Below are 144179 nucleotides of genomic sequence, written 5' to 3'. Positions count from 1 at the left end.
GAAGTGACCCTAATAAGCACACCCTGCCCCAGAATATAATTGACCATCTGGAGTTCCTACTCCGTGAGAAGTTTGCTTTCATCACCAGCCAGCAATGAGTGAAAAATCATGCTAAAATCAACAAGATGCTGATGTAGCACGGAGAAATAGTACAGCCTCTTTACAAGCACCCTGTGTTCATGGACAGCCCCAACTGACTGCCAGCCATGGGGACCCCGAACACAGACAGACAGGCACCCTCCACTGTAATTTGGATTCATTTTTCAGCCAGCAATTGATCAAATACACACTCCAGTTTTGTTTGGACTCATTACAACCAGCTTTTTCCCCCCACTCAGTTTACCACCAGTCTGAGACAGTATGGGTCTGGCCAATGTATAAGGTGTACTGTACTGGCAAGGAAGGCTATGTGAGGCTCCAACCCCTATTTCTAACCATGTGCCAGTAGTTAGTAAAAATTTTATAACTGCTTATTTAACTTCCCCCCCCCCTCAGTTTCCGGTGTCCATTTTGAATCCCCCATAGCGCTGGGTGCAAGGAGGCGGGGATGGTGCCAGGGCTGCCCAGAGGGGGGGCAAGTGGGGCAATTTGCCCCAAACCCCGCAGGGGCCCCCACAAGAGTTTTTCAGGGCCCCTGGAGCGGGATCCTTCAGTCGCTCCGGGGGCCCTGGAAAACTCTCGCGGGGCCTGGGCCCCCGGAGCTTCTTCTGCTCCGCGTCATCATCAGCAATTCGGCGGCAGGGAGTGGAAGGACCCCCCCACCACCGAATTACCGCCGAAGACCCAGCACTTTGGCAGCGGGTCCCGCTTCAGTGGTAATTCGGCGGCGGGGGGCCCCCGCTGCAGGTCTTCGGGGCACTTCAGCGGCGGGTCCCAGAGCGGAAGGACCTCCGCCACCGAATTACCGCCAAAGCGGGGGCCCCCTACCGCCAAAGACCCCAGGGCCCCTGAATCCTCTGGGCGGCCCTGGATGGTGCTAGGGAAATGATGTGAACAGAGGCACACTATACACCCAGCTTGTATTAATAACCAACCAGGGTGGTAAGTCAGAAATCCTTCCCATCCAGCGATTAATAACAACAAACATGGCAGCAGAGACTTAGCTGGCCTCTGTGGTGCTTCCTCTTCCCCCGGACCATCCCCAAACAGCCCCTCCACATATGGACCCAGGATATGGACTCAGGCAGCATAGCCTCTTCGGTGACCAGCCTTAGCACTAGGGTCAGTTCTGTTGGCTGACTCTCCTCTGGTAGTGCCTGTGATGGGATAATCAGAGCCCTGTCCCCGCCTAGCAGATTGTCATGCTCCGCTGCGGGCTCAGTGCTTGCTGAAGGTTGAATTCCTCATGAAAGAGGCAGGAAGATGGATAGTTTCCCGCCACGCCATTAGCATCCTTGGCTTTGTGGTAGTCAGGGTTGAGCTACCCGATTCATTCTCTGCATTGCTCTGCTGTCCAGTTGATCCCCAAGGCTGCCAGCTGCTCAGATATAGCTTTGTAGGTGTGATAATTTCTAGTGCTCTTGCTGACATTGAACATCTTGCTCACTTTGCACCAGAGGTTAAGCAGGATCCTCCTGTGTTCCTCTGACTGGCCAGCAGGACTCCTGGTTACTGCTAGCTATAGTTCACTCATTTGAGGATTAACTATATTACAAGTTGAGCAGTCCATATGGAAATGAAGGTTTAAACACCAAGCAGCTGCATTTGGATGAAGAGATTGCTTCTGGTTCCTGGGAATCGGATGGGAAGTTTTGGGGTGGCAGGACTGGGAAACGCTGGCTTAGGAGATTGTGGGCTAGTGTTGGTGGACTATCCAGACCCGAGTCTAGCAACCAGGACTTGAGCTGCATCCACACTACAAAATGCTTGGGTCTGAACCTGTGTCAGAGTGGGGGCTTGGGTTCATACCTATACCCTTGTGTGACGGGGTCTGCTTACCCAGCACTAGCCCAGACAGGGTTAAGACCATGGTATTGAAAACGGAAGTCCCGCCTCCCTGGCAAGACTGGGCATGCTCCAAGTGCTCTAGTAGTATAAAAGGAGGGAGACCAGCTCATTCTGGGTGGGAGGCTGCAGGAGAAGGACTTGCCAGCCACAGCCTCTGACTGCACCGGGAATTGAAGCCGTCCATGGCCCGCCTGCACCCCGGCGACTAGAGGAAACCCTGGAGACGACTGGCCCTGTTGAACACAGAGGACACCGCGGACCCGAGATCTCATGGAAAACCCCAAGACTCTGGTAGGAAGTGACCCAGGGAGGGTGACGGAGTGGTATCTCCCGCCTGGGGAAACTCAGCATGTTTCGGTAGGAAACCCCCGCTGAGTTAGGGGCCTGGTGGAGTTGGGTGGGCACGGGCCCCCCTACCAGGGGTGCCCCAACGCTATAGACTCTGGCCACTAGGCCATGCTGCCTGGCAACAAAAGGCTGCTTTATGGATTCCGGCCGTTAGGCCCCACTGCCCTGTAGCCAAGGGCGGCTCTATAGACTCTGGCCATTAGGACATACTACCCTGCACCGAAGGGTGGTGCTACAGACTCTGGTCACTAGGCCACACCGCCCTGCACCGAAGGGTGGTGCTCAGGGGCGGCTCTAGGATTTCTGCCACCCCAAGCAGGGCGGCACGCCGCAGGGGGCGCTCTGGCGGTCGCCGGTCCCGCGGCTCCGGTGGACCTCCCGCAGATGTGCCTGTGGAGGGTCCGCTGGTCCCGTGGCTACGGTGGGCCTCCGCAGGCATGCCTGCGGACGCTCCACCGAAGCCGTGGGACCAGCGGACCCTCCACAGGCACGTCTGCGGGAGGTCTACCGGAGCTGCAGGACCAGCGGACCTTCCGCAGGCATGCCTGTGGGAGGTCCACCGGAGCCGCCTGCCGCCCTCCCGCGGGACGCCGCCCCAAGCGCACTCTTGGCGCGCTGAGGTCTGGAGCCGGCCCTGGTGGTGCTACAGACTCTGGTCACTAGGCCACGCCGCCCTGCACTGAAGGGTGGCCCTATAGACTCTGGTCGCTAGGCCACGCTGCCCTGACCCTAGGGGTGTGGACCATCACACCTTGGCAGGGTCCATGTGCCTGCCTTTTGAAGTCAGAGTGATTTGTGCCTGGATGGAAGGGAGGAGTCAGAGCCCGAGTTTACTATGAAGTGCAGAGATACCCAAAGACCCTGACTGGTGCTAATGGATAACGATTGCAGGATCAGGAGCCAATAATGGTAAAACTGGTAAATGTTCAGTAAAACTGGTGCTTAATTGGCAAACAAATTACTGCTTGTGAATGACTGTTTCAATACTAATGAAATAATAATGCCCAGATGTAAGGAAAATCAATAAAATATGTATTATTTAACAGTGTTTATTAAACTATGTAATTATTCGCTAATATTCAAATATCTTAGTGGTGTATTATCAGTATTTGTAATAGAATTATTTATAGGTGTGACAAACTACTTGTTTTAAAATGAGGAAGTAAATTATTATTTTTGACAGTAGAATATTTGGTTAAACAAAAGAATGTTTCTGAGGCACAGTTTGTCACACTGATACAAATCAAAAATATTTAGAGGCTAAATCAGCCTAGAGGAGATGCATGCAAGGAGAAATGAGCTCCATAACTCTGAATGGACAAGTAAAGAATTAGAAACATATATATGATCATGAGTAACCTAAGAATGGATGTGTTCCCCAGTAACTAAGTCTTGATGAAATCTGGAATAGCAAATTATAGAGAAATGTGATCATTTGAAGAGAAGACATTTTTGTCTGTTTACCCAGAAGTCATTACTATTCCAGTCAGTTAACGGAATAAAAAATTACAGTACTTACCTTAGGCCCAGTCCTGTTCCTGATTCATAGCCCACTGAAGTCATGGCATAACTCCTAGTGAGTTCAATAGGCTTTGGGTAGGACCCTAATCAACGGCAAAATTCCTATTGCTTTCCATAGAACTTCCATAGAATTATCAGGGCCAGACTCAAGAGGAATATTTGCCTTCTGTGAAAGATAAGGGTAGTTAGATTCATTGCTCGCCACCCAAAATTCCTAGTAGGTTATTTCCTGTGTTTAGATTTTTGCTTTTTTGCGTGTAAGTCATTAAAAATGAGCAATCTAAAACATTTAAAAGCAGCAATTTGCAAGGAAGACTAATTGTTCAAATTGGATTTCAGCAATGCCTTTCTGAATTTTCAAATGATGCAGTAAGATTAAAAATTCATGATCTGAAACTGAGAAATGCCTGGAAATGTAATATAATACATGGCAAGTGAATAGCGTGGCTCTGAGAAAGCTACATTACATTATTATTAAGACTAATCTATTTTCACTGTATGAAATCTTAATGTGATCAGAAGAATGTGATTCCTGCAGTCTATTGGCTTTGGGACTGCAAATTTCTTTCAGATAATTAAAGTCAGTTGGTCCTGGATATGGCTATAAGCAAGACTATAACCACCTGAGAGTACATTCTCTGTGAAACAACTACATAAAGCCCAGGCATAGCAGATCTGAGTGTCACACCCAGATTTTTTAAAACAACTTTCTTTTCAGGGCCCAGCTGGTATACCCTCCATCTTTGTGGCTGACCCCTTCAGATTTCCCAAATTCCTAGGCTGAGTATGGCCAAACCTCAAATTCTTTAACAGCAAATAAATGACTTAACTGGTCTCCCCTATCGCTTGCTTGGTGTGAAACAATTAGAATGGGTTTAGTTCCAACATGTTAGTGAATTCAGAGTGTACTCCTATTGCAAACACCAAAAGATTTGTTTTTCTTTAGCCTCTCTTCAGAACCTTTAAAACTCCTTTCTGTGGAAAAACAGGCCTCCCTGTGTAAGTATAAAGCAATTTCTTAAAGAATAAAATTTGGGTGGGTGGTTGTGTAATTTGCCCAACTTTCATAATTACCAGCTATCTTTTATACTCCAGCAAGGCATGCCGAGTGGTGATGTTCTCATGATGGGCTCTGACTACAAAGCACAATCAAGCCCCCAGTGAGTAAGGCAATGTGTCTTTCCTTAAATACCATAATCTTGTTTAATGTGATTAACTCCTCGCTCCAGTACAATACCTTAATATTAACTGGTAAAACTTTTAGTTCATCACTTCCTGCCCCCTCTTCAGAGGAATGTGGTGGGTAGCAGGGGTTGGTGACCTGGTCTCCCCCGCACCCTTGAATATTAGAGAGGCTTCTCAGCACCCTAATATGCTGTTTAGCACCATCCAGCACCCAGAATCTAGAGGACAGGGGAGGCTGTTGTTCTCCATCCCCAAATAACTAAATCTAGCACAGGTAAGCTTGGGGCATAGAAGAGGTGGATACAGGGCTTGTTGGGGGAAGGGAAGGAGGCTTGCTGGTGAGAGCTAAGTACTCTGTTTGTACAAAAGGTCCCTCATATATTGACTAAACTTGGCAGCATCGGCACGGATTCAGTTGGAGGAGGTTTGATAGGAAATGTATTACTGTGTAGTTCCAATATAGTATAGATCAGTCTTACCTGAAGTGGCTCTGTTTGCTGTAGGGTTTGTTTGGCTGGGTCATGCTGTTCAATTTAAACTCTTCAGCCATGAGCAGAACTTTTCAGAGAGGATGGGGAGATGCTCCTTTAGGCTGATGACTATCCCCCATTTGGAACATTGTCAGTTGAAGGCCAGATGTTACACAAAAGGTTTGTTACTGCAAGGCCAATATGTTTGCCCTGGCTCAGGCACTTCATAATTTTCAACTGTAGAAAAACTAACAGTTTCTGTCGGCTTTGAATGCAAATTAAATCAGAGCACATCCACACAAAGGAAGATGAGTGCAGCAGCCACACAAGTAGATTTATATGACAGTAACAACTCAGCCAACAGATTTTTTTAGAGTAAAAATTGTACTAAAAGTCTAGTAATTCAATGCATGAAAACTGTGTGTGTTAAGAAACAAAGCATGAGTTGGGGTGGCATAGAGCTGCACTACTTCAGGGGGGCCTCAGGATGCCATAATTCCTCCCCCCAGGGTATGGGAAGTCGATTCCTAGGCTCTATGATAATATAAGTAATTATGCAATTTTTCTTTCCATCTCTTGTTCACTACAGCGTGCTTGGTCCTCCCTGGGCCAGCTCCAAAATCCATTCAAGTCGAGAGAGGTCTTTTCCCATTGACTCTGTAGGGCTCTGGATCAGACCCCTCATGGGCTGGAGCTATGACCTTCCATCACCCCTGCCCTTCCTGCTCAGCTGTGGCTCAGAGGGAGAGGAGCTAGACACTGGGTTTGCATTCAAGCTGTCTCCTGCTCTGATCCTGAGAGCCCTCGATCAGATAACATAAAGGAAATCTTGAATGGAAAAAGTCTGTCTTGGGCACAGTCTGAAAAGAGAAAACACTTAAAACTCACTGTGCAAGTGCTGTTCTCCCCAATTTTCCTCTCAGTCTCTGGGATTCTTCTTTAGATAAAAATGCTTTTAAAAGAGGAGTTTTGACATTTTCCCCTTTCTCATCTCTTATTTGCTTCGTGAAAGAGAATAAAAGTCTTCAAGGTAATGGTCTGTAACTTAACCCATGAACCTCATCTCCTGTCTCACTGATGCTTTTTAGTTGAAAAAAGGATTCCAATCTTCTGTGTTCAGTTGTATTGCTTTATTCTACATGTCCATCTGCCACTGACTTCCAGAGCCACCTTCCTAGTGCAGAAAGTGTGTTTAGGAGACAACTTTTTGCTGTACATGTCTGGGGGCTAGATTGCAGGGCCGCCCAGAGGGGCGGGCAAGTGGGGCAATTTTTCCCAGGCCCCGCAGGGGCCCCCACAAGAGTTTTTTGGGGCCCCTGGAGCAGGGTCCTTCACTCACTCCAGGGGCCCTGGAAAACTCTTGCGGGGCCTGGGCCCCTGGAGCTTCTTCCACTCTGGGTCTTCGGCGGCGGGGGGTCCTTCCGCTCCGGGACCCGCCGTCGAAGTGCCCCAAAGACCCATGTATGCCACTACAACTGGTCTATATCAGTGGTCAACTGTACTTCCTCTTCTGCACTGGTACAGCAACAGTAGCTGGTGCATTGAAGAGGTGGACCCTTTCCTAACCCTGTTTGCCCACCCACCTGTGTCTGTAGTCTCAGCTGAAGATCGCTATACACAGAACTAGCCATATTTCGAATCTTGACAATGTAATTATTTTCATAATGCCAACAGGCCAGCTCTGAATGAAGGGTCTTCCTTGTCAGTGTCTCTACTACCTCTCTCTGTCTCACAAATATCACTGTATGGAAAAAGGATAGTGCAAGGCTGTAAGTGGAACATAGGAGTAAGTTCTATACAACTATTATTACACTCCCCTTTCCTGCATGACAGCTTAACTCTTTGTGCCGGCCAGAGTTCTGTCTATTCAGGACAATTTGGAAAGCACTATGTAGAGTCAAACCCGGGGCTACCGTATTCAAACCCCTGCATTTAGGTGTTAGGAACAGCTTCCAGAAGCCCACAACTGCTTGATCTTTTTAAAAATCTATCTATCTAGGTATTTATATAGATCCCATTACTGTACTATCTGAGCACTTCACAATGTTTACTACATTTATCCTCTCAACACACTGAGGTAGATAGGGAAGTGCTATTATCTTCATAGGGAACTGAGGTACACAGAGGCTAAGTGACTTGTCCAAGGTCACACACAGTCTGTTGCAGGCCCAAGACTTGAACCCAGGTCTCCAAAGTCCTAGGGTTGTGCCCTAACTATTGGATCATCTTTCCTCTCACTAAACAAATACATTTAATACAACAAAAGCGTAAACAGGGTTTGAAATGTGTCTTAACACACTTAAACAACAGCTATTAGGCAGTAAATCTGCGAGTGTTCTTCCCATTGAGACTTCCACAATCTCTTCTACGGTCACTGCCATGCACGCTCGTGGAGTGAAAGTTCGGTTTGTACCAGCTGCATTACAATATTAGCACATACGCATAAACTCGTTCCTTCCCCCTCCAAACTTTCAGGGATGATTTGTCGGTCCACAGTGTGCCCTAATACGTTGTGTGTGTCACCCAGATTCTTAACTGCAGCATCTCAGTCCAAAATCCAAACACTTCCACCTTATCAGCAAACAAATCTGGTGGCTCCTTCTACCAGGCAGTGTCCTTTGTTGATAGGTGATTTGCTGTCCTCAGCTTGTATGGTCAGATAGGCTTTTAGACCAAGCCTGGAGTAAATGCCTCTCATACTTAGTATTTACCATAACCCTTTTGGATGTTTCTGAGCCCTTCCAGCCAAGTTCCTCTGCCTTGCTCCCTGCACATGTGCAGAAACTAATACAGATCATTCAGACATAACCATGACTCATCTCTGCTGCTCTTCTCCCTTTCTTTGGACTTAAAAACAAACTACAGCAATATAAATCATGTAGTTTACACAAGCTGTTTTGTCTTCAACCTCAACCTGGACTCTGCCTGGGCAATTTTCCGCCAATAGAGCCACCACAGAAGATGTCTGTTGTCTCTGGAGACTTCCTTAGCCCCATCAGACATCTTTCCTGCGTATACTGTTCCACTGGCTCTTGATGGAGGACCTCAGATATACTCTTTTTGGGATAGGGGCCACTGCATCACCACAGGCACCTTGAAGTAACTTCCTCTTTCCATATCCACAGCACATATCCCTTTCCCCTCTCTTTTCCTCTAAGGGGTTGGACATATCACAAGTCCAAACAGACAGAGGCCTAAGAGCTCATTGAAAACTCCTTACCTCAGCTGCCTGGAGCGCCCGGGGAACCTAAAAATAAATAAATAATACCTAAACAGAATAGCACTTTACATGTTGGAAGCACACTCTGCTCTAACAGTGTTGCCAACTCATGATTTTATCATGAGCCTCGCAATGTATTTTTTTCTTAAAGCCTTAACTGCTTGTCTTGTGATTTGTGAGAATCTTAGCTTTTTAAAGAAAGTTTCTAGCCTTCAGGGTTGCAGAGCAAAACTTGAAAACACAATCCCTAACAACTCAAAACGCAGAAGGCAAATAAAAAGAACCCAGAAATTTTGCCTTAAAAATCATGAGATTTTTAAAAATATCTCATAAATTTGGGGCTGTCTGACTCATTGTTTTTGAATGCTTAGGGTTGGCAATTGGCATACTGTATCTTTATTGCCCATTAAATCAAATAGTTCCCTGTAATTCTTCTGTGGACTTGTTTGATGCTTCTGTATAATATTGAGGAGATTGGGGTATTCCAACTCCTGTCCCTCTTGTTTTTATGAATGTACATATTTCTGTTCTAGATCTAATAGCTTGTATGGATGAAGTGAAGTGCACTAGAGTAATTGTGTATTTGAACAGCATATAGTCTTTCATTTAAAAAAAAACATTTGAGGAAAACAAAAGTGGTTCAAACTGTTCACCGATGCAGACAGCATATGGTCATTTTTATTTGGCAGCTGGTCGAACGGCACAGCTACTGCTGAAATTTAATTGTTCAAATGTACTTCTACTTGTTTGCCACTAGACATTACTAAAAATGTTTCACGTTTCCTGGAGAAATGCCTCAAGATACCTTCAATGCTGTTATAATTTCTATTGGCCAACGAAATCAGTTTATTTTTTCCCCATCTTTGTTTATTTCTAGCAGGAATGAGGCAATTGTTGCTGGCTGAAAAACAGCCAAATGAATGATTTCTCGTTCTACAGTACATTGGGCTGGAGCGAAACAACACCCCACATCAAAGCAGTATACCGTGGGACCTAATTATAAGGAACTTTGTTTGATTCTCACTCCCTTATTGATCAATTGGTCAGTGGTACATTTAATTAGAATAGCTTCTCCAAAGTTGCTGTGAGTTTTTTACTCTTTGACATTTCATAATCATGACTAGAAAAGGGATGAGTGAATGTACTGTGGAGTTGTTTAACAGGTGCTTGTTAAATGTACTGTAATTATTTGATGTTCTAGATGGCCTTGTTTTCCAGGGCTGAGGTCTCAGCTGTTCATCCTTGTGTGTTAATACAGTTATATGCAAAGGCCCAGCTGGCTAATCTGAACATGGCTCTGGAAAGTCGGTCCGCACAGACATATTCTGATGCATTTCTATAAAGTTGAGAGTGAAGGTCAAACTTTAGGTCCCGTAAGAGGGTGCAGTTCCATCAACAGCAGTGGAGTTGCAGTTGCTTATACCAGGCCTGGACTGAAGCCTGAGAATGGGTCAATATCTTCCCAAAGCAGCTACCTTGTGTGTACCCAGTCTGGCTTGTCTGTTTACATGTTACTGAACAACCATTTCTGTCATACACTCTTACTCTTGGGAATGGGATTCCACCGGCACATAGGGAGTTCTGGATCTCCACAGGCCAATGCTCTTGGACCTGGCTCCTGGCAACAGTGGTTCAAGGCCTACCAGACACCCACATAAGCCAGAAAATATGGGAGACTTTCAGCCTGGAATCTCTCCTCTTAGCCTTGCACCTTGAGTGAACAAGGGAAGTTTTTTCAGGACTACAAGATGCCTCCGTCCTGCCCTCTTAGGGAGTTGTCTTCACTGCAAAATTATTCAGATTGTGAAAAATCAAGTTAGCTGATGTAATTGTGAAGAATTTGTCACATTCTGGGGTGCAGTTCAGACCAGTGAAGGGCTGTGCCACTGCCTGCCCTGTAACCCCAAATGCCTGAAAATGCTCCACTGCTATAGCTATCTTGTCTGGTCACTTCCAGCCAGCAGACAAGCATGCACTGAGCGTCTGTGTGAAGCAGCTCTGAATCCAGCAGCCTGCTTGTTAAAGCACTGCCATACTCTGGCCTCCACCAGCCTTGGTTACACCTGGGAAGATAACCCCAGCATCCCCCAGTCTCAGATTAGATTATCCCCAAACTGTTTTCTCTGCAATGACCAGCCCTCTCTTGGACAATTCAGAGAGAGATGAAGGTTTGTTTGTTTCTTTCAAGATACAATACCCAGCAGCTTGCCCCATTAACTGGAATTGCCATTCACTTTAAATCAAACACAGCACTGCGTTGGTTTAGATTAAAATCAAAACAAGTTTATTAACAAAAGGATATAGGATTTTAAGTGAATTTTCAAGCATAAAGGTTGGAGTTAGAAATGATTAGAAGCAAATAAAAGTGATACATGCTTTCCAGAGCTAATACTTAACAAAAGAAGCTACAGCCTTGTTGAAGGCAGTGTCCTTTCCAATCTACCTCTCCGCAAGATGCCTGACTATGCCTCGCATCAGAATCTTCCACCAAGTCTCCCACCAAGTCCAAAGTGCTTGATTCCTTAGGTGAAAGATAACTAAGGGTTCTTTGCCTCTCTCTTTTATACTCTCTGAAGTGGATTTTTCTGAAGGTTCCTCCCTTCCCCCAAAGTAAAGTTCATGCTGTGAGAAGGCAACATGGAGTCTTCTGGCACAGAAAGTTCCATGCTGGTTTCAACCTTCCCATTGATGTTTGCTAAAATGTAAATTGATCTGTTTCCTGCAATCTCCTCCCCCTGCTGTTATGCTGAGCGGTTGCCTCCTTCCTTTGTAGGCATGATGGTTTTGTTAACCTTCTATGTAAATTGTCTTCCCGTTGTCGCTTAATGTACCTTGCAAATACCTTTCAGGTGGCAGAACCACATTCCTTTGTTTAGGGTGGAGTAACTTTAGCTGTGCCCAGCAGATACACTTCGATAACATAATTTCCAACATGTCTGTCATCTTGAATTTGTTCTCTGTACATACCCCACACCACACAATATTAATGATCAGTATGTTGTTCGCTCTCTATTGATTTCTTACGTGACACCGTCTGGATAACAGGGTACAACATTAGTGAGTTGGGGCACACTGAATGTATCAGACCAGCTGAAACTTACTACCAGATAACAGCGAGCATCTTGCCCTCTTGCACTGAGATGCTGTTAGGGTCACAGAATTACCATTCTGACCACAGCTTCTGTACAACTGCGTAATGTAGAGCAACCTTATGTGTTATTGCTGGCCATGGATGCAGAGCGCATGAAGGCATGGGTTAGATTAGGAAATAATCAGTGGTGGTACTCTCCCAAATTCCAACCACAAACCAAGCTCTGCCTGCTCAAGAAGCCAAAATAAGATGCCACATGCAGCAAGGTGTGCAGATCTTCATAACGTGGTTCCTCCTCTTCTTTTTTTTTATGTGCTGGATCAGCAGCAATATAGTTAATAATTGTGCCATTTCACTGTCATGCTTGTCCTTCGCTGCTAGCATCGCTGAAGGTGAATGAAAACACACCATAACTTTCTTAGAGCTTTTTGGCCAGATCCTCAGCTGAAATCAATGGAATTAAGCTGATTTACACCAGCTGAGCATTTGACCCATTTTGTCAGGCTTTCTGCATACGCTAGCTGACCTCACTGCACTGCTGACAGTGTATTCATACTTCAAAGTTCTTTTTTCTTTTGCAGCCAGAAGTGCTAGAAATCTTCTTTTTTTTTTTAATTAAAAATTAATTCTGGAGCAAAAGATGGCAGCAATCACGGAAACGATCCAGGTCACTTAGCTGCTACAAACCTGGGCCCAGGGACTCCATGGCTACCAGCCTCTACCACAGCAACATGATCCTGCAGGAGGCTTCCCAATGAGTGTGCAAGGGTACCTAGCAGGAGAAGCATTTGCTATGCAAGGTGGGGGAGAGGAAGAAGGAGTGACTTCAAGATAGCTGCAGGGTTGTTTTTTCACAGGACTGGTGTTCAAAGGGAAGCCTGAAGGGGAAGAAAAGGTTAAAAATATTCTGCCAGATCCGTGGTGGAGGGGATTTGGCAGCATATTTTTAATCCTCTCATCAATAAACATGCCATGTAGAAGCTGACGTGCAGCTCCAGGGACTTGTGGCAAACATACTCCAAATGCTGACAGAAGTCAAACATCAAGGGGCTCTGCAAGCCACAAATTGGGTAGATCTTGTAAACCAAGACGTTTGGGTTTTTTAATGGTGACAGAATGAGCTAGAAGTAAGATTGTGACTGAAACGGTTTCCCCTGCCACAGAAGCATTTTAAACCTTCTGTGCATTGTTTTGTTGAGAGAGGGGGAAGTTCATAATAAGAACAAATGATCAAGTGCTTAGAAAATGTGAGTAGAGAAAGGAACAGAATAAACGTGTCTAATGCTGGCAGAAATTGTGGACGGCATGATAGTTGACATAGGGGAATAAAAAAGCCATCATCATCCATTACCTTTTTAAGCTTAAAGCCAATTTTTTTTAAAGTGCTTTTCCCAAGATAAATGCAGGCACATATGGTATATAGATGTGTTCAGGATCCTTTTTCAATAACTGCACTGTGTCATATCATGCTTTTAAAGGCACAATAGGACACAAATCACTCCTGGGCAGAAACTTTCACCAGACACACTAGCTTCAAGATTAATTACAGGACAGCATTGTAACTTGGCAGGGGGAAGAACTGGAATTCTGTTGTCCTCTTCTGTTAGTGGTACCCACATGCGCAACTACATCTTGATGGCACAGATTTAATATGGGAATATATTTTCCTGGTCAGGTCACTGACTGATTGGTTACTCAGTTCATGGCTGTGCAAGTTGACTATGGGTCCCAAGCTTGGGTCTTAGCTTCCTGCTCAGGTAGAAGGCCCTTGTTCTCATGATGTAAGGCTTTGGAGGCTAGTGTGGTGAGGAACGAGGAATTCCTCCCAAATAACATCCCCTGCACAAACCAAAATATGTATTTCTAGAGAAAGCCAAGAAAGTGTTTTTAAGTGGGTGCACCAAAAGTTAATGTGCAGTCAGCAACTGATCTTCACACCAAAGCTAAAATCTAATAAACAAAAAGGAATTCCCTCTGTAATACAGTAGTAATGGTGCTGTTAAAGGAACAGACCTGCCGAAAGAATACAAATATGGCAGGCACATGTAGGGCCTAATCTTCTAAACTCTTGAACAAGTAGTTACATTGACTTCAGTGGAGCTGCTTGTGTGCTGGAGTTGTGGCAGGCACTAGCCTCTGTAAAGCAGACATAAAGGGCTGAGGCAAAATTGGGGTCAACTTCCCTAACCCCCGACTCTTTCTTTCTGTTGTATCAACCAGGCAAGGTACTAACAAACTTCAACAGGACTTTATTTTTAAAGTGGAAACCTTTTTACCAAGCTGCTGCTGCACCCTCTGTAACTCTCACTCTGCCTCCTCAACTCCTCCCCCGTCCTTCCTGTTTCCTGTCCTTTCAGGCTCCCAACAGCCAGTGCTCCCAGTTCTAATCAGGGGCAGCTCTAGACATTTTGCTGCCCCAAGCAGGGCGGCATGCCACGGGGGGCGCTCTGACAGTCACCGGGAGGGCGGCAGGCGGCTCCGGTGGACCTCCCGCAGGCGTGCCTGCGGAGGGTCCGCTGGTCCCGCAGTCCGCTGGTCCCACGGCTTTGGTGGATCTCCCACAGGCGTGCCGTGCAACCGGCAGAGCGCCCCCTGCGGCACGCCGCCCCAAGCACGCGCTTGGCGTGCTGGGGCCTGGAGCCGCCCCTGGTTCTAATAATCACAAGCAACATCCAAACACCACACTTTCCAACTAGTCGAGCTGGCCAGGCTGAGGGGAACAGACTCTGCATCTTCTCCGAGTGTGCTGCAGTTGCTGCACTCCCCAAGTTTGGGGGCTATGGGAGACATTATACCTGCCTGAGAACAAAAAGGAGGAGCCAAACAGAAAGTTTGTCAATCCGCACATGCGAGGTATTGAAATTTCTTTGTCATCATTTCATCCAAAACACTTGTAAATGGGTTACTTTGTTTTCTCTTCCCTGAAGTCCATGTTTGGGTAGAGCTTGTTAGCAAAACGGGTCACCATAAGTACAAAGGGCTGCAAGAAGATGAGGCCTTTCCATTGCAAAGCAGTTGGGAGTGTATGTGCCTGTAGTGACTGTGTCTGGTTCTTGTTTGGTGAGGAGCATTCTGCTGTCAAGAAGGCTGTCTGGTTTCTCTTACTTTAATAGGAGTAAATTTGATTGGATTTGGGTTGCCTAATAGAGGAAAAAAGCAGAGCTTGACTGGAGCTATTCTGAGAGAAAAAGGATCCAACCAGGTTTAACAATATCATTACTAGGGCTGCTCAGTGCTACAGCAAACCTCTTGTGCCACTCACTCATGCATCAGTGGTACCATGAGTTCATGGCAAGCGCTGAAGGCACTTCAGCTGCTAGACCCTATAGTCTCTAAACCTTGTGGGTCCCAGGAACTCAGACATACAGCTAAAGTGAAGGGATATTTTACTAGGGCTGGCAGGAAAGGGAAAAGGCTGTAAACACCCTAGGTTCAGCTACTTAAGCAGGTTCATTTCAAGGCAAATGTAGCAATTCCTGGCTAGCGCCTGGGAGCAGGCCTCTAGAGGGGTTAGGGCTCCTCTGGTCTTGGGGTGCACTCTCTCATCCATTTCAGTTAGGTAGTTATGTAACCTGCAGGTTTTCTGGCCAGTATTTATATGGTGTGTCTTGTTGGGGGAGCCCCCTCCTCTGCCTGTCCTCTGCTGTGGCAGAGCTTCCGGCAGAACTGCTAGCAGATTGCTGCAATTGTGGTAGTAATTAGGCTTAAACCCACCCCCATCATCCTGGGGTGTATATAATTGCCCTTTAAAAGGATGGTAATCGGTAACCCCTTCTCTTGGGTCCCGCCCCATCAGAGGACACTAACTTTTATTGTATAGGGAGCCTGGGCTGGCTTTGTGTCCCTAAGATTTCTTTTTAGAGCCCCCCCCACCCCCTTCTCAGCCCTGTGGCTGCAGGATCCCTGCTCAGCCTCTGCTACTTTCCACAAGTTATGCACAGAGTCTTGCTACAGTGTCAACCACTCACAGCTCGCCCCCCATGTAGCGCCTCCATTTTTGCTCGCTAGGTGGTAGGCTTCCTGCTTTGTGGGCCACTCCTCAGCTTCCTGTAGCCTGCTCAAAAATCACCCTGTGGCCCCTCCAGCAACTTTCCAGCTTTTGCATCTGGGCTTTCCTCCCACTTGGTTCCACAGCTTGTCATGCTCCACTTCCTTCTGAGAGATTGAAAGAGAGAAATCATTTCCACGGTCAGGCCCTTTCAAAGTTTCCTAATGGTAGGAAAGGGGACTGGGTCTGTTCTGCCACCCTTGGGGGTCATAGCTTTCAGATAGGGAGCCAATGTGAATAATCTTTTGTTCAGTAGATTCATCTCACCCAGTCAGGAGAAGCTGGATCAGCCCCTCTCTGTTCTGAGAGTAGCCAGCCCATGATATTAAAACTCCACAGTAGGGAAAGTCTGGTTCTGATTCACACCGAACACTTCCCTCATTTTAAAATAGTATTCCAAGTAGACAAGAGTTTTGCTAGAAACTACTTACACTATTACAATAATATCGTCATACTGAATAATATTAGCATGTTATATGGCATGACAAGGTTATATCATAACTGCTCTGTAATAACTGACCCTAAATATGGCTTCTTTTAGTTTGTGTTGTGGGGTATTTGAGACTCTTCTGTTTAATTCAAGATTCAGAAATGAGCATTAATTTTTTTCTCCTTCATCCCAGTGTGAAAAATACCACGTAGTAACATGTTCCTATAACAATTTTATTAGTCTGTGCATACTTAAGCAAGATTAAGTATGTGATTACTTTGTGATGATATCTCAGAGTATTTTTGATAATTTTTGGCATAAAAATATATAATATGTGGCTATAGAAATTCATCTAATCATGTATTTGGTGGGATTAATTATTGTTTCTGTGAAATAGTGAATAATCACACTTGTTCTGTTGAAAAGCCACTAGGATTTCCAAAGGAAATACAGTAAGCTAAGTACTATATACATGTGTAAATGCATGCACCGCTGTATTTTATAGAGCTGTATGGAATTCATAAAAAACAAGATGACCCAGCTGGTGATAAGAAATCAATGGCGCCATAAAAATTCATATCGCGTGAGGAACGGCCCACAAACATTTCATATCCAACTGTCTGATAAAATGCATCGTGTTGTCCAAGGGGTTTTCCCCAATAGACATCTGCCACACAGTCAAAGAAGCTATCAGTTTTGGTCAGCTGACCTCTATTTTCTTTCTGACAAATAGCACTGGAGGCCGGCTAGTTATGAGTCTTGTGTCTTTGTGCTTGTACAACCAGAAAACTTAAACTGCCTTTAAAAATAAACTGGTGCAGCTAGAGATGGCCAGAATATTTTCAGTGTAACTACATTTAGCTGAAATGGGTGTAGCGCCCCCTCTGCACCGGTTACCTTCTTTAATGCCAATGTGCTGACAGGTTTTGACGGACAGGCCTGGATCCCACCACCCACTCAGCAGGGTGTATCTTCTTTATATTTTCCTATGAATTTATTTGGCGGTGTCTCCACCCCCTCTCTCCTTCCTGACAGGGTCACCAGGGCAGCTTGGGAGGAAAACTCTAACCCTGTTCTGCCTGATTCAGAGTGCTCTGGGATGAAAAATTCTGCTGTGCATCAGGCAAAGCACAGATATGAGTGCGACTCTCCCACATCCCAGGCCCGTGTGCTCGCCACTAGGCTACACACACTGTCTTCAGGCTCTGATCCAAGAGCGAGCGTTTCAGCACAATTTTGTTTTCAGCTCTAGGTGTAACTGGATAGTCCAAAGTATACAGAATACTAAATTGGGGCAATTTTGTATTACTTGGACACGGGGAATTACTCGGACATGGGGAATTCCTCTGCCAATGCATGGCTACTCTTGGTCTGGTCCTGTCCCCATGCAAATGAGGAGGCTGCCTTATGCCATTTTCTTCTTTGGTGCTCAGCCCAGCCCCTTCCCATCAAGAGCTTACAGGCACTCCCAGACCCTAGAAGACTTCCAAACAAGAACTACCACATTACTTCAATGTATTGGCAAACCCTAGAGAACCCTTTTACAGGTAAGACAGAATTGTCCCATCATCAGACCAGAATCCAGCTGCCAAACTGCAACTCTGGAACCTCTCTCTACAAGGTGTAGAAAGCAATAGGATAAAAGGAGGGGAGAAGCAGCAGGAGAAAATAAGTATTCACTCACCATAAAATAAGGGAACTAACTCAGAAAAGGAGAGGACAGACAGAAGTAATGCAGCTTCCTCCTAGAACAAACTTCCCTTTTAAAAGAAAACAAAGCAAAGCAGGGCCAGCCTTGAGGATCTGATTGCTAACCAAGGCATGTACAGTGGGCTCCCTCCCGCAGCCCCTGCTAGCATGAGGGTCTCATTGAAATCCGTCTTAATTGGGTATTGCCTGTGGGAAGGGGCTCAAATCTTTGTATCACAGATGGGCTGGGATGTAGAATGTGGTATTGTGACACATCTCTGTAATCTAATACCCAGACCTAGTACCCTTTTCCTTTACCCTCCAGCTATGTTTTTAGCCCCAAATTCTCAGAAGTCACTTGTGATCTTGTTGCCTTATTTTCTGGTTGACCAACTTGAGACACCTTAAAGTTGTATTCTAGAATGATTTTCTTAGGGTGATTGCTCACATATCTCAAATTGGGCACACAAAAATTGAGGCTCCAAGATCACTAGTTACTTTTGGAAAATTTGGCCCTTTGAGTGTAAGCTCTTTAGAGTAGGAAATGTGCCTTCCATGTTTGCACCTTTGGGACACTTAAACAACCAAATCCTTATGTTTTTACTCAGTTTTGACTCAATCTGGAATTCACAGTACTTAATGAAGCTTCACAAACAATCCTAGCAGCAGTTTATCTAATCTTGCCACTTATAACTTTCCAGCACTGTCCTCAATAATATTTGCTTCTTCCTCTTCCCTCCTGTCACATCGCACACGTACACATTTGCACTCGCACACCCCTATTATAGTTATTATTGGAAATTAATACAAGGAATTGGTTTCTACAAATGTACTGTTTGTAAATGCTCTATGCTGATAAAATAGGAAGTGTGTGTCTCCTCAAACAGAACACACACCATCTGTGGCTATTGGAAAGCTTTACAAGTTTTCTTTTCAGAAAAGAAAAACAAGGATTGGACGTGTGCTTTGCCAGAGCTGAATGGTTGTGCATGATGACAGGCATTCAGACTACATTATCATTGTAGGTGTATGACTAACAAAGCAGCTTTGGGACTTTGCCAAGCTAATTATACCAAGAACTCTGTGTCCTCACCTGTATTCCTGCCAAAATTTAAATACTGTGACTGGTTCTTTAGCATAGCATGGACAAGATTGCTATAAATGTTTAGCACATATTCTGCTTTCATTAATAATTGTAACTTAAATGGCAAACATGACACTGGAAGAAAGCTTGGTCTAGTGGTTAGACCAGAGAAACTGAAGATGCTGGATGGTTTTCTAGTTTTGCTCCTGATTCTCACTGAGACCTCCAGTCTCAGTCACTCAATCACACACTCTGTTGTCTTATGTATACACTTACCTCACAGAAGTGTTGTGAGGGTAGCTAATGTTTAGTGTATATTGAAAGCATCTGCTGAATTTGAGCTATATATATATATTTTTTTAAAGTCAATTAAAAGTATATGTGGAAAATTTTTTGGCATGTGATTTCTTACAGAAATTACCAAACATAAATCCTGATTGAATCAATAGGACCTGAATCAACACAACATTTAAGCATGTGAATAACTTAAGCCCATGAGTAGCCCCAGTGACACTACATGCATAACTTTAAGCAGGCAAGTACCTAAGTGGCTGCATTGGATTAGGGCCATAGTCACATTGTGTGTGTGTGTGTGTGTGTGTGTGCGCGCATGTACACAACCTATGACTAATAGTTAGCTTGCCATTGTAACTGCCAGTAAGATACTTTGTCTATCTGAAACAAAAATATTTTTCATTTGAGGTGGAGAAAGATGGATGTGTGGGAGAGTGGTTTTTTTAATGTTCATTGCTGTCGTTTCACACTTGCAAGCCATCCGTGATTTATGCACCAGCTATTAATGTACAATTTGTCCATAATATTTACTACTTGCATTAAAATAGCTAATTGTTAAAGCAGCCACATGGCCATGTTCACTTGCAAGCTCTCTAAGAGCCAACTAGTATGCTGCTCCACTCATGAATTATATGTTAATTATTTTTGCACTGGCATATCAAGGAGCCCAATGCATCTCCAAAGAGTGTGTTGGCTACTGGTATATAGTTTTTGGTTTAATAGTCATTTAAATATAAATGGTTTTAGAAACTGTATAAAGATGGCCTTTTGCATTCATTCAGCAGTCCTAGACCATTATAATTTATAGATGTTTACTCCACTTCACACATGCTGTGGAAATTCACCATGCCAGCCGGTGACATTTATATTTTATCAGATGGGATTTCCACTTTGACAGTGACGTCAAAACCGTAGCCACATTACATGTTCCTTTTTCTTCAGATAAAATGCAGTACAAAGAAGTGTCCTATTTTAATAATTCATTTAAGTCATCACAGGTCTTTCATACTGACAAGTATATTAGCATCCGCGACAAAAAGGAAGCTAGTATTCATTATTGCTCTGTGACTACAACTGCTCTACACAAGGGATGCATATGAAACAAGTGATTGTCTTTATATTAGAGGACAGGATTTTAATGGAAATTTGTTTTCCTCTAGAACATAATGTAATCTGACCCCTGCTATTCCAGTCGAGGAGGGGAGAGAGTTAGGTTTTATTAGTGTTTGTATTTTTTAAACCAAAGCCCCAGCAATGCATTTGGTTGCATTTCTCCATTGTTTTGTGAAACACTAAAAGTGATTGTTCTGCTGCTTTATGCTGAATATGAAGTATTTAGTTTTAATGGAGCCATGAGGTTTTAGGAAAATGCATCTACTAAGGCATATTCCCTGTTCTGAAAAAAAAACCTCATCAAATTCATAAGGCTGGATGGAGCTCAATTAAAGTGAATGTAAAAATTAGAACAGAGAACTAGAGATAATAAACAGAGAGTGGCAAGAAGAACGCCACCTTTCCCCTCCTAAGTACGTTGTTTCTGATTTGTAGTCATTAATTTTCCCTTCTGCCATTTCTTCTCTGCTGCTTTTCTTGGATGCTTGACCCAGTTGTATTCTAGAATAGTAGCCTATATCAAATGGCTGAAAAAGTGAGAGGCAGAATAGGAAAATACGTGACCACTTGCAATGATAAAATTGTGTTGGCAACCAGTAATAAAGCATAACAATATCTTTTATTTCAAGTTAATAGTCTTTTCAGAGGTGCTACAACAGACATTCTCCCTAATACTGTGCTAAAAAGCCAGATTACTTGCTTTAGATGGATTATTGTTAAAATCTGACAATAATAAAAAATAGTACAGTGTTTGTAGTCCGCATGTAAGGTGATACTCTGAGTATTGCAGGAAGGAGAACTTTACCAAACTGCAGTATTTAAGCTATTAATGATGGCCTCTGTGTGAGTCAAAATTACAGATAATTAAAAAATAAATTTGTGTTAATGCCAGACAATGTGATAGAATCACAGCAGAAAGTTATGTATAGAGGGCATAGGGCTGCAATGGGCACCATATATAAGGACTCCTGTAAGTAGAAACAATCCCTGTCGTGTGGTGATGTTTGCTCTGTGCTATGCAGCTAAACAACATGCAACTCACAGAGACTTAATCAGAAAAGTCCTCAGTGCCAAGAAAACCCTCATGATAACACCAAAACACTCTGTAGTGAAGTCAAATATTTCTTTTCAGTCCTGTTTGTTCTGTCCCACCCACCAGCAGGAAGTTGTTAATCTGGAGTTTCTCTATTTAGAACCAAACCTTTCTTCACAAGTAGCCCTCTGAAATATCACTTTTTGAAATTTATCTTCTACATGTTTTTGGAATAGTTTTAATATAAAATGTATTATAAAATTGTGTCCCTTAGAATAATATTGTGGCATACAGGAAATGAGCCCTGATCCTTCTGGGGATTTGCCATTAACTTCAGTAGAAGAGTATGGGACCCATATTCTCAGAGATTTTTCTTCAGTTTGAAAAGTTACTTAAAACTGAATCCTGGATGTGAGAGTTTTTATAGAATGATGGAAATGTATTGGGGCAAATTCATTTGTGGTGTTACTCCATTAAGCTTCAACAGTTACCCCAAAGATGGATTTGGCCCAGTTGATGTCATTTCTGGAAAGATTTTGTTCAGGCAGCAGTTTTTCCGGCACATGTTAACCATGGTGAATCAGAGTATTCCAAATGCTAGATAATGACATATCTGACATATTTTTTCCTCTTGTAGTGTATCAGTTTGAAGTATAACTTTTGTTGGAACTGTATAATATTATATTGCGTTATATCAGGATTCCCAAATTTTGCCTCACCATGGGCTGTCTGTCAAAAAAAATGTACATTGATCTTCAAAGTAGCATTTATTACAAAATTGCAAACAAAGGTCATGCTGTTTGCTTGTACTTGTGTCTCTCCACCTACTTTGAGTTCAGTTTTAAAAACCACCAGTAATGATCATTCCTTTCTTCACCCTGTAGTCAGAAGGAGAGAGTAACCCCTGGTGGGTATTAAGACTTCACAGTAGGAGCACCTCCTGCAGTACTTTATATGAAGTACCATTCATTTACACTGATGAGAGGGGTGGTGAAAATGTAGTGAAGTCCAAAATATTTTGTAAAAGCAGCAAAGAGTTCTGTGGCACCTTATAGACTAACAGACATATTGGAGCATGAGCTTTCGTGGGTGAATGCCCACTTCGTCGGATGCAGCTGTTGAGCTCCACAGACAAGTCCTGGTGATGACATGGAACCCTACTGCCCTTAGTAAGTCTGTCTATTGTGCTGTTTTCCCTCACAGATGAACTCCAGGTTCATGTAGAAGACAAATCCTGTCCTTTTGATTAAAACAAGAAGTTAAGGGACAGAGCTGAGTGAAAAATGCAGATCTGGACCCAAGGTAAACTTGGGAGCAGTCTGCAAAGCAAAAGTGCTGAGCAATTCTTGCAATAAAAGTTGATTTTTAAAAAGCTCCTACTCTGACTGTGTCTGTCATACGGTATAATGTAATATTTGATCTGTTGCTGCAAATTTAATTCTTGAAAGAAATTCAAAATAACCTTCATCTACTTTGTGACTTTGCAGTAAAGATGTTGCTAGCTAACATATGCATTGGCTGACCTTTAAACAGTCCGAGAATTGCAGCAAGACAGACTGCTAAGGGAAAACCTCAGACTGGCAGAGAAGGTGTTTCTAAGTACTTGTTGTAAGCTGTCCTGAAACATTTGGCTTAAATGAAAGCTCTAGAGGCCTCTGCAGTAGCTGATCTTTGTAAGCTAGTAAGCATGCAGAATGGCAGAGTGTTCTTGCATGCAGGCCTGTTTGAGGTCACCGATAGGTTTTTCAATGCTGTGTAAAGCAATTTTATATTTAGCCCCAAATATTTCTAGGATAATTGATGTAAGATCAAAATGTGAGCTTATTACCCAATTGGGCTTGTAGATCTCTTGCTGAAAGCCCACAAAGTTTAGAGTGGACATAGGTACTGGTAATTAGAACTGTATGCAAATCCAGATTAAAATGGTTGTGGCGGGAGATTTCACAGCTCTGTTGTCTTCTAAATGATAGGCTTGTGGCATTCGCGCTGATACAACCAAGAGTGAATTTGCCTTCAGGGTAAAATACATTCTGTGACTAAACACCATGCAGTTATCATTAGTTAGGTGACCTTTCTTGTCTTATTAATTCAAATCTAACAGTAGATAAATGGCACACCAACCTGTTAAAGAATCCAAGGGCAATAAAAAGAATGTATAAATATTCCTCCAACAAGGGGAAGAAAGGAAAATACGTATTTGTTTTCATATCTGTAAGCAACAGGAAAACATCACTTGAATTTTTAAAAGGCTCTTTTAATGTTTTCATTGCATGTTGTTTAAAAATAATCACACTGTTAATTTAATGCTGTAGAACTAAGTCTTATTTTTTCCCATGCACTGTTTGAGATCCACATTAAAGGCTCCATCCTGATATGAGTAAAACTCCCATTAATGTCAGCAGCAAAGTTTTCCTACATTGGATCTGCATTATCAGGCACTTAATTGTAAAATACAATTCCTATATTATATTTATTTTTGAAAAACAGATTCATCCTCCTAGCTGGTTGTCCTGGGATATTCAAGTTGTTAGTCTATCCATTACCAGCTGGATATCTGTACTTAAATGACTTATAAGAAGTCATTAGCTCTTATTTTATCTTTAAGCTATAAGATCCATAGTTAATTATCTGGGGAAAATGCTATTTTGATGTATATGGCCTAATAAGAAGGGGGAATGGTCTTGAAGAAATGTGTTTCTTCAGATAACTGGAAGAATGTAAGATATAATGCTTGATGTTATACTCATGATTTTTTTTTGTATTTGTCTGACCTGGAATTTCTCTGAGTTCAGGAAAGATGTAAGACAATAAGAAATCTACTTTTAGAAGTCATCTAAAGCGGGGAAAGCACTGGCTTGCTGAGACTGTTCTTGGGCACATATTGAAGGTCTCAAGAGTAATAATGAAGGATGGTCAGCAGCTCACGTACACCATAAGCACTGCCTAACCCCATGACACAGCATGGATTTTTCCAGCACTAGGACAAAAGTATAAATGAGGGACAGTGACATCACCACTCCCCACCCTCCCACCCCATCTCTATTGAAACTAGATTGCTTGAAAGACTTTGCACTGGGGAGATTGGTCCCCAGCTGGGAAGGGAATCCAGTCTGTGTACTGAGAACTGTGAATTGCCTCCAATATACAGAGAGGTGAGAAAAGCTGTTTGCATCTAGAATTATTAGCTTGATAAAGTTTAGGATTTAGATTGCATTTTTGCCATTTAATTTCCTTCTGTAATCAGTTTTGATCTTCTACGCCAGGAGTGGGCAAACTACAGCCCATGGGCCACATCCGGCCCTTGAGCTCCCACCGGGAAGCAGGGTCCGGGGCTTGCCCTGCTCCAGCCAGGGTGCGGGGCTTGCCCTGCTCCATGCATGCCGTGGCTTCGCACAGCTCTGGGAAACAGCAGCATGTCCCCTCTCCGGCTCCTACATGTAGGGGCAGCCGGGGGTTCTGCACGCTGCCCCTTCCCCAAGCATTGCCCCTGCAGCTCCCATTGGCTAGGAACTGCAGCCACTGAGCGCTGCAGGGGCGGCACCCGCAGACCAGGCAGCATGCAGAAGTGCCTGGCTGCGCCTCAGCTTAGGAGCCGGAGAAGAACATGCCGCTGCTTCCAGGAGCTGCTTGAGGTAAGCACCACCTGGAGCCTGCACCCCAACTGCCTCCTTCACCCCAACCCCCTGCCCCAGCCCTGATCATCGTCCTAACCTCCAAACCCCTCTGCCCCAGTCCAGAGCGCCCTCCGGCACCCTGAACTCCCCATTTCTGGCCCCACCCCAGAGTCTGCACCCCCAGCCGGAGCCCGCACCCCAACCCGCAATTTTGTGAGCATTTGTGGCCTACCATACAATTTCCATACCCAGATGTGGCCCTTGGGCCAAAAAGTTTGCCCAACCCTGTTCTATACCAAAACCACTTAATCTCTTAAAATCGTTCTGTAGTTAATAACCTTATTTTAATGTTCAATCAAAACCACACTGACTTAGATAAAAGTTTAGGGAATTTAATCAGGGATAAAGGCTGGTGCATATTTGTACCCTTTGATGGTATGATGAACTAATTAATGAGCTGACTCCAATCAAGGGGGGTCTAGAACAGTGTAAGAGGAACATTTCTGGGTTGCAAGGCTGGGACTGGGGGAATTTGCTGCTGTCTCTCTGTATACAGTTCATGAGTGGCTATGAGAGCCTTCATGTAACTTTGCTGGGTGTGCCTCTGCACGCTGATGGCCAAGTGAACAGGGCCTGGAGGGGTTTGCTGTTCACTAGTATCACAGTGTAGGAGACAACCTGGGCAGGAGAGTTAAAGGGCACAGTGGTTCCACAGTCCAGATTGCACCCCAGGGAATGTCTCACCCCCAACATATACTGAATTGTATTAAACATACTTCTTCAATGTGTAGCTAAAGTGTAGGAAAGACCTTGTTCTGACTTTCTCACTGCTTGGATGAAAAAGTAAAATGCATAATAAATTAGGTGCCTGTCCCTTCCTTCATTGAAGTTAATGGAAGCAAGGTCAGGTCCCAAATCTCATGTGGACGGATATATAATCTTATGAGAAGTAAGGATTGTACAGGCTCCAAATTTTATAGCTCTATTATAAAAATGTTTTCTTTGTAATTCTCAGTACTGTCTTTATTGTACTCAGGGAGCAAGGTGAGCCCTCCATCAGAGAATGTAACACCTTTAAATTTGCATGGACATTGTAAACAGTTTGTGTACCTCCATTATCTTTCTGAGATGCTGCACTGAAATTCTCCTAAGGCTTTTGTTTGTTTATAATTAAAAATCTTTCCTCCCTACTTCCTCTCCCTTCCCCTCCTTCCCTCATTTGCAGCCTGGTCCCGCAACCTGAAAGCACAAAAAGCTCTCATTGACTCCAAGGGGGAATATGCATAGGTAAAAGCCTTTGAATAAAATAGATCATTTCATTTTCCACACTAAAGTATCTTTAGTGTCGAAAATATTCAAGGCCTGATAATAAGGTTGATATGTATCTGTGTGTAATCAGACACTCATTTGAACATGGCTTTCTTGGAGACATCAAAACCTACTGAGTTAGTGACGTGCTTCAAAATACACATGGGGAGACCATCTGTAGAATAAAAAAATGCCCTTTTTATATGGAGTCGCTCTTCTGTTTGGCGACACTTCAAGGGAAGCTAGCTTCAACCCAGCTCGGACATAGAAAAGAGGCTTTTTGGATACCAAGAACTGTGTTTTTCCCATGTAAGAGGAGAGTAATACAAGCAAGAGCATATCAGAGAATCTGGCAGACAGAATTGGATGATTATCATAGAATCATAGAATCATAGAATTCAAGATCAGAAAGGACCAATATGATCATCTAGTCTGACCTCCTGCAAGATGCAGGCCACATAAGCCGATCCCCCCACTCCTTTAGCAAGCGACCCCTGCCCCATGCTTCGGAGGAAGGCGAAAAACCTCCAGGGCCACAGCCAATCTACCCTGGAGGAAAATTCCTTCCCGACCCCAAATATGGCGGTCAGCTGAACCCCGAGCATGCGGGCAAGACTCTCCAGCCATACCCTCAGGAAAAAGGTTAAGAATATCATATCATTGACCCATGTACCATTTACCAGTGTGGCACTTAATTAACCTATTGACTAAGCCCGGTATCCTATCATACCATCTCCTTCATAAACTTATCTAGCTTAATCTTAAAGTCATGGAGGTCCTTCGCCCCCACTGTTTCCCTCGGTAGGCTGTTCCAGTATTGCACTCCCCTGATAGTTAGAAACCTTCGTCTAATTTCAAGCCTAAATTTCCTGACTGACAATTTATATCCGTTTGTCCTCGTGTCCACATTAGCACTGAGCTGAAATAATTCCTCTCCTTCCCTGGTATTTATCCCTCTGATATATTTAAAGAGTGCAATCATATCTCCTCTTATCCTTCTTTTGGTTAGGGAAAACAAACCGAGCTCCTCAAGTCTCCTTTCATACGACAGGCCTTCCATTCCTCGGACCATTCTAGTGGCCCTTCTTTGTACCCGTTCCAGTTTGAATTCATCCTTCTTAAACATGGGAGACCAAAACTGCACACAATACTCCAGATGAGATCTCACCAACGCCTTATATAACGGGACTAGCACCTCCTTATCCCTACTAGAAATACCTCGCCTAATGCATCCCAAGACCGCATTTGCTTTTTTAACGGCCACATCACATTGCCTGCTCATAGTCATCCTACGATCAACCAGGACTCCTAGGTCCTTCTCCTCCTCCGTTACTTGCAACTGGTGCGTCCCTAGCTTATAACTAAAATTCTTGTTAGTCATCCCTAAATGCATAACCTTACACTTCTCACTATTGAATTTCATCCTGTTACTAATACTCCAGTTTACAAGGTCATCCAAATCTCCCTGGAGGATATCCCGATCCTTTTCCGAATTGGCGATACCTCCCAACTTGGTGTCGTCGGCAAACTTTATCAGCCCACTCCTACTCTTGGTTCCCAGGTCAGCAATAAATAGATTGAATAAAATCGGACCCAAAACCGAACCTTGAGGAACTCCAATGGTAACCCCCCTCCAACCCGACAGTTCCCCCTTCAATACTACCCTCTGCAGTCTCCCCTTTAACCAGCTACTTATCCACCTTTGGATTTTCATTTCAATCCCCATCTTTTCCACATTTTTATAATAGAGCTATAAAATGAAACAAAAGCATTTCTCTAGCACCAGCAAAAGAGCGAGAGACAGGGGCAACTTTAGGCACCAGCACGCCAAGCGCATTCCTGGGGTGGCAAGCCACGGGGGGGTGCTCTGCCGGTCGCCGCGAGGGCGGCAGGCAGGTTGCCTTGGGCGGCATGCCTGCAGCGGGTCCGCTGGTCCCGCAGCTTTGGTGGACCTCCTGCAGGTGTGCCGCCGAATCCGCGGGACCGGGGACCTCCCGCAGGCAAGCTGCCGAAGGCACCTGCCTGCCGTGCTTGGGGCGGCAAAATACTTAGAGCCACCCCTGGTGAGAGAACACCAAAGGCTATGCAGGCCCACACTCAAATCAGGACACACCATCAAGCTTTACCAACACAAGACCAGAGATATAAATGTGGGGTTTTTTATTATTATTTACAGTTACCAACAATGCATTTTAAAAACAAATTAAAATCAAATGGCACAAGTCTTGTTTCTTTCACCCATATTAGAAGACAAATTAAATGTCATCCTGAAATGACAGGAACGAATGATAAAGCTGGTGAAATGTAGCTATAGCAGTGTCAGTTCCAGGATATTAGAAAGACGGGGAATGGGGGGGAGGCAATCTCTTTTATTGGATCAACTTCTGTTGGTGAGAGGGACAAGCTTTTGGGCCACACACAACTGGTCTTCTGTGGCTCGAAAGCTTGACTCTCTCACCAGGGGCGGCTCCAGGCACTAGCGCGCCAAGCATGTGCCTGGGGCGGCTAGCCGCGGGAGGGGGGCGGCTTGATGGTCACTGTGAGGGCAGCAGTCAGGCTGCCTTTGGCGGCATGCCTGCGAGAGGTCTGCCGGTCCCGCGGCTTCAGCGGTAATTCGGCAGCGGGGACACTGAAGGTGCGGGACCGGCGGACCTCCCGCAGGCATGCCGCCGAATCCACATTACCAGCAGACCTCCCACAGGCATGCCGCCGAAAGCCGTCTGCCTGCCATGCTTGGGGTGGCAAAATACATAGAGCTGCCCCTGTCTCTCACCAACAGAAGTTGGTCCAATAAAAGAGATTGCCTCATCCACCTTGTCTCTGCAGAGCTGGTGAAAATAATTTAACAAAGCAGAATTCAGCCAATGGTCCTGGACCTCTCTTGCCAATCGTTACATATTGTGCAGCGGGCTCAGCAGTAAGCACAAACAGTCACTTTCAGATGTGACAAGAGTTGAGGTATGAGGTCAGCTAAAAGTAAAGTGTATTTCCCTAGTGTGTCTCACAGCTCTCTATCCAAAACAAGAAACTTAGTTCTAAATACTGGAAGGACTCTGTGTGTGTGTGTGTGTGTGTGTGTGTGTGTGTGTGTGTGTCAGAGATTCTGGATTGCTTTTAAATGATCAGAAGTTATGGGCCAAATTCAGAGCTGATGTAAGTGCAGTTCCACTGAAGTCAACCTCCACTCCATATTTGGGTCCCGATTCATCAACATACTTAACCATATGCATAACTTTAAGTCTGTGAATAATTCATTGAAGTGAATGGGAATACTTGTGTTCTAAAATGTAAACACATGCTTAAAGGCCTTGCTGACTAGGGGTCTTGTTTTGGATTTAATAGCTAGGCTTAAGAACATTATAAAAGACCAATTATAGATAATGCATGGTCACATTAAAAAGAAGAAAGAAGAAATGCATCCAAAATCTGAAAGAAAATACCCATTTGTTACATTCTTTCACACAGATAGGGGGCCTGATCCTGCAAACCCCATCCTCACATGAATGGCCCTATCTAAATCAAGGGTATCACATATGGTGAGTAATAATTATTTGAGGAAGGTTTGGCAGGATCAGGAACACGACTTTCCAAATCTAAAAGCATAGAGGTCCTGTCCATATAAGAGGCCCAATCCTGCACAGCTCATGTGGGTAAGGGCTTCAGCATCTTGTGACGTTGTCTGCATTTACAGCTCACCATGATTACAAAATGTGCTAGACCCCTGTTTGTGGAGATGGGATTTTAGTTTATAACCATTTCTGCTTGAGCAATTAAAAAAAATTGTTCCCAGGGGACAACGAAACCTGCCAAATCTGACCAGCTCTCTGTTTTGATAGCCATTTATAAACATAGTTGTAGCTGGCACAGTTCTGCTCCCATGTGGATAATGTGACTGTCTCTGTTTAAACTCAGAACACATAATTTCTGTTGTGGAAGAAAATATTAAATTCATGATTGATTGCTCTGCACCATGTCTCAGGCTGATGTAATGGCATGCGTAGTAATGTAGCAAAGTTTTTAGGAAAGGACTTGTTTTAAATGTATAATGTGTTTGTCACATTTGTCAGAGCACAAAAACAGACAATGACAGGTCAAGGCCTGCTGGGAATGTGTGTGCTCAAATATTTGTTTCTTGTAAACTTAAGTGTAGTTTCTACTGTTCTGTGAAATAGAACAAGAGCAGTTCCTAAATTCTCAAATGTCTCATAGTTAGGGTGACCAGCTGTCCTGATTGTATAGGAACAGTCCTGATATTTGGGGCTTTTTCTTATATAGACGCCTATTATCCTCCACCCTCTGTCCTGATTTTTTACACTTGCTGCCTGGTCACCCTACTCATAGTTGAAGGTTAGAGATGATTTTGTTAACTGAGTACTCATCAGGCAATACCAAATAGTTCCCTTAGGATTAAAATAGTAAACTGGAGGAAGATTAGGGGCAATATCAAGCAAGTATGTAATGGAATATTATGTTTCTTCTTAGAGAAGACTCACCATGTAAATGATTCACATAGCAGAATGTAGATAAACACATAGGTGCCCTGAGTGGGCAAAATGAAATGACATCTTTACTGTTAAAAAGGCTTGTGACAGATTTTACAGGGAGTGTGCAGGGATCTTTTTTACCTATGATGGATTAAAAGAATAAAATACTCCAGAATAGAAGCTGGTTCAGAAAGCAGATGCATCTAAGAACATGATGCAGGCTGCATGCTACAAACTTATCAGATGCTTGGATGATGATAGTTACAGTGAGTGACTACAAAACTTTAATAAAAGTGTGGGAAAAAAATCTGACAATTATTGCTTCCACACGTGGAAAAATCTCCCTTCTATCCCCTGCAGCTTGTTTTGTCATCCCTGAGTGCCAATGAAGAGGAGAGCCCAATTTTGACATCTGATGTAACTCCCAGCCAATACACTAGAGCCTTTTTGATGCTAGGGAAATTTTTTGAAAAGGTTCTAGCAAGTTTGGGAGTCCTGGTTCAGGCAGCTATTGACACATTGCTGAAAATGGTGCTATCCAACCTTTCTGGGAGTAAGTCTAATTTACAACTGATTCTGTGTTTGCAATGGTGGGAACTCTTTCCGTAAGTCTCTTAATGGGGACAAAGCCTGGGAACTGAGAGTGTGTGGCAGAATAGAATCCAAAGATTGGATTAATGTAATATGATAAAGCAGCATTGTGTTCTTGAATGCATCTACCTTTTGAGTCCTACCTACATCATCACTCATATATTTTTGTTTATTGAATAACTTCTATTTAATAAGTAAATGGTTTCATTATTCAGCCTTATTTTAAAAGAATGTAATGTGTATTTGCAGCATTTTTTCCAAAGGATACATCTAGGGATTCTGTGGGTTCAGTCTGTATTCTACCCTAAACCACCTCAAATCATGCTGCCTTTCACTGGCAACAAGGTGCTAAGACCTGCTGGGTCTGACACCACTTGACAGCCCCACATGTGCAGTGCAAAACAGGCTGTGTCTACACTATGGAGACTGCACCAGCTTAGCTACATTGGGGTAGCTATGCCAACTTACCCTTGTAGTGTAGACACAACCTATGCTGACAGAAGGGGCTTTTCTGTCAGTGTAGGAACACCACCTCTCTGTAGCTAGCATCATTCATCAACAGAAGCATTCTTTTGTCAACATCACTGTGTCTACACTAGGGATTGGGGGTCAGCCTAGCTATGTCAGTCAAGAGTGTGGAGTTTTTTTAAAATATATTTAATGTCCTCAGCTTTTGGGGGAAAAAAAAACCTTGATGTGGCACTGTGGTTCAGTACAATTAGACTTTATAGCCATCCAAAAAATATGTAACTCTGACAGTGACCATGAAAGTCTTATGCACATGCGTAGCCTAGTCCCACGTATGCTATATTAATACTGTAACTAAATCTGTTCAGGAACTGTTTACTGCTTCTGTTCCAAAGAGTTTGTAAATTAGTCCATTATCTTGACATTTGTTTCATCATACTTGCCAGGCAACTATTCCTTAGTGCTCATTGGCCACATCTGAAATTTGCATTTTTAACATTCTCCCCTTTTTCTTCCCCCTCCCTCCCAAAAAACCTAAGCATTTTTTGGGGAAAAAATGGGAGAACTGTATTTTTTTTAACTCATCTACTTCAAAATTTCTGAATGGATTTTGTGCAGAGTTCCTAATCTTTAGAAAAGTCCACGTTTGGTCCCAAGGTCAAATTTACACAACAAAGGAGATTTTTTTATTAAAATTGAGAGGGAATGAGTATGGGGGATTTTAATAGATGGTGTTTTTCCTTGTTTACATATTTATATTTCAGTTATGCTAGGTGCTTTATAAACATATACAAGGACATGATCTCTGCCCTGAAGAGCTTTCAAATGTTGAGTTGGAACCTTAACAAGGTTTTCCAAGGCAAGGGGTTTGTTCACTTTTAACTGCAAAATCTGTAACATACCTCTAAATTCAAGGCTGCTGCGGTGGGGAAATAGATTGGGTACAAGAACTGATGTGGAAAAAGTCAAAGGTGGACCCCTGCATTCTTCTACTGGATAATATTGCTTTGTGACAGTGAATGGAAAAAAATAGGTTATCTTCACCTGATCCAGAAAAATCGGATTTGTCACTGGGGGGGTTATATTCACATAGCCATGCTGTGTTTATAATCAGTTTGTATCAGTCCCTCTTACAACTAGACCTATCTGCTCAGAGCTATAAAGCTATAGATCCCAGTGGAAGTAAGGCTGCAGATTTCCTAAAAAGCATGCCTGCCTGTCACCTTGGTTTCTATACTGAGGGCTTGTAGCTTTCCATCACCTATCTCAAACAAGAAATTTTAAATTGAGATATGTAAAATTTTCTTGCCTGGCCTCCATTTTCTCACCTTACTCCCAAAACCTGGTGGTTTCTTTCTAATTGTTTTAAATTAATTAACTATTTACTTTTTAAATCAGAAGAATAATCTCTCCATGTTTTTAGATACTTGCATATAATTTCCATTCATTTTTGAATAAACTAACATAAAACAATTGGGCACAACTACTGCTGTAAGCATTAGGCCAGGAGAACACTGTGTCTCCAAGCAGTAATGGAGGCAAGCTTTCTGACATCAACAAGTTCAGGCTAATACATGAGCACTACCTCTCAATAAAACTGTAGGACAGCTGAAGCCAGTACTCTGCCAGCAGTGCTCCCCTCCCAGCACTTACAATCTCACTCACTGTCCACTGGCATCTCCAGCTCTGCCCAGATATGCCCCATCTGTGCTAGTTAGAACAGCTAGCAGAGCTATCTAGCCCTAGCCTCTTGTGCTTAATCCAAATTATGGGTTCCCCCTGCATGACTATGATGGGGGGGGGTGTAAGAAAACCAGGCACCTACACACCACTCCACCTAGTACACCAGCTCAAGGCCAGACATCATTAGGCCCTAAGAAGATAAGCATAAAAGAGGAGATTTCCAAAGGCATAAATGGCAGTTAGAAAGTCAATGGGATTAAACACCCAATTGCAGTTTGAGCCTGTGAAAATCTCTTTGAAAGCACAACTCCATGCAGGTACATAAAGATGGACATATATAACCTGGGCAAACAATAGATGTTGGGTAAAATATTCAGTGCCACCTGCATCCCACTGAAAGTCAATGGGACTTTGGTGCTTTTGACAATTTTATCCATAATAAATTTAACTGTAGTTATTAACTATGTATTAGGGTAGTGCCAAAGGGCCATCCCCCTCGTGTTTTACAAATAGACCAGATACCTGGTGGAGGAAGGGGCAGACCACACAAGCAGAGTGACCTGCCATGCAGCAAACGGCAGGTTAGTTCTGTGATTTTTAATTATTTATTTATTTATTTATTGGAGTACATTTAGTTAGAGGGGATCAGCTAAATGGAAAGCAAAGGGCACTGAGGGGTGGGGGTGGGCAAGGGAGGAGAGATTGGTGTAGAATGGAGCTGAGGTGAAGACAGAGACTAAGCAGGAGGGGGACAGGATTGGAGCGAACAGCCAATCAGCGCAGGGCAGAGAAATTTCTGTCAAAACTAGAAAGTTTCTCCAAAAGTCACCAGGTCCCTGCTTTGGCTGGTTCTGCTCCTAAAGCTTGGCATCTCCAGCTGGCTCCTCTCTGCAGTTCTTCCCTCTGGGTCCGAGTGCCCCCATAAATCTACCCTACACACAGGTCAGGGTCCAGAGACCTGCATACAACGTTTCTCTACGGAGTAACTTCATACACTAACTTGCAGCTAACCAGAACAAAACTCTTAAACAGGATGTAACATTCAACCCGCACAAACTTAAGACTTACTGCTATTGTGTGGACCTCGAGGCTAAAGAAATGATGGCAGGATCTTCCCCCAGAGAGTCACATGGAGTGGGGCTCAGGAGTCTCCCTGGCTTTCCCTAGACTCGGCAACGTGGGAGGATATAGGCAGTAGAGGAACAAGCAATTCAGGGGCAGGACTCCAGCACTCTGGGCAGGAAAGAAATATAGCTTTGGGCCTGCATTACTTTTCTACGGCCCTCCCATCTTTTACAGTGAAATCTCCCTTAAGGGGTACCTTGGGAGCAGTCACAGTAAGGAGAGTTCTTGGAAGTGCAGCTGACTTGGAGCCAGAGTTGCTGAGTAGGCAAAGAGCCTTCTCTGATTCCTCCCCGCTTCCCCTGCAGATCTGTGCAGCTCCCAGGAGATTGCAGGTGTTTCTGGGCAGATAGAAAGTGAACGTCATATTCTCCTCTGTGGGTATCAACAGAAATCAGATGTCAAACAGACCAGTAAATGATGCAGACAAAGATGTGACCCTTCTGCTTCGAAGACCAGATTACATACACACATGCTACTTCTTTGTCTCAACAAAACTGGTATTAACAAATGTGCAAGTCCATAATGCCACGTGGTTGGTATATTTTATATGGGAAGGGACTTTGCTTGCCACAGCAAGAGGATTGTGTTCCTAACTCCCTTTTGCCAGAACCCTGAGAGTTCAACCCTGGCTGAGATGAAATTATAACTCAGCAAGACAAGGGTCTACTGCACCCTTTGAAGCTAGGGCAATGCACACACAAACACACAATTACTTAGTGTAAATCTGATGAAAGAAAACTAAATTTAGACTCTGCACCCAGCCAATAAGTCTGATGGTAACCTAATTTTCTAGAAATGATGCCTCTGGCAAGTGTGCAGCTCTGGAAGGAAAAGGTTCAAAATCTTCTAAAATTCCCTAATCCTGTTTGTCTGCTACTTCCCCCCGGACAGATGCAAAACTCCATTGGTTGTTTCAAAGAGCTGCACTCTGCTTGCCAGGAAACAGAAACAATACAATGTGATATACAGTTTGTGACCAATCACAACTGAGCAACACAGCTCCTATTTTGAATATCTTACAGAAAACTGACCATAACCAAGCCAGAGAGTGAAAAAAAATTGTGAGAAGAATGTATTAAAGCAAATCCCAATAATAAAAAAGTGAGAAAATGGTGACTGGCTCGTAGAGAAATGAATTTGCCACTAGCCTGCTTTGTGACCTTGAACAGGTCACATCACCTCTCCGTCCCTGTTTCTCTTCCCAGACTTTTGGCCTGTCTATTTAGACCAGTGGTTCTCAACGTGCGGCTTGTGGGCTGCTTGTGGCCCAATCAGCACACACAGCTGCGGCCCATGTGACATCCTCAGGGTCATAAAGGTAGTATTGGATATGGCCCACGTAACGCACTGTGGGCCACATATATAGCCCACGATGGTAAATAGGTTCAGAATCACTGATTTAGACTGTATGCTCCTTGCGGAATGGAATGTCTCTTACTAAGTATATGTACAGAACCTTGCACAAGGCAGCCCTGATCTCACTTGGGGCATTGAGGTGCTATTGTAATAGCCATCACTTAGTCCTTACAGTTAAAATTCTTCCAGTGTACCTCTGAGGTTAATCAATGCAAGTTTAAGAAAGTTTCTAATTTGCATTAATTCTCCCAAGCCCAGCAGTGAAGTTAAATATAGTCTAGTGTTTTTTTTTTAAGTACAAAACACAAGGTACTATATAAGCATACAAAGCAGGCTGACTCTTGAAGCACAGTAAAGAGGAAGCATACAACTGTTCAAATCAGAATGAAGAAATACTGCATCCTAATCAAATTTGAGCACATGAATATTTCATAAGTACATCTTATGCAAACCAAATACGATATAAAATATTGTGGCACAGTATTAGGTTATACATTTATTAATCTCTTTAGCTTCTTCATTACAAACTAAATAGGCTTTCACTGCACAAGGCAATGGTAATGCGGCACATATTTTCTTTAATCTTGCAAAAGAGATACTAATAAAACTGTATGTAAGTCAAATTTTTGGTATTATATTTCCTGGTGCTTTTCTCCACAGATAAAGTGGATTCTTTTCTGCTCAGTTTAGTTAAATGTGTGTTTAAAACCAACCCTTTTTTTTATTACTTGGCTACTGTGAGAAATGTGCTCATTTATGAGGGTTACAATGTGATAGATATAAGGAGGAAGAAGACAAAACAGAGTCTTTTATCTGCTTAAAGAAGGGTGCTTAGGATAGTCATAGAACTCAGAGGGCCGAATTCTGCTTAGCATATGGTCGCTTTTGTTAAGGGTCTCAGCCTATTGTGTACCTCTGTTTTCTGGGACTTAAATTCAGCTATCATAAATTGCATTTGCCTCAACACTTAAAAAAAATGCTGTAAATGATTTTAGTTCTTTTATATTTAAGGGGGGGGAAATAAATAAAAAATTCTGTTAATTTTTTTGTCATGTTGCTGTATACAGAACACCTCAAGACGGTAACTGCTAGCACTAGCTTTGTAAGATTTCCAGGAGTACCGGCTTATGTGAGCTGCAGTGCTCGTGTTGGGTAGTTTGTAGATGCTGCCTGGAAAAAATGGGGAAACACTTGGAATCTGGCATTAGTGAGCTGCATGGTAAGGAGATATATTGGACATCTAATGGCAGAAAAATAAGCAGAAATGCAATAACTTCCTGTGAACAGGTGTTTCCATTCTTAAATTAATTTGCTTCAGTCACGTTCTCAGTTCTTATAGGATTGCTTTCCAGAAATAGTTACTTGGTCAATTTTTACTAGAACATAAGACTCTGAATAGAAAAATCGAATACATACCTACAAAATGGGGACTAGCTGGCTGAAAAGGATCTGGAGGATATAGTGAGTCACAAATTAAATGAGACAACAATGTGATGCAGTTGTGGAAAAGGCTAATATAATTCTAAGGTGTATTAACAGGAGTGTCGTATGTAAGACATGAGAGCTATTGTCCTGCTCTCCTTGGCTCTGCTGTGGCCTCAGCTAGAGTACTGTGTCCAGTTCTGCGTGCCACACCTTAGCAAAGATGGGGACATATTGGAAAGAGTGTAGAGGAGGGCTACAAAAATGATAAAAGGATTAGAAAACCTGATCTATGAGGAAAGGTTAAAAAAATTGGGCATGTTTAGTCTTGGAAAAAGAAGACTGAGTGGGAATCTGATAGTCTTCAAATATGTGAAGGGCTGTTATAAAGAGAATCAACTGTTATCCTTGTCCACTGAAGGTAGGAAAAATAGTAGGCTCAATTGGCAGCAAGGGAGATTTAGGTTAGATATTAGGAAAATATTTCCAACTATAAGGATAGTTAAATTCTGGAATAGGCTTCAAGGGAGGTTTTGGAATTCTGGTCATTGGGGGCTTCTAAGAACAGATTGAACAAACATCTGTCAGGGAAGGTATAAATATACAGGTATTTGGTTTTGCCTCATTGCAGGGGCCTGGATTAGACAACCTCTCAAGTCTCCTTCCAGCCCTGCATTTCTGTGATTCTATGTTTTACATCTCTTCTTCTAGCCTCTTTCTTAAGACTTGTGGAAATTCTTGCGCAGCACGTACCACATGTTCTGCATCTTCTCTGGACCATACTTTGTTTGTTACTGGGGGACACACATTTCTGGTGAATAAATCTTCATATGATGATAATATTTTTATAAAAGCAACAAAGAGTCCTGTGGCACCTTATAGACTAACAGATGTATTGGAGCATGAGCTTTCGTGGGTGAATACATCCAACGAAGTGGGTATACATCTGTTAGTCTATAAGGTGCCACAGGACTCTTTGCTGCTTTTACAGATCCAGACTAACACGGCTACCCCTCTGATATTGAATATTTTTATGTTGTTCTATGTTGTTTTTCTGTCTCTCTATGGCATATATCCTCTTAATGAGACCAAGCACCTCACGTGTGTAGACCCAAGGCTGGTTGCTTGCTTGTGTGTACCACCACAAAGTCTTGTTTTGTCATTTTTTCTTTATATTTAAGTATTAATATGCACTGTCCCAACAGTGGAATTTTTCCTCCATTATAGTCTTCACAGACACTTCTGACTTTGCTACTTTTATGTGCTCCTTGCAGCTCTCTATTTATGTTTTTGTTATTACACTTGCTTACACCCAAGTGTCAATCTTGTATGTCACATAAGTGTCATTTGTTCACATTTTAATTAACTAATATTTTGAGTTTTCGGTTTCTGTTATTGTGCTTAAGAACAGCTCTTCCTCTTCACTTGTGGAATCCATTTTTGTACTTCATACATGCTCTTTCCTGCTTTCTCTGCATATTTCTGTGCATAATGGTTGGGTTTATTACAGTTTCTACATACACCTCTACCCCGATATAAGGTGACCTGATATAACATGAATTCAGATATAATGTGATAAAGGAGTGTTCCGAGGGGGCAGGGCTGTGCACTCCAGCGGATCAAAGCAAGTTCAATATAACATGGTTTCACCTATAATGCAGTAAGTTTTTTTTTGGCTCCCAAGGACAGCATTATATCAGGGTAGAGGTGTATTTGCCCAAATGCTGGCCATTTCCTACACTCATGCTAGTTGCCACATCCCTGGCACTGTTTCCTGCTTTCTATTTTTCTGTCCCTGGCCAATTTAATTTCTGAGAATTTTTCCCTTGCTGCTTTATGTACTCACAGTCATATGCTCTATGGGTTTCTCTAGCACTTTTATTTGTGTTTTGGTTTGTTCTGCTGCTTGCCTTTTCTAGTGTTAAATCTATCTCCTTCAGTAACTGTTCATGGACATTTTTATTGGTACACTCCAGGACAACCCGGTCTTTAATTAGAGAGGCTTTTTCTATTCAATATTCACAGGACTGACTTTTTAGTATTAAGTCTGTGACAAACTACTCTGTGGTTTCCCCATGGTTCTGTGTTCTCATCCTGAACGTATATCTTCCATCAATAACATTTTGGGGTGGGGGGGCAATAATCTTCAAACATTTTCATTATTTCTGCAAAGCTTTCCTGTCTCTCCTCACCACCATCTATATAGAATGCCTTGTATACAGCGAGGGCTTCTCTGCCTACCGCTGTTAAGAGCAGAGCAATCTTTTGCTCATCCCAGTGGCATAACTTGGAATGGAAATTTGAGCAGGCCCCAACGCATGGTGGACAGGCAGTGACCAATGCCCTGATTTCCCCTTCCCCTCAGGGTCTGCCCCAGGTGGCCAATGTCAAGTTCCCTAATCTTTCCTTCCCCACTACCCAGCCTTCCCTCAGCTCTTCTCGGGCACTCTGACCTTGTTGGAGAAGGGAAGCCCCAGCCAAGGCAGGGCCCAGAGGGCCTCCTGCTCTGTCGACCTAAAAACGATCTCGAACTGCTGTGCCCCAGCTCTGGCCCCATAGAAGGCAGCCAGGCTGCTGCTCGTCTGTACACAGGAGCGGCTCAGGCCAAAGTAGACCCCAACCAGCAGGACCAGAGCCGCAACTGCTCCCTCCTCCACATCTTGGGGGTGACCATATGTCCCGTTTTGGCAGGGACAGTCCCTTTTTTTAAGCCCTGTTCTGATGGGGTTTTTTTTGCAAAACTGGGCATTTGTCCCATTTGCTCTTGGCAACTTGATCAGTTGGCAAGAGCAAACGGAACAAATGGCCACTTTTGCCCCCAAAATGGGGTGTGCGGGAAGTGATGACGCGAACCCCGCGCAAGGGGCAGGCAGAGCTTGGGCAAGCAGTGATGCCCCCCTGTGCAGGGAGGAAGGGGCAGGGCACTAGTGAGTGGCTCAGGCCAGCCCTGTGCAGAGGCGTGGGGAGGGCTAGCCCCACTCAGTGTCCCGTTTTCCTTTTGGGAAATATGGGGGCCCTGCACATCCAGGGCCCCTAGCGCCTCGCCCAGGGCACCCGACATTCTCTCACCCGGCAGTTGCCTCCCTCCATTCTGCACAGCATCATACTGCCTGCCCGGTCGTCGACAGGCAGGATTGAACAGGGGACCTCGGGAGCTTAGTGCATGAGCCTCTGTAGCAAAAAGCCACCTGGCTGTTAGCTAAGGCTGTAGATCAGACTCATGAATTGCTCTCTAAGTGGTCTTGATACCACTAGATGAACCCCACATCCAGGAGGTGTGTGGGTTACACTGGCAGAGTCGAGCGCAGAAAATGACAAGGCAGAGCTGCCAGAGCATAGCTTTCTATAGTGTTGGAGGATAGCTCCATCCTGGATTTCAGGTGCCAGACTGACAGCAATACCCACCTGTTTGCCTGATACTTGAGCTCCCACCTTCAGTTGTGTGGTTTAAAAAAAAGAAAAGAAGAAAGCTTGTTAATAACTTGATTTAAACTTGGCATTGGCAGAGGCTCAGAGTTGGGTGGGGCTGGGTACTAACTGGGTGGGCCATGGTCCATCCATGTCTACGGCCTTGGACTATAACGATATTCATATCCTAGACGCAGGTTTTAAAACAACACTAAAGATAGTGTGGAAGGAAATGTTAAAAGGAGAGGTGTCGTTCCAAACTGGACCACTGGGGGTCGCTGTATATTGCAGCTCCTGTTGGGCAGGCCAGCCTGTTGTTCTGAGAAGGTGCAGGTGGGTGGGAGCGGGAAAGGTGATCCAGGGAGAAAAGAGGGAGTGAGATACAGCAGCTCGGGAGGTTGTGTGGAGGTGGCTGGGCACATGACAGAGCTACTTTTCTATTGTATTGGGTGGGCTGTTGGACAATCCGGGAAACCCAGTGCAAAGGGGAGTTCAGGCTGGGAAGACCTCTATGAAACGGAGAGCCCTGACCATGGACTTGAGGAGCACCATGAGAAGTTAAGGTAGGTAAGTGACTGTATCTGCATTAGTGCAGTGAAGTTTTCTGCCTTTTAATTCTTCTCTTCCATACAGATTGCAAAAATGCCCCCTCCCCACCCTTCACTGTTCTGGTTTGGGGATTTGTCCAAAACTTTCTTCTATCCCCTGGAACTGTTAGGTGGATTTTCACCATCCAGGGAAGCTCCTTGTCTCACTTTTACATATTACTTCAGTTTCTCAACATTTGTCACAGAGTTTAAGGCCACAAGGGGCCTGATCATTTGGTCTGACCTCCTGTATGTAAGCAGGGGAATGATCCCGCTATTGTGGGGAACTTTCCTGGCTCATACACAACCCTGGTGAAATGAGCTAGCGAAAGGCTCTGAGTCCTCACTCCCACTTCCTTTACCCAGAGGCCTTGAGGGCTCCCCGTCCACTCTCCTGTGTGCAGAGTCCTCATAACCCCAACAGGGCTGGGCCCAGGATTCCTGGGGGGCTCGACCCCCAATCTTGTTGTGGTCATTTGGGACAGGGACTAGGGTGTCCCCACCCCGGGGTGCTCTCTCTGCACTGGATGCTTCCTGGATCCACTGATCATTACATACAGTTCAAAGCAAATACAATTTATTAAACAGCAATCAATTTTAAAAATGTAAGGAAAAATGGGAAAGGTTAAAGGAAAACACGTAACCCATCACAAACAGTTGTCTCTGGGATGTCAGGGCAGTTCACAGTCAGTTCCCCACATGTCCCGGACCTCCTCCTCAGGCCCTGGCTGTGCTGCAGGGATGCTGCGGGCCACATGCCTTCAGGCTCTAGGTGGCAGGACCCTTCTTCCCAGCATCGCCCCCGCCCTGTCAGGGTTACAATCCCCCTCCAAGTCTGTCCTGCAAGGCCTCTTGGCTGGGGGTGTCACCCTGCGCTGGGCCTGCTGCCCAGGAGGATCCCCACTTGCTCTCCCCAGCTGCTCAATGCACCCGGCTCTGGACTGCTCCAGCTCCAGCCCCACTTTGCCTCAGCACTGCTGCTGCTCTGCCTCCAGCTCCATGAGCTGCTTTTTCTGGCCCCTCTGGCTCTGGTTGCTGCAGTTCTCCTCCCAGTACAGGGCTGCTCCCTGGGCTGCTTCTCTGGTTCTCTCTGGCTGGCACAGCTCTGCTCCCAGCTCAGCTCGGGCTCCTGCTCTCTCCTTAGCTTGGCCCCACTCTGTTCCAGGCAATTCCAGCTCACACTCTAAGATGGGACCTCAGACCTCCTAGCCGCCTGCCGTATCAATCAGGCTGACCCGGAGCATTGGCCTCTCTCCATTGTTCCTGAGGACTGTCCGTCTCAGGGCCCTGATTTCCCTTTGACCCTTCCCCTTACTTTTGGTACTGGGAGCTAGCCAACCCAAACACCCCCACTGAGTTTTACTAAAGGGCCAGCAGCCCCCTTACATGTATATCACAGGCCACCAACACTACCCAGCACCTGTATGCTAAACCCAACAGCTGAAATAAGACTTAGACAATACAACCCGCAGGAGACTGAACTATTATGTGTCACAGGCAGAGAATAAGAGGGGCCGAGATGTACCAGTGCCCAAGATCCTTGCATTGTCAGGGAAATCATTAAGTGGGACATACCCAGATAATCCTGGCAAGCGACCTGCCCCCACACACTGCAGAGGAAGGCAAAACAAAATTTTTTACCCCAAGATCACTGCTAATCTGTCCTGGGGTAAAATTCCTTCCCAACCCCACATATGGGGATCAGTTAGACCCTGAGCATGTGAACAAGAACCACCCACAAGCACCTGAGAGAAAGAATGCTCAGTACCATGGGAGAGCCCACCCTGCCCAATGTCCCATCGAAAGCTGGGGCCATCCTTGATGTTTCAGAAGAAGGACATTAAAAAAAATTGCTAGACTACACAGGGAGAATCCCTTCCTGACCCCGGCTGGCTGAAACCCCTGAAGGATGTGCTTTTTAGGAACATAGGACATAAACCAGAAGTGAACCCCAGGGCTGTTGAGCCCTGCCCCCCTACCATCACTAGCTACCCTGTCATGCAATCACACTCATGAATGTGTCCAATCCTCTCTCAGAATTAATTGTTTGCCACCACAGCTCACTGACTGTGGACCGTGCTGATGTGCACTAAAAATTCCCTGGTGAATATTAATGTAGACCGGTTTCAGACAGTACTCTCTTAAGATGTACTAGGAGACTTTAAGTGCATACCAGCAGGGTGTACACAGACCAGCTAGTGTGCCATGGCCTAGTGTGCACTAGAATTTACATCCCTTTAGTGAGGACTAATGCACTGTGTAGACAAGCCTTCAGTCTTCTTCCAAAACTGTCAGGACACGGAATCAAATTTATATTGAAAACAAGAATCAAGTAATTGTTTGCATTTATTTATACTGTTAACTTTTTTGGCTCTTGAAAATATTTTTCTGTCCTTTATTTTGGGACTGATCCATTAAACTCTGACTCGCCTGAATATTCCTTACTTGTGGAAGTAATTCCACGGTAACAGGGCTACTTATGTGATGAAGGATTTGCAAGATCAGACTATATGTATATTCTTTCTAACATTGATTTATCTCTTCCCCTCTTTCCCCCACCCCATGTTTTGAGTGAAACTGAAACTTGACATACTTGCCTTTTTTTAAAATACAAACTGCAGTCACGCTAAAACACCCCTGTGCCAGGGCATCAGTGATGATATTAATATTGCTCTAGGAATAGTTCTTGTTAGTTAACTGCTGCTTCAGAATTATAAGAAGAAACGGCACATTGTGCTTATTGGACAAAAATACTGGAAGTTGTTTAATTCATTCAATTTCTCCTTTGAGAAATAGTGGATAATAAAGGTTTTGCTTTTCCCTGAAGGAGTACAGAAATGCCAGCCATGTGTTCAACTCCAGAGCTGTATCCTACTGTCTCGGAGCAGAATGGCTCAAGGTGACATCACATAATATGCTGCTACCTGCTTCTCTGAGCAGAAGAATTGTACATGCCTTCCTAGTGCCTGATGCCTCCCACCATGTGGGAGAAGTATAGGGAGGAGACGGGCTTGAGAAGAAAGATAAAAGGAGTTTAGTTCTCACTACCTTAAATTGGAGTTGGCCGCAGGACAGCTAAGAGGAGCTGTTGAAGAGATAGCTGGAGATTCAGGAGTGAACACACTTAGAATTTGCTGTTGAAAGGTAGTAAATAGAGATCATAGCTAAAAATGTGAGAACAGATGTGGTCACCCAGGAATAGGAAGCAGATGGAGAAGAGAAACCTGAAGAATATCGTCTGAGAGTGGGGAGGGAGGGTGAAGGAGACAGCATCACAGAGATGCTGAAGGAGCAGATAGAGTGGCTAGAAGAAAGTCACGAGAGCACACAGTCATAAAAGTCTGAGAAAAGAGAACCCAGAAGAGAGTCATTAAGTTTGTCGACAGTAGCATACGAAGTCGTGGGGGATGAGACTAGTGAAGAGGTGTCAAACTGGTTGAACTATTTGTGGTGAGCAATTTTGTTTACTAATTATAACTCCCTCCCACCCCCGGTCGTGACTTATCTGTGAACAGATCATGGTTTTTAAAAACCTGTTTGTTATCTGAAATTGCTCAGTGCATAGTTTTTATGAATATCTTTAAGCTGTGAGTTGTCTGTGAGCTGTTTTGCAATCAGTACTCAGTAGATTATTTGATGTTCCAATTTAGCTATTAGACATTTGTGACTGGCCACGTGGTATTGTTGAGATGGAATGATCTAACACTGATAAACTGCTTCTGCATGAAACAAAATGCAAGTTTACAATTAAATGAATTTAGTTTCTTGTTTAAACGAGTCTTTGATTTGGGTCCAAAATTGACTCTTTGCGAGTATTGATTCAAGCAAAACCATGGCTGTATGAATGTTGCTAATAGAGACTAAAAACTTTACTCAAAGAGGCTGAATTGAAACTCAGTGTCTGATTCAGTGAACTGTTTGTGAACAAAGTTTTGCGCTCTTCATTCAGTTCTGTTGTTCACAATGGTAAATGCTGCTTCCCTGGAAAGCTAGCAACTAGATTGAATGGGAGTCAAGGGAGAGAGAGTTGATGTGGTAGATAACAAGATACCAACATTAAATCAGAGAGGTAATGGAGCTTTAGTGTAGTCATAAATTACAGTCACTATACAGACATGGTCTTGAAGCAGTTTAGTGATGACTCGCTTTTTTGGAAATTATGGCTAAATCTTACTTTCCAGGATTAGAAAAGAAAGTACGGAAATAATAAATTAGATGAGTGTTTAAAAATGAATTGATTAAGATAAAACTGATCTCCTTGAGCAGCCTCTATGTTCTTTATGCCTTTATGTACATGCATCTAAAACTGCATCTTAGATAAGCCCTAATGGTCGGCCTATTTTAGAAGATACTTCCTAGCTGAACCCATGAAACAACATATTCCTTTTTATTTAAGCTGGTTAGTCTCTAAACTACTCTCTGGAAAAGCAACATTTTGTTTTTAGTCAGATTAGATTAATGCAATAGATGCCATCAGGCCGGATATTTACTGGCTTTTTTTTATGTTGAGTTGATATTCCTATACTTTATTACTCAGGAAGAGCATTTACAGGCAGCCAGCTCTTTTTCACTGGAGGAATAAATAGCTCCTCTTTCACATTGCTGTCAGTAGTCATAATTATGGCAAGTATAATAGGAATCAATGTGTGGTTTTTTTAACAAACCTATATTCTGTGTGATCAATAGTCTAGATCTTCGGCTGTGCTAAACTGCACAGGACAGTCTAATGCTCATCTTTGCATTCGCCTGATCCTGCTGCTGTTCTATACAAGCCAGTCCTCCTGTGTTGTGTTAGAGCAGCCTGATGGCGGTTCTAATTTATGCGAGGCTGCAGGGGGCTGTAAAATCAGCATAGCTCTGGAGTGTCGATCTATCTTAGGCTGGTCTACACTATGCGTTTATACCGAATTTAGCAGCGTTAAACCAATTTAACCCTGCACCCGTCCACACAACAAAGCCCTTTATATCGATACAAAGGGCTCTTTAAACCGATTTCTGTACTCCTCCCTGATGAGGGGAGTAGCGCTGAAATCAGTATTGCCATGTCGGATTAGGGTTAGTGTGGCCGCAAATCGACGGTATTGGCCTCCGGGCAGTATCCCACAGTGCACCATTGTGACCGCTCTGGAAAGCAATCTGAACTCATATGCATTGGCCAGGTAGACAGGAAAAGCCCCGCGAACTTTTGAATTTCATTTCCTGCTTGCCCAGCGTGGAGCGCTGATCAGCACGGGTGGCCATGCAGTCCCAAATCCAAAAAGAGCTCCAGCATGGACCATATGGGAGATACTGGATCTGATCGCTGTATGGGGAGACAAATCTGTTCTATCGGAGCTCCGTTCCAGAAGACGAAATGCCAAAGCATTTGAAAAAATCTCCAGGCTATGATAGACAGAGGCCACAGCAGGGACTCAACACAGTGCTGTGTGACAACCGTAACAGAAAGCCAAAGAATCAAATGAACGCTCATGGAGGGAGGGAGGGAGGACTGAGGACTCGAGCTATCCCACAGTTCCTGAAGTCTCCGAAAAGCATTTGCATTCTTGGCTGAGCTCCCAATGCCTGAAGGATCAAAAATATTGTCGCCAGTGGTTCAGGGAATATGTCGTCAATTTACCCCCCCCACACCCTCCAAAGAAAAGGGGAAAAAATCGTTTCTCGCCTCTTTTCAATGTCACCGTATGTCTACTGGATGCTGCTGGTAGACAGGGTGCTGCATAAAGAAGGGAATGACCTGGGGAGTCATTCCCATTTTTGTCCATGCGCCCCCGGCCGACCTCAGCGAGGCCAGCCAGGAGTACCCATGACAGCAGCAGACGGTACAATATGACTGGTAACCGTCATCGCCAATTTCCAAAGCAACAGACAGTGCAATAGGGCTGGTAACTGTCTCTGCTACCTTGCAAAGGCAAATGAATGCTGCTGTGTAGCACTGCAGTACCGCGTCTGTCAGCAGCATCCAGTACACATATGGTGACAGTGAAAAAAGGCTTAACGGGCTCCATGATTACCATGCTATGGCGTCTGCCAGGGCAATCCAGAGAAAAAGGGCACAAAATGATTGTCAGCCGTTGCTTTCACGGAGGAAGGATTGAGTGACGACATTTACCCAGAATCACCCGCGACACTGTTTTTGCGCCATCATGCATTTGATCTCAACCCAGAATTCCAATGGGCGGGGGAGACTGCGGGAACTATGGGATAGCTATGGGATAGCTACCCACAATGCAATGCTCTGGAAATCGATGCTAGCCTCGGTACATGGACGCACACCACCGAATTAATGTGCTTAGTGTGGCCGCGTGTACTCGACTTTATACAATCTGTTTTAAAAAACCGGTTTATGTAAAATCAGAATAATCCCGTAGTGTAGACATATCTTTAGTCTGCAGATAGTCTTATCTGAGGATCAACATAATTCTGGAGTTTTACCTCTTTTTCTCCAGCCGCACACTGCTATTTTAGGGTTGCCAACCCTGCAGGATTGTCCTGGAGTATCCAGGAATTAAAGATGAGTCTTTAAAAGATTGTCATGTGATGAAATGTCCAGGAATACGTCCTACCAAAACTGACAAGCCTATGCTATATTCAGTGACAGCAGGGATGGTAAGTGGCATTAGAACCCATAGGTCTGCTCTGTGCCACTGCAGCATGAATCTTCAACTGCAGCAATTCTTCATGGGCCAGATATATTAGTGTTACACCTGGAATATGCTGATGGTGCCATGCAGATAACTTGTCCATGCCAAGGACTCTGGCCCATTACTTCTGAGAACTGAAGAGATGATTTATATAGATTTAACATATTCTCTATTTTAAACATTTATTTTTACACATATTGAAAATGTCTCTGTAATTTAAAACACCTCACAATCCTTTGCAAATGACACACTTACCTCTTGGTTGTACTGAAATTAACTTGTGCTTTCTCTAGTATTCAGTATAATTACACTACCTATAATAAATTCCAAACTAATTTGGTTGCAATTTATCATCAGTTAATTTCCACTTATTATAATGTTCACCATAACTATAATGTATGATATTAAGGGTCTGATTCTCTTCTATCTTTCTTTAGAAGTGAGATCAAGATCAGGTCCAATGTGCCTCTAGATCCTGGACTAAATTTTGTTCTCAGTCATGCTGATGTAAACCTGGAGTTGCTCCATTGACTCCACTGAATTTGCATAATTGTAAAGGTTGTATTTTGGGGGACAGATTTTGGTACCCTTCCTCCTGTGGAGTAGTGCCTTATTCTGCAGAGTCTCATAGATGGAGGAAGATACTGTTCATTGTGAGTAAGGTGGAAGGATATGACCTTCATTAAATAGTCTGAGCTCTTTTTCCTCTCTACCAAATTGATTACTGTGAACCTCTAACTCACACTTATGAGCAGTTACTTGCAGGAGAAGTCTCCATGACTTCATTGACACTACTTCTGCACGTAAAATGACTGGTGTTCAAAGGAACAATTTAACATGTCCTTAAAACAGGAGTCCCCAAACTGTTTACCTTGTGCCCCCTCTAATTCTTGTCCATGTTTCCCTCCCCCTACCCTCGACAGCCATGGTTGGGAGCGGAGCTGCGGTTGAGGGCAAAGGCACGGGCCGAGGCCAGGTCTGGGGTTGGGAGTGGGGCCGCATGTGGGAGTGGAGCCACGGCCAGGTCACAGCCGGGGCTGCAGCTGGATGTGGAGCTGTGACTGGGCTGGGCGCCAGGGAACGAAGCTGAGGCTGCAGCTTGGGGCACAGCCAAGGCTGGAGCAGAGCTGGGGTCAGAGCAAGCATGGGTGGAGCTCCCTCCCTGCCCCCCATAAGGGCTGGCCAGGCCCCGCCACGTGCCCCAAATGTTCCTCCATGCACCCCAGTGGGGTGCGCCCCACAGTTTGGGGACAACTGCCTTAAGACTCGCATAGTCTTCATTCTCTATGAAAAGTACGCTGTGCACCTCGTGCATGGGGTTAGGCACAAATGCTAACTGATAGCAGTACTCTGCAGTTGGTGGTGATACGGAAGAGAATCATCTTAAGGGTCAAATTACCTTCAAGAAGCAAGAAGGCCACAGAATTGGTGTTAGAGGGGATGCCAAGAGAAAAGATGTAAGTGTGGTTCTAGCTCCAGTAAACCTTATAACATTATTGACAATTTGAAATCATCATTAGACTGAAGTCATTTTCTTTACTCCCAAAGAGCCACAGTTACAGCTTGTAATGGGATGTCATTGTGACAAACAGGCAACTGGAAAAAAAGGGAAAGATTTTTTTAAAAAAATTAGGAATACTTGCTTTAACAATAGCAAGTAGATCCTGACCAAGTGTTCACAGCAGGACCTGAATCATTGCATCTCTTCTCACTTGTGTACCATTAAATCAGTGAAGTAAAATAAAAGAACAGTGAGACAATAGGATTCTCATTTTCAGGTGTACCATGACTGAGCCGAATGGCTTGGCACTGACACTGATAGAAGCCATTTAGACGGCCTATCAGCATGAGAATGACTGGTATGCTCATAGCTTCCCAAAAGGGAGAGGGGTTACGATTTCAAGGGGGAACTAATGAAGGTTCCCAGAATGATGGGCTGACACTTCCGTCCCTCTCAGGACTGACTTTTGAGTTGAGCTAGGCCCATGCTGAGAGGCAGAGTGGGAGGGAAGGGGAGTGCTCCCATGCCCACAAAGTTCTTTTATTAAAGGGTAGATTCATTTCATAATCACTGAGAGACTGTATTTTAATATAAATGGAGGCCCTATCAAAGGCTTTGGTATTGATTTTGTTGCTAACCACTTCGTAGGTGTCGATGAAGAAGGTAGAATCTAAGACTTCTTATTCTCAGTGCTTCCTGCTGATTCTGACAGTGCACAAAGACAATGCAATCTGACAGGGCATTTCTCATAAGCCTGTGAGCAATTTTACCTGACCTGGGTGAAAAAGAAATAAAATTCCTCTGTGTTTCATCATAATAGTTAATAAATCAGTTTCAAATAGAAGTTGCTCAGGTGCTGTAATGAGGGGTGCAGCATAAGGACCTAAATAGAATAAAATAGAAAAGTCCGATTGAGCTGATCTTGTCCCTGTAAATAACTGCCATAGCCTTTGTTTGTCTACATACTTGTGTTTTATAATTCAAAGCCATCTAGGGTAGTGATTCCCAAACTGTGGTCTCTGGCAATCCCCGGGTTCATTATGTTCATTTTAAAGATGATCATGGTAGCTTGTAGAAGCAACTGGAAACAATCAGTAGGAGTCAGCCTAGCTGCACCTAAATAATTGCTACAAGAGCGGGATTGTGGCTGGGAGGGTATGCAGTTGTGAATGGCAGGGAAGGTGGTCCAAGACATCTCTCTGTTCAGCTGTGGTCCATAATGTGAAAATGTTTGACAACTCCTGATCAGAATTATGCCTCTGAGATCAGCTTCAGCAGATCTTTACTTAAGCTTCATGACAACTTATTAGGACTGTGTGAAACTTTCATAGTCAAATAAGAGAGCAGGCAACGCTCTGTTGGCTTTCATTTACAAAGCCCACGCTCTTCACATTTTAGCTCAAGTTCTCTCGAAAGACTTAACCTGCTTTAACTGAGTGTCAAGAAAACACCCTTTCTCTCCACTGGTTTCAGTGAATGGTTCTGCAAAGTTTCTACATTCAGAAATGGTTTAGAGTAAGAATCAGGCAAAACTTAGTGGTTTTTGTCTGTTTACTCATTTTAAGATTTGTTGTTCAATCAAACCCGAAACCCAAAGTGAAATGAAGGAGATGTGAACCCATGAAGAGCCAAACTTAAAACCACATTTTTAACCACCTGCAGACTGGGACTGCCAGTTTGTCTACAGCTTGCTGCCTGGGCCCGGGCCGCCCCCCGCCCCCGTGGGGGAGGGGGGGCAGGGAGGGAGCGCCATCCAGTCCCGCTCTACCCCCAGCTCCAGTACGGCTCCCGGCCTCTGACTCTGCTCCTGGCCACGACTCCCAGGCCCATTCGCCTACCCTGGCTGTGGCTTCACTCCCAGCCCTGGCCAGCCCCCATGGGCGAGGGGGGTGAGGAGGGAGCTCCACCCAGCTCTGGCCCCGGCCTCACCCCCAGCAGACACCATGGCTTCAACTCCTGGCCCTGCCCATGGACCGGCTCCCAGCCCAGCCTCAGCCCCTGGTCCCGGCTCCCAGGGGGTGCAGACAGATTGCATTATGGGTAAGGGGAGAGGGGCATCACATAAAAAGTTTGGGGACTACTGCAATCACAGTAAAACAAGACGAGCCAAACAATTTAATTAACTATACTAAACAAAAATCACAAATTCTGTAGATATGGCTGTCTCTCCTTCTTAAAAGAACCAGAGACGCTGTGCTGCTTTTGCATGAAGTTGGGAAATTCCACACATGAACGGCATGATACTCATAGAACCTGTAGATGAAGAATCAGGTTGGGATTCTTTGCAGTCAGAAGCAAGGACCTTGGAAAGTGTATCTAATCCACATAAAAGCCTTTCAGCTTTTACTTTCAGCACTGGTTCTTGCTCCATCAACTAACTGAAAGTTGTGTTTCTTTATACTCCTAACTCCTCCATCTTCCCTCAAATGTTTTTTTCCTCCCAGTGTTGTTCCTGTAGTACTCACTTGGACTGCCTGCACTTATGCTTGGTTCTTGCCTTTGGAGATACTTCTTAATGAAGGATGGAAAGATTACTCTGTTTGCAGAAAGTGCTGTAAATTCTGTCCAAAATAGTTGGTGTTTTTCTTCAAAATCTCTCCCTTTTTGGGGGGGTGGGGTGGGAGAGTGGGTAGGGGGCTTTTTGCTGAAATGAAATCTTGAATACTCATTAGGGTTTCCCTCCTTTTTAACTCTGTTTCCAGACAGGGGAACATAGCAGCCACCAATTCCTTTCACAGCCTGCTAATGCTGTTCCTTGAATCCTGTTGCAGAGTTGAGCCACCACTCCCCTGATTTAGGAAGTGTGTAGCACTCCCAGGCCTGGCAAGTGGAAATGTGAATTTAAGAATGACATCTGGGCCTCTTGTGTGGCAAGATATAGCACTATGGTTAGTTAACAAGATCAACCAATTACTTGTGTTTAATTACGGCTTTTAATAGACAACTCTCGTAATAATACTTTCAAGCCAGGTTCCTCATTTAAGTAAGTACTGTAATTATATCAGACTTTTTAGGGAATCTTTCTTGTGCTTAACAAGTACTTCAATCCCTTTGATAACATAGCATCCTAACAATACTCAGATTTTTCAGTAAGCTCAAAATCTTCAGTCATTAAATGATAAGGCTCTGCAATAAGCTTGAATTTTCCCAGTTTTATCCTCTTAGCTCAAGTATGTTTGGAAGAAACCTAACTATCCTGATTTTTAAAGCCTCTTGATGGCCTTTAATACTGTTTATCCACATTAGAAAATCAGCATTGCCTACACAACTCTCATAGCTTTCCTCACAATACTCCTGTAAACAAATGCAGTGGTTAGGAAATAAAATTTTTGCATGTATGGGTGTTTTGTTTTTGACATCTTATGTAATATACTTCATTACCAGCAAGGAAAGACAGTATTCCTTATTATTATAGCATACCTGCCAATGACAGGGCCCAACCCTGCAGCCATGTTGGATCAACCAGGCAAGGTACTAACAAACTTCAACAGGACTTTAAAAATAAAGTGGAAACCTCTTTACCAAGCTGCTGCTGCACCCTCAGTAACTCTCACTCTGCCTCCTCAACTCCTCCCCCCCCCTTCCTGTTTCCTGTCCTGTCAGACTCCCAACAGCCCGTGCTCCCAGTTCTAATAATTTCAAGCAACATCTAAAAACCACAAGCCGTCACTCAAATGAGTAATCCCATTTACTTCCACAGGACTACTGCCATGAGTAAGGGTGGCAGGACGGTTGCAGGATCAGGCCATGAATTCTTTTTCACTCTTCCTTTGCTTTCTATAACTGTATACAGTGCATGATGTTGGAATCTATACTGCACCATTGTATTGTGCCTGGTTTTAGCATTCATAAATCAGTCCCAACTGAAGTGGTGTCTTCTCAGTTACTGACAGGAGTCACACCTCTGAAAAGACAGACTCCAGAGTGTTGGAGAAAGTTATCTTTCTGGCAGATGAACATATTTAAACAATTGTGAGACTTTTAGATATGTTCCATTAAATAATTTGTGCAGAGCAGAAACAGGAGATGAAGAGGAAGGGAGATAATGGGGAAAGGAGAGAAAACACAGGATAGAATGAAATGCAGAAGAGATGAAGGAGAAAGGTAGAAAGAATACAGGAAAAAGGAAGGAAGGGGGATAGATGGAAGAAAAAAAATAAAAGCAAAGAGAAACGGTATAGAAGAAAATGGTGGAGGACTGGTGAAAAGAAGAGAGGAGGAAATGAAGGGGAAGGCAAAAGATGATTCAGAAGAGGAGTGAAAAATAGATTCTAGAAACCATACAGAGAGATAAAAGAAAGAAAATGAAAAGAGAAAGGCTTAAAGACGAGGGAAGAGAATAGAATGAGAGAGCGAGGAAGAGAATAGAATGAGAGAGCGAGAAAGAGAGCACTTATCTTCTCAACTTTATGCTGTGATATCTTCTGGCTCTTTATTTTCTATCCTCTCTACATACTACTTCCTCAGTTTGCCACCCCTTCTCTATTTCCATACCCTCTGCCCTCATTCTTTTTCTCCAAGTATCTTGTTATTTAAGGAAGATGCAAAAATTGAAACCTCTTTGATCTAGAAGTTGGGCCAGTTACCATGTAATAACCATGTAATATTTTCAGTACTTCGTCTTTGCTATAGAAATACCATGATTTAGTAATCTCTTTCAGGCCAGGCTGAAACTAAAAACATGATAGACCAGATCCTCAGTTAGAGTAAATCAGCCACAAATCTATTGCCTTCAGTAGATCTTAGGCCAATATGTTTTTAGTTTTTAATAACATGAACTTTATTGAACCTCAGAAACTGTTTGAGTTACAGTTGGTTCAAGTTTTGAGCAAAGTTTTGTGTCATTTCTTGGTTTTGGACATCCTAACTGTTTGTACCATTTTTCTAAAACAACACAGAGACATCCCTATAGTCTCACCACATATGATGGTCTGAAAGATAAGTATAATTACACTTTTTTTTTAATTTTACAAGATGGAAATCATGAGTTTATTTTCATTTTAAATCTTGGGTCTTCATTATTGTATGCAGTAAGCCAAGTTTTCAATACCGTTTCTTACAGATTTCTTACATTAAATAATATTATTTAACTAACCCGTAAATGTTTACAGAGACCAATTCTGGTTAATACATTTAGGACAATCATAGATGAGAAATCATTGAATGAAAAAGCATTTATATCTTCTGTCTTGGACCAGTGTAAATCAAGAGTGCTGGTAACTCAGCTGAAATCAAAGGAGAAACACAAGTGTAAAGCTGTAGTCTCTGGGCTAGCCTATTCTACCGCACTACATTGGCACGGTATCTCCTGTTGGCATAATTACTCTACCTAAATGAGAGGTGGAAGCTATGTTGGTGGGCGAGCATCACCCACCAACATAGCGCAGTGTTGACAGCACTTTAAGTCCATATAACTTACGTCGCTCAGGAGGGTGGCTTTTACAGATTCCTGAGTGACGATTGACTTAAGTGGTAGCATAGACAAGCCCTCTGAGAAGAGTCAGGCTGCATGTGTAGCTGAGACAGCTGGTAGTAGTTTCTCAGTGCACAACAGCAAGGGGAAAACTGATTATTTTTTAAACTTTTCATTTCAGGTTGGAGACTGATTAAATTCCTAATGGATATTGGAAAAGCTGGCACTTTGCCTATCAATAATAATAAAATCATGAAGAAATATAATACTTGTCCTTTTTCCAGCATCCTGAAAAGGACAAAGTTTTAATGCATATTTCATTTTTCATGTTACCAATCTAGCATTGTAAAAAAAGTGTTTATAATTAAAATTTGTAGTGTTCTAGACTATGGAAAATCGATCCTATGCACATTTCCTCGGGAAATATAATACTTAAATGCAATAAAGGCTGTTTTTAAGTATGACTACCTGTATGAAGTTATAAACTATAGTCAGTAACATAAGAATGAGCAGGTAAATAAGAAAAAAGATAAATTGATGCCTGCATCTGACAAACAAATAAAATACATTTTATCTAATAAATAAAAATGTATATTATGGATCTGATTCTCCTTTCACATGCATTGGTTTTACACCAGTGAAACTCAGTTGTCCTCAGTGGAGTTAGTCCTGATCTTCGGCTGTCCCTCAACGCATGGATGATGTCTGCCACTGGGTTCATTAGTGGGTTTTTAAGTGTCTGAGGAGCCCAATTCATGTTCTGCAGATTTTCCCGCAGAAGTGACAGGTGTAGTCTTGGAGGAGACATAGTTGTTGGCTGGACTGTTGTGCCCTTTCTGTGGCTTGGGGTATGGCAGGGGTCGGGCCAGTTTGTTTATCTGCCATGTCGGCAGATTCGGTGGACCACAGCTCCCACTGGCCGCAGTTCGCCATCCCAGGCCAATGAGGGTGGCGGGAAGCGCTGCGGGCGAGGGATGTGCTGGCCGTGGCTTCCTGCCACCCCCATTGGCCTGGGATGGCGAACCATGGCCAGTAGGAGCCGCGGTCCACCAAACCTGCCGACGCGGCAGATAAACAAACTGGCCCGGCCCGCCAGGGTGCTTACCCTGGCGAGCCACGTGCTAGAGGTTGCCAACCCCTGGTGTATGGTGTGGCTCCACTGTGTTCTATTCTGTGCGGAGTCCTCCCAGTTTGTTGGGTTGATGCCTCCCTTTCCAAGGTGTACTTTCAGTATGTCTTTGAAGCACTTCCACTGTCCTCCACGAGCCCTTATTTCCTTACTTACCGAGAGGAGAGTACTTGCTTTGGGAGGCGAGGGTCAGGCATACGTACACAGTGGCCAGCCCAGCAGAGTTGTTGTTTCATGACTTGCGCTTCTATACTGCTGATGTTGGCTGCAGAGAGAACACTGATATTAGTGCATTGGTCTTCCCAGCTGTTCCTGAGAATCCTCCTGAGGCAGAACTGCTGGAACCATTCCAGTCACTTGAGATGTCCTCTGTAGATTACCCAGGTCTCACACTCATAGAGAAGGTGGTGGGGATGACAACTGCCTTGCAAACCAAGATCTTGGTGCCTGTTTGCAGATCCCTATCATTGAAGACTCATTTGAGTAGTCTTCCAAAGGATGTGCTGGCACAGCAGATCCTGTATTCAATTTCTTTGTCAATGCTGGTGTTTAGGAGAGGTTGCTGCCAATGTGTGGAAAATGATCCACATTTTCCAGAGGTTCTCCACCGATGGTGATTTGTGGAGTATGAAGAGTAGTTTGTGCAAGTGAGGGCTGGTAGAGTACCTCAGTTTTCCCGATATTGAGAGACACACCCAGGCTGTAATAGGCATCTGCAAAAAGATTTAGGGTACTTTGCAGGTCGGCCTCTGTGTGTGCGAGAGTGATCCAGTCATCTGCATACTGAAGACCAATGATGCCAATTCTTGTGATCTTAGTTATTGTTTGGAAACATCAGAGATCGAGGAGTTCACCGTCCATATGATACTCAGTCTCAATTCCATCAAGAAGGTGGTCATGGATGAGAATCAGGATCACAGCAAGGTAAATGGAGAAGAGTGTTGGAGCAATGACACAGCCCTGACACCAGTGTGAATGATGAATGGTTCGGTCTCTGAGCCATTGCACAGAATAGTGGCAGTCATCCCATCATGGAATATTACTCTGTGGTTGTGAAGGTGGATGAGGGCTGAAGCAGGAGGAAGGCCACCGGTTGTCTTGAATCTCCCTGCCACTGGGTCAGGATTTTCCTCCTGTCAAGTCTCATGTGGTCACTGCCTGTGCACCAGTTTCCCCATGTTAAAAGATTTCATGCGCAGGCCTCTGCCAAAGGACTCACACCCACACAAAGCCCTGCAGTGATGGACGAGTGGTGGTGAGGACAGGAGCAGTGATCTCTGGGAGTCTTTAGTCACAAATCTGCATGCAGGCGGCAGCCGTGTGATGGTCGTCTTGTGTTTGGATGAGAAAAGTGCATTTCGCAGCAGCGGCTGTGACTGAGCAGGCCTTTTTAGGATCACCTCTGTTTACCCCAAATGGGGAGGTGTCTAGAAAAGGTGCCCCAAACGTAGGCTTTCTGACGCTTCTGAGACTGGATGGCCACATCCAGAGGGATCACTCAACTCCGCGGCCGAAACGAGATGTAACAATGAATTTCATTACCTGGAATGTCCGCACCCCAGGTAATGAAATCTCAGCTCAGTGAATGCCCAGAAAGAAGAACTGCCATAATTGCCAGAGAACTGGTGAGACTCAACATTGACATTGCAGCTCTTAGTGAGACCCACCAGGCCGATGAGGGCCAATTAAAAGAGGAAGGAAGTAGCTGCACCTTCTTTTGGAAAGGAAAGCCACCTGAAGAGAGACACATTCATGGGATTGGCTTTACCATAAAAAGAATAGTCCTGATATACTCCAGTGTAAATGAAAATAGAATCAGGCCCTATAAATAAAATATTACATTTATAATTATTCATTTATTGTAATTTTAACAGTCTTTTTACAAATGCCGTTAACAGTCTTTACTGAATTTATTCAGTTTGTTAGCCACAGAATACATAGGTTCCATAATTTCAGAGACACATTAGCTCTATAATTCCACAAGTAGATAATCCCACAATCATACTTAACAAATCACCTCACCCCCTGTATGTATGTTGAATTTGAGAGCACAACTTTACAATCCCAGTTGAGAAACAGATATAAGGCCAAATTCTGCCCACAGTAAACTTTATGTGAATGGATGGGTTACTATACAGTTGCACTGGTGGGCGCATAATCCTGCAACTTGCTGTGCACCTTAAACCTAATCAAGTAAATCCTTAATTTTTGTTCCTTAATTTTTCTGTGGAAAAGTCCTGTAAATACCATTTGTATGCAAACTCAGTAAGGACCTCAGGATTTTTTTCATGGTGTTTAGCTTCTTCACCATATAAAAATTAATGGGGAAGGAGATTTTTCCCACATGTATTTTGTCTAAATTTTTCTCAGTGGAGGGAAAACGTAATAACATGACTTTTTGTATGTGATGTTAGAGGTAAAGTCTCTGTAAAAACAGTAGGTTAATACAGTGCCTACTTGTTCTAATCTGGAATCCCAGATTCCTCCTTTTAATCCTAGTAATGGTTTCAAGTCACCAGCATCTGCTCTTAACCTTACTCGTTAGGAAACTAGATGACCCTCATGTAAGTATCAATGGATCCTGGCAAATTCCCATGATCTGTGGGGCTACAATAAAGGATGTTGCAGCATAGAGGGGAGGACATGTTGGGACTTTTGGCTAGTGACAGTTCCCACTGATTTCCTCTCTTCTGTGCTGGAAACATCACCCATTTATGTCCACTACCGCTGAGGCTTGGTGCAAAAACTGGATATGAATCTGGAGGTGAGGCTGGAAGTTAGAGTGAGGTGGAGGGAGCCTGAGACTTAGTGCCCTGTTCTGATGCTCACAGGGTAGAGGACTTGCTAGAGAGGTCGGAAGGACCGACATGGGAGAAAGCAGAAGGGAACAGCAAGTCTCCTTCTGCTTCTGAGGGATGGGGAGAAGATACTTTAAAAACAAGCATCTTCATCTTCAGAGCCTCAGTCCATTTAGTGAGGATGTGTATTCATCTACTGTGTCCTAAGGGTTAAATAAAGACACTAAAAACTCAATTGATAATTTAAATGAAAAGTTAATTAAGCAAGAAACAAATGAGGGATCTGGCCTTGAGTCAGTTCTTATGTTAATTATGTTCATAATGTTTTGTTTCTGCCTCAATCAAGAATTATGTTGTGTATTACCAAAATGCACTTTGAATAGGGAACTTCAGTGATTGTTTTTCAACATTATAAATGGATGAATCTACATGGATTAGACAATTGAATTAGATGAATCATTTTTAATATCCCTGCAAAACTATTTTAATAATCCCATATTGGCAATAAAATACATACAGGGAAAAAGAGAGTTATTAGAGAAATCTCACAGAAGTCTTTATGCACCCAGGCACTGCAGACTTAATGTCAACCCTAATGCTCGTGCTAGATTATGATAAACAACCCAAGATGAGTCCATTATTGCGTAAATTATTACCATGATTTTGAACAAACAGAATCTATTTTCTTTTTCTATTACTGTTTCTCTATATTTGTATTAGTTTGATCTATGTTTTTTCTAGTAAATTTCACCCAATATACTTTGTATAAAATAGGTCTCTTGTGGAAAAAAAACAATAATCCTAAATAATAATTAGAGTATAATTATGATACCTTGCTAAATCTATGAAGCTGTGATTAAGGAGCTGAAAATATATGTATTAAAATATTTTGTCCTATAATATATCTCTGCGCATAGGTAGAGAGTCTCACCCTTTGATTTCTTTCCTCTCAGGAAAATGATTTACACTCCATCAAATAAGTTAACGGCTGCAAAGGAATAGACTACATGACCATCAAAACTTGACAGCTTTGTGCTTACTAAACTAAAATTATGCCAAATTTTCTGCAATATCAAATAAGCACCCTATGGCATTTTTAAAAAAATAATCTTTCTGCTTGCACATTGAAAAGTCTACTGAATCAAAATAAGGCTACCTCCTAAATAAAGATGGAATGCATGGATGATAAAAACATCAGTTTTTAAAAAGAGGCAGAGGTCTGACGCATGTTTCACTCTTTAAATCTTCAAAAATCCCTGAAGACTCAGTCCACCAAAAAAGCCTGACATGAAACTAACAACATGAACAAGAAACAAGATGTGTGTGGTGCTTTCAGGGGAAACTGAATTCATCAGGGACTTGACACAGATGAAAATTATGATTATCAAATAAACATGAGAAAAAAGTAGGAGATTGCAATAGACTAAATAGCTAGGATGCATAAAGAAAAGTATCTCTAGAATGTCAATTAACATAAACATTTTTGCATGATTAACTGAAAATCAGTCTGTGGGACACTGGATGACTCAAGGGACTGTCCGGTGGACATGGTGCTTTTTGACCTTCTGTATCACCAGCTCAGAACTGACCAGGTTAGTACTGCCTGACCATCATCCTTGTTACCTTCTGATGACCGTTCACATCCATCATCATGGATAAAATTAAATGAGGGTGATAAGCCCTAATTTAGTACCTTGTATTACAGTTGGGGTTTGATGGCAGTTACAGCAAAAAAGACAAGGCTTGGCCTTAGAGATTGTTCTGTCAGCTATAGTTTGAGTAACATTGCCCTGCCAATGTGGCGGAGCTAATACGACCATTACATGCATTCTACGTATTACATTAAAGAACTCCACTCTCCAGAGTCTGTTACTTTTTTATCTTCGTTTTAACAAGTGAAATGAAACATTGGAATCAGGAGGTTCTTGGGCCGCTAGGAATGATAGTTGGAGTTCAGCAGTTGGAGTCCAAGTGTAAGTACTTTGACTGCTGGACTCCTAAAATCCTGCTTCTTGAAAGCCATCAGGAGAGCCTTTTTAGTCCATGTTAATTAACTTTACTATATGCAGTGCTGTTGTAGCCATGTTGGTCCCAGGATATTAGAGAGACAAGGTGGGTTGGTCATGGCTTTTATTGGACCAACTTTTGTTGGTGTGAGGGAGAGAAACTTTCGAGCTTGCACAGAGCTCTCTCTCGCACCAACAGAAGTTGGACCAATAAAAGTCATAACCCTCATTCACCTTGTCTCTCTAATTGACTCTGCTGTCATTCATATTGATTGCATGTGTGCCAAGAATAATGGATGGACACCTGATTGATAAAATCTCAACTGCTCAAGTAATGTAGAAGGAGAAATGTGGTCTTCTGTAAGAGGCTAGGAGTGGGTCCAAACCATTTAGGGCTCCAGAGGTCAAAACAAGCATCTTGAACTGTACTCCAAAGCAGTCCACATTACAGAGCATGGGTTTAATAGTCTTTCTAAGTAAGCAAAAACTTGGATTTAAAAAAAAAGCTTGTGTTCATTGTTTGGAGTAGGGGTCGGCAACCTTTCAGAAGTGGTGTGCCAAGTCTTCATTTATTCACTCTCATTTAAGGTTTCGCGTGCCAGTAATACATTTTAACGTTTTAGAAGGTCTCTTTCTGTAAGTCTATAATATATAACTAAACTATTGTTGTATGTAAAGTAAATAAGGTTTTTAAAATGTTTTTAAGAAACTTCATTTAAAATTAAATTAAAATGCAGAGCCCCCCGGACCAGTGGCCAGGACCCGGGCAGTGTGAGTGCCACTGAAAATCAGCTCACGTGCCGCCTTTGGCACACGTGCCATAGGTTACCTACCCCTGGTGTAGAGTTTCCAAGCCTTATTATATCTGAAAACTAGATATGAAGTACATGTGCCTCAAATCAAAAGGAAAAAGGAAACTGAACTGAAAATCAACAAAACAAAATGACAGGAAAGCTATATAAGAAGACAGCTTAGTAAAAAGAATCTCCTGAAATAAGACACTGTCAGCACTTCAACATAAGACTAATTCAAATACTCAGACATGCTGTTGGTATGTTATTGCAGAAAAACATGATCAAATAGAAGTAGAAATAGACAAAGTAAATGCAAGAGTATCAATAAGACCCTCTCAAGTAGTCATTGTTGGTTTAGTATGCAAATCCTTGTTGCTGCTTGTCTAAAAGGTTATAGGGCTTTCCATAACTGAAAACCGAGCCGGATGTTCATTTGGGATACATTGACTTTGATGGAGCTACATTGATTTACACCAGCTGAGAATCTTGCCAGCAAATCCTATGGTGTATTTTTTCTCAAGCACTTTTCTCACTTTATTCTAAATAAAAAGTTATTTGTGCAAATCCCCTGTGTGCTAAATTTAGTAATATAAAATTTGGGTGCTAAAATGTAAGTGTGAAGCATAGATATTGGTGTGAGGTGGGAGAGAGAAGTACTTTTAGGTTATGAATGTGATCACAAAAATAATGCTTTCATATATTTCCAATAAAATTATGCACAGAGACTTTAAAAATATTTGAGATGCAAGATGATTCAAGGAAAAAACATAATCTATTCATGTGTTATTAAAAAGTAATGCAGTAGGGAGGCTGTGCACTTTACGCCTGATTAATTTGTTATACACCATGCTTTCTGTGCACTATGACTAAGGCTGCTTCTTGAAACAGTTCCATTTTCATTGGAGAGTGATTAAACCATATTGAGAATGTACATAATTTACACTCATAAACCAATAACAAATGTCCCTTCACTGGAAACACCATATGGGCCAAATGCATCCTTGGTATAACTCCATGACTCTGCTGAGAGTTATACTGTAAATGAAATGTCACCAGTAGTTTAAGGCCAAACTTTTTAAACATGGTAGCCATAAAATTAGGCTCCAAAATCCATATTTTGGCATTCATCCTGCCATTGATAGCTTGCAAGAAGACTGCTGCCTGTGCCTGTGTACTATCAGTGGCAGGATCAGGGAAAGTGGCCTGATTTTCAAAGGTGCTGATGACCTGCAGTCCCTACAGCTGTCACCAGGTGATCTGCACTTTTGAAAATCAGGCCCCCTTTAAGTGCAAAAACATGGATTTAAGAGTCTAACTTGAAGCCAAATTGTGTTCCATGGATGCAAGGTCTGTCAAAATTGTACAAACATACAAGGCCAAATCCTGATCCCATGGAAGACAAAGCCAAAATGTTCTTTGGGTAAAATGTACTACATCAGTTATGGGAGTGTAGAACTGGAGTAACTCTATTGACTTTACATGGCATTGCTAGGATATACTAGGATAATTTAGAGCAGCATTTGGTCCAGTCATGATTCCTTTCTTATTCCCCTACCCCTACCCTCCACCTTGCTTCAGCAGGGGAAGTCCTCTGCTACTGGCCCATATCAATACCAGATGCTTCCCTGTGCATGTCTGCTCAAATGCATTTAATTAATGGAATTATAATGGGATAAAATCAGTGCAGTGGGGAATGCTTAATGGTCCCTTTGACAGATGGTGATGTGATAGGGCTGGCCTTGGACCAACAATAACATAATGATCATACATGAAAACCCAAACTTGGCCCAAGGACATCTACTGTATGAGAAGTATGATAATTTTTTTAAAAATCCATCTTTGGGGATGTCTGAAATTTTCCACATATCTTTTGGCCTGCCTTTAGATCTTATTCTCTCTTTCTCTGCCATCTTCATCTTTCTGAGAGGAGCAATGAGTGGTTTTTATCCAGCCTGATGGAAACAATTTATTTATCTCAAGGCTCCTAATATATTCTTATTATACTTCTGCCATAAAATATCCAGTTTGTTGGCTCAGAGCCTAGACTCTCCAGTCCATTTATTAATTTGAGTCTCAGAATCTGCAGATCAAATGAGCTGGACTTGTCATCAGGTTTGAGGAATTTTCTTCTAAGTAAGTTAGTCTTGCTAAGAAAGTTCTCCATCACAATCTCATTAAGAGATCCTCAAGACTTATCTAAAAATAAAAACAAAAAAAAATTCAGACTACTCTGAATACAGTGAACTTCTAAACCTGCCTGCAGAGTGGTTGGGTATTTTTTTATTGCAAATGCTCCTGTATTAAGTATAGATTTACCTGTTTGATTCTTTTTATTTCAGGGAGAGTAGCATTGTTAATTACTGTCACCCACTAGCAGCATCAAAAGAGCTAAACAGGATTTCAGATGCAATAAATATTTCACAAATATCCATTTCTGTCATGTGACCACTTTTGTTATGAAGTGATGTTATGTTGTTCATGCAGAGATCCAAGTAAATTGATACTAGGGATGGGATTTTCAGAAGCACTCGGCACTGACCTAACTTAGCTCTCATTAAAGTCAATAGTAAAAGTCACACTGATTTCAACCAGAACAGAGTTAGGCTCACACTGAGCACTTGGGAAAGTATGGGGTGGGTGCAATTTTCAAATCTGAGATACGAGTTTTTTAGACTAGAACAAAAGATAAAATCAAAGGAAAATAACAGAAGTGTCAGAGCTGCAATCACCAGAAAATCAGAAGACCTCATTTGAAGTGTCTGTTTTAATAGTACTGAAGTGTTGTTTGATTTCTTCTTGCTTATGTTTGACTTGCACAGCAAATGAAAGGCCAGGGTCAGTCAGTTCCTCAGGGGGAGGGGGAAGGAAGGTAGCACAGAGACTGCTCCTTAAGTTTCCCAGACCTAAAGAAGAGCTCTGTGTTAGCTCAAAACAGCTTGTCTCTCTCACCAGAAGTTGGTCCAATAAAAGATATTGCCACACCCACTTTACCTCTCAGAAAGATCCATTGTAAATTTGGACTCTCTCTCTTTGCCATCATGATGTTTTCTCAGCATTGTTGGTGTGTTGGGGTATCTGATGCCAAGCATAAGTGATTGTATCACCACCCTTGCTGTGTAGGACTGTGCCACTTTAATTTACAGCAATACTCTGTAGCCTTTTGGAATGCCCTAAATCTAGCATCAAAAGGCTTAGCCAGGGCCCTGCTGTCTACATCACCCATTCGTTGGGCTGTGGAGCAAGGGTTGTGGGTTCCTTGCTTTTCCTCCCTACTCTCTTCTCCCATCCAAACTTTCAGTTGACAGGAGCCTGACATCTGGGTCTACCTCCAGGGAACAGAGCCCCGTGTGTGTATCCTGTCGTTCTGCTGTATTTATTTTTCCCTGCCTCCTAGTCCAGCCCACTGCATTGCTGATGTCCCTCCCTCCACCCCCCCAAGTGCCTGCCTACTTAGCAGGAAAGGAGAGCTAATAACAGATGACATCAAGATGGCCAATTTGTTTAATGCCTATTTTGCTTCAGGGCTTACAGCACTGCAGCAGCATAGCTGTGTCGCTCTAGCGCTTAGCGAAGACACTACCTATACTGATGGAAGAGCTTCTCCTGTCAATGTAGGATAATCCAATTCCCCGAGAGGCAATGGCTATGTCAACGGGAGAAGCCCTTTTGTTGACATAGTGCTGTCTACACCGGGAGTTTGGTCTGTATAACTGCATCGCTCAGGGGTATGGAAAATCCACACCCCTGAGCGACGTAGTTATACTGACATAAGTTGGTAGTGTAGACCAGGGCTCAAGGTTAATTATGACCAGGTACTTAACACAATTATTATTAACAACAAGGGAGAAGCAATACATGCCACAATACGGAAAGAATAGTTTAAAGAATAAATAGATAAGTTAGATGTGTTGAAGTTAGCCAGGCCTGATTAATTTCATCCTTAAGGAATTACCTGAAGCAATCTTGGAACCATTAGTAATTATCTTTGAGAAATCATGGAGAACAAGGAGGTCCCAGAGGACTGGAGAATGGAAAATATAGTACCTAGCTTTAGAAAGGGGAAAAAAGAGGACCCGGAGAATAATAAACCAGTCAACCTAACCTGGATAGCTGGAAAGATACTGGAACAAATTATTAAACAATCAATTTGTAAGCATTGTAAAGGATAATAGGGTTATAAAGTAATAGCTAATTTCTTTTTTTGACAGTGTTACTGGCCTAGTAGTTAAGTGGGGAGCAGTAGACTTGATATATCTTGATTTTAGTAAGACTTTTGACACAGGCCCACAAAACATTCTCATAAGCAAACAAGGGAAGTATGGTCTAGATAAAATTACTGTAAGGTGGGTGCAAAAGAGGTTGAATGACAGTACTCAGAGAGAAGTTATCAATGGTTCTCCATCAAACTGGGAGGACATGGGGTCTTCCCTGGATCTAGTATGATTCAGCATTTGACTTGGATAATGGAATGGAGAGTATGCTTATAAAATTTGCAGATGACACCAAGCTGAGTGGGGTTGCTAGCACTCTGGAATACAAGATTAAAATTCAGAATGACTTTGTCAAATTGGAGAATTGGTCTGAAATCAACCAGGTGAAATTCAATAAAGACAAGTACAAAGTACTAAGGAAAAATCAAACGCATAACTACAAAATGGAAAATAACTGGCTACGCAGTGATACTCCTGAAAAGGATCTGAGGGTTATAGTGGATCACAAATTAAATATGAGTCAACAATGTGCTGCAGTTGCAAAAATGGCTAATACATATGACACTTCTGCTAATGCACTCCAGAGTAAGACACAGAAGGTAAATTTTCCCACTCTCCTCAGCACTCAGATGGGGTATTGGGACCAATTCTTAAAAAGATGTGGACAAGATGTAAGAGTGCAAAGGAGAGCTACAATAATGATAAATGGTTTAGAAAACCTGACCTATGAGGAAAGGTTTAAAAAACTGGATAAGTTTAGCCTCGAGAAAAGAAGACTATGGGGGGACCTGATACGTTTTCCAGTTTGTAAAGGGCTGTTATAAAGGGGACAGTGATCAATAGTTCTCCATGTCTACTGAAGGTAGAACAGGAAGTGAAATGGGCTTACTCTGCAGCAAGGGAGATTTAAGTTAGATGTTTGGAAAAGGAATAGGTTTTCCCGGGAGGTTGTGGAATCCCCATCATTGGAGGTTTTAAAGAAAAGGTTAGATGTGCACCTGACAGGGATGGTCTAGGTCAGTGATTCTCAAACTGTGAATTTTAATGGGGTCACCAGGGCTGGTTTAGACTTGCTGCGGCCCAAGCCCAAGCTTCACCGCCCGGGGCCAAAGCCCGAGGGCTTCAGCCCTGGGTAGCAGGGCTCAGGTTACAGGCCCCCTGCCTGTGGCTGAAGCCCTTGAGTTTGGGCTTTGGCCCCCTTGCCCAGGCAAAGGGATGGCAGGGTGCAGCCTTCAGTCTCCCCTCTTGAGGTTGTGTAGTAATTTTTGTTGTCAGAAGGGAGCCATGATGCAATGAAGTTTGAGAACCCCTGGTCTAGGTTTACTTGGCCCTGCCTCCGCCCAGGGAGCTGGATTAGATGACCTGTCAAGGTCCCTTCCAGGCCTGCATTTCTATAATTTTCAAAGGTTGTGCAGTAATTTAAGCTTGCAATTGTTTGCACAAATATGTTCTCATGAACATATTTACCATATTGCAGTCAAAGTACCTATTGTATAAGAAAATGAAGGATGTTGTAGGCCCAGTTGCATGAGTTTATGAGAACTCAGGAACACAGCTGCACATGAAAAATATCATTAAGTTTTTTTTCTTGTTTTCTTTTATATCAGTTCAAGGAAATTGAGCCTACGCTTGCTTATCTTCTAGTCTCATTGAAGTAACTGAAACTACTTGTGTGACTAAGGTGAAAAGGTTTTAGCCCCAGGAGGTGTCACCGTTTTGTGCTTCAAATTGTACACTGATTAATGCCTTCTAATTCATTTTCATCCTACAGTAGCTGTACCTTCATCTGTGCTACATAAACAGCCTCTAAGAGCTCTTTTCTGTTTCACACAAAAAAAGAAAGAAGCTAATGAAAGCCCACTTTTACTGATGCTAAAGAAAATTACTTGCCAAAACCAATATTGGGCAATGTAACATATTACCTGGCAAATAATGCATTGTAATATATGAAAAAAATGTTCTTTTTAAACTACTGCTTTATTCATATATGTAATATTCTATGCTAATACATAGGATCTTAAGATGAACGTTAGTTCTGTTCCAGATTTAAAACTGTCTGAATAATCAGATACCTATTAAACTGGACCTTTTCTTTTAATCTCTTTGCAGTAGAGATGTCTCTTGTTGTGTAGCACAATAGGGTCCTTATCCTGGTAGCTATTGTACAACAAATTAATAATAATAATAACTGTATATTCTTTTTGCCCCATATATTGAATTCACTAGAGCTGGATGAAAAATTTTCAATGAATCTTTTTCTGTTAAAAATAAGATGTTTTGTCAAAATTGAAACGCTTTATGGAAATGTCTGTCTCAATGAAAATTATGTCAAAAAGGTTTTTTGGTGGGTTGAGAGAGACCTCGGAAGATCCAATAGCCTGATGGTTAGGGCACTCACATGGTATGTAGAAGACCTGAGGTCAAGTTAGGAACCTTTCCTTAGCCCCACCTGGCTTTGAAAATGTTGGTAGTCACCTGTATTATTTATTAAATATAAGACAAGATTTTCTGACTCCATTAATGTACGGTTTGAATTATTTTGTGACAAATAAATAATTAAATTAAATTAAAATAATCCCATTTTGTCTGCCCCTAGGTGCTTTGCTATTTGGGGTTGAGTTTTCGTATTTGTGGCAAATTGCTTGGCATGTAGACATAGTGAATAGTTAATAAGGTTTAGGAATAAGAAACTTTCCCAGAGCACAGTGCGATAGCATTATTAATTAGGAATTTGTCAACATGTTGTGTAGCTTATCCAGATGGAACTGACTAATCAATGTTAAAACCTTATCTTAATGAAAGTACTGTATTGTTAAACATTGTATTCTCCTTAACTAACTAAAGCAATGATTTCCTTCTTTGGCAGAGTAACTGATTTGGTGGATAGGGGAAATGCAGTGGATATAATATACCTGGACTTCAGCAAGGCTTTTGACACAGACCCACATGACTTTCTGATAAGTAAACTGGAGAAATGTGGGCTCGATGGAACTACCATTAAGTGGATACATAATTGGTTAAACAACTGCAAAAAAATGGAATGATGTCAGATTGGAGGGAGGTCTTAAGTGGGGTTCCACAAGCATCTGTTCTGGGTTTGGTGTTTAACATCTCTATCAATGACCTGGATGTAGGTATGAGAACATACTGATCAAGTTTGCAGATTACACAAAGCTGGGAAGGGGGTTGCCAATACTTAGGAAGATAGAGCTAAAATTCAGAGGTATCCTGATAAAGTGGAGAACTGGACTTTCAACAACAAAATGAAATTCAGCAAAGACAAATGTAAGATGCTACATTTAGGGAAGAAAAACCAAATGCAGAAATACAGAATGGGGGATATCCGGCTTGGTAGCAGCACTGCTGGGAAGGATCTGGGAGTTGTGGTGAATCACAACCTAAACATGAGTCAGCAATGCGATGCTCTTGCAAAAAAAAGCAAATGCAGTTTTAGGTTGCATTAACAGAGGCATAGCATGCAAGTCATGGAAGATGATAGTATGGCTTTATTTGGCGCTGGTTGGGCCTCAGCTGGAGTACTGTGTCCAGTTTTGATGACCAATGTATAGAATGGATATGAAGAAACTGGAAAGGATCCAGAGGCGCGCGACAAAGATGGTCAAAGGGATGGAATACAAGCCATATGAGCAAAGGCTGAAGGAACTGGGTATGTTTAGTTTGGAAAAGAGGAGACTGAGCGTGGACAAGATAGCAGTGGTCAGATACTTCAAGGGCTGCCATAAAAAAGATGGAGAAAGATTGTTCTCTTTTGCTACAGAGGGCAGGACAAGAAACAATGGGTTCTAACTACAGAATAGCAGATTTAATCTAAATCTTATGAAAAACTTCTTAACTTTAGAACAGTAGGACAATGGAATGGACTGCCTCAGGAGGTTGTGGAAGGTTTTCAAAAGGAGGCTGGAGAGCCATCTGTTTTGCATGGTTTAGACACAACAAATCCTGCATCTGGGCAGAGGGTTAGACTAGATAACTTCGGACCCTATGATTCTATTATTCTAATAAAAGCAGCAAAGAATCCTGTGGCACCTTATAGACTAACAGACGTTTTGCAGCATGAGCTTTCGTGGGTGAATACCCACTTCTTGCATCCAAAGAAGTGGGTATTCACCCACGAAAGCTCATGCTGCAAAACGTCTGTTAGTCTATAAGGTGCCACAGGATTCTTTGCTGCTTTTACAGATCCAGACTAACACGGCTACCCCTCTGATATTATTCTAATAGAATGCTATAGAATTAATTAGATGTCTTATTCTGGTTCCCCTCTCTTTAAATATAGGGATGCTAGTGAAATGTACATTTGCAAGCTTGTACAGGGCTGAAAAGATGTTAGGTCTGCTATTAAATTAAGTCATACAGAGAATAGCGTGTTGAAAAATGTGTGTGATCTATTTTTATTGGAGCATAGATTCTTCTGGGGAACATGGTCCTTAAAAATGTCTGTCATTCATGTAGCTGAGACAATAAGGCTGACAAATTAACAAGGTTGAATAACTGGTGACTCCAACCAATCCAACAGCAAATGAGATGGTTTTCCAGCCCAGCTGTTTCCAAAGAGACTTACTCTACACTCTGTTGCTGCAGATATTAATTTTTTAAGAAAGAATGAACCCTCAGTGCCTAGTATTTCAAGAGATGCTAACTTCATCCACCATGATAACTGAATGTGAGAGAAACCTGGAAATATAAAACAATTTTGGGTGCAATTTTCAAGGATAGTTAGATAGTTAAGTTACATTGAAAGTTAGTGGCCATTGAGCATCTAACTCCTTTAGATATCTTTGAAAATCTTACTCTTTATAAACAGATCACTGGAAAATATGAAGGAGATGCTGGCTCTAACAAGGAGACTCAAGGTTAGGAATAGAGCTGCTAGAAATTTTGCAGATTTGTTCGGAAAAGAGGTAAGGATTTTTGGAAAAAATTTGTTCAGTAGGAAGTTCTGCCATTTTTTTCAACCAACTGGCTAGGAACCAAATAGTAAACATGCCTGAAAGAAAGATAATCTTATGGGCCTTGATCCAAAGCTCACTGAAATCAATGGGAGTTTTTCCATTGACTTCAAAGGGCTTTGCATCAGGTCTTTGGCCATCTATTTATGTAGGGACTATGATCCAAATTCATGTTGATGTTACTTCTACTGACTTGACAGGAGCTATACTAGGGAAGAGATTAACCCTATATTTTGATTGTTAATTTGCCAGTACCCTATTTGTCACCAGGTTGTTGTCATTGGGTTGGGTGGAAGAAAGCTGTGAATGCTGACTATAATTTAAAAAGATAATAGGTTTAGTTATTTGCCTATAATAACATAGCTGTACTATACTCCATGTAGGACAGAAACAAAAGGGAAGTTTGTATGATGTATCTAGCCTGGTTTTAACTAAAAACATTCAATAACACTATAAATATCTTATTGAAAATGTAACATTTAAAAGAGTGAAGAAGGGGGAAATGTAAGTTTGTTTTTTTTATAAATCATCGTGAAAATGACCATCAATTGAACACATGGTGACTTTTCCAATGAGAGAAAATGTGCAGTCCTATTGGCTTCAATGGAGTGAGGAACAGACCCAGAACATTTATCTATTAATTTCTCATCCATGACTTTTAATTTCTTTCTGAAACTTATCAAATATGTAACTTCAAAATACATAGGTAAGGTTGGTAACTCACTGTACTGTGACTCTTTTATGTTTAGATGGAAGTTGCACACATCGCCTGGGGATCTGCATCAGAAATTTACTTGTTTTGACAGTTGCATCTGGTTTGCATAATTTCTTTAGATCTTTAACTGACAATCAGTTTCTTAAATTAAATGTATTTATTTCAAAAATAAAGTTGAGGTCTTTTCCAAAGAACATATGGAGAGCTCTGTTCCTAATGAAATCACAACTTCAGCATATGACTTTTGTCATATAGTATTCAGTTTAATGGAGCATAGTACATGCACTATGGGCATGTCTACACTACAGCCCTAAGTCGACCTACGCTAGGTCAACTTACAGCCACCGCCGTAATTACTGTGTCGCCCTAACTACACCGACATAAGCACTACACCTCTCATGGAGATGGGGTTATTATGTCAGTGTAGTGGGGTACTTACATCGCGGGACAAGGCTGTAGTGTGTACACTGACATAATTAGACTGCCTTACGTTGACATAACTGTGTAGTGTAGACCAGGCCTAGGGTAGGAAAAGAGGTTTGTTTTGTAGCATCCCCTTAAGTACTTACAAATGAGAGAACCCACAAAAATTCCAAGTCATTTTTCCCACACAAACTCTGCTGCAATGCATCTTTTCTTCAAACAATGTGTGGGAGTTAAACAGTGTCACCACTCATCATACAGACAGTTGAGTTATTATAACTTCTTAATCATCTTAACTTGCTAAAAGGTTTCAACAAGGCACATACAGTGTCTGCAATGAGGGATGGGAAAGAAAGGAATGTTGCCCTACACTGTTTGTGTGCATCCAAGAGTGGAAAAGTACACTGTTCAAGATATTTGACTCATTTCAGTCTCTGGCCCCAGTCCTTCCATCTTGCTTTTGTGTAGTGTTGAGTCATCACTTCTAATGGAAATGCTTCCTCTTACTGCCTGTCAGAAAATGTCACCTCCAGCAGTGCCAGTTCAGCTTGGATGATGGCATGACAGGTAGGCTAAGCAGCCAGGTAAAAGCTTTTATACAAAGATAAAGTTGAAACTAAAAAAAACAAAGAGATGTGAGTCCACATAAGAAAGAATACAACCACTCCTACAGTCTGTAGGGTTTTTGTGAAGGTGTCTTTATGGCAGAGACAGCCTGTCTCTCCATTGTTTTAGTCTGTTCCTGGTTTCTGAATTATCATTTTATGTGTATGTTTATCCCATTTCAAAGTGTGAAAGGCAGTACTGCCCTGGGAAGAAAAAGTAGGAAAACTTTGAAAGCCTTCAGATCAACTATATCCTGAAATTCTGAATATGAATTCATTTCAATTAAATAAAGATAAGAGTGTCAGTAAAAACATCATTCGGAGAACATCATTACTTTGAAAAAACAAGGAGGAGTTCTTGTGGCACCTTAGAGACTAACAAATTTATTTGGGCATAAGCTTTCTTGGAATATAACCCACTTCATCAGATGCATGGAGTGGAAAATATAGTAAGCAGGTAAAAATATACAGCACATGAAAAGATGTGAGTTGCCTTACCAAGTTGGGGGTCAGTGCAAAAAAGGCCAGTTCCCAACAGTTGACAAGAAGGGGTGAATGTGAACAGAATGAAAATTATTTTTTGTAGTGCTAACAAGGCCAATCAAATCAAATTCTGCTGTTTGGAGACCATAACTGCTAAAAACTTGTAGCAGATAAAATAGACTATGGAGGAGATTTTCAAAAAAGGCTGAGTGGCTTAGAAACAAGTCCATTGACTTTCATTTTGTGCTCCCTCTCTCTGTATTTAGGTTCAAATCTTCAAAGGTTTCTTTAAAGACTTTTTGGTGCTCCTTTGCTTATTTGAATACAGAACACTACTTAATCAGAACATGCTTCATTGGGAAAGCTCGCTTTAGTGATCTGAAAAAGTAAGGTAAACTTACTAGCAATGAATGCTGCTTAATGAGAAAGCAGTGGCACTGCTTTTAATGGGGATGCCATCATGTGATGTTTGGACCTTTTATGTGATTCATTCTCATGATGGATCTGTTTGCTCTTCTAACCTGTTATATAGTCCCTCCCTAATGGATACATACAGAAAGTGTATTAATTGCTTCAGTATTCTTGTACCTGCTCCTTACTGTTAGTTTTACTTATTCCCCATACCATCTACTCTACATATGTTGGGCATCCATGGTGAGGCCCCTGACACTAGGCAGACAGCAGACTCAGTCCAATAATGTAATGTCTCTTCAGTTCCCCTGAAGAGCACCACTACTATTTATTAATATTCTATGTATTGTTAATTGGAAAGTCTCATAAGGGGTCTAAAGGCCACCCACAGAAGTGACCTGATTAAGAGGATTCTACTGTGTAACTAAAATCACTTGTGGTTGTTGTCTGTTTGCAAATACAAACCGGCGTCAAGTCAAGTGTATAAGTTTACGTTGTCTCCTACACATCCATCATGAATACCTTGTTAAATTAGCCCCAAACCTCAACTGAACATATTCTGAAGTTCATAAAAGTGTGGTTAACTTTTTTCCCTCCCCTCTAGACTTCCGTATTCTATTGGAATGAAAAGTGCCACATGCCACAAGGAATGTTATTCATATGTTGCTCCCACCCTGACATCTCAAAACAAACCCTGTTTTCATAATTCTACCATAATTTTTCAGCCTCGGTATGTAAGTAGAGTTTACTTAAGCTTTATATAAGCACCTGAGCTACTGGCTGACTGTGTCCCCCAATTCTCTGAAAAAGTTTGAGGTTCACCAATCATTGCGTTCAGTGAGTCAAGTCTGCAGGACTGTACTGGGGTTTAACTTAATCCTCATTCAAGCAGACTCCTTTTGAAGGCTAATGGGAATTTGCCTAAGTATCTCATGATTTGGAGCTATATCTACAAATTAGATATCTGGTCCTTTCCCATCCATTTTTTCCTATAGTTACTGGGACTCTAAGCAGTCAAAGGCTGCAAGTCATGATAGACTTTGCAAGGAAGTAACTTTCAACTGTGATATATTTTTTATCAGAACTTACTAAATGAGAATCTGGACCCTACAACTAGAACTGATCTCCTGGTTAGAAAACTCATCTACAAACTGGATACTGTGTCACCAAAATAAATGTGCATTAAGAAAACACAATAGATTCATAGATTTTATGGCCAGAAGAGAATAAAACAGGCCCTAGAATTTCACCAAGTAATTCCTGCATCAACCAGTCATTAATGCATTTCATAATAAACTGTAGTGTTGTCTGAGAGGGGAATCTCCCAGTCTCAACTACGTCAAATCTTTGTGCTCTAGTACATTTTATACCATGCTTTGGAAATACCTTAGAAAGGTATCATTTTAGCTAGATGTGCTTGAGGAAATCTGTAGGCAAACAGGCTGAACAGCAGTACCTTGATCCCTTTTTGTGCTTGCTTTGTTATATTTTCTGGCTGAAGAGTTAGTAGATTACAGTACTGAAAATTTTCACAATTCTGTGAAGGACAATTCTGTGCTGGTATATAGCTATATAGTCTTGAAGAATGAGGTCATGTTTTGGCTAACATAATGTGCCTACAGAGAATAACTACTTTTCCAATTAAGACCGTGAATCTTTTTAATAAGAAAGAGGAATTCTTTCTTCTCACATTAAACAAACTATAGCTCTTATTAAATCTGGCTGTAATAGTGACTGTAATAAAACTCATAGACCAAGGTTGGCTGGGAACAAGTGTCAGGAAAAATATGTTGTTGTTAAATGATTTTTTTTCCATTTTGCATTAAGATTAAATGTCTCTGAATTCAGTCCTCATTGCCTGAACAAACAGCTTTCTGTCTTGTCTGAGATCTCAAAATCTGCTATCATTGAACAAAGTATTATGGTTACCCTGTGTTTATTCAGATCTATCACTTGTATTTGTATCATTTCATAAAACTGTTCTACTCAGATTTATGGGGGATTACTTTTTCTGATCTGAAACATAATAGTTTTCTTATGATTAAACTCTGCATTCAGAACTTTTTATTTTTGAAAGATGTAACTTTATTGGGAGTTACCAGATGATTCTATTACAGATAGGCTTACAAAGTCTATTTAACTGACTGTAAAGGAAGTTAGTTCTTGGGAAAATGCTTATTGTTATTTGTGGTGCATTTGTTTTAGAAGCTGCATATGTCACCAGTAACAGTGTGTTGTGTGTGTCCATCCCACTTTACTAGGTTCTTAAATGACATTTACCACCATTATAGCTGAGTCCCTGAATCTCTTTCACTGAAATAATTTCTTAAGTGCGGAGTTACTGCCTGCAGGTTGTGCAAATAAACAAATACATGGAGTTATACCAAAACATCGTAGGAGGTATGCTGCTTTTTTAAAAAAGTACAAAGCCATCATATTTTTCTATATTTATACTGAATTTCTGACTAGTTTTCTCCTTGTTTTAGAAAGCCTACATTGTTTTGTTCATTTCCATTCTGTGTTAGAAAGTAGTACACATTTTATGTTGATTTTCCAATTGTTTTATTTTGGAAAGGGTTACTTTCAAGGTACATCCAATATTTCCTGTTCTTTGTCCTTTATTACGTTCCTTGTCCAAGCTATCGATCAATCTGATTTGAATCAAGGGTACTGAGTGGGTGCAGGTTGATGTAAAATTGTCCTTTGTATTACTGACATTGTTATTCTTGATGGAAATAGAAATGTATTCTTTCTCTTCTACGTGTTTGGAAGAATATACAAGAAACTCAGGATATAAAACCATTCTAGGAAAATCAAGTTTTATCTATGTGACAATGAAGGCCAAGATTTTAAATAGTGGATGCCTAAAGTGAGGTTCCTGGATCATATTTAGGAACCAAAACCAGTGGCTTGATTTTTAAAATTGCAAGGTATCCAACTGCTACCACTGAAATCAACAGTGCTAATAAACTCGTGAATTAGAATATTCACAGGAGGTGACTACCATTGCTATTAAACTAGCTAAGGGAATTCCATTTTTTATTTGAGCAAATGTTTATGGAGATGTTTTTTGTTAGTTGCTCAGCTCTAGTTGATGCTACCAGCTACTCACTTAGACCACATATTATTATTACTATTTAGTATTACTATTATTGTATTACCATACCACAAAGGAGCACTGGTCATGGGTCAGGATCCCACTGTGCTAGGGACTGTATAAACAGAACCCAAAATATAGTCCCTTATCATCTCTGTCCTCTTAAAGGCATCAGTTCAGCAAAGCACTCAAGGGACTTACGGATGAGCTTAACTTTAGATAGGTGCTTAAGTCCCATTCAAGTCAATTAAGTCCTTTATTGAATAAAGATGAACTGCTGAATCCATGCCTCACAGTGCTGCTCTCATTGTACATCATCATCATCACTCCCATAACCGCACTGGCCATTGGGGCACCATCATTGATGAGCAATCAACCAGTTGTCTCCACCCCTGACAATTGTGTGTCAGTGCTTGAGTCACCACGAAGTCCATTCCTGTCCACTCTTTTATGTTGTCAGTCCATCTCTTCTATCTACCTCTTCTTCTCTTCCCCCTACTGTCCCTTGGATGATGATTTTGGATAGGCCAGATGATCTTGTTACATGGCCGTAACACTTCAGCTTGCGCTTCTTCACGGTCGTCAGGAGGTCTTCATGTGATCCAGCACATTGGGTGATGATGTTACGGACCTCTTCATTAGTGACATGGTCAAAGTAGGAGATGCTCAGGATTTTACGGAAGTATCTCATCTCTACTACCTGTATTTTCCGTTCAAGTTCTGCCATAAGGGTCCATATCTCTCACACATACAGAAAAATCGAGATGACCAATGTGTGCAGCAGTTTCAGTTTGGATTCCAGGGAGATGTTCTTATTCCTCCAAATTGACTTTAACTTTGCCGCTGCTGCTGTTTGCGCAGTTCTTGCCTGAATTTCTGCCTTGGATCCTTCATCAATGGTGATTGTCCCCAAATACTTGAACTGTTTCACTGTCTCCAGATCTTGTCCACTGATGGTGATATGTGAGCTGAGTCTATCATGTTTGTCATCAGCTTGGTTTTCTCTGCATTGATTTCCATGCCGTATTTTGCAGAGGTTTTATCCAATCATTTCACAAGGTTGGCAAGTTCATCTTCGCTGCCTGCCAGGCCATCAATGTCATCAGCAAACTGAAGATTTGAGATTGTTCACCCCCCCCAATGCTGACTGTGCACATTGATCTTCTAGGGCATCAGTCATTGTGTGCACCAAGTAGATGTTGAACAGTGTGGGCAAAAGAAGGCAGCCTTGTCGGACTCCAGCAGTGGTGCGAAACCACTCTCCTATTGTGCCATTAACGAGAACTGCACTGCTGGCTTTGGCATACAGTTGTTTAATGGTAAGAATAAGCTTACAACCAACATTGTACTTGTTCATGGTTGCCCAAAGAGCTTCATGCCATACTCTGTCAAACGCCTTCTTGAAGTCAACAAAGACGTGGTAGATATCCTGCTGACGTTGTAAGTACTTCTCACATAGAACACGAAGGTTGAAAATCTGTTCTGTGACACTTCTTCCAGCATGAAAGCCAGCCTGTTCTTCAGCAATGATATTCTCAGCTCGTGGTTTCAATCTGTTCAATGTGACTTTCAACATCACTTTGCTGGGATGGCTAATTAAACGTATGGTCCAGTAATTTTGACACAATTGCAGGTTGCCTTTCTTTGGCAGAGTGATGATTAGTGATTGTGTCCACATGGAGGGCCACTCACCGGTCTGCCAGATCTTGGTGAGTACATCTATTACTATTTCTCCTCCGAAAGTCATCAGAGTGATTTCACAGCTGTCTCCACTTCTTCATGTAGTATCGGAAAGTCATCCTCCTCTGTTGAATCTGGGCTGTCTAAGACACTAGGATCTCCATTTGTCTGGTGGTTGTATAGATCAGAGAAGTAGTTTTTCCACCTATTGATGATGTCCTTTCTTCTGCAAGACTGTTCCCTTCTTTGTCTTGAATTGCATTAGCTTTGGTCCACCTTTAATTCATCAGATCTTTTACAACCTGGATGGCTTGTTTGCTATTTTTATTATTGATAAACTCTTCAATTTTAGAGCATTGTTTTTCAGTCCATATCTCCTTGGCCACCTTCATTCCTTTCTTGATCTTTCTGCCAATCGCTCTGTATTTATCAGCTCACTCAGTGCTGTTCTTGTCTCTCTGAAGTTCTCTTCTAATGTCACACATTTTTAGTATTTCATTTGTGACCCATGTTTTTGTCTTCTTACAATGTTTCCCAAGGATGTCCATTGCTGCCTCATTCATTACAGCATCGCAATTGTTGGTGATTGGTTCTACATCTTCCTTTAGAGCAAGCAGTGGGACAAATTTTCCACCAATCATTGCTTTGAATGACTCTTCAATGTTTCAGTCTCTGAGTCTTTCTAAGTCAAACTTGGTTCTGGTGAACTTTGGCCTGATGATTTTCCGTAGCCACAGCCAAAAATTTAGCATCACAAGGTCATAATCACTTCCAATATCAGCACCAGGGAAGCTCCTGTTTTAGCTCTGTTAATCCCAGAACGAAATTGGTTTTGCACCATGATGTAGTCGATCTGGCTGTGATGTAGACCATTATGTGCATGCCGTGTTGATTGTCTGGATGCTTAAAGTGCTCCTAATGCGTTTGCAAGAACCAGTTTGTTATAGCTGGCAAACTCCAGAAGTCTCAGTCCTCTCTCAATGGTTACCACATTACAGAAAGGGCCCCAATAATCTCACCGATTTGCCTGTGCATCAGTACCCACTTTAGCATTCCAATCTCATTCCAATTGTATATACTGAGATGAAATAGCTGCCTTTCTTGTCCGGCTCTATATCAGCATACTGTGATTATTTCAAAAAATGAAATAAAAAGCCACAAATAATCCAGAGTAGATATTATTACATCAAAAATAAACTACATTAAAAGAATGTTATTTAGATGGCAAAGTCAAGCACTTGTAAATTAGGAAGTATTAGATGTATGGTTTCTAATGCAGCCTTAATTCTACCCTTGTGTGTGTCCGAGCTGTGCACTGAATGTGGCAGGAGTCCTGTGGAAAGAATATGTGATCATTTAATTAGGGACTGTATCATAATACATACACACAAAAGGACAGAATTAAACCATAAACCTCACATTTTCTATCTTTTGAGTGCTTAACTTTGCCACTTAAATGTTTTTTTTTTGTAATTTTCTAGGATTTTTAATAAAGGAAAAAGGTGTAAAAAATGTTGCTCCTTGCAAGTGTAACAGTGCGCTCACTGTGCATCAGCAGCAGGAGTGGGACCCTGAGCCTGCAGCCCAGCTTGTTACCACTTCAGCTACAGAACTAACAGCATTAACTGGTAATAGAAAAAGGCTGTTTCCCAGATGAGGAATGGACCACTAGGGATTGGTTGGGGTAGGGAGACCTGAGCCCAGCCAGCCTCCTCGCTCTCTCCATATTCCCTGGGAATTGGGGATCTCCAGCTGGATGTGGTGCCCCGAGGGGCGAAGGGGATTTATGGTGGGGAGCTCAGCCTAACTGTCTCCCTTGCACCCAGCAGGAGATGTGGAAAGGGATGTTCTGCCCAATGTGATGCCCCCAAAGCAAGGCACGGGCCACTGGAACAGTATGCTGGGTTCAGGGTTGTTGGGGAGCTCAGCCTAGCTGTCTTCTCCCACCCCACCCCTACAGCTGTTTGGCAGCTCCCCGGTGTTCCCAATACAGTGTGTTACTGCTGATGCTTTGGGGTAGCATCAGCTCAGCCTTAGAACAGTCACGTTCACCTATTATTTTGGCAGGCTGAGGAATGAAGGAGAGAGAGTGGTTTTAACAGTTTATATCCCTGAAAAAGCTGGATGGAATTTCATGGGGCAAAGAAAAGACAGTTCTGTAGTCTGAGGATATTCCCTTTGCTGAATAGCAAAGACCTGTTGCAAACAAATGATAACATGAGAGCTTCTGAAAGAAAAAGTTTGAAGACTCTTTTATAATGGAAAGCATTAAGCATTCTAAATATTGGGGGGGGGCCACCAGCCCCACTATCTCAAATGTTTGTTTTGCACCCAACCATAACTGTAGAATGGAGCCTCGCATTCATTTCAGTTTGAATAAAACAGAAGGACCTACTGCAGAGAAAGACTCGAGTAATGAGGGCCTGGTTCCAAGAGATGCTAAGGACCAAGAGTTCCCACTGGAGTCAATGGAACTCAGGATGCTCTGGGCTTTGATGGGTGTACTCGATGCCTTGAAGGAGGATGTTTGCAAATATTATTTAAAAAAATGTATTGCAAACCTTGAGCAAGCAAGAGCCACTTAGAAAAATTTACAACTGAAAGGTACCATACTGTGAAAAGAGAGTGTTCTCTCACGCACAGGCACACGCCGCCTAGTGAGGGATAATAGGAAAGTACACCTGGCTTTTTGCCAGTTTTCAGTGCCACTTCCTTCCAGTGCTTCAGATTTCATGAATACACTTTCCTTTTGACAAAACACATACTTTTAATTAAATCTTTAGACTCATTGCTATTTTTTTCTTTTTATTCTGCAAGTGGAAAAATTTCATTTACTCTCAGCTACTCTTTTGCTGCCTTTCTCATCCTTTCTAGTTCCAGCCTAGGCATGCTTTACATCAGCAGAGTTAATAGACCCTTTTCCTGTCAATCAAAATTAATTAGTAGCCCTTTCCTTATCAAGTATGTTCCATGGACTCTGAAAAATACTTTTCTAAGGCATGCACAAAGGTTCTTTCAGGAAGGTGTTGAAGGATTCTGTTATGTTAGGATGCACAGTTTTTAGGGATTTGGAACACAGATATAAAGATTACCAGCTGGCATACACTTTTTCAGCCCCAAATAATTTTTAACACCTTTTCAAACTAACTTAGGCTAGGGAAGCAAAAATAGAGCTTAAAGAGATTCATTGGGTTTTCTTTTAACTTTAGATTGTCCATTACAGAATCTGTAAAATAAAATCAACCTAACTCTCCATGGCTCCTATTTTATTTTCTGGGTTTACTTTGTTTGTTTCCATTTTTACCTTTTGTTGTTGGCTCTCTTTAATTTTATTTTAAAACTAAAACTGAGCTTATCGGAGTTAGTAAATTTCAGGAGGAAATTTCCACACACAATTTTGATTTGCCCCCCCTTTTTTTTCAATGACCTCTACTACGGATTGATTCTTTTAAACAGTACAAACTGAGTTTAGTTGTTAAAATATCAGTGAATCCAGCAAGTGCTGTGTGCAGAATCACAGGGGCTAAAGGTGTTCACTGGGTGAACTCTCCAATAGATTGTCACAGCAAAGCCAAGAGTAATTTATGCAAGTTGTGCCAATAAAATGTTATACCCCTGATCCCTGCTCAGGCCCTGATGCTCTTTCTTTCCCTGAGAAAGATTGTTTTTAATTAGGAGTCACAGTGATGGAGCCATGCTGCTAGGGATTCCACCACCAAGCCCCTGCCCCTGGAACTCCCACTTAGAATTAATCTGCTTGCCTGTTCCACAGGTTGGGAGGGAACGATGGTATGGAAACTCTCTGTGCCTCCATCCCAGTTTGTGCCCTCCACGTCCACTGAACCCATATCCAGAGGGCCTGCCATATGTTTGCAGGGAAGAGACAAGTTGCTGCAGAGCTGGCAGTCATCTTCTCCCCTCCATGAATTTTGGACCAGATCTGCAGGTTTGTGCTATTCTTCACTCACATGTAGGTGAAATTTTGGCCTTGAACACCAAGGTAATCCCCCACTTTTATGAATGATATATTAAGTGATCTTTTATACAAGTAGAACAGGCAGGACCTCATTTTTTATGATCTTATTGTAGATGCCATGTGCAGTAAGCCTTATGACATACACTTTATCCACCATGAAAGACCAAATCACCCCAAAGGGATTTAATGTTATGGTCTCTGGAAAGTAGGTATTCCAAACATGGTACTTAGACCACAAAGTACCCCTCCCCAGGCTTCGCTGCAAATGTATTTATAGTGAATACCAGTTTTCCCTCAGGAAATAGGTCATACTTAAAGGGAAGATACTCTAAAATGGGAGTGACCTCATATGAGACTGACATGAGAGTGAAGAGCTCACCTGTCACAGCAAAGATACACACATTCCAAACTCTGCATACACAGAATTTGGTTCCTAGAGTTTTACGTCTTTCAAAGTGTCCCTTGATTTTAAATCCACTCGTAGCTGTTGTAAATCCCAGTGTTTAATTCCCATCTGTACTGATTCAGCCTTCCTTAATAGTTAACAGGAGAAAAGAATGTGAGGGGAAGAAAGTAAAAGAGAAATGAAGTGCCAAAAAAAGGCAGAGGACATGGCAGGGCTATAGGACCGTGAAATGAGCAAAGGAAGTTATATACATAGTTACTTTTAATTTTATTACTAGCAAAAACAGTGCTGCCTTAAAGTTGGTTTCCCTGCTGTTTTCAGACGGGGTCACAGCTAGGTCACTCCAAGGCAGATGACTTTTCCAGTTTTGTTTCCTCACAAAAGAAGTGATTGTTCCTTTCAAACTGTTTGGGTCATTCAGTTACCCTCTCATTGCTGCATTCCACTTCATTTTCCATGCTCTGTTAGAGTGCAGCATGGTACCTGTGAAGTGCTGATGTCCAGACAAGCCGCCTAGATTGCTCAGCAACTGACGTGATTTTTGTCCTGTACACTGCACATTTTAAAAATTCTAATACTCTACCTACTTTTATATTATTATTTGTATTAGCAAAGCACCTAGGAATCCTAGAGGATCCTATTGTGCTAGATGCTGAACAAACACAGGATAAAAATGGTCCCTGCCCCAAAGATCTTACAATGTAATTATAAGACAAGAAACAAAGATGGATACAAACAGACAAAGGAGGTCAAGGAAACAATGAGACAACCCCATAGACCAAAATAGCTCTGGCCTGTGCTTAGATATGATCTTACTAATAGAGCTGTATGAAATGTGTGCAGCAAAATTTAAAACGTTCATGAGATGCTGCTCCTTGAGTTGGAGGGATATTTTTTTAAAGAGTAGGTAATGTGGCCAGGAGGGTCTGCAGAAGCCATTTGGGCTCTGTCTCTTTGAAGCAAAGGTTTAAATTGCTCTCTGTGAACTATAAAAATACATTTTTTGAAGAGAGTCCATGCTCTGATCCCAGTAATACCAGTGTAGATGAGAGTGAAGCCCATGAAGTTAATTTAATTTACACTGCTATTATGGATATCAGAACAAAGCTCCTTGTCTCAGTGCAGTTTTCCCAATGTTTCCCTCCCAACACACCGCATTTCTAATTTATTAAACCTTAGCCTGGAGAACCAAGAAATGGGGGATAAGGCGGAGGTGTAGGCTGTCCACAGAGGCCATATTGATGATGCCACATTTTGAGATCAGGATTTCTTCCATGTGTCAGTTCTTGGGAAATAGATGAGTATGCTGCATCCCCCCAGGAGTAGTAATGAGAAGGAGGAGCAGAAAGGTACTGAGGAGTTAATGACCATGAGGTAGTTATAATGGGGAGGTGGATACTACATTGTAGGGGACAGTTCAGGAATGTAACCAATATAACGGAGGAGAAGCCATTTCATCTGAGTGTGATGTGTCAGGGCAAAGGCCCCAGCTACCAGGAAGACAGCGCATTTGATGTAGCAGCACCATGTGTGCAAGACTGCTACTGCCACAGGTTTTTCTTGATTCCTGTTATCTCCATGGCATCCCTGTGTGATGCCCAAGGAGCAGCAGCCAGGGGAGGAATGCATGTGATGGTGTGCGTGCAGTGCCCAGGGTAGAATGATAAGAGGGGCTGGTTGCTTCTCCATAGTTACAGCTGCAACCAGCTTGCTTTAGAAACAGTCGCGGTGAGGAGGTGCGTGGAGGCACGGCTTCTCCAAAGGTTGCCCGTGCCTCCCTTGTCAGCTTTCTAAGTGGTGTTGTGAGCTTCTCAGCAGCACTGCTCTGACTGCTCAGCCATTCCACCCCAGCAACCTCTAGAATCTCCGATCCCTCCCTACTGCCTAGCATTCAGGCTAATCCCCGACCCTGAGCCACCAGCTCTGCTCTCATCCCTTTCGTGTCACTTATTGGAAGACACACCTCCCTAAACCCAAATGACTTTTTCTCCCCCTACTGCCCACCCAGATTCGATTCCCTCTCCTCCCCTTTCGCAATGGCCGCCCCCAGAATCAACCATGTGTCTGCTGCCTCTGCCTGTCATCTCTTCTGTTTATCCTGCTACTGCTGATGTTTCCTGAGGAAGAACAGTATTGACCTCTGTGCTTACTTAGCCTAAGGCCTGGTCTACAGTAGGACTTTAATTCGAATTTAGCAGCGTTAATTCGAACTAACCGCTCAACCGTCCACACCAGGAAGCCATTTAATTCGAACTAGAGGGCTCTTTAGTTCGAATTTGGTACTCCACCCCGACAGGTGGAGTAACGCTAAATTCGACATGGCTAGCTCGAATTAGGCTAGGTGTGGATGCAAATCGAACTTAGTAGCTCCGGGAGCTATCCCACAGTGCACCACTCTGTTGACGCTCTGGACAGCAGTCCGAGCTTGGATTCTCTGACCAGCCACACAGGAAATGACCCGGGAAAATTTGAATTCATTTTCCTGTCTGGGCACTTTGAATCTGACGTCCTGGCTGGACATCGGGGCGAGCTCCGCAGCACCTGCAACGATGCAGAGCTCTCCAGCAGAGGAGTTCATGTTATCTGTGAATAGAAAGAGGGACCCAGCATAGACTGACTGGGAACTCTTCGATCTGATCGGTGTGTGGGGCGAGGAGTCTGTGCTTTCGGAGCTGCGCTCCAAAACAGGGAATGCGAAGACCTACGAGAAGGTCTCCAAAGCCATGAGAGACAGAGGATACAGGCGGGATGCAACGCAGCGCCGCGTGAAAATCAAGGACCCCAGACAAGGCTACCAAAAAATCAAAGCGGCAAACAGACGCTACGGAGCCTGCCACCACTGCCCCACCAGTGACCGTGGACTCTGACGATGGGACAGTGTCGACGGCCAGTTCCTCGGTGATGTTCGCGGACGGGGAAGATGAGGAAGGGTTTGTGGAGGACGAGGCAGGCGAGAGCGCTTACAACGCTGGTTTCCCCGACAGCCAGGATCTATTCATCACCGTCACGGAGATCCCCCAACAACCCTCCCCGGCCATTAACCCGGACCCTGAATCAGGGGAAGGAGCAGTCGGTAAGTGCTTTAACCATGTTAACTTTTATTCTTAATATAACAGGAATCTTAACTGTGTGAAAAGGAGGTCTGTCTAGATATGGGGATAGAACAGAAATCATCCTTGGAGATCTCCACGAAGCTCTCCTTGCGTTAATCGAAAAGCATAAGCAGGAGGTTCCTGGGGAGAGCTGCCTTATTGGGTGCTCCGTGGTAGCACAGTTTTCCGCGCAAGGCTTTCATGAGGTACTCAGGGAGCACTGCCTCCCCGAGCACGGCTGCATCGGGCCCTGGTTCGTGCTAGCTTTCACGCAGCATGCGCTCTCTATCTCCTTCAGTGACCCTCCTCAGGGTGATCTCGCTCGGAGACTCCTGCATCTAATTAGGGGAATTACTGTAATTTTACGCCTGGTCCAAAGTATTTTTAAAAAATCTACGGACAGACGGCATAGCACAGACTCAGCACGCAGCTGCGTGATGAGCGTAACGGAAAGCCAAAGAATATAATGGACGCTCATGGAGGGAGGGGGGAATGAGGACGCAAGGTATCCCACAGTTTCTGCTGTCTCCGAAAAGTATTTGCATTCTTGGATGAGCTCCAAATGCTTCTAGGGTCAAACACAGTGTCTGCGGTGGGTCAGGGCATAGTTCGGCAATTTGCGCACACACCCCACCCACCACCAGAAGTGAAAACAATCCTCTGTTGACTCTTTTACATGTCACCCTATCTTTACTGAATGCTGCAGATAGACGCGATGGTGCAGCACTCAACACCAACATCCTTGCTCCCCCCACGCTATGGATGGCTGATGGTACAAAACGATGGAAATCCATCCTCATCATCAGCCTATTGGCACATGGGGCAGTGCAAAAGGGCTGGTAACCATGCCCATCTTATTACCATCTTATTACCAATTTATGGTATGGTAGATGGTACAATATGGCTGGTAACCATCTCTGCTGTCATGCAAAAGCAAAAGCATGCTGCTGTGTAGCGCTGCTGGCCCGCCTCTGTCAGCGGCATCTAGTACACATACGGTGACATACACAAAAGGCAAAACAGTGTCCATGGTTGCCACGCTATGGCGTCTGCCAGGGCAATTCTGGGAAAATGGGCTTGAAATGATTGTCTGCCGTTGCTTTCCCGGAGGAAGGAATGACTGGCGACATTTACCCAGAATCCACCGCGAAAATTATTTGTGCCCCAGCAGGCACAGGGGTCTCAACCCAGAATTCACAGAGACAGCCTAGACTCAGTTAATTGTTCACAAAAATGTATCTTTGCAAGGAACTCACTCCCTGTTTCCCATCTCACAGCTTCCTCTGTCTCCAGACCTGCCACAGCATCCCCCTCGCAGAGGCTGGCAAAGATTAGGCGGCGAAAGAAAAAGACAAGGGACAAGATGTTCGAGGAACGTATGGGCTGCTACCTAGCAGAGGCGGACCAGCAGAGCCAGTGGAGGGAGACCGTCTCTCTGTGCCAGTGCTCACACAGCGAACGGGAGGAGAGGTGGCGTGAGGAAGACAAGCAGGCGACTGAAACGCTGCTTGGACTAGTGAGGGAGCAAACGGACACGCTCAGGCGCCTTGTGGATGTTCTGCAGGACCGCAGGAGGACAGAGACACCCTGCAGTGTATCTGCAACCGCACTCCCCTGCCACACAGTCCCATACCCCCCTCACCGAAAATAATCAGGAGGAGGGGCGGCCGGGGACGTGAATACTGTCACTGCACCACAGCACAGTGCTCAAGTACCTAAAAGCTCTCATACCCTACATTTGCCGAAGTCCTTCACTTCCAGACTCACAGTAGTCCCAATCCCAGTCCCATCCCCTAACTGTCTACTTAATTAATAAAAATGCTTTGCTGTTAATTACTGTTTCCGTTATGTTTTTTCAAAGAAGACTGTGTTTGAATGGGGGGCGTGGGGAAGGGGGTGGTTAATTGCATAGGACAGTCACCTTTCCCAGGGTACAGACACGGGGGCAGGATCAGCAGCGGGTCACACACACGGTGCAGTCAGTAGGCACCCTGGTCGGTTTTTGGAGGTGGTTTCCAGGATCTGTGTGGGCGGGGGAGATGTGACTTTGCAGCGGGGGAGGGCGGTTACAGATCTTATACAGCGGTCCTTGTCCTGGACCGCAGAGTCACGCAGCTGAGGAATCTGTATCCGTCCTCCTCCACCACAAGGTCACATATCCGCCCGCACACAGAATTCCATAAAGAGGGATGGCAGGCTCCGTTGAAAGAAGCATTCCGGCACTGCGGACCGCTCTAGGAGCAGGAGCCTGTCATTCCTTGAGTTTAGAAGCGGTCTTTACATCACCGGACACCCTACCCAGCACAGCCTGCATCCCAGTTTCAACCCTTTCACGAAAAGTCATGAATAAAGAAACCTTTGTTAAGTAATAATGGGACATGTATTTTATTTTTACACGTGTGCTGGAAGTGGGGGTAATGGGGTGAACAGGGTATGTAACCGAAGAGGAGAGTCAACAGTAACTGGGTAAAGAAACAGGGGCAGGTTCAGCTTCTCTGTAAAGAAACTGAACAGTCACAGGTCACGCTGCTCGCTGGTATTTGAAGAGTTCCTTGTCGCTGTCCCAGGCGCCTGTATAGGGCTTCATGAGCAAGTGCATTAGCGGGCAGGCTGGGTCCCCGAGGATGACTATAGGCATCTGCACATCCACAACAGTTATTTCGTGGTCCAGGAAGAAACTACCTTCCTGCAGGCGTCTGAGCAGCCCACAGTTCCTGAAAACACACGCATCATGAACCTTGCCCGGCCACCCGACGTTGATGTTTGTAAAACGTCTCCTATGGTCCCCCAGTGCTTGCAGCACCATTGAAAAGTAGCCCAATTTCTCATCAGCTGACTGTGGAAGAGGTGGACGATAAAGTGCGAGGAGGAGAAAACGGCGATGATCGCAGCGGGCTCCGTGCTTGCAGTGCTGCGGCGTCCGCGCTGTCACTGACCAGAAAAGTGCACGAACAGATTGCCCGCAGGCGCTTTCAAGGAGGGAGGGAGGGAGGTTGTGATTGACGGTTCAATGACGACACTTACCCAAAACCACCCTCGACACATTTCTCCCCCCAGCAGGCATTGGGGGCTCTACCCAGCATTCCAATGGGCAGCGGGGACTGCGGGAACTGTGGGATAGCTTCCCACAGTGCACCGCTTCCAAAGTCGACGCTGGCCCCGTGAATGTGGACTCAGAAATTCGAATTAGTGTATTTAGTATGGATACACAAATTCGACTTCATAAGGTCGAATCCACAAATTCGAACTAAGTTGATTCGAAATAGTCTTGTAGTGTAGACAAGGCCTAAATTGAATCATACCCACCTCACAGCCATCTTGTTTGATGCCAAGTTGACAAAAGTGCTGGCACTTCCTTTCCTGACATTCTCTTTTGCTGACTTGTGAAGGTGCCTGGAAAAGAAAATTTATTTCACAACTGTCCTCACAATCACAACACACTGGTGGGCTACTTGTCAAACCAGGGATATTATGGGCCTGCTTCTGACCTCAAGTCAGTTGCAAATAGAAGTATCTATATATGGGTGAGGTTATGACACTTTTACTCTCAGGGAGTAGAACATTGCTCCACAAATGGCCCCATTGACTTCAATAGGACCATGTGTGAAGTTAGCTACTATTCAACATAAATTAAAGATGCTGCAATCTAACCCAAAGGGAATAAAGGGTTGCTGAATTAAGCTCAATTCTTTAATTTAAACATTTACTCCTGATTTATACTGCTCTAATTACTCTTGATCAGTAGCTACCCTTTATCTAGCAGTCACCTCTTTCTTAGGCAATAATACCTTGTAAACCACAGAGGGAAAATAATTAAATTTATTAGAACCTGTCTTTGTATTAGAAGTCACCCTCGATTTAAATCTTCAGGGGCAAGTAATTGGATTAAACAGAAGCTGCAGCTTCTAAACATTGTATATATTCTATATGGATGTCTGTTCCCAACAGACCAAGTATGACACATATTTTTTAAAGAAAGCTTAAAAATGTACACTTTTTAAACCTATTAAACCAATAGCTAGGACTGGTAAGAAATTGTCTATCTCATATTAGTTTGCAGACTAGATTGCAAAGATGGGGATTGGTCCTGCTTTGAGCAGGACTAGGTGACCTCCTGAGGTCCCTTCCAACCCTGAGATTCTATGATTCTGTGTTTATACATAACATGTAACTATAGCCATAGAGAATATATCACCTCTTAAAGTGAAATGCTTTCAATTTTCATAGCATAATAACCCTATCCGTCTTGAGTGACAAAGAGAAACAAAACCGTAAGTCAGTGACAAGACCACTGTAATGACTGAAAAGAAGATGTGTAACTCACCCTAAAAATTGATGCATTTTTAATAACTTATTTGTTGACTGTTTTATGAATGATTGGTGAACATTTGATTTTCTTTACATATGTTCTTGAATTGCTAGATGCTCTGTGCCTGGTAGAAATCCTACGGAGTGTCAAGTGCTGCTGACTCTTTCTTTAAATAGAGGCATTGCTTTGCAGCACTGTTTGAAATCAGGCCATAAATGAGATTTCCATGTTTAATATATTGCCTCTCTGAGACCATTTGTTAACAGCAAGAGTTTACACCATTAAAAAAGAGTGTGTATAAATAATGCAGAGAGCACAGACTCCCTAACCTTGGGGGTCTTGTATGTGCTAAACTAAGCATTATCGTTCATATTCTGAGTGAAGATGTAATGCTTTTATATTCCAGGTACGTGTTTATAAATATGAGTTATTGCATGTTTTATAATTGGATTAAGCACAATAAGGCTGAAAGCACTGAAAGACAGATGCACGCTGTGTTATCTGTGTTATTCTTTCTATCTTTCTTTATATTTGTGTAATTCAGTGGTTCAGCAAACATGAGAAAACAATTTTAAACTGGCCTGCTGATATTCTGCAGTCTAGTCATGGATTCTGCATATATCTGATACTTTATAGGTCTGCACAATACTGCAGTATCTGTTACCAATGAGTACAGAGGACTTGATTCCTGACGCAGCTCTGATTTTATTACAGTAGTGAGCATCCAATGCTGGAAAATAGAGTGACCCTCACACCCAAATCATCATGCTTCAGGATTTGTGGCCTTGGTGCAAATGATCCTTTTGTTCATTCCAAACCAGCACCTGGTGCTTCCTCCAATAACCAACATCTATCCAACCCAGGGCAGCTGCAACATAAGTAACACTTAACAGGCAGATTGGAATTTATAAACTACCAACTAAAAACAACGAGGAGTCCTTGTGGCACTTTAGAGACTAACAAATGTATGTGAGCATAAGCTTTCATGGGCTAACACCCACTTCATCAGATGCATGGAGTGGAACATACAGTAGGGGGGTATAAATACACAGCATAGGGTGACCAGATGTCCTGATTTTATAGGGATACTCCCGATTTTGGGGTCTTTTTCTTATAAGGCTCCTGTTACCTCCCACTCCCTGTCCCGATCTTTCACACTTGCTGTCTGGTCACCCTAACACAGCATATGAAAAGATGGGAGTTGCCTTACCAAGTGGGGAGTCAGTGCTAAGAAGACAATTCAATGTAAGTTGGAAGTAGGCAATTCTCAACAGTTGACAAGAACTACCAATGTACATTGAATTAGCTCGTAAGCACTGATCCCCCACTTGGTAAGGCAATTCCCATCTTTTCATATGCTGTGTATTTATACCTCCCTACTGTATCTTCCACTCCATGCATCTGATGAAGTGGGTATTAGCCCACGAAAGCTTATGCCCAAATAAATTTGTTAGTAAGTGCCACAAGTATGCCTCATTGGTTTTGCTGATACAGACTAACACGGCTACCACTCTGAAAAGTACCAAGTAATATCCCACAAGGTGTCATGTGTATAGGGAGAGTGATAAAGAACTTGCAATTTGGGAGGTTAAGTAATGCATGCCATAAATTCAACAGTAAATGTCTTAAGCAACCTACAGAAACAGCCCTTGCCTGAAAGTAGTCTGAATCCACAGCACATCCAGTGATGGCTTAGCAGCAGGTGAATTTGCCTTCTTGCTACTGTGTTTTTGCAGCACAGGAAGATCTTCAGCTAGGGCTTCTCTTTGCTATACTGTGGAACAGAATGTCAGCAGTCCCTTCAGAGGTGAGTGAGGACTGGTTGTGCCAGTACACGCATAGTGTGACTTCTCAGTCCAGCTTTTTCTTTTGGAGTCTACCATCCAGAAGCTTGTCCTAAAATGGATGCCAAAGAACCACCTCATTGAGCCTGTTTCACACTACTAGGAGCTCTCTAAGCATATGATGCATCTCCCAACACACAGATGCCACTTAGAAGTTAAGAAAGAGATGTGGGTGGTATGAAGATGTGTACTGTTTGTTTAAAACCATAGAAGGAAGCCAGGAGGTGGAGCAGAAGCTCTACAATGAAGCAGAGAGAGCAAGAATGCAGTTTTAGGAATAATACTGTTTTTCTTGTTCTAACAAAGTTCCTTCTTCAATGTTACAAAAAAGTGACTTTTCCTGGGAGTCTTTACCATTTTCTTTACCATTGTACCATTGTTCCACTTTGACATCGTGTCAAAGGTTGACTCATTTTGAACTAACATAAATAAGAGGAAAAGAAAATGCTAATGTTCATCCATCCATATGACTTTCAGTTTTATAAAGCCATGGAATGACCTGAGTGGAAGAAGTGCTTCACCATATTTCAAACTGCAATAAAGTTTACCCCAGAGTGGCGAGGTGCATATCAGCTCATTTAATTTACTGAGAGGTGAGTGAGGCTGAAAATCCTTATAAACTGTTTGTCTTTGCTGAGGAAGGGGATTAAAAAATACCTTGCCATTGTTCTTAATGAGTCTAATGAGCGTTTCATTCCAAACAGGAATGGAACACATGAGTGGGAGTGATTTTACCAAAGGGTCTAGATGGTCAGAGATAGTGGGAAAGCCCTCTTTGAACAAACAAAACCATGTGACTTTGCATTCAGTAAAGAAATCCACATATGAGATTGTTTGGTAGGTGAGATTTTAAACAAGGAACTCCAAGAAATTGAAGTTGATAGCTGAGCTAGCTCTGGAACAGCGATCACACCTACTGTAAATGCACATAGTAGAAGCATGATGCAAGAAGTAGCAAAGAAAAATTTCCCAGGAGGAAAAAGGGAAGTGCCATCAAGAAAGCCTCTTAAGAACACTGAGGTCCCTTAGCAGAAATGTGACAAGAGAGAACATTGCAGATGAAGTCCACCCAGCCAGCGGGAGCATGTGCAGAGAATGTAAGTGTAACCCCCATTTCTTTTTATTACTTCATGGTGGTCAGCCAAAAACACTTACTGCTGTAATTACAGCTGCTGTTTCTACTTGCTCTCAAACAAGGTGGCAGTAAAGAGCCTTGAATGGCTGAAAAGAAGTAGTTGCTATTTCAGCATGCTACAGGGAGTGCGGGAAATTGTTAACCGTGCTCAGTAGTTGTTTTGAAGCTGGTGTAGAAGCTTCATTAAGGGCAGACTTTCCTGCATGTACACGCGTACCCCGAAAGAGAAGCTGGAAGCTCCTGGCCAATCAGTAGTGAGTTATGTCAGGGGCACAAAACTGGCAGCCTTGGTGAGCACTGGTCAGATCCAGCCCAGCCCTGCAGGGAGAAGCTAGAGCTGCTAGGGGTAACCCAGACTGAATCTCTGGGTTGGATCTTAATGCAGCTGCCCGTAATTTTAAAGAAGTCAGTGGGATTGAGACTGGGACCGAACCATAAAGGAGCGATCACAGACCTGATGCCAAATGTCTTCAGCAGCTGCACTACATCATTAAACCAAAGACTGTGTGTGAGCCTAACAGTTACAGTCATTGTCAGTCTTTCTTTCTTTCTTTCTTATTTGAAGTGTTGTTTGTGCCCAATATTGGGGATGCTGAAACAACTGGCTATATAGTACAATCAAATGTTTTATTTAATTGTCAGTGTAATACCCTGGGTGATCCTACGTTAAAGCAGAAAATCTCCCATTGTCAGAAGTCCCTGTATTTATTTAGTGTCTAGGCCCGGTGTTATATTCTTCAATTTAAAGGAAAATAAATTTCTAGTTAGGGTACATTGTAACTGCTGTGCTGTAACAGGGGTGTATTTTTAATGTTATTCATAATTATCAGCTGTGTGTGCACGTAACTGTCTTGTGATTAAGGCTACGATTTAGTGATGGGTATTTTTAGTAAAAGTCTTGGACAGGTCAGGGGCAATAAAAAAAAAAAGAAGTCCCGGCCGCTGAGCTGTCCGTGACTTTTACTAAAAATACCCCTCACTAAATCTTAGGGGCTTGGAGATGCTCCTGCGGATGGTGATGCTCCTGGGGAGGACTCCAGGGCCCCACCGCTGCTGCTGCCCTGGGCAGGGGGGCAGCACCCTTGGCCCCTGCTGCTGTGGCTCTGGGTGAAGAGCCTAGAGTGCTGCTGCTGCTGCTGCTGAAGCTTTGGGTGGTGGAGGTGGCAGCCTGGGGCCCTGCTGCTGCTCTGGGCAGGGGGGCAGCATACTGGGGCATGGCTGCTGCTGCCCTGCTGCTGCCACTGCCCTCCCCCACACCCCGCTACTGCCACCCCTGCTGCGCTCCCTGCCCCGCTGCTCCTGCTGCTGCTCTTGCCCCACCGCTGCCGCTGCTGCTCCTCCACCACCCCCGCTGCTGCTCCTCCTGCTGCTCCAGGTGGGGAGGGTGACCTGGGGCCCCGCCACTGCTGCTCCTGGACCGCTGCTCTGGGGAAGCCTGGGGCCAACTGCCTGGGGCCACCTGAGCAGCGGCTGGTGCCCAGCTGCTCAGCTGGCCCTGGGGTCAGCCGCACAGGCCACTGCAGAAGTCACGGAGGTACCAGAAAGTCACGTAATCCATGACCTCCGTGAAAGACTGGTAGCCGCTGCTAGTGTGGACAAGGCCTTAGAGTAGTCTCAAGGTTGTTCTGAGCTGTTGTAGCCCTCAAGGGGCTGTTCAGTATCTGGGGAATCACTGGACAGCAGCAATACCCCTTTCTTCCAGCCACGCCCTCCTATGATGAGCAGATCATCAACTGGCCAGTCAAGTTGTCTTTTCATCTGTTTTGCGCTGCTAGAGCTATACAAAGCCTGTAGAACAGGGGCCAAGATCAGGTCTTTGCTGGCATACATCACAAGTGAAATGAATGTGGAGGTGTCAATCACATTTTAGTGCCAGTCTACAGCAGTCTTAGCCTTAAACAATAATACAATTAAACAGAGACTGTCTGTCGTGCTATGGATACACCCAAAGCCAGTATTTGAATAGCAGCACTGTTCCTGATCAGAGTGGAGAGGCAGAGCTCTGCAAAAAGGTTGCATTCCACCTCCCTGCCTGCATAATGGCAGGCTCTTGCCAATACTGTCAATTTATCAGTTTGACCAGCATCACATTTACTAAATGTAAAATATCTCATAAACTCATAGACTTTAAGGTCAGAAAGGATCATTATGATCATCTAGTCTGAGCTCCTGTACAACACAGGCCACAGAATCACATCTACCCACTCCTGTAACAAACCCCTGACCTATGCCTGAGCTATTGAAGTCCTCAACTTGTGGTTTAAAGACTTCAAGGTGCAGAGAATCTGTACATCTCCAAAGGCACACTATGTGCTGGTTTGCCTGTATTTAGTCAAAAGACAGTATTCGTTCAGTACTGGATGCTCTTTGTATTTGAACGGTCTTCTACGGAATAAAAGTTTATGTGCCCCCGCTAGACCGATGCTAATCCATAGCAAAGCAAGCACACAATTTGCCAATTTGTGCTGCTGATTGCTCTCTGTCTGGAACAACCTTTTGTCACTGTTGTCAATGTAGAAATATATATATAGATAGATAGATAGATAGATATATTATAGTTACACACACACACATACAGTTGGAGTAAGAATAAAAAGGGAAAACAGGATGCACCGTCTGTTTCATCTTTTATAAAAGGCTTTTTCAGCTTTCCCCATCTCCGTGCTCAGAGTACAGAAAATATAGTAAGAATAAAAGCAGCTCTCCAGCTTGTGATGCACAGCTGTGGAGCAGCCCTGGGCTTTCAGGGATGACATTTATGGCTGACATCAGGTCTGAGTATTTGCATTGGATTTTAGTGTCAGCATTGGAGGTGGGGCTTACCAAGGACTCTGTTTTGTGTTTCTGATCTAGCTAAGAGGCAGCTCTGCCTGGAAAGATACTAATTTCCCCCCTTTCTGCTATCCTGCTTGGATCTGACTCCTCCCTCCTGCAGCGCTGAACAGCGCAGGCTGAATCAAAGAGCCTCTCATTCTCTACTATGTTTCTCCCTGAACCAGTAGGGCTTGAGCATACCTGACATTCTGCCTTCATTTCAACTGAACTCTCGAGTAAGGCACATTGTCTGCTATCTGTCAAAAGTGAATGGCATTTTATTCCCACAAGAGCCCAATTTAATCATCCTCTTGTACTTGGAAGGATTATAAAGAACCAGCTCAAACCCCAAAGTCTGTTTTAAGGAGGAATTGCTTTTTTATCTGCATCGTGCACTCTTTGGTACATGTGTTAATGTTTCCTTTGATGGAGCCTGCTTTTTGTGTGTGAGTTATCCTGGGCATAGAGGACACACACAAACACCTGAATGTATCCTGATCAAGTATCAAAAAGGAGAGTCTATGAAAACAAAGAAGAAACTTCTGATGTGGAGCAGTTCCGATTCATCTGACGAAAACTTGCGGAGTCGGTGAGAAGGCAAAATAAAATCCCTAACAACCATGTCGGTAACACCTAGTCATTTCCCACTGAATGGGACGAGCCTCTTTACTGAAAATCATGGCATTATGGATATAACCAATGGACAAAGAACTTTGAATATCTTTCTTTTTTGCTTGACGTTTATAATTACGCTCACTACCCTGCTGGGCAGCATTTATTCACTAGTTTCCTTACTGAAAATTCAAAACAAAACCACACTTTCAATGATTGTGACTTCCTTGTCTGTGGATGATTTGATAAGCGTGGTGCCAGTGACTATCTTTATGCTCATGCAGTGGTCAAGCGAGGTGCTCCCCCAGCCTCTGTGCACCACATCAGCGCTGCTTTATTTATTTCAGGGCATTTCTAGCAATCTGAAAGGTACTCTTATAGTTTCTTACAACTTCTACACGATCAACAAAACTGTGATGTGGAGTCAGCGGGCCTCCAAACAGCCAGTGAGCATGATATGGGCCATTCTCACTATCTGGATTGTCAGCTTGCTGGTGTGCATTTTGCCTCTCTGTGGTTGGGGCACCTATGTCCCCACCTCTTGGGGTTGCCTCACAGACTACACCAGTTCCTACGTCCTGTTTTTATTCATTGTCTACTCGCTGTGCTTCTGCCTCCTCACCGTGCTTTCTGTCCCTCTAACTTACCAACTGTTGTGCTCAGATGAGCAACAGCGTCTTTATGTCGATTACCAGGAAATCACCCGAGGCTATTTCACCCCTAGGACGCCCCCAGTCTGTAGCACCGCCCTATCCCTTTCTCCGGAGGACCCCGTGGATAAAACCCTGAAGCATTTCCGAAACGCCTGCCCCAGCTCGGAGATAGTATTCAGGCAAAGCCCAGCTGAGAGCTGTGGGCTGGACTCCCATTGCACAAACAGTGTGCAGAGCAGAAGCTACACTGTGGAGTTTGCTCAGAAACGATTCTCACTGATTCTTGCGTTGACAAAAGTCATTCTCTGGCTTCCAACAATGGTAAAAAGTCAGACTTCTTTGCATATTTGTAATGATTTATTTACACAGGGACTGGGTTTATGTGATATCAATTGAAACAGACATCCAGCAATTATGAGCAGCATAAATCATATCCATAGAATTCATTTCAAATAGAGCTGTGTTTGTGTATGTATTTATCTGGCTTTCTTCAGGATTGATACATTCATACAAAATCAGTGCATTTTAAAAATGAAAAGCCAGATTCATCATTGCTTTTCCAGTTTTACATCAGTGTAACTCTACTGAACCCAGCATAGAGCTAGGCTAATGGTAGGGGTGAATCAGGTTTTGTTTCAAGCAGTCTGGCAGGCATTAGGTTGACTCTGAGATCTGTGAGTTTTACTAAGGCAGATTTTTTTTTCCTCCATCCTCACAGTTCTGAGTCACGCCCTTTGCCAGTCATCTCTGGGTAAGAAACTGAAGCTTGTCTGAGAAGTGATGAAGAATGTTTGTATCTTTGTAATTGTTGAAGCATTACTACATTTTGATGCAATGTATGGGAAGGATAAATATAACAAAGGATACTTACAAGTGAGTCCTTTGCTGGGCATGTGAACATGTTGGGAATTGTTCAGTGTCATCCTTGTCCTTTGAATGTGTATGGAGTCAGCTTTTCAGCTTCTTTCCATAAAGAATGAGAATTATAATGTGTGTGAAGCCCAATCCTGCCTGGCACTGAGTGCCCTCAAACACCATTGACTTTGGGAGTGGAGGATGCTCAGCACCTCACCGGATTGGCTCAGTAATCCCTAAGAATTGCTTGGAATCTGAGCTGTTCTTTGGCAGACCTCAGGCATCAATATTTATCATTTCATTTGCAGCATAAGGCATTCTGAGAAATAGCGAGAGAGGGAGAGGGACTGTATAAGGACATTTGTCTTCTAGCATCTGTCAAAGTCACAAAGCCTAGCGGGAAATCAATGAAAATCTCTGACCTCTATTTTTGTCACATTAACAATGTGATGCTTTTGTTATTCCTGGAAATTCAGTATGTGACTGAAGTGATTTAATTTCTTAATGTTCTGCTTTTCAGATACAGATGGCTGTCCAGCACATAGTTGGTTTTCAAAGCCTTTCCTTTGAGACATTCAGTTTTCTGCTGACTTTACTAGCTGCCACGGTCACCCCTGTATTTGTTTTGTCAGAACGCTGGATCCACCTGCCCTGTGGCTGCATCATTAACTGCAGGAGGAATGCATATGCCATTTCTTCAGAAGAAAGGAAAAGTAAGTGCGGGAGGTTGAAGGATGGGATATTGTCTCAAGTGATGTTCCATATGGCAACAGACTGTTAGAGTAAATTTTATAGTAGATTGCATAGAAAGTTGTCTGCAACAGTAATAATACTCTGCACTCCTGTAACATATTTCATATGAGGATCTGAAAGGCTTATTTAATTAATGTCCATGAAAACCTAACAACATACCTATAAGATGGCTAGAGAGGAGTATTATCCCATTTTACAGTCAGGGAAATTGAGGCACAGAGAAGTTAAGTGACTTGCCCAAGACCACACAGCGAATCATTGTCAAACCTTTTAACAGAAACTATGGGTTCAAACTCACTCCTCCTCTAGCCTCTGGACAATACTCTCTCCCTAGAAAAGCACATCTGCCACAATGACATGCTTTAAGAAAATACATTGACTGTGCTAAACACATTTTAAAGACAGACAAAAACACCTCTGAATCCTGAGTGACATCATGTCCCTGAATTACAGGAATTTTGTCAATGAGAGAAAAGGCCCTTCACATCCTACTGCTCTCACATCCATCCACTGAGAGGCCTTCGATGTCGACAGGACCTCACAGTCACAGCAATGTGTTGCAATTACTTTCACATATAATAATTATAGTTTTCTGTATTAGCCATTCAGCAGTGACCCATAGAAAATTTAAATCAGTAGAAAAATTCTCATTGACATCAATTGGTTTTGGATTAAACTCTTGTTCTCTAGTTATACTGGTGTAACTCCATTGACTTCAGTGGGTTTACTCCTGATTCTCATGGAAGTAAATGAGAGGAGAACAAGGTTCACGAAGTTCAGAAAAGCACCTTTTGGCTCAAGTCATTTGTTCTCTCTGAACTGGATTCTTCTTTCAAATCCAGACTATGAACTTTTAACCACTATCCCAAAGAGAGTGACTGCAGTTTGTCAAGAAAACTATTCATTCCAGATACAGCTTTGCTCTGAATCTAATCTAATACTTACAGAGGTAAACTTATGATGATGGTAAAGAAACAATTGTATGATAATGTAAATAGTAGGGCTGTCAAGCAATTAAAAAAATAATCGTGATTAATTGCACTGTTAAGCAATAATAGAATACCATTTATTTAAATATTTTTGGATGTTTTCTATATTTTCAAATATATTGATTTTAATTACAACACAAAATACAAAGTGTACAGTGCTCACTTTTTATTTATTTTTGATTACAAGTATTTACACTGTAAAAAATCTGAAAGAAATAGTATTTTTCAGTTCACCTAATACAAGTACTGTAGTGCAATCACTTTATCATGAAAGTTGAACGTACAAATATAGAATTATTACCAAAAAACTGCATTCAAAAATAAAACAATGTAAAATTTTAGAGCCTGCATATCCATTCAGTCCTACTTCTTATTCAGCCAATCACTCAGACAAACAAGTTTATTTATATTTGCAGGAGATAATGCTGCCTGCTTCTTGTTTACAATGGCACCTGAAAGTGAGAACAGGCACTCGCATGGCACTGTTGTAGCTGGTGTTGCAGGATATTTACATGCCAGATGCACTAAAGATTCATATGTCCCTTCATGCTTCAACCACCATTCCAAGGGACATGCATCCATGCTGATGACGGGTTCTGCTTGATAATAAACCAAAGCAGTGCGGACCGACGCATGTTCATTTTCATTATCTGAGTCAGATGCCACCAGCAGAAGGTTGATTTTCTTTTTTGGTGGTTCAGGTTCTGTAGTTTCTGCATTGGAGCGTTGCTCTTTTAAGACTTCTGAAAGCATGCTCCACACCTCGTCCCTCTCAGATTTTGGAAGGCACTTCAGATTCTTAAACCTAAGTCTCACATTGGTACCTTCTTTGTGTTTTGTCAAATCTGCAGTGAAAGTGTTCTTAAAATGAACAACATGTGCTGGGTCATCATCTGAGACTGCTATAACATGAAATATATGGCAGAATGCAGGTAAAACAGAGCTGGGGACATATAATTCTCCCCCAAGGAGTTCAGTCACAAATTTAATTAATGTATATTTTTTAATGAGTGTCATCAGCATGGAAGAATGTCCTCTGGAATGGTGGCCGAAGAATGAAGGGGCATACAAATGTTTAGCATATCTGGCATGTAAATACCTTGCAGTGCCAGCTACAAAAGTGCCATGCAAATGCTTGTTCTCACTTTCTGGTGACATTGTAAATAAGAAGAGGGGAGCTTTATCTCCTGTAAATGTAAATAAACTTGTTTGTTTTAGCGATTAGCTGAACAAGAAGTAGAACTGAGTGGACCTGTAGGCTCTGAAGTTTTATATTGTTATGGTTTTGAGTGCAGTTATCTAAAAAAAATCTACATTTGTAAATTGCACTTTCACGACAAAGAGATTGCACTACAGTACTTATATGAGGTGAATTGAAAAATATTATTTCTTTTGTTTATCATTTTTACAGTGCAAATATTTGTAATCAAAAATAATTTACACTTCGATTTCAATTACAACACAGAATACAATATATATGAAAATGTAGAAAAACATCCAAAATATTTAATAAATTTCAATTGGTATTCTATTGTTTAACAGTGTGATTAATTGCGATTAATTTTTTTAATTAATCATGTGAGTTAACTGTGATTAATCGATAGTCCTAGTAAATAGAAATGCTTTGTTTTTAGGATGTTCATGCTAAAAGCTATTCTGAATTTTTAATAGAATAATTGTTGAGTTTGTAATTTGGACACAAGAACAAATGAATATAAATTGGCAGTCGGGAAGTTTAGGCTTGAAATTAGATGAAGGTTTCTAACCATCAGGGGAGTGAAATTCTGGAACAGCCTACCGAGGGAAACAGTGGGGGCGAAGGACCTCTCTGGCTTTAAGATTAAGCTTGATAAGTTTATGGAGGGAATGGTTTGATAGGATAACGTGATTTAGTCAATAGGTCAATAACGTGTGACCACTGGTAATTAGTACCGAGGGTCAATGTTGGGATATTGAAAGTCTTTTTCCTGAGTGTCTGGCTGGAGAGTCTTGCCCGCATGCTCGGGGTTCAGCTGATCGCCATATTTGGGGTCGGGAAGGAATTTTCCTCAAGGGTAGATTGTCAGTGGCCCTGGAGGTTTTTCGCCTTCCTCCACAGCATGGGGCAGGGGTCGCTTGCTGGAGGATTATCTGCTACCTGAAGTCTTTAAATCAGGATTTGGGGACTTCAACAGCTGAGTCAAGGGAGAGAATTATTTCAGGAGTGGGTGGGTCAGCTTTTGTGGCCTGCATCTTGCGGGAGGTCAGACTAGATGATCATAATGGTCCCTTCTGATCTCAAGTTCTATGATTGATTCTATGATATGATTTCACACTTAATACTATCTTTTGAGAAACAGAATCTGTATGCTGAATAAAGACACTATTTTATAAATGGTTCTCTGTACTTTGTCTTAAAATGTTCTTAGGTAGATTTGATAGGAAGATGCTTTCATGATTTGATAAGAGACATACCTTTAATTACTGTATCTAGTAATATGAAAATGGGAATGGAGGGAGTTTATGGTAGAGGAGAGAAGTAATTAAGGGAATATGTGGCAGTAGAGCACTCTTACCTTAATTCCTGAACTACTATATCATCTAAAATAATTAGCCAGAGTACTGATGTTGGGATATAATTTTATGTGTGGAGTGTATATATTGTCTCTGTATGAAGGTAAGATGATTATGGAATTAGTTCACCTACATGATTGTGTTCTAACGTAGAAATGTATTTTTCTTATTTGCCTCTTGGCACTGAAGTACAGTTCTGATTGATTCTCAGAAGTAGAACGTAAGGAGGCTGTGTAATTGCTGGAGGTTTTTAAGAACAGGTTAGACAAACACCTGTCAGGGATTGTCTAGATAATACTTAGTCCTGCCTCAGTGCAGGGGACCAAACTAGATAACCTATTGAGGTGCATCCCAGTCCTACATTTCTATTATTCTAAGTGTATTTTTCTGAAAGCATGTTATGTTATCTTTTTTGGGTTTGGGGAATTTCTCATTAGCTGAAACTGAGATATACCTCAAAATGAGCCATAATTTGGTTATTTACTTCTAGTAGAACTTTTATAAGGCTTTGCAAATCCTGTTCTTTAAAAATGATGGGTGAAACTATTCCTATTTTCTGGCAAACAACCACCTTCAAAACATAGAAATTCCAGCGTGTTTTGACAAAGGAATAAATAAGCTAATTAACTGTGTGTATATAATGCTATGGTTAATATTTAATTTTCCATAATAATTCATACATTATACATACCAAAAAGTCTGTTATTAAAAGTAACCAACTTGTATTTTAGTTTTAAATTTACAGATAAAATTAGGGCTTTTTTAAAATATATTTTCTAATTGTGTTTCTTGTATGTAACTTTTTAATATTTTAATTATAGAAGCTTTTCTCTTTCTGTTTAGCAAAAAGGAGGGGTTTTGAATTCAATCTGTCATTCCAACAAGGTTATGGAATCTACAAGATATCCCATGAAAACCACCACCATGATGATGATGGTGATGATAACTCTATATCATATCACAACCTGATGAACTATGACTGTGAAAACACACAAGAATCTCAGAAAGAGAGCAACAAAATCCTTAAATCTGCCAAAATTGAGTTCAGCACCATACCCATAGAGGATAGCTCCATGTTTAAAGATTTCAACAAGGGCAAAAATATGGAGACCAAACAAGAACTTGGCAAGGACAAAAGCATGGACTGTCTTCTTTCAGACAAACTAGGAGCCTTTAAAAGAGAGGAGGTCAGAAACTTTGACAAATCAACATTTTTTGAAGCACAGGAAAGAAGGCTGTCTCACGAGGAGAGCCGTAAACCAGAACTCTCAGATTGGGAGTGGTGCAGGAGCAAATCTGAAAGGACTCCTCGTCAGGTAGAGCATGGTTTTTGTTCTTCATTCCTTTTTTCTTCTTTTGAAGAGTTTTAAAGAGTTCTTGTATAAAATCATCTTAAATACATTTCTGATTTTGTTGAAAAATTCCCTCCAGCTCAATTATTTGTAATAAAAATACTAAACAGGTTCTAATTCCAGACATACAAAGCCCTATATTTTGGCAACCTCTACTCACTTCCCATCTATTTTCTAATTCTGCTCTTGGAATTGTGTCCCATTTGAACCAGTAGTCATGGATTTTCCTTATGTAACGTGCTACATGTGTTGAGGTGGTTCACTATAATAAAAAGTTCAGTGTGAAGGGTTTAAAATGATTTTAAGTTTACATTGTGACACAATACTCTGATTAAACAAACGATCACAGTTTCAAAAGCAGTTTTTAAATGTGTGCCAACACTTTTTCATGCCTAAATTTTGGATGGGCAAAAATGTGTAAGCATGAAAAAATGAATATGTAGAAATACAGGAGTGAAGAACATGTGTGCAGAAATGGGTGTGCCTAATTGTAGAAGTTCAAAATACAGTAACTCCTCACTTAAAGTCATCCCGGTTAACGTCGTTACGTTGCTGATCAATTAGGGAACATGCTCGTTTAAAGTTGTGCAATGCTCCCTTCTAACATAGTTTGGCAGCCGCCTGCTTTGTCCACTGCTTGCAGGAAGCGCAGCCCATTGCAGCTGGCTGGTGGGGGCTTGGAACCAAGGTGGACCCGCAGCCCCCCTATCAGTCCTCCTATCAGCTGCCCGCTCCCCTAAGTTCCTTGTGCAACAGCTGCCCAGCAGGCTATCAATTGTCTGCAGTTCAGCTGTCCCTCCCCCCACTGCCATGTGCTGCTCCTGCCCTCTGCCTTGGAGCTGCTCCCGAGACTCCTGCTTGCTGTGGGGGGGAGGGGAAGGGAGGAAGAAGGGGGGCTAATGTCAGGGTGTCCCCCTCCCCCTTGCTCCTGCACCCCGCTTACCCCATCTTCCATAGAGCAGGGGGGACACACGACAGGGCTCAGGACGGAGGGAGCTTGCTGGCAGCAGCTGCGGTCTCAGCAAGCTGATCTAATTAACAAGGCAGTGTACTTAAGAGTCGAGTCAGCGTAATTAAAGGGGAAATGCGCATCTCTCTCTCACACACACACACATGGTGTGTGTCTCTGGCTCTGTCTGCGATGCTGTCTCCCCTCCCTCCATTCTTGCTGCCTTGTGCAAGTGTGAGAATTAACCCTTGAGGACTCAGCCAATTGCTAGTTCATCATTTAGCAGTAAGGCATTCCCTGGGAAATATCTCACCCTCTGACTCCTCTACCTCAACCAAGCTTCACAATCATCATCGCTGTGTACCAATATTAAATTGTTTGTTTAAAACTTATATTGTGTGTGTATATGTTGGGGGGTTAGGTTCCAGCGAATTTTTTTTTCACCAGACAAAAGACTATATTAATATATAATCTTTTGTCTGGTGAAAAAAATTTCCCTGGAACCTAACCCCCTCATTTACATTAATTCTTATGGGGAAATTGGATTCGCTTAAGATCGTTTCGCTTTAAGTCGCATTTTTCAGGAACATAACTACAACATTAAGTGAGGAGTTACTGTAGCTATAATATATAACAGTGATCTTAGTTGATTCGCCTCTGATGTGTTAGTTCTCTAGAAAGGAAAACAAAACCAAACATATTTAAAATCTCTAAAATGAACATTAATACATTCTGCATTTCATAATTAAACAATATATAGATGCTTTAATGTTTTGAGCTTTTGCATGTGTAGCTTTTCCTATGAGACTCTTCTGTGTGTGAAAATGGATGCATTAACCACACAGGGCAAGATTACGGCCCTTGCTGTATGCTTGTACAGGAGAGTAAAGGACATATAGAACCCTCTTCTTCTCCTGCCTTTGCTACCAGGGCCAGCTCATGCTTTTTTGCCGCCCCAAGCGGCGAAGGAGAAATAAAAAAAGCCGTGATCGGCGACACTTTGGCAGCAGCTCAACCGCGCTGCTTCATTCCCTGGCGGCAATTCGGCAGCGGGTCCTTTGGTCCGAGAGGGCCGGAGGGACTTGCCGCCGAAGACCCGGACGTGCCGCCCCTTCCCATTGGCCACCCCAAGCACCTGCTTTGTTCGCTGGTGCCTGGAGCCGGCCCTGCTTGCTACCTGTTTTGAGGAGAACAGCTGGCATCAGTCTCCTCCCACTCAGTGGGCAGGGAGTGCGTGGAGCCTTGGATTCCCCTCCCCTAACATGCCAGCCAGTGCATCTGAGCTGGCACAGAGGAGGAAGTAAGCTGTCCCAGGAAAAGGACTGGCACTTTACTTCCCCCATGGAGCAAGAGAGGAAAGGGCCTGAACTGTGACTCTGACACGAGTTGTTCTTACTCAGCGCAGACTGTCAGATGGGAATCTATCTCATGGTAGGTGTTTTAGCAGAAAACCCAAATGAAATGTGACATCCTTTGGATGACATGCCAGGTATTTATTCATTCATACAACTGAGTGAAATGCAGTTGACTGTGGATTTCAATATGGGTATCAAGATTACCGTTCTTTTTGACCCAGAACATTGCAAGTCTTAGTATGTTATGCCTTTGTTTGCTTTATAACTTGGCTAGTTACTAACAATAAGCAGTGCTCAGGAACTGGTTAGTCTTCCAGAGCACTGTGGAATAACTGGTTCAAGATAAACTCCTTATATATGTCATTTTAGTTTAATGATCTACTAGGTGTCCATAAACTGGTCTCTTATTGTCCTACAGATATAGGGCCTGATTCTGCTCTCACACTCAATTTACAGTGGTTTAATTTCATTGACTTTGATGTAGTTAATTATGGCTTAGACCAGAGTAACAGGGGCATCAAGGGCATAGGATGTATGTCATGTAAAACTGGGCTGGTCCTGATCCTGCAATCTGGACTGACTCATATGGCTGCAGAGAGTCCCACTGAAGTCATTCTCGTTTCTGCATGGTGACTGGGATCTGCCCATGGGGATCAGTTTGCATGATTGGGGCCTACATGCTCCCTCTTCCACATGCCCCAGAACTCATTCGTGTACTCTCTACCATGCTGATGACATATCAAGAACTGTTGTGACATAAAATGAATACTGCTCTCCTTAACCTGGTGACATTTTGCTCTGAGAGCTCCACTCTTAATGTCATTGCACATTCTTGGGTGTTGGGGACACGGGAGTTTTTGCATTGATTTCTGACTATAATTGAGTTCAGTACCTAAAAGAATTACTGTTACTGGTGATTACTTAAAGCTGTCATTTGTAACAATGGCACTGATAATTTGAAAAGGGATCCAAAAAAATAAGTATGGGTATAGAACAAACCTACGCCACATTAATGTCTTGTATACTGTATGAAGGACACAACAGACCTCAAACAGAAATGGGTACGACTATTTGATTTTCCATAATTAATGTGTTTGTTTTATGGGGGTGGAAAGGCCTAACAAGAAGTGATGCTGAGGAAAATCATGTTGTGCCTAACAGAAGGGAGAAAATATTGTTAGCTGAGCTCATCTGTATTGAATGCAAAGATTGTTGGTAATGCAGTCAATGAGCACTTGGATTTTCTGCCTCCTAAAAGTTAATGATTATGAACTAAAGGCCAAATACTGGCTTCAGGATACATACAACCCTCAACAGCTATAATGGAACCTGTAGTGAGCAAGTGTCGCATCTCAATCTTGTCTCCCCCATGACTGTTGAGTTTACAGTCTAGAGACTGTTTACGTGTTGAGCTGTGGAAAACATTCCAGGACTGGCTTTAGGAGTGATAAAGGGTAATGCATGTGTTGTTATTGCACAGCCCTATGATCTGCCCATAGCTTGCATATGCCTTCTGTAGCTCAGAGGGTTCATGCTTCTGCACACGATTTTTGGCCTGCCTTAAATAATGCCAATAATGCTATTTTAATAAGCATGAATGTGTGCCCATTTTCAAGTTAAACCCCATGGAGGCTCTTTGAGGGGAGAGTTGCCTACCTTGTTCTATGTCTGATAGTCTAATCACTGCTGTAAATTGGTTCTGAGATGCTTTTAAATATCAGTTTTGCCTACTCACTTTCAGATGTCACCAGGCTCCTTCGGTTAAATCCTGAAGGATGTGATCTGAAAATGAGATGTCCAAGAACAAACAAGGGCACAAAGGCAAAATAATGTAATGCAAACACTAATACAGAGCTTTCTTCATTATTGAATTACTGGTCAATTTGATCCTTCATTTTATTTGATTGAAACCTCAGGAATCAGGTCACTTGTTTTGTAAATAACAAAATTTCTGACCTTTATTCTGATTGCATTTGACACTAAGGAGTGTTTAATTAGTTCATTGGCCATAGGAAAATGCCATTTCATCAATAAGGTAGTCTCCTACTGGCTTTTATACAGGATTGTAACTCTGAAGAAAAACAAGAATCTCTCTCCTTAAATTAACAAGGAAAATATTACACATAAAATGGAAGACTAGAATGCTCAAGAAAGATGGTTAAAATTAAAAAAGCTGTGTTACAGCATCAGTGACATTATAGGACACTACTGGGCTGTGAGAATTATTATAGGGCCACTGCCCTCCAGTGGTCACACACATAAAACAATCAGTTGCCTATCCAAGTGATAGGAAAAAGTGGAAGACTCTGTAAACTCCTGGAACACATTTCCAGGGGAGATGATAGGGTTTAATCATCCCACTGCCAGAAAGCAGGAAAAAGGGGTTAATAAACTTCCTGCGAAGAGAGGAAAAGTACCTGCCACACCCCGCAGGGAATATCTAAACTGCCTAGGTATGGGGGGAGGAGATGACAGCTGGGTCTGATTAAGAAAGTAGGCTTTTGAAAAAGGCAGGATTAGGTCATGGGTGTGGTCATACTCTCAGGGTGGAATTTGCCTTTCCTATGAGAACCTTTCCTATGAGGATCCAGTGCTCAAGAGCATGGTGGGTGAGACATTGATCTTGGACTGTTTGGGATTCCTGGTCCTATTTGTGTAGCATTCCCTGCAGAATGGGGAATGTGGTGCAAGTTGTTTTTTCCAAAGGATCAGGGTCTAACTGAGAGCCACACTGGGGTCAGGAAGGAATTTCCACTCAGGTCAGATTGGCAGGGACCCTGGGGGTTTTCGCCTTCCTCTGCAGTGTGGGGCACGGGTCACTTGCTGGCTTGAACTAGAGTAAATGGTGAAGTTTTTAAACCAAGATTTGAGGACTTCGGTAACTCAGCCAGAGGTTATGAGTGTATTACAAGAATACGTGGGTGAAGTTCTGTGGCTTGCAATGTGCAAGAGGTCAGACTAGATAATCATGATGGCCTTAAAGTCTGTGTTTGAAAGGCTTTCATCAGGACCTAGAAGTGGAGGGGTGTGCCATCGTTTGTTTGGCGCCACCTGACGCCACCTGAAACCCTGTTGGAGCTGCCACAGTGAGCTCAAGTTAAATCAATAGGGGCAGATATTTGGGGCTGGATGGCTCCTACCTGTTCATAAAATAAAAGAGACCATTTGAATATGTTGGATTTACTCTCCCTTTTTTAAAAAATGCAAGTGTTTGGTCACTTACAGCCTGCAGTGATGAACAGATGTGCTCTTAGCAAAAAGTAAATGATTATTCAGCAGTTTTAATGTATTGGCCTTTGCTCACATATCCTGTATAATCTAGTTGACAAAGTCAGATTATTCTGTTGTAGGTTTATCACTAACTGTGACTGTCCTTGCAGTCACTTTTTCAACAAGAACTCCTCTACCATGTTCTTTGGCCGTCCTTTCAAATTGCTAGTCCTGTTGTGACTTCTGCTTATAGCTAATGCCAGCATCTCTCTGTGAAGCAGCAAACAGTGACTGCATGTGGCTGGCTTCCTTTGCCCCGAAGACTGTGTTTGTCACTTCTTACACAGACTTGCCATTGCCCAGAATCCCAATTGGTGCTTTACTGACATTTTCCAAATTCTAACACAGTGTGTGGTTGTCAGGCTATCGTGCTTCGAAGGTCTAAAGTTCAAGATGCTAGTTACAGGATCTCTTTGTTTCTGACATTCAACTCTAACTTGCAGTACTCCACAATGCTGACATTTGCCCCATTGGTGAGAAGGGCAAGATACAGAGATTCCCACCAGGATTAAAAGCAGAATTAAACTGCTGGGATCTTGGGCTGACTTGGTAGATAAATTCAACAGCAAAAAGGATTGTACGTGATTAATAATACATGTGGGTTAATTAATGTTTGCAAAGTGCTTTGAAAAAGCAAGGTACAGTATAAGTACTAAGCAATATTGGGCCAGGTCCTCAGCTAGTATAAATCGGCATAACTTCATTGACTTCAGTGGGGTGGGATCAGCTCTCAGATCTGTAAAGAGGAATTTTAATAACTTAGTACAAGGGACATAAAGTTAAAAGTGAACTTTAAATATTGTTGCAACCAACTAAGTGAACATACATTTTTATGTGTTGAATACCCAAATAGCAAAGGACCTGGGACACTCAGCTTAAAAACTAGTTTTGGGCTAACTTTTCAAAAACTAAATATCCGGTATTCTGCGAGTTATACTCATTGGAGCAATGGACCTGAACCATAAGGATGTGGCCAGGTGTTATCTAGTTGTAAAGGTTTTTTTCAATAGCTGTTTCCAAAGGTTCTGAAAAACAATAATTGTAGAACTTTCAAAATCATGTAATGTTCTTTGGCGAGGGGAGAGATCAACACTCCTTTAGCTTTATACTGGCTAACTTACATTCAGGAGGTGCATTGCAACTGGTCTTGATGCTTTCATGCTAGGGAGGAGCATGGTGTGCCATATTGCTTCCTGTCTGAGAGTGGAAGGCATCACATTTCCACCATTTAAGTGCACGTTATCAGACAAGAATGCTATCAGTTCTGTCATATTGTTTTCCTTATGGCAGGTCAATGCTGTGCACCAGTTTCAAGGTCTGGATACAAGATGAGAGAAAAGCAACATGGGGGAGAGAGGGAAAGGGGAGTACGCTCAGTCACATACCCATGTTACTTAGAGCAAAATAGTTGTAAGTCCACTTTGTTAAATGGCAACTCTCAGGAGCCAGTTAAAAAAGCACTATTTAAATGCAGCATAGAAATGAAGAATGCACTTCTCTAACCCAACTAACCTCCTTTTTCCAGTCTACCTTTTAAGGAGACCATTAATTAATTTACCACCCGCATTCTCCTTCACCCAACTAATTGCAGTCAGCCGGTTCTAGTGATTACATAACTGCTCTTTAACAGCACAGAAATAAATGATTACTACAAAGGAGCAGGGTATGAAGTGTTCTGTTCAAACCCTGTGGTCACTCTATCGTAAGCTCTAATGTTTTGGGCTGGCCCTGCTGATTATGTATTGCAGTACATTTTATATGGGTTCCCATCAAAATGAACGTGGAGTAGATTTGACTGGGTCTCTTCACAGACTGTTGTCTCATTCTATCTTTGAGAGTTGACCCACATGCTACTGTACCAGTTTGGGGTCTAATACAGGGGTGGGCAAACTTTTTGGCCCGAGGGCCACATCTGGATGGGGAAATTGTATGCAGGACCATGAATGTAGGGCTGGGGGGGGTTGAAATGCGGGGTGTGGGAGGGGGTGCGGTGTGCAGGAAGGGGCTCAGGGCAGGGGGTTGGGGTGCAGCAGGGGGCTCAAGGCAGGGGTTGGGGGATCAGGGCAGGGGGTTGGGGTGAGGGATGCAGAAGGGGTTCAGTGTGCGTGCTCTGGCCCGGCATCGCTTACTTCGAGTGGCTCCAGGGTGGCAGCGGCTTCCTGCCTGCCCTGGCCCCTCACCACTCCCGGAAGTGGCCAGCATGTCTGGCAGTCGCTCCTGGGGGTGGAGTGGGGCAGGCAGCTCCCCCGTGCACTGCCTTCACCTGCGGGTACCACCCCTGAAGCTCCCATTGGCTGAGGTTCCCCGTTCCCAGCCAATGGGAGCTGTGGGGGCAGTACCTGCAGGTGAGGGCAGCTCACGGAGCCCTCTCTTCCCTCCCCTCCTGGGGCCAAAGGGACATGGGGCCGGCCGCTTCTGAGAGCAGCGTGGGGCCAGGGCAGGCAGGGAGCCTGCTGTAGCCCGGCTGCGCCCCGGGGCTGCCAATCCCACAGGCCAGATCGAAAGCCCTGATGGGCCGGATCTGGCCTGCAGGCCATAGTTTGCCCTCCCCTGGTCTAATATATAGTATTCTAGTCAGAGCCTAGTCCAGATGTTAGACCAAACTCCTCTCTGGTGTAACTCATTTTCTCTTCAGTGCAATTACCTCAAGGATTAATCTGATGGGTGCATTTCACCAGTGCATTGCAACAGCTTTATATTGCTGTAACTCCACTTATTTTTCTTTGTCACAGCTATGTTTGCTGCATGCATTTTCTATGCCATTTTGTGTGAGGATTATTGTTCTTTGAGCAACATTCACAGAATTATAGAATCAACATAATGCTGCTAGAACTTTGAGTTGAGCTTCAACAATTCTCTTTACTGCATGTGTAGGCTATTAGCTCTTTGGGCCCTACCCTGTGATATTTTTTACGAGCAGTCATGGCACAAATAGTCCTTGTGAAGTCAAGTAGTCTCTGTTAGTATTCATGTAAGAACTCCAGGTTTGGGCCCCTTACTTAGCTTAACTCTACTTGCTGGGTGCAAGGAAGCACGTCTGAGAGAGCGGGGAATGAAAATGTCTGATAGAACATAAAAAGCTTCTTCTTCCACTTCTAAGCCTTCCAGAACAGACAGTTTCAGCTAGAAGTAAACTCATCATTGCTTTTTTATGAAAAGTATAATATGCTCCCATTTCCAGTCAAAGCCACTCTTCCTCTTTATGGGGTTTAGTTCAGGTATATTGGGAATTAGATTTGCAGGCTGCCTGAATTATTGTGAATTTTTGTTACTTTAAATCTAATCATGAAGGTTGAGATTTCAAAGCTATCTATGGGATGTAGATGCACAGTTCCTATTGAAACAGATGGGAGTTGACCACCTAAATCCGTGGGCAGCTTTGAAAATCTCAGTGGAATTGTGTTTTCTCTGATAGATGGTTTTTTAAAAACAATATTTACAAATGTTCTCCATAGTGTTTATTTTGATCATGTCCATGTTTGTTTGTGCAAACGTTCGGGGAATGGCTGTTTTCCCTCCAAATACTTGGATGCATATGTGAACAAGGCTATTCACTATTGGTTACTCATCACTCATTATTTTCTTGCTTTGAAAGTTCCCCTTGACCAATCAGGGAGCAGAAATAGTACCATATTAAAAGAGCCTATATTGTCAATAACTTAGTAACGACTAAGAAGCAGACCAGGTCTAGCTCTGTATTGGAACTCAGAAATGCAATAAATCACAATGGTTACTTTAAAATAAAATTTGGAAATTAAGGTAGGAAGCAGTTCCTATTTACTTGCCACTTTGTTTAGTAACTGCTTGATAAAGTTTGTGAAACCCTGGAATGTCAGAGTCGTTGGGAGGCAGAATACAAGGTCTGGCAAACACGAGGTCAGCTCCTTAGCTGGTGAAAATGGAGCTATTAACAAGAAGACTTCCCCACTTAGGCTACGTCTTCACTACCCGCCGTATCGGCGGGTAGCAATCGATTTCTCGGGGATCGATATATCGCGTCTCATCTAGACGCGATATATTGATCCCCGAATGAGCTCCTGTCAACTCCGGAACTCCACCAACCCGAACGGCGGTAGTGGAGTCGACATGGGGAGCCGCAGACGTCGATCCCGCGCCGTGAGGACGGTAGGTAATTCGATCTAAGATACTTCGACTTCAGCTACGTTATTCATGTAGCTGAAGTTGCGTATCTTAGATCGATTTCCCCCCGTAGTGTAGACCAGCCCTCTGTGTGGCAGCCTTGATAGCTATAGGCTGAGAATGAAGTAGTCAGTTATGCTTCTGCCAGGCAAAATACAGGTGTTGGAAAGTTAAGGATCTCCAGCTTTACAAAAATGTAAGATATAGGACACAAACACTTAGAGTTGGAGATCCAGATCCAAGTAGCTGTGATGGGAAGGGAGAAGAGCTTTAGCCTCAGCCTAGAGGGGGGGAATTACTGAAGCTGGAGTGGCTGTAATGTGCCTTCTCTGCAAAGGGAGGCTGAGAGTAGCTATGTAGTGGCAGATACTTTGGAGTCTCTGCGTTGCCATAATCACAGTCTGACCCATATGCTGCATGCTGGTAAATAGGGAGTCACCCTGGTTCTCAGTTCTGCACAGGAGATGTGAGCCTACTGCATTTCCTTGCCCCCGACTTGCATATCACAACTGAACCACTTTTGGAGCTATGGAGGAGAAGGAGCAGAATTTGTCCCTAAGATGCACATCATCAAAATAATCTTACAATACCTTCATATTTTCAATAAATGACGGTAAAATAGACTTAGGGCAGCAAACTTCTCCTGTTGTGGAACACCTAAACCCTGCAGGAATTCAATCTTTTAGGAGCTATAGATAGCACCTGCTCCTCTCCTTTTTCTGTATTTTGTCTGTTTAGCATGTGGACATCTGCAACAGGATAGTCTCATCTGTTTGTAAAGGATTCAGCACCCTGTTGGTGCCATATAAATAAACGTAATACAATATTCACTTGCTCCTTTTTGGTCAAATCAGCACCAGATGGCATAGCCGGTCCCCTGAGAGGCAATCAGAGGAGGACTCAAAATTAAATCTACTGCTGGCTCAGGCTCAGAGACCTTTGGGCAGTTCTACTCACAGATTTCCCTGTCAGAAATTTAACCACAGATTACCTTTTTAAAAATTAATTTTCTATTCAGTCAAAATAGAGAGAAATAGAACAATTTCCTTGGCCATTCTTCTGGTTTCTTTAAATGCCATATTTATACAGAGCTCCATTTCTGGAAACACCCTACTCTGAGTGGCCCATTGACCTCAGTGGGACTACTTGTGGAGCAAGGAACTATACAGGATGAGTGGGGGGATCAGAATGTGGCTCACTGTGGTTAAGAAATGAGTGGAAGTTATCAGCATGGTAAACTAAATGCTAACCTGATTAATGAGAACATGCATATCTTGTAACACTAGTTCACATTTTATCTATCTTTAGATTGGCATGTGCTCCTATTTGTCACTTCTCATCTATTTATATACTTCGACACCTCTCTATCCTCTTCTCCCTTCCTCCTCAAGTTCCTTCCTTGCTCCTCTGTCCCCATTACTTGACTATCTTGTTGCCCCAAGAGCTATATTCTGCCTCTATTTTAACTATGGTAAAATATTAACACAAAAATAAAGCTTCTCTATTTTTTTTTCTGCAGAGCAAGCAAGGTCTCTGCTGAAAAGATGTGGGTAGAGGCAGAATTAACAGATACAGTGTTTTGTACTAAATCACAGTGTAGATTAATCAAAGCTATCAAGGGATATTTTGCTTCTCCCATTAATGTTAATGGAAGTCAAGTGGCTAAATCCACACACAGTACTTCTAAACCTGTCTAGTGCATTTTCTTCCAGGTCTGTTCCAACACAATGTGTGTTCAAAGCTCATGCTGGTGGTTATATGCAGTATTCGCTTAGTCACTAGGTAACTCCAGTCTCATACATTCTAAAATCTTCCTTTTTGACAGGAAAATAATTCATTTTATGAGACACAGTGTACCTTTCCCTCATCATCAAACTTACAGATGTTGGGAAAGGTGTTCTTCTGTACTGCCAGATTTTCTATCTAAAAACCCTGAAGGGAAAGTGCACTGAGATGGGAGCCATGAGTTCTGATCTCACCTTGGTGTCACTTCAGGCACAGCTGAGAATAGCACCTGGGTCTCTGATATGACAGAACCAAGTTTTATCCATTCAGCTACACTGCATCTCGGAATGAATGTGCAAAATCTATGGCTATCCTGTCTGTAGTCATTGTGCTACCCATTAGACACACTCCCTCTCAAAGATGGACGTAAAACCCGGGATTCCGGATCTCCAGTAGACTACTATTGTCTAGCAAATAGTTTTGTAATCCACTAGTCAAGTTTGTGTTGAGTCCCTCTCTACAGAGTGGTCCACTTAGGGGATAACAATTGCTCCTTTAGCTTAGCTAGTAAATATGTGTGCTGGAGATCTCAGAATATGGAGTTCAAACTCAGCTGATAACCCCTGTGAGGGAATTCTTATTTCTGCACATGATGGAATTTGTCTTTCTAGTTTTTTTAAAAAGCTAATTCACACAGTGAGATGGCATCCTTTTTATAGTTGCATGCCATTATCTATCATTGCGTATGGTACAGATGTTAAGGGCATTTCAGTCCTTTTGTCACATTTTGTGTCATACAGTTTTGAAGGTTGAGAGTTAGACTGTCTGACCTTGTTCTAAAAATACTGGGGGAAAGAAGAGAGGGGAAGCAAAACTTAAAAATAAATAGTGCTAAAAAGTAAAACTGGCTCAAGGGAACAAATGCAATAATCTAGTAGCTGAGGATATGTAGTTTGGGGTAGTGGTGCAGGTTTGAAGGTCAGAGATTTCCAGGGATGTTGGAACAATTTGTACAGTGGGGGAGCTGAGAGCCATTGAACTAAACTGTAAACCCTGTATATGATCAACACCACTTCAAGGTGGGGGTGCAGTAGCACCCCTAGTTCCAGCACCTGTGGAGATTTCTGATCTGCTTAGGCAGCTCTGAACAATGCAAACTTTTTCAAAATTAGAAAAATTATTTTACTGAAGCTGGTGAATAATGACAGTCTGCCAAAAAACAACTAAGGTCCAAATTTTGCAGTTCTTGGCCAGGCAAAATTCCCATGTTACATAACAGTAATTTTGTCTCAGTAAAGGATTCATCCCAAAGCTTTCACAGTTAGAACGGTCATTGCTTACTTTATTCTTGGTCAGAGTTTGGGAAAAATTCTAGTACTGCTTCATGTGGACATAACTTGTAAAGAGACTGAACATTCTTCGGGGTACTCTACTGTTCCCCAAGGTAGATCATTCCGGAAGAGGAGCGGGGTAGGGTCTCAGACTGTGTGTAATGCTCACTTACCTGAAGTAATTCAAGAAAATAGGAAAGGCATGAATAATCCTCTTTTACAACTGCCTCCTCACCTTGCTTGCTGACTCACTCTTCATTATCCAGCGATGCACATGTAAGGGTGCCCATTTTAATTTGTATCTTAGAAAGCAGCATTGTCCTTTTTTTGTTATTTTAAGACCCTTAAAGAAAAATGTGAAGGGCACCAATCATTTTCATTTAATGTTTTCAAGAAATAGGTTCCAAGAGATTGTATGTTGGACCCCTAGATAGTATGTTGGAGCCTTGGATATGTAGGAGTCTGTTGCCTGATTGTCTTCTCACTTCTCCCTTCTCACTGCCCGGGGGGTGGGGGTGGGGGCAAGTGGGGGCAGGTGGGGGCAAGTGGGGCAATTTGCCCCAGGCCCCGCAGGGGCCCCCATGAGAATATAGTATTCTATAGTATTGCAACTTTTTTTTATGGAAGGGGCCCCTGAAATTGCTTTGCCCCAGGCCCTCTGAATCCTCTGGGCACTATAAAACTGGTGTCATAGGGTAATGAGGCCCTCTGTCTTATATACCCACACACTAGCTCCTGTAAATGGTATTGGAAAAGAGAAGTGCTCAAAACAAAAAAGGCTTAGAAAAATTATATTTGTCACTTGCTAACTCCTCAGCTGCAATTAAAAGAAATATCTTTAACATTTTATGAAACCTTGTAGTTTTTTTTCTCTCTTAGAAAGCATGGTGGGTTGAACAGTGCGTGCCTATGTGATAATGTATCACTTTTCCCTCCAGCTAGGTGCCTTTAGGCAGCAGAAATCTGTCAGAACCCCTGAGAATCTAATATATTATTTTATAGGCTTTACTGATTTTTCTCCTGACTTGATATTTCATGTACTGGCTGCCTGAAGCAAACTCTTTCAAGAGGCTCTTACATATATAGGTCTCATTTATGTGCACTGAAAATAGAAGGAATGAAAGGATTTGTAGTTTATTTTGCTTAGCTGGACTGAATGTTATATCAGCTCACCTGTTTACAGTCGAAGATGTTTCACACTGACTCATAGTCAGGGCCGGCTCCAGCTTTTTTGCCGCTGAGGGACCCGCCACCGAATTTCTGCCGAAGACCCGGACGTGCCGCACCTGTCCATTGTCCGCCCGAAGCACCTGCTTCCTTTGCTGGTGCCTGGAGTCTGGAGCTGGCCCTGCTCATGGTGACAAATACAGAATTAGATAGTGATCTCTGCACAGAATCACGCGTGCCATAGGTTGCCTACCCCTGGTCTACAGCCAAGCTCTAAGATACAACCGCATTTGCTCTGATCCCTCAGAGAGAGACAAACACCTACAGGATCTCTGTCAAGCGTTCTTAAAACTACAATACCCACCTGGTGAAGTGAAGAAACAGATTGACAGAGCCAGAAGGCTTCCCAGAAGTCACCTACTACAAAACAGGCCCAACAAAGAAAGTAACAGAACACCATTAGCCATTACCACTAGCCCCCAACTAAAACCTCTCCAGTGCATCATCAAGGTTCTACAACCTATCCTGAAGGACGATCCCTCACTCTCACAGGCCTTGGGAGACAGGCCAGTCCTTGCTTACAGACAGCTCCCCAACCTGAAGCAAATACTCACCACCAACTACACACCACACAACAAAAACACCAACCCAGGAACCAAGCCCTGCTACAAACCCTAGTGCCAACTCTGTCCACATATCTATTCAAGGGACACCATCATAGGACCTAACCACATCAGCCACACCATCAGGGGATTGTTCACCTGCACATCTAACAATGTGATATATGCTATCATGTGCCAGCAATGCCCCTCTGCCATGTACATTGGCCAAACCGAACAGTGTCTATGCAAAAGAATAACTGGACACAAATCTGACATCAGGAATCATAACATTCAAAAACCAGTAGGAGAACACTTCAGTCTCTGGTCAGGGCCAGCACCAGCTCAGCAAGTAGGTGCTTGGGACGGCCAAGGGGAAGGGGCGGCATGTCAGGCTCTTTGGGGACAGGTCCCTTGGTCCCTCTCAAAAAAGGGACCTGCCGCCGAATTACCGCCGAAGAAGAAAGCAGCGTGGTGGAGCTGCCACCAATCGCGGCTTTTTTTTTTCGCCGCTTGGGGCGGCAAAATCCTGGAGCTGGCCCTGTCTCTGGTCACTCAATAACAGACCTAAAAATGGCAATTCTTCAACAAAAAATCTTCAAAAACAGACACCAACTTGAAGCTGCAGAACTGGAATTAATTTGCAAACTGGATACCATCAGATTAGGCCTGAATAAAGACTGGGAGTGGTTTGGTCATTACAAAACCTAAACCTAATTTCCCCAATACTGATTTCTCCCTACTGTTACTCACACCTTCTTGTCAACTGTCTGTAATGGGCCATTCTCTTACCACTTCAATAGTTATTTTTCCTCTCTGGGTATCCTGCTGTTAATTGATTTATCTTGTTAGACTGACCTCACACTTGGTAAATCACCCCCATCTTTTCATGTATTTATACTTGCTCCTGTATTTTTCACTCCATGCATCTGATGAAGTGGGTTCTAGCCCACAAAAGCTTATGCCCAAATACATTTGTTAGTCTCTAAGATGCCACAAGGACTCCTCGTCATTTTTGCGGATACAGACTAACACGACTACCATTCTGAAACCTGTCATCATGCAAGGCACTTCTTTTGAACAGTGTCTGTTGCTCCTTTTTATATGAATTTGCTTCAAGTACGGATCTGGACAGATTGCCATTGTCCTACCCAATTACTGGTTTCCAAGTCACTTGGGGTGACCTCATCTCTTCCTTTAACTACCAGCCTCTAAATTTACTGCAGTCAGCCTTCCAAAGGCCAAATTACTTCAGTAATAAATGTTACTGCAGTTAATTTTTATTTTAGGGGATTTGAAGACTGTCTATTTTAAAGTAAACAGAAAAAACATTGTCCATGAAAAGCAACAATGAAGGCGTCAGTGGAAACATTCTAAAAATATAGTTCAGCTATAGTCTGCATTCCATTAAAGTTATTAGGCGCACAAACCCCTTAGAGCAGAGGTGGGCAAAACTACAGCCCACAGGCCACATCCGGCCTGTGGGACCCTCCTGCCTGACCCCCGAGCTCCTGGCCCAGGAGGCTCGCCTCCGGCCCATCCCCCACTGTTCCCCCTTCTCCACAGCCTCAGTTCGCCCTGCTACCGGCGCAGTGCTCTGGGCAGCGGGGCTGCGAGCTCCTGGGGCAGCGCAGCTGCAGAGCCCAGCCTGATCCGGTGCTCTGTGCTGTGTGGTGACATAGCTGGGCAGGGGAGTTCAGGGGTGGTGGTCAGGGGGTGGGGGGGTGGACAGGGGTCGGGGCGGGGAACAGGGGAGTTGAATGGGGGTAGGGTTCTGGGGCGGTCAGGGGACAGGGAACGGGGGTGGATGGGGTAGGGGTCCCAGGAGGGTCATCAAGGAACAGGGGGAGTTGGATGGGGCAGGAGTCCCAGGGGGGCCCTCAGGGGGCGAGAAGCAGGGGGTGGTTGGATAGGGGGCGGGGGTCGGGCCACACCTGGCTGTTTGGGAAAGCACAGCCTCCCCTAACCGGCCCTCCATACAATTTCGGAAACCTGATGTGGCTCTCAGGCTAAAAAGTTTGCCTGCCACTGTCTTAGAGGTTTACTCAGTTTTACTGTTATTTTGCCACAGGCCGAGGAGATCAGGGTTCTATTCCTGGCTTTGCTGCTGGGTGACCTTGGGTATGTCGCTTCACCTTTGTGTGCCTCAGTTTTTCCATCTGTAAAATGAGGATAAGAGTGATCTCCTTTATAAAGTATTCTGACATCTAGGAAGGAAAAGCACTACATAGCTTTTATTATTAAGGAGTAGACTCTTTGGGTTTTGCTATGGACTTCAATGGGGCAAGGATTTCACCCTCTGTGTTTAAGTTTATAACTAGCTTTTTGTTGAAAACCTCTTTTTAGCCCTCTGTCAGGGTATAGTACCTGTCTAGGTCCCAAGAGGGGCAAAGGTGACAGGGTAAGAAAGCCCTGGAGCTCCAGACCAGCAAAGCAAGGGTTAACCAGCAGAGCTAGGAAACAACTGTATACAAGGAGGTACAAATCAACAACCGCTGTTGAAAGTGAGGAAGCAATTTGGGATGACAGGCCAAGTCGAGCTCTATTTCTCACAAGGTTACTGCTTCTATGGACTTGTCTACACAGGGTTACTCAGAAAATTAATCCGAATAAATTAAGGGTGCGAATTGAAAGTGGATTACTTAAATTGCATTAAGTGTCTGTGTGGTTGTTCTTATTCAGAATTAAAGTGGCATTAAATTCAATTAAGCCTAATTTACTTCCACAGTTAAAAGATTTTGAGTTTCTTGTAGCATGCCTCAGATCTTTTCTTGAAGGAGGAGAAGGAACACCAAAGAAGTGTTCCTAACAAGTGTGCTTCCAAGTCTGGCTTTATTTTTTGTTTTGAGGAATAAAGGATCTCTACCAGGCTGTTTTCTAGCATCTTGCTATTCCCAAGTTACTTAATGCTGGTCATAGGTGAAAATCCTCCTACGTTATTTTGACTGTGGCTGTCTGCAGGCTAGCTACAAACTTTACTCAGTTCGTGTGGCTTTGAAGAGGGGGAGGAAGTGATCTTGTAGGAAACAAATCCCAGGGGCTATTTAGATATGAGACTAGGATGTCAAAGAACAGGGTAGATCACAAGAAATGGCTCATATGTGGCCTTCTCCAGAGGAGAATGTTGGTTTGTAATGTGATAAAGTATTGATGAGAAACCATTCTAATTTATCTGAAGTCAGTGGAGTTATTGTAGATTTACATTTGTGTAACTGAGATCTTAGTCTAGTTCTACATGAAGCCACTTCTAAACAGTCCCTGATTAGTATCCTCCAGTCTCATTGCATGATTCTCAATTCAGAAACAGGTATTCACACCCATGTTGATAAGTAGGCACAGCTATGGTACAGAGCACTCCCACCTCTCCAGGTTGAGAATCTTCATACTTGCAGTGCTCCTGCTTTCTGCAGAAATCAAACACTGGACTGACAAACCATGATGTGATCTCTGATCCAGTGTGAAGCAATGTCCCTGGTGCCCCAGTGTTTACAGTTGTGTGAATAAATATTTATGGTAGCCAGGCCTTATCCCTTCCTATTGTGCGTAGATGTGCAAAGGTCCTCAGAATGAGGATGATAAATACAGACCATAGATGCACAGTACATAATGATAAAACAATTTCATTCTTAATGCTGAATAATTTTTGCCTTTAATATTTTAATGTCTTCTTCTGTTTCTAAACAAATTGCAGTTTCTAGCCCTTAAGGTTGTAGAGAAAAAGCTTGAAAACATGAACCTAAAGATTCCCAAACCAGAAGAAAAATAAGAAGAATCCAGAATGTATTTTTCTTAATTCAGATTCTTATGCAAACATCATGATTGGAGGGAGGGAATAATTCATGATTTTTTGAATGCTTGGGGCTGGCAATATAGCTGCAGTCATTTTTGTCTCACTGTTTCACTGTGTTGGAAATTACTTGAACTATCATTCAACCTCTGTTTTGTTGCAGAGCACTTTTTCTCTGCTTTTAGCACCAGGCAGATGCTAACACAAGTATTATCAGGCTGAAGACAAACTCTTGGAGCAGATTTGACTTTATTCTCTGGATAGAGTAAATTAATAATCAATAAGGACATTCAGAGATTGGAGCTGGATTTTTCCCTTTGCCACTACGTAGTTCCTGCTAACAAATCTTTCCTTAAATGCTTCTTAGTAGGAGTTAAGCATGTGCTTAAATGACTGCACAGGGTACAAGGCATTGGAGACTCATATCCACTGAGTTCATGTTCCTCATGTGTGAACAGAATAAGGTCAGTTGTGTTCAGTACAAAATGTCAAATATGCATAGAAAAATTTCCCTGGTGAAATTAAGGTATACTAATAAATCATTCTCAAACAACACTTTTTGCCTCATTTTCTAGGTTCCCGCTAGCGAAATAAATACTTCATCTCCTCCCAACCCACACTTCTAAACAAAAATATTTTGCACCTGAAATATAATTCCCACAAGAAGCAGAATACATAATTGATTATAGTGAGATCTAACTGAGGAGCACATTAATTGCTTCACTATGAGGGTGCTCAGCAACACCTATTGAAATCACTGGGAGTTAAAGGCATACGGTACCTTTTTAGCTGGTGCCTGACACTTTGCAGGAGCAAGCCCTATTTCAGCAGGTGGTGATGTTATGACTTCCCTTAACTATGTACTTGCAAGTTACAATCACTTTTTTACTCTTTCATGGGTGCATAACCAACATGTCTTGCAAAACTGGATCAAGAAGTTTTTTTGCCAGTTTACAAAGGGAAATACAGAAGAAGATTCTAAAACTTTTTTTTCCCCACAGAACACCTTTATTATGGGTCAGATCCATCAGTTTCTACTCAGGCAACATTTCTAGTGAGTTCGGACTGCAGAGAGACTACCGGATTAGGCTCCATAAATAGAGCTTGATGATAACAAGAATTGCAGTTTATGCGTCTGGATGCATTCAAACAATTTGAGACTCTGGGGTTTATATTGCAGCTCTTTCTCTTGTGAGTAGTGCCATTGATTTCAGTGAAGTTACTCATGCGTCTGGCAGCAGAACTTGCCATTTTACATTAGCTTCGCTGTAAACAAGCTATATGCTGCGCACAACCAGCATTCTTTCTATCTTGGCCTCCTTTGGATATGAAATCTTACGGCTAAGACACAGCCCTGGACTCTTTCCTGCACTGTGATCTGCTCAGCACAGGAGCAAGAGGAAGCCATCAGAGAGTGAGCTATGCCTCTGTGTTTCTCATGGTGAATCTGAAGCAGCCCTAGACTGTTGGTGTTACAGCAGCTCTAACTTACGCCAGCAGCTTGGCCATGTGCCAGTTGACTATATTGCTAGACCACAGCTGCCCCCCTTTTTCACTCCCTCTGCCATGGCTCCTTGGCCAGGTGAGCATAGCTATGCCTCTCTGCACCAGCTGAGAGCTCCACAACATGGGGGAATTCTTAGCTGGTGAGCTAGGCTCAGATTCTGCCTAAGCAGCACAAAGTAGCCAGAAGAGGAGGGAGAATCTAGCTCACTCTGTATGTGTGAGTGGGGGGAGTGTCAGACCTGCCTCATACAGGGAGGAGTATTTTCAATTCTCCACAAACATAACAGGCTACAGTGTGAGACTTACATTAACAAAAAAGGATTTGCTGCAGTGATTCTGCAGAGATTCCTTTGCTCGGAATGACTGCTGCTGAGGTATGAATGATGTATGTGAGGTATGAACACATCTGTTATTTATTCCACTGTAACTTTTCATTTCTTCTTGTTAAAAAATGAATGTACCGGTATATGTAGTCCTCCAGTGAAAACGATGTCCCAGATTGCAACAGACAGGATTGCCTACAGCTATCCAGACAGAAATTCATACAGATGAAAGGCTCTGTGGTGAGACATGATGGAAATGCACACTGTTCACACCGTAAAAATAGAAAATAAAGGGCTTGATTCTGCATACACACTGTGTGCAAGGAACTCTTAGGGAAGTTAGTGCAACTTGTTCACATGGAATTGGGCCCCAAATCTTTACTTTTTACTAAATTGCATGTTTCTGGCATGGCATCACAGAAGCAGAAATAATATATTTAAGCATCTTTTAAAATATTAACAATTTTTTATTTTTTTCAGATTGAAACACTTACACTTTAGTGGAAAACAAACTTGACCGATGTAAGGTGCACTGTACATACTGCTAGTTAAATTGTTCTTTGTGAGCAAGGACCAGATCCTAGGCCCCGTTCTACAGCTCTCGCGAGACACTTCGCTCTATGTGTCTGAGCCCAGGGGCGGCTGCAGGCCCAGCACGCCAAGCGCGTGCTTGGGGCGGCAAGCCACTGGGGGCGCTCTGCCGGTCGCCGCAAGGGTGGCAGGCAGGCTGCCTTTGGCGGCTTGCCTGCAGAGGGTCCGCTGGTCCCGTGGCTTCGGCGGACCTCCCGCAGGTGTGCCTGCGGAGGGTCTGCTGGTTCCGTGGCTTCGGTGGACCCTCCGCAGGCAAGCCGCCGAAGGCAGCCTGTCTGCCATGCTTGGGGTGGCAAAATTCCTCGAGCCGCCCCTCTCTGAGCCTCAAAGGCCTGAGCATCCTTTGCTCCCATCAGTTACACTGGGAGTTGAAGGTGATGAGAAGCTCTTGAAAGAGCTACTTGTTACCATACTGGAGTAGGTTTTCTAAAATGAATTCAAGTGTCCATTTGGCCTGAAGAGTTACAATAAAAAAAGACTGGTAGTGGCAGCATTTTGTTAAGAACACATGCAGATCAGAATTCTGTGGCCTGCCTGCATGAAACTATAACAACTCATGGCAGAACTAACACAATGTTAGACTTAAAGAATTTGTAAGCAATATTCTAAATCTTACTCTAGCAGATTATGCTCTCTAATATGTGACTCTAATATGCAGCTAGACTGCCTGTATATCAGGGATACTAAAAAGCATTTTCACTAGAAAGAGGGAGCTTTTTTTATTTCTAATAGCTGTTCACCCTTATGCAAATGCATAATTCACTGCTGCATTCAAATGGATGATGCATTAAGTCAAGACATCTTCAAAATTCTGGCTCTCTGAAGATGATCAAGAGAATCAGACTATCAGTAGGCTTCCTGTTCCTTAGTTAAAGAACCTTTATAATTATGCTTTTAAAAGAGGAGATGTAGTATATACTGTGTGGGAGGAGTCTGAATTTAAATTTATTTTAGAAATCATACCTTTTTTTTTAAGTGTACTATTGTAATGTACGGTGTAGGAAGGAAGGAATGTTGAAAGAGACAAAAAGATGGAGTCTTCCTCCAAAAACATTTTGGGCTTGTGAAGAGTGCTGTAAAAGAGAACAGTGGATTGCTTTCTAATTTAATTGTATTAAAAAAGAATCATACCCCTGCTACAATTGCAGATACCACTGTTTCACTTAGGTAACACAATGAGGGTGGTAAATGAACCTCTCTAGAATAAATGGGAGTCCATCACTCAGACAGCTTCCTCTTTTTTAATGTTTTTAAATTAAAATTGCATTAAAAGATTTATAATCAAAACATAAAATTAGGTTTACAAAGAAATAGAAGGCAACATTCTGCCTCACAGAATGTACCAGAATCAGGCTTGTTTTGGGACAGAAGTCATACTCCAAATGCTGTACTTAATATTGGATTAGTTAGAGGTGCTGAAGTAGAAATAGTAGACCCATAATGGACATCTTTAAATAAATAAAATCAACAGCCAGCTCTGAAACACCACCACCTTGTAGACATACAATGACAAGACACACTATTTAATGTTACATACTTGTAGGCAAACAATACCTTATTTTATAAAGATAATCAAACTTAATAGACTCTAAGGTCACACTTTGCTCTTATTCATACCAGTTTACAACCAAAGTAACTCCACAGAAGTCAATGGAGTTACTCCAAGTTTACATGGGTGTAGACAAGACCTGTATCTGGTCTTCTCTCGCAGAATTAACAAAGTTCTTCCTGTTCCAAATCTATTCTCCCTTATATTAAATATGATATGTGAGATACAGTTCCTACTTAGGCTATTTCATTCATGCATGAGATTTGCAACACAAGCAAACCAGCCTAGGTAAGAGATGTGAATCCACAATAGACTTTAACCTTTGGCTCACATTGTTCAGTTCGTTTTCAGTTACTAACAAGTCTACATGAATGAGTGTCAGATCTTGTTTGCTTTACTGAGACCTAAGTAGAGGACTAAACACGGTGGATTTGATTTAAATCACTAGTCAGGAAGACTCAATTTAATCATAGATTTCTACAGAAAAGTGCATTCTTGTTGGTTGGTATAACCTTAATACATATTCTTCACAACTCAAAGATAGATGTAGGTTTCATTTTTAGAAGGTACACACTATACATTTTAAGTGATTTATTTTGAAAACTTTTAAGATTAGTTTTACAGCTATATCAGAAAATCAATGATTGTTTGGTTATTTCATTTACCAAAGGTAACTGAAGCAGATATTTATGAAGTCATTGGGAGGTGAACTATCTCTAAAGCAACAGGTTAATCATTTATATTTGGAGGATTTTCTTGCCATTGTGTGACAGTGCCATCTATTTTTTCATGATTTTGCTCACAAACTGTCATCAGATTTCGCCAGTTCTTGATATAGTGCTCAAAACAGTCCACTGCTGAGTTCCATCGCACGTCTTGTGGGAGAGTTAGCTTGGTTCCTCCCACTTTTTTCAGAGCAGCTGCTGCAAAGTGGTTGTTACGGAAGTATTTTGCAATTTCAACAACATTAGCCTTTATTTCGGGAACACAGAAGTCTTTGGCTAGGAGGTGCATCAAATGAGCACTGCAACCATATGTTATTAGCTTGGGATGCTCTTCACTCTCTTCTAAATTTCTTCTCATCTTGGATACATTTGCAGTGTGACCAAGCTGCATACTAGACATTTGAAATTTTTTCCCCAGTTTATTATATCTTTTACTGCTACTTCTTGTAAGTATTCTGCTTTGTGTGCATTTCCTGATGTATCAATTGTTTCTGAAAGGAAGACATTCCCTTCTTCTGTTGTCACACAAGCACATACAACAGGGTCATTGTGGACACTGCTCCACCCATCAAGACTCAGGTTAACAATTTCACCCTCTAGATCTTTTGCACACTGCTCAATTTCTTTTTCATACACTTTATCCAGCAATTTGCCTGTGACATCTGCTCTGTTGGGTGGACTGTATCCTGGTCTTAATGATTGAACCATGTTAATGAAGTGTGGATTCTCAATCATATGGAAAGGAGAGTTTGTTGCATAAACAATCCAGGCAATTTTTTTCATTAATTACCTCTTTTGTAATCTGCTGGTTCTTATCACAAACTTATCAACGGTTGTTTCTGGATGGTGGAGATTTTTTTTTCTTTTTGCAAGAGGTGATATACTGTGGCTATGTGACATACATGATGCGAATGAAACACTATCATTGGCAGATAACTCTGAAACTATAGAAAATTATGGTGATCTTGAAGGTGGATAATCTTCAGAATCCTGTATGTTGAGGATTGATTCTCCTAAACAAAATAAGTCAATGCAGTTATTTAATTATTATTACCATACTGTTCGTTTAGTATTACTCATTGCATTCACTGACACTCAGTACTACTTTAAAGGTGAAATTGCAAAAGGAAAATCTACCTATTTCAGCTATTTATTTTTTATCACAACTGCATCTAAAATGATAGTACCATAGAGTAACAACTATATTTTTTGCTCAAACATGAGAATTGAAGAATAGTCCAGAAGGAAGACAGGCAGTCCTTAAGAAAGAAGTATGAAATAAAAAACTTTACCAACCTGAAGATCCTACATGATCAGACATGTTCCTTTCATCATCTTCAATGCAGCTTCCTCCTGAGAAGGAACACTTCTCATGATGTTGTTTCATGTGGGCAACCAGGCCTTGCATTTCTTTGTTGCACTGTTTGCATTTTGCACGCATGCCTGTCTTACCCACGGGTAGAGGAACTTCATTAAAATATTTCCAAACTGGGTCTCTTTTACGGCCTGCTGCCATTATAGGTTTTCCCTTCTAGTGAGAGAATGCTAGATTTGGTAGGTCTCAAATCAATGAAGGCTACACTCAGAAAGACCTCAAGACTTCTGGAATATGCTGCTCAAACAGTTTCACTTCTGTTTCTGCTGCCTGTCCCTCCCTTCTCACATTTATCTCCACACTTCTTCCCCTCATCCAGATCTATTCCACCCCCCAACAATCTTCTATTCATTGAACTTTTTGAAACTTTGCACTTTTAGAGAGAGGTAAGGGATTGACTCCGTGTACACAAATTTGCAGAGAGACAATAGGGTTGAGGTCTCTTATTTCTCACCTCTATATATTATTGATTTATTTATTTATTTATTTATTTTAAAACATTTTTGCTGTTAACAAGCATGTTATCTCTGGAGACACAAATCCACAGTTTGAGAACCACAAAACTAAGCATCTCTGACGGTATCTTCTACACTGAGTCCCATTGGGTAGATAGAAAGATTAACCTAAATAATCAATACAGAAGCCCCTGGAACCCCATAAGATCGGGTCCCTAATCCATAACTATTGGAACTCATTTAGAAAACTTTTCTTAAACATTTACATGACTATATTATCTCATACTATAGGATTAGAATCCCTATTCCATGATGAGATATCTTTGAGCTATAATGTATCTTAATTAAAACTGTCTTTAGATAGGTTTTTTCCTCAAAAAGCATTTTATCAAAGTCCAATTTAAATTTAAAAAATCCAATCATTAAAAAAGAAAAATTTAAATCATTGATTTTTCTCCACCCTGGGACTAATGGCCTTGTGCTAACTCAGTAGATTAATAGGGTACTAGATTCCACAAGTGTTCAAAGAAGGTCAACTGCTTAGAGAGCTTTCATCATCTCTGGCTAGTCAGGAGGAGGCTGCAACCACTCCAGGGGACCACTCAGTTCTCCTTCATGGCGCTGTACCTTCCAGGCAAGACTATAGTAATACATTCTGATTAGAGCTACACTTGCTGACTGAGTTTCACTAGTGTAGAGTGCAGAAGCACTACTCTTTAATGTGGTCAGCCGGTGTGAACATGGAATATCAATACTCAAATCTCTGTCCTGGCTCTCACTTCATCTCCTAGTGCAATAACAGGTGTTACTATAGAGGGGGAGAGAGCGCCCAGAATGCTTTTGGATGCAGTTAGTAACCAGAGCTAATTGAGAATTTTTCTATGTTCTGTTGGAAAAAAATGACAATTTGTCAAAACTGAAACTTCATGAGAAAGAGTCAGTTTTGAAAAAATTGTGAAAAAAGTTTTGAAACTGTCAAAACATCCCACTTCAACATTTCAAAATAAATTCTGGATTTTGGTTCACAATGGCTTTTCACTTTGAAATTTGAGTGAATTATAGAGTGAATTAAAGTCAACATCAAAATTAAACATTTCAAAATTATCAAAATGAAATATTTTTAATTGACCAAAACCCAATTTATTTTAAAGTTTTTTCACTTTACAAAATGGAGATTTCAATATTTCTTCCCAATTTGGGAAAGGGAAAAAAGTTTGAAATCTCAAAAATGTTCCTGGGACGGGAGAATCATTTTCTCCCCAGCTCTATTAGTAAACACCATGGGACAATATAAGACCCATTATCTTTATTTAGTATTAGGTTGATTTGGGTTTTTGTCATAATATTTTGCATTGTTTAACATGTTTGTTTAATTAACATTTGCTCTGTTAAGGCATGTAGGGGATAGATTACTGGACATTTAAGTGGCAATTTGTGAGTTTATGCTTTAAATTCTGTGTCTGTTACAGCTATAATGGCTATGAAGATAAATAATATTTATTTTCCATTAATACACAGCTAAATTATAATGTAACTATTGAAATTATATAGTTTACTGAACACCGGGAAAAGTATAAATTTGGCATGAACATTTGGCTACTTAAGATGGATGTTGATCTCTTACTCAAAAATAAACTATGCAGAAAGAGCAGTGAGAACTATGGCAGTGGCAATTACTCATTCTGTTCAAGAAAGAATTCACTCTGATGGCCTCGGATATACTCTGTCCTTTAGACATCCAATTTTACAAATCTGTAATATCTTAAACAAGAATCTAACCTTGCGCTTAATAGGTGCTAGAATGTTCAGTCCTTATTGATCTTGTTTTTTCATACACTCCAGATGTCCTTCAGAACCTAAGTGTGTTTTTTAGAAAGTACTCCAGACTCTGAACCAGATTAGCTGCCAGAAATACAGACACTAATTGACCCTTGAACAGAGAACTTCAAATGGTGTAGACTAGGAGCCTGCACAGCACAAAGAAAGCAGCTAGAGCCAGGGCTGAGAATTGAGTCCTAAGTCTTATCACTTATTTGGAAATGAATTTCTGAACTACTGCACTCTCCGGCCCACTATCCTCCACTGCTACAAGCCACACCATTCCTGCCCTCCGTATGAATTCAGTATTACGCTGTGAATTGAATCGGGCTTTCACACACTTATAGACAGAACTAAAAGTTGGACCCAGACACAGAACATCAGCTGCCTCTGTTACTTAATGTAAACTAGGGGAATTCTTGACAAATTCTTTCTCTGACAAATCTATAAAGAAGGCAAATTTTGTTTTTATTTCCTTCCAGCAAAGCAGGCCAATTTCTGGCAGGGCAAATCAACTTCTTTTCAGGCTAGTTGCTTTGTCCAAGCTTGAATAGGCCTGAGTCTAATAAGATTCTCTTGCACAATAAGATCCCATTTTTCTTTGCAAGTATCTGTGTTAAGGATTCATACAACTTGATTAGCGGCATGGCAACCCTGTAAATCTCCTGACTTATTCTACCAGGTTTCATCACAAGATCTTTTCCTTAATAACCCGCAAATAATTGCCTTCCTTGCCCTCTCAAGAGTAAATTTACCTTTCACCAGGGCCGCCCAGAGGGGGGGGGGCAATTTGCCCCAGGCCCCGTCCCAGCAGGGGCCCCCATGAGAGTTTTTCGGGGGCCCTGGAGCGGGGTCCTTCACTCGCTCCAGGGGCCCCGGAAAACTCTCGCGGGGCCCGGGCCCCCGGTCTTCGCTGGCAGGGGGTCCTTCCTCTCTGGGATAGAAGGACCCCCCCACCCCCGCCACCGAATTACAGCCGAAGCGGGACCCGCCACCGGAGTGCAGCCGGGTCTTCGGCAGTAATTCGGCGGCAGGGGTGGGGAGTCCTTCCGTTCCGGGACCCGCCGCCGAAGTGCCCCGAAGACCCGCGGTGGGGGCTGCACTTCGGCGGCGGGTCCCGCTTCAGCGGTAATTCGGCGGAGGGGGGTCCCCGCCGTGGGTCTTTGGGACACTTTGGTGGCGGGTCCCGGAACGGAAGGACCCCCCGCCGACGACTTACCACCGAAGCGGGGCCCCCTGCCGCCAAAGACCCCGGGCCCCCGGAATCCTCTGGGCGGCCCTGCCTTTCACGTCAGTGGGCTAAACTGCTTTGATACTAAAGATTTGCTCAGCTTGACTGTGAAGGGAGATGAAAATCAGGGCCAGTCAAAATGGAGGAACCATCTTTCAGTTCCCAAGTAATCCCAATACACATCCCTGCTTCCAGTTATTTTACCTGGTTCCCATCTAGTAGTTAGCCATTAGAGAGAATATAGCCCCTCTGCTAGCATTAGCTGACAGAGTGTCCCTTTGACTCAAGCAGTGAAGGCCTGTAGTTTTTGGAACTGAGGAACTAGGGTTCTACTCTGAGCTCTCTGCCGTGTAGGATTTATCTAATATTCATGTCTGCCAGCTGTATGTGGCTTCATCACAATCGTATCACAAATCAGGGGGAAATTTTGCTGACCTTAAATACTTTCCATCCCACCCCTTTTTTAAGCCCTCTCCAATCCTGGTTTTCTGTGGGTTTTTCCCTCCTTGTCATCCTTTTTCTTTCTGTTTATTGCCAGCCCTCTTTTGGCTGATTCTTCTCCTCTCCCTTCCTCCTCTGGTTACTTCATTCCCCAGTTTACCAGAAAGCTAAGACTACTGCATTGGAGCAGCAGATGGGGAAGGGGTCCAGAGAAGAGTAACTGGGGCTGGGGGTTGCTTCCTGAACCTTCAGCCCTGTATACAGCAGCTAGGGTGACCAGATGTCCCGATTTTATAGGGACAGTCCCAATATTTGGGGCTTCTTCTTATATAGGCTCCTATTACCCCCAACCCCCTGTCCCAAGTTTTCACACTTGCTGTCTGATACCCTAACGGCAGCTGCTCCCGTAGCCAGCTATGTTAGACCCATAACATGAGCAGGGAGGAACTCTGAGTGACTCTCAAAGAACTACCTGAGGCCTTGCCTGCAGAGGTGGCAGACACTTAAGGTCTGTCTGCACTGCAACTGGAAGGTGTAAAATACCTGTACTGGTTCTGACTGAGCTAGCATGCTAAAAATAGAAGGGGTAGCCATTGTAGCGAGAGGGACTAGCCACCCCAAGTACGATCCCATCCTGGACCCTAGATACAGTGTGACTAGTTCCTCCCACTGCTCACGCCACCAGGGTTATACTTCTATTTTTAGGGTGCTTGCTCCATCAAAGCTGATGCAGGTACATCTGCTTGGGCTGGAAATTATATCTTCCAGCTGCAATGTAGATGTACTAAGTGTCTGGGGGTGTGGATTTGGGCTCTGCAGCTTTCCAGAGTCACAGTGATTTTCTCCTCTGCCCTGCATCCCTCCTCTTAACTATTCTGGCACCTCCTCCCAGGGTGGCCCACTGCAAAGGTAGCAAGTATTCGTCTGCCTTAGACAAGGCTCCTCCTGCTTTGGAATAAGGCTAATTAGAGATGCTGACCACTGTCCCTCTGGGGACACTCAAGGCCCAAACTGTAGCAGATCTGCTGGGGAGCAGGAGGTAGAGAAGCCCTGCAGGGGCAACTCTCCAATCTCTGTGTGCCAGGTAGCTCAGCCATTTGTAGTCCTTCTCACGCAGATCCTTTCAATGACTCTCTTTGTAATGCCTGTACCTTTCCTAACATGTTTTTGGGGAGGAATGTAACTTTTGGAGAGACTTTTCTCTGTATAAACTCAAATGCGAATGCTAAGAATTCCTGGCTGCAGCATTACACAAGGTAGTTCAGGACTGCAATGGAAATCACTTTCCAATGGTTTTAACATAGTGACTGTTCCTCTGTTGCAAGGGGGACTGCAACCCTTTAAAATCCTGACTTGCTCTGGGAGCAGAACAGTGCTTGCTACTGTACAACCACGTTGAAGCATGGTAGTTGCTAGCGGGGTTCTAACACCATTTCGGTGTAACCAAGTTAGTTCTGTGATAAATCTGTCCTATAGAGTGCCAGCTGGCAGAGTTTATCTAGCACCCTTTTCACCATTCCCTCTTCTTCCCGTCCCACCCCCTGTCCCATACTGGCTTGGGAAACTGACAGAATCTCCCATTACCAACTGTGCTTAAATATGTTCATAGCTAGCACAGTCCTGATCCCCATGTGGACCAGGCTTTGATTACATTTAAATCCTATGAATTCTTATAACGAAGTCACTTTGTGTCCGTGCATATAACTGAGTCATAGTCGCTCTTGTGGTAATAACCTTGCCTTTTATATTAAAATGCATCATAAAGAGCCTTGCTCACTGAAAACAATAGGTGCTTTAAACCCTTTTAAAAAATCATACTGTTGATTTAAGTACCGGGCTTCTAATGTTCCTAGAGAAAATGTACAGTAGTGAAAGCAGGCTAATAAACTAGGCATAATTGGCTTGTTTATAATGGATTCTGACTTCAGAAATGAACATTAAATAATGGCAATTCTGTTTCTTTCCAGCGCTCAGGTGGGGCCTTAGCTATTCCTTTATGTGCATTTCAAGGGACTGTATCTCTCCATGCACCCACGGGAAAAACTCTCTCTTTATCTACCTACGAGGTAAGCACTGAAGGGCAAAAAATAACACCCACATCAAAGAAAATTGAAGTATATCGATCAAAGAGTGTTGGTCATGAGCCAAACCCTGAGGATTCTCCTACTACATTTGCAGACACAAATGTTAAAATTCATTTAGAAGTTCTTGAAATTTGCGACAATGAAGAGGCCATGGATACTGTATCAATCATCAGTAATATCAGCCAGTCGTCTACCCAGGTCAGATCCCCATCCTTGCGTTATTCACGGAAAGAAAACAGGTTTGTTTCATGCGATTTAGGAGAAACTGCTTCCTACTCTCTCTTTATACCATCAAACAATCCTGACAGCGATATTAACATATCAATTCCAGATACTGTTGAAGCTCATAGGCGGAATAGTAAAAAGCAGCATATGGAGAGAGATGGTTATCAGGAAGAAATACAATTGTTAAATAAAGCATACAGAAAAAGGGAAGAAGATGGCAAAAGCAATTAAAAGACACTTAGAGTAGTAAATCTGATTTGACTGACACTCCTCCTCTGCTTCAATTGATCTATCAAACACAATGACTTTCTCTTCTGTAACAAGTAATTTTGTTTTGTTTGGCTATACCAATGGTTCTCAACATGCGACCCATGGGCCACTTGCGGCCCAATCAACACACAGCTGCAGCACATGTGACATCCTCAGGGCCATACAGGTACATTGTGTGGTTTTGGCCCACATAACAAGGAGCTGCATACATGGCCCACAATAGCTAAAAGGTTGAGAACCACTGGACCATACCAATAAGTAGGTTTTTTTAAATGTATGGATGGGAAAACATCAAATAGTTAATAGCTTTTTATAATATTGATTAGAGAATTGCAACACTGGTGGTGGTTGTTGTGCTTTAGCTTTTGTTTTTTGTTACTATAATTTCTAAAACCTTTTCTGAATAGAAGCTTAGAAGCTGCTTTGGTTGCTTGTTGGCACTGGGCAATCTACCTATGGAAACCTCTGAACACTGAATGATCAAACCATTCCCATCTAAGGAAAGATTCTTAACATTTTTTGGCCTTCTGTCACAATTCTGCTATGACTGATGTCTTGTGCCTGAAGTATTTATCAGAAAAAAATAGCTAAAGCCAGAAGCTGAATACAGGATTTGGTTAAATACAGGATAAAAGAGGCCTAAGTGCTTTAAGTTTCCACTGTTATGTACACAATTCCTATGTACCACATAAGTAACTAACCATTATAATATCAACGTTGAATCTGGGTAGCTGAAATGTAAGCATGCACATTCTGTAAATATGGTAACATGTATTTCAACAAAGTTCTAAATCGCTCAACATTCCTTTGTACACGTGTATCAATGTTCACTTTACTTATCCCATGGAATCTAAGGAACCCGCTTCCTGCCCCCACCTTCTCTTCCCATGTAAGCAAAAGAAGCTTTCCAACCTTACAGGGTGTCCATACTTGATCCAAACAAGGGTCAGGTTGGGAACATGCCAGGAACAACACCATCATGCTTAAATTTGCATAAAATGCAGCTGCCTTCATCTTTAAAGGTTATCAAGGCCAGAGTCATCCCCATGCAAGCACTAGCATAGAAAGTGTGGGTGACGTGCACCCCACCTCTTCAGAGGCTGCCAGGGATGGTGCAACCCAAGGCACAACCCTGAGAGTGGCCGTAACTTGCACCATTATTGCAATAGCCCCTACATGCCATTGCAGAGTCACAGTATGGCTGAGGTGCAGGTCTGTCCCAGCCACACATCCTCCTTCAAGGGATCGGTTATCTCTCTCCTCCACAGCCTGCCTGAGGGCTATGAGAGGGAGGAGCCTGCTGCCGAGCTGGTAAAGCCAGAAGGGAGGGATTACACTTGTTCTTTGACCCCTTTGTATCAGTCTAGCAAAAGGACTGTAGCAAAATGATGCATCAAGCCCTTTTCTTCCAACTATTTGTCAGGCATTTGAGTTGAAATAGGGATGAAAAAAATTAAGAGTTTTAAACAAAGATCACATTCCCTGTCAATCAGCTTTCATTTTCATGGTTTATGTGATGCCCTAATCTCTTGTAGAGCTATAATGGTCCCAAATTTTCCAGGAGAGAAGTCTAGAAAAGGCCTGAATTTCTAAGGGATGGGGGGAAATAAGCAGAAACCCTTTCAGCCCTTCTTTAGAGACCACAAAGAAGCAAAACAAAACACAGGGCTGACTTTATTTTGCTTTGCAGTTAACCCTCAATATGGAGGTGTGAACACAAATGACCTGTTTCCCCTCTCAGTTCTGTAAATCAGAAATAATTCCATTGAAATCACTGGGGTTACACTGGTGTAAATCTGAGGAGAATGAGGCCCAAAGACTGGAGGTTGCTAAGATGGAGATGGATCATGCTGTGCTAGGAGCTGTGGTTTAATGTGCCGCTCTTCTACACTGAAATTGAGGATGGTAACACTATAGCTGCTTCTGCATTTCAGATTTAACTAGAAACTGTATTGTCAAGAAAAATCTATTCTAAGATCTATTCCATAAAAAAAAAAGATCTATATTCTTTCAACAAATCGTAAATGGGCACCCTGCTATTTCTGAAGTTACTGCTTTCTGCTGTCTTCTACAGAAAGCAGGTAGAAGGCAGTGTAGGAGCACAGCTTGATCTGATAAGCCCTTCTCAGTTGAATTCCAGTCTAAAGCACCAGATCAAAGGATTGTAAACATCCTGCTAGATACAAGTCTTGGGGCCCAGCAAGAAGACTTGGCACTCTTTAAAACTGGAATGCTTGGCTCAAAAATGAGGTGGCAACTTTTCTCACAGCCTTGTTCAGCGCAGGAAAAAAATCCCAACTAAGTTTAAGCAAGTGCTTTCCTCAGAGCAGCGATGTATTAATCTATGGGCCACTTACCCCAAGCCCAGGACAGCAGGAAATGAAGGGTGAAATCCAGTAGCCAAGATTGAAAAGCAATACACAGATGGAGTCCTCTTAAAGTGGCTCCACTTTCCTTTTGCTTTGACTTGGTGGTATGTTTTGCTATTGCCCACTGGATGCCATCTGATTACTTGAACATGTGTCCAATGTGTTCCTGGATATAAGTTTTGTTTGTTTGCTAAATTCAGCACCGATACCCTAGGTAGCACCCCAACTGGGGCAACATACCCATAGGGGGAGTGTGCTAGAGGGGCAACATTTTTCCCTGAGGGTACCAAAAAGGGTTAATCCATCATTACCTTGGAGTCTTCTTTGTTGATTGGTTGGTTTTCACCACCTCCTCCACCCCTCCCAAAGAGAGATTAGTATTGTGTGTAGGAAGAATATTAACTGATGGTGTGTTAACATCTGATTGTATTTAGGAGGGATTAAAATGCAATCTAGATGCAGCCCTCAACTTGACCTAATTGTAAAGTACTGTCTTACTGGTCTATAATAAATATGTTTTCTTTTATGATGATTCTGTAAATAATTTGGTAATGTATTAAACGTCTATTTTATGTTTTGTTTTAAAACAGTCGCTACAATTAAACATTTGAAACAATGTGAACACCCATGTCTTAATTATTCAACAGATACGAGCCATTTGCAAAGTGCTCCAGAAAACTTGCTTCGTTTTCTCCTGGTTCATGTATTAGGACTGGTCTACACTACAAAGTTAGGTTGCTGTAAGCGGCGTTGCATAGACCTCGTTGTGCGTGTGTCTACACTTAATTTGTCTGCCATCGATACAGGTTCCCTGTTACAGTAACATCACCTCCCTGAGCAGCACTGAGCAATGGTTGATGTAGTGAGGTTGACACAGCATAAGTGTAGACACGGTGTTACCTATGTCGACCCTAACAGTCTCCAGCAGCTGCCCCACAATGCCCAACACTGATTGCTCTGGTCACAATTGTTAACTCCACTGCTTAGAAGATCACTGACACTGAAAGTCCCTCCCTCTCCTTTAAAGCCCTGTGAATTTTTGAAATGCCTTTTCTGATTCTCCAGCCTGGCAAGCACACATAGCAGGTCTCCATTGTTCTGTGCAACCCCATCTCCCCCAACTCAACAGGACACAGCTGACTTTTCATTAATTTACTCATACTAGAAGAGGTAGCAATACAACAATGAGGGGTGGAGTTATCCGCTTTTCATGCCTCTGTAGAGTTAGGCAGGGGAGGTCATGTGGAGCATTTTGTTTATGCGCACAAAAATGTCCCTGGAATCCTCCTGAGAGATCACAATGAGCCTTTCATTACTCTGCAATCCTCTCCCTCAGGGTTTTAGGGATGGCAACCTTATTTCTTCCTCTGTGGTAGGACACTTTCCCATGCCAGTCAGTGATAACTTCAGGTGACATCATTGCAATAAACGGGCTAATAATTTTTTATTATTATTTATTATTGGAAAATAATTCATCTTTATTAGTTTACAACATATGCTGCAGAGTACTTAGCAGTTGTGAAAACACCCACTTGTTATTGTACAATGTGACAACTCATCGGATCAGTGAAAAAACAGTGTAGTAATCATAAATGTACAGCAAGCATACAAAATTAATAGATGCACTGACAGTGTTATGTTCATAGATGTACATCAAGCACCACACAGTTCCTAACTGGCCCCAAAACAACAGGGCCATGTAGAGCACAGACCACAACGATGCAGTACTGTCGCTCACTGTCAAAATGCTCTTTCAAAGTCTCCCTGAGCTCCAAGTTGAGCTCTTCTAATAGCACTTGTATCTGGCCAATCTCAGACAACCATTCCAACTCCACCCCAGCAGCAATTTTTCCCCATTTGCTTCAAATATATTATGCAGGACACAGCAGACAGCTATAACCATTAGGATGGGTTTTCTTTTCAGTGAGATCCAATCTTGTGAGTAAGCCATGCCAGCGTCCCTTCTATCAACCAAAAGTGCATTCAACTGTCATTCTGCACCTGCTGAACTAGTAGCTGAATCTTTCCTTGGGGATGTCAAGGTGGTCAGTATACAGCTTCTTGAGCAGGGAGTAGGCAGGTTCCCCCAGGATCACTATTGGCATTTCAACATCATCAATGGTAAGAAAGTCCCTGCTTTTAGTTTTCTGAACAGTCCTGTGTTCTTAAAGCTGTGAGAGTCATGCACCTTCCCTGACCAGCCAACACTCATGTCAGTGAAGCATCCCCAGTGATCCACCAACACGTGAAAAACCATAAAAAAGTAGCTCATTCTGTTGATGTACTCTGTCGCAAGGTTGTCTGGTGCCAAAATAGGGAATATATGTGACGTCTATTGCTCCACCCATTGTTGCAAATCCATCCAGTGTGTCCTGCACATTGCTGAGAGTCACAGTGCTGCAGATCAGAAGGCAATTAATGTCCCTGCACACTTGCATGATGGGTTTCAGATAGCTCATCTCAATTGATTAGACTCTGCCTGTTGGTATGCATACTTCCACCTTTTCATGTTCTCTGTATGTATAAATATCCCCTGTCTGTGTGTTCCATTCTATGCATCCGAAGAAGTGAGCTGCAGCTCACGAAAGCTCATGCTAAAATAAATATGTTAGTCTTTAAGGTGCCACAAGTACTCCTGTTCTACTTGCATGATGGTGATTCCACAAGAGATTTTCCAGCTCTAAAATGATTTCTCATTGACCAGTAGCAGTCTGGCATTGCAAGTTTCCATACAGTGATTCACCACTCGCTTGTCCACTGTCATGGCAGCTCTCATTCTGATGTCCCTGCGCGGGAGGGCTGGGGTGCACTCGGTACACAGATCCAGGAATGTGGCAGGAAAGTTCTGCAGCCTCTGCTCATCATCCCAAACCTGATTACGATTCTATCCCACCAGTCAGTGCTTGCGTCTTGGGCCCAGAAGTGGTGTGCCACTATCTGCAGCTGCTCTGTGAATGCCATCAACAACCCTGACTTGATTCCCCCTATGTCCCAAAGCAATCTGTCCTCCAAGAAATGATCACATTACGCACTGAGTCAGTTCTTCTTATGGCTCTGCAAATACCTGAGGATCATGCGTCCTGTGCTTGCAATGCTTATTACAATAGTGGAGAGCTCTGCAGGCACCATGCTTCTGTCAGGGATGGCGGACAGTGAGGAGGGCTGTGCAGGTTCATGGGATTTTGAAAAAAGGCATGAAAATTATGGGATATAGATGACATAAGGGGTTGCATACTGGGAAGTTGGCCCCCTTGCTCCCAGTCACCCCAGTATGACTCATTTCTGCCTCACCATGTAGTGCCAAAACTTTCCAAAAGACAGTGTGCTGGATGGTGCTGCGTTTCACAATGGGATATCTACCCATGGTGGGGCACACTGTGCATTGACACAAGCACTCCTAGGGAGAATGCACAGCACTGTTGTCAGGAACCAAATATACATGCACCCAAGGTATATATACTAACTGTGGTGGCTTTATGCCGATGTCACGTGCATCGACCAAAGATTGTAGCATAGACATGGCCTAGTAAACACTGTAAACTGGGCTCACTTATCACTTCTAGAAATCTAGTTGGATTTAATTTTTAAAACCCTCTTGTAATAAATAGTAAAAAATATTCATATCCCTTTTCCCTTTGAATTATTTTTTCCGGCTGACCTTTCGTGCTTGTTTCAACAACAGCTTGACATTTGTGGGCAGAGGGATGGTTGTCAAAGTGACCTTTTGAAGGTGACTTCAAAGAGAAGAGCTCCATCTCTGTACAGAAACCCAATAAGTTGAAACAGAAAAAAAAATCCCTTGGAAAATATGACGTGTGTCTAGCACCTGAGAATCTGTTTGTAACTTTAACTATTGAATAATGCAAAGCACATTGCATTGGAAGCTGAGGAAAGAATATGCAGGGCAATTTCTGATAAACAGTATATCCATTGGGCCAGGTTTTTCTCCAACAACACCAGCCTAAAACGGGAGTAACTGTAAGTTAACAGCAAAGGTAAAGTTGATGCATGTAAGACCAGAACCAGATCCTGTATGACATAGCTCAGAGGAATATGTTTGGTTTTTTTACATCATAATGATGTAAGGTATTTTTACTATTTCACATTATTTTAACATCTTATTCCCTGAGAGTGTAGGCTGCAGCAGGCCAGTGCGCCTACGCAGATGGGCCGCCAATTAGAAAAGGGCTTGTTGGGAGCCAATCGGGGCCAAGATTGGAGACAGCCAATCAGGGCCAGGCTCAGCCCTATATAAAGGCTGCCCAGGAAGGAAGCAAGCAGTCTATCCCAGACCTTCAACAGGGGAAGGTGTGTCTCCAGAGCTGGGAGACTGCGGACAGACAGAGCAGTGCTGGCTGGGCTCTGGGGGCAGAAGAGAGCTCTAGCCCAAAGCCTGCCAGGCTACAGGCCCTGAAGGGAAGGGCCTAGCGGGTGCAAGGGGCCATAGAGGAAGCAGCCCAGGGAAGTGGACAGATGAGAGAAGAGGAGGAGGACAGTGAGGCTGCTGCCGGACGGTCCCTGGGTCGGTTCCCCCCTCCCCCGCTGCAGTACACCCAGCCATCGGCCGTGGGGAGTGGCCATCATAGATTACGCCAGATCCCTGACAAGAGGGATTAGACTTTGGGGGCATGGTTGGACATGGTGGCTGGAGTGTAGAAGGACTGCTGATCACCCCCTTCCCCTCCCTGCGGAAGGGGGTGTGGATGAATGGAGGGGCACTGCCAGAGGGCAGTGGTCCGGAAGAGGACGCCACAAGCTGGGGAGCAACATGGGCTCAGATGCCAACCAAGGGCAAGACAACAGGCGGGACACCACCAGGAGAGGGAGCTCCACTGGACTGAGCTAATTCCCAGAGACAACCAGTAGGAGGTGCTGGGTGATGAGTCCCAACACTGTCACACCTGTAAATCGGTAATGAAATAACTGCAAATATTTTATGTTTATAGGTTTTGTGTTAATGGGTGACTTCTAGAACTGGAGTACATTAGAACTTCCCAACATTTATCAATATAATGAAATCAAAGATGAGGGTACATGTTTATGTATTGTTTCACTGCCATAATGTATTTTATGGCATTAGACAATGTTCGCAGACAGACTAAATTTTGCTTTCTTAGACTCAAACCAAAGCTTTTCATATGAATTACAACACCTATCTATAACTCTTGTAGATTTTCTCAAAATCTAATAAGTATTTCAGATCCTTACAGGGATAATCCTTATACACATAATCTTTATTAGCAGAAGTAGTCCCACTGACTACTTGCATTGCTACTTGCATTAGTAAGGATTACACATTGTAATTGTACAGTTAGGCCATTTATTGTCATACCTCCTCATTTTCAATAGCATCTTCATTGTACTATAGTACAACCTCAGAGTTACAAACTGACCAGTGAACCACACACCTCATTTAGAACTGGAAGTACACCATCAGGCAGCAGCAGAGATTTTAAAAAAAACAAACACAGTACAGGACCGTGTTAAACATAAAGTACTAAAAAAACGGGAAATTAAAAAAAAAAGATTTGACAAGGCAAGGAAACTGTTTCTGTGCTTGTCTCATTTAAATTAAGATGGTTAAAAGCAGCATTTTTCTTCTGCATAGTGAAGTTTCAAAGCTATATTAAGTCAATGTTCAGTTGTAAACTTCTGAAAGAACGTTTTGTTCAGTTATGAATATTTCAGAGTTACAAACAACCTCCATTCCTAAGATGTTCTTAACTCTGAGGTTCTACTATATAGACTTCTATGTAAAATTGTCCTTTCACATTATAATGCTTAAGTATTTTTTCCTTACAAATGCCACTTTATTTAATGGGGCTCTACCTCTTACTTTCAGCTACTGAAAGAAATGTATTATCTTTCATCTTTTTAGAATATGCTACTATGCAAGAATCCATCCTGTAAGGGTTCATAATTTTACATCAGGATAATGTGCTATTGAATTGGACACACAATTAATATGAACAGCAACCAAAAAAAGGGACTGGAAAAAGCATGGCAATTTTTCAACTCATTAAGATTATACTAAGAAATGTCTAATTTTATTCAGATTATAAATGCCACTTACGTGTATGTGTTATAATAAATTTAACCACACTAAAAATCTTTGCATTTTTATTTCATTACTTTTTTTAAAAAATGTGCATTATCCTACTTTTTAAAAAATCTGATTGAAATGTAACAATTTTCTGTATGAAGCCTTCAGTCTTGCATAATTTCCAGTATGGGCTTAAATCCCATTGATTTCAAGCATGAGCTTAGATGCTTTGCTGAAGTGGGGCCTATATTCATCTAAAATGTCAGCTGATAATGAAAAATATCTGCCATTCATGTAATAGAAGAATTCAGTGGAGAATCTCTGCCAGTGAATCTGTGGCAGACCAAAGAATATAAACTAGGATTCCCAAATCCCACTCCCCTAACCACAAGACCTCAGTCTTCCTGGGTAGTTCATGCTTTGGTAACTTTAGGGTATGTCTACAGTGCAAATGAAGAGGGGATTATAGCACTAGTAGGCATGCCCATGCTAGCTTTACTCTAGCTAGCACAGGTAATAGTAGTGCTGTAGATGTGGCAGCACAAACTTCAGAGTGAGCTAGCCACGCCAGAGAAGCCCACTAGGGAGCCTGGGTAAATACTGGGGTTGCTAGCTCATGCTGAAGTCTGTGCTGTCACGTACACACTGCTATGGTTACCTGCCTTAGCTAAATTAAAGTTAGTGCAGGTATGCCTACCTGTGCTATGATCACACCTTCAATGGCAGTGTAAACATACCCTTAGATACATACAAATTATCACTGAAACACATTTGATTAATTGAAATTACAGAAACTACAAAGGGCCTTAAGTGGTAGAGAATTTTCTGGTCTTAAGTACTGTCTCTGGAGGTGGAATAAATTAGCCCAAAATAAGAGCTAAGTGGTCTAGGAGCATAAAGGCTGAGTAGCAGTACCATGCTGATGGAGTGGTCTTATTATAACCAGGACTGAGATATTGCTACTGCAATGCTCAGAAATGCCCACGTTCTCTCAGTGCATGTTGAAACAGACATGAAACTACTAGACAGATTTTTTGTGCTAATAATACTGATTGATTCCAAATGACCCAGGATATAATCATGTAGAGATACTGGGCCAAATGGAGCAACTC

The 144179-nt window shown here is 42.7% G+C and overlaps 1 protein-coding gene and 1 long non-coding RNA gene across 2 annotated transcripts; both read left to right on the top strand.

Moving 5' to 3' along the window:
* The first annotated feature begins 1992 nt into the window (after positions 1–1992).
* LOC123377035 lies at positions 1993–60584 on the top strand. The gene is made up of 4 exons (XR_006582044.1): positions 1993–2238; positions 4763–4815; positions 4912–4976; positions 59955–60584. It is a non-coding gene; the product is annotated as an uncharacterized LOC123377035 (long non-coding RNA).
* A 35851-nt stretch (positions 60585–96435) lies between these two features.
* Positions 96436–137579, top strand: GPR149 (G protein-coupled receptor 149). Its single transcript, XM_045029417.1, has 4 exons — positions 96436–97558; positions 98613–98805; positions 103231–103703; positions 134044–137579. The coding sequence occupies exons 1-4, from the start codon at positions 96593–96595 to the stop codon at positions 134614–134616; spliced, it is 2205 nt and encodes a 734-aa protein (XP_044885352.1). The 5' UTR covers positions 96436–96592; the 3' UTR covers positions 134617–137579.
* Positions 137580–144179: the final 6600 nt, after the last annotated feature.

This window comes from Mauremys mutica, chromosome 9 (assembly GCF_020497125.1).
Source record: "Mauremys mutica isolate MM-2020 ecotype Southern chromosome 9, ASM2049712v1, whole genome shotgun sequence".
NCBI classification, from domain to species: Eukaryota; Metazoa; Chordata; order Testudines; family Geoemydidae; genus Mauremys; species Mauremys mutica.
The sequence above is the reverse complement of the archived record's forward strand: the minus strand, read 5'-3'. Positions and strand labels throughout refer to the sequence as shown.

Coding starts and splice junctions, on each gene's coding strand:
- GPR149 (XM_045029417.1), top strand. CDS start 96,593: ATGTCGGTAACACCTAGTCATTTCCCACTGAATGGGACGAGCCTCTTT. Junction 97,559..98,612: donor TTCTCTGGCTTCCAACAATG/GTAAAAAGTCAG, acceptor TCTGCTTTTCAG/ATACAGATGGCTGTCCAGCA. Junction 103,704..134,043: donor CTGAAAGGACTCCTCGTCAG/GTAGAGCATGGT, acceptor GTTTCTTTCCAG/CGCTCAGGTGGGGCCTTAGC.